Source organism: Lytechinus variegatus, chromosome 16, assembly GCF_018143015.1.
Source record: "Lytechinus variegatus isolate NC3 chromosome 16, Lvar_3.0, whole genome shotgun sequence".
NCBI lineage: Eukaryota > Metazoa > Echinodermata > Echinoidea > Temnopleuroida > Toxopneustidae > Lytechinus > Lytechinus variegatus.
In genome coordinates, this window is record NC_054755.1 from 13620172 (window position 1) to 13764350 (window position 144179).

Below are 144179 nucleotides of genomic sequence, written 5' to 3' on the forward strand. Positions count from 1 at the left end.
ACATGACCTTCACACTGCAAAAGATGGAACACTGAGGGCAGCACCATCAAAACTATAGGCTGCTAGATTTTCCCATAATACATCTCCATTTACCGTGGTGATAAGTAGAAATTATTTGTCATGAAGTTATTCATTGGATCCAGCCCTGAAATGTTTTAATGTTACTTACAAATTGGCTTTAAAATCCTTTAATCCCAGTTCTTTTAAAAAGTTAAATAAACCACCATGCTTTCTTCAGTAGATGTAGAACTAACATTTCATGACAGTGCTTTGACATGCAGGACAAGTGAATAGCTAAGACTTGAACATTTGTCTTGGTGATACAGTGAAACCCATCTGTAAAGACCACCCAGGGGAGACAGAAAAGTGGTCGTAAAATAGACTCGACAAATTAACATACCCGTTTTGATACCCTAGACGCGTCACACGCATTATCATGAAAAAAGGATTTAACGCACCTTTTTCGTTGAGCATGTGTACAACAATATATTTGACTGCCCCCCGGGAACTAGTCTACTACTAATACTAATAGGACTAGTGCTATATAGTGTACTAGTCTAGATCACAGTTTTACTATTGGATCGTTGACGAAAAGGAACTATTTCAGATGGCAACTTCCGCTTGGGATGTATAAGTACAACGGTCAACTGAGCTGGCCTCCGAAGAACCGATGTAACTGTTTTTGTTCAATCTACATGTATGGAGTTTAAAGAAAATGAGGGAAAAAACATCCTCAGTTTCAAGAGAATAAATGTATCACTGAATGTTAAGTGGTTCTTCTTAAATTACCATGAACCAATTGCATATTTGACTTTATAGTCTGAATTAAATTGTTTATGAAAGATCTGAAGTCTTTGCTTTTACTTTCATGTCATGTGTGCATTAATTACTTGACAAATAAATTGAATATTGCTGGTAAAAATAATCCTCTATGTCAGACCGGGTGTCTTCCTTTTTTTAACTTGTTTCAGTTAAAGTTTTAGTTATATTTCTCAGTCTGAGAAATCCACATCCTACTTGTGACATCATGAGTAAGACAAACACCTGAAATATAACAATGGTTAACATTGAATCTCAAATGCCTACCGTAAACATGAGCCAACTTGCATCAATTATTTATAGTAAGTAAATGACTGAATCAATTAATAAATGATGCATTTAAAATCTGCCAAAAAAAAAATCTAAACGTCTGAAAGAAGGCTAATATTTTCATTTTCCTATCTGTGCAGTTTGCACTTATAAAAACAAAACATTTCAGTGTTTGGTGCATAATTGATCCTTTTTCAGAAATAATTCTGTTTTTCCTAAATTTGGAAATCCTTTACTTTCACAAAACCTCACTTTTGGTTTAAACAATATCTGTGATTAAAAATCAACTAATTCAAAGAGTGTATTTCTCACAAATTCTAAACCTAGATATTGAGCAAGAACACACGTGTTACTTCAATATTAATATCGACTCTTGCTTTTAAACTGTAATCTCACTATTTTTACTAAGCATGGGAATTTTCTTTGTTATTCTCATGCATACACTTCATCTAACACAATGCATGAAAATGTTCATCTCATTTTCTGTTCAAAAATAAATTACTTCTTGGGCCTTCCTTATGTCTGTTTATTATTTACAGACTAGTTTAAAACAAATAAATTATCTTGCTTCTGTTTATCATTTTACATGTATCATTTCCTTTAGATTCATAAACTAAATGTGCAGATTCAGAATAGAAAGTATATCTTATAACTTTTGGACTTTCAATCTTTTAATATTTTTTTGTCTTTTGCCATTGAAAATACAAGCATTGAACCTATCCGCTTGCAATGGGCGCTTTATACATGCGTTAAAACTTTCACTTGACTCGTACACTTTCCGTCCCAAAATTTCACATTTGTACATTACATAATGGATCCTGTTTATCTCATACTTTACTCACTTTCTTGGCGAAAGGATCAACAACCCAGAAAGTCAGAAATGAAACCTCACGGTCTCATTGGCCTGAAAAACTACAGCGAAACAGCTAAAAACATGCCTTCTGCACATATACATGTAGATTACTGCCTAATCTTAACAGGCCAATTTTGCGGTCAAGTAAATTTCTATGGTATCTTCAAATTCTACATTCTGAACTAAATCAAAAGAAATACATATGAAAAAATACATGTTAAACAAAACAACTATGGTGGGGGCTGGCCACCATCTATTGAAAATATAAGAATTTTCTATAAAAAGTACAATTTTGAAATCTCCAACTTAAAAACCTAAATGTTGTCTCATCTGCATAAATATATCCCCATGATCAACCCCCGCTGTGTCATTTTCTCACAATCAAAATGGTTCCTCCTTAACTCAGAAACAAAAACCATTGGATTTGTCATTGACATAGCAAGTAAACACAAAATAAACAAATCTCATAAGTCATAGAACGCTGTGTTTTTAAAAAAAATGAACTGATATTGAATGAAGATTTTCTGAAAGTGTGTTTCCTCCATTTAACAATTATTAACAATGATAATTATATTGTTTTTTTTGCCCTACCTGTGTCAGTAGTCTACCACTCGATCGTTTGTTTAAACTTTATGTTTAATTAAGCCTGCAAAATTTTAGTGCGCATTGCGAGCAGTGAACTGCATAGAGATCTAGATATCTACTTTGCTTTCTGTACGCAAATTTAGATTTTCGAGTGAAAGTGGACTTCCAAATACAGAATGGATGCATCATACTCTCAATAGCTCTAACTGTTACTTAGTCTAACTTTAGTCGTACAATCCACTGTCTAACTGTTGTAGATCTAGATCTAATAATTGTTACTGTTAGATTTTAGATAGATCTAGGCCTATATCTAGATTCTAGGCCTAGACTGTTTAATGAAATAATAGAGCTATCAAAGTATCATGTCTATAATTTTGAAACCATATGAAAAAAAGTAAAAAAGTAAAACTAAAACTTTAAATGAAAGTAGATCTAGATGCAGATAGATCTAAGTTAGATCTAATGTTAGAAAGATACGGCCTGTAGGCAGTAGTGTAGCTGGACAAGCACTAGACCTAGGCCTGTGCTAACCCAGGGAACTCCCGCCCGCTACGCGGGCAGGAGCCCAGGACCTTACCGTGTAATTTACCATATTCAAGGGACAAGCGTGATTTATGGTCTAAATATTTCTCCAAATGAATTGTGAAAAGAGAAATTATGCACTTACCATGATTGCATGGATGAAGGTCTAACGAGTGGCAGTTTTCCTGACATCTGGGCACAGACTGGAACCTCAAAAACCAAAAGTTCTCTCCTTCTACCCCCGTCTCGATCGGCCATTTTTGTTAAGAATTGCAACAAAATGGCCAATCGAAACGTGCGTATGGCAAGCCGTATTGATATATATTGTGATTTTGTGATATCACGAATTCGAATTACTGATATCACTAATTCGAATTAATGATATCACTAATTCGATTTAGTGATATCACTAATTCCCATATGTTTTTCACACAAATCCCTTTTTTGATATCAAGAAATAGAATTTGTGATATCACTAAATCGAATTAGTGATATCACTAAATCAAATTAGTGATATCACAAATTCGAATTTGTGATATCACTAAATGAATTTGTGATATCAAAAATTCGAATTAGTGATATCACTAATTTGATTTAGTGATATCACTAATTCGAATTAGTGATATCACAAAATGACAAAAGAAATTAAGCACTCATGTTGTGAAAGATATCGCTTTGAGTTCGAGCTTTACCTCAGTGCTAGAATTCACGTGGTATTTTGAGCTTTACTTTAGTGCTAGAATTCACGTGGTATTTTGAGCTTTACTTTAGTGCTAGAATTCACGTGGTATTTTGAGCTTAACTTTAGTGCTAGAATTCACGTGGTATTTTGAGCTTTACTTTAGTGCTAGAATTCACGTGGTATTTTGAGCTTTACTTTAGTGCTAGAATTCACGTGGTATTTTGAGCTTTACTTTAGTGCTAGAATTCACGTGGTATTTTGAGCTTTACTTTAGTGCTCAAATTCAGCTCTGTTTCTATCGCTAGTTTAGCGTTTTAATTCACTTGGTATTTATTACATTGATGCAAAAAATAACCTGTGATCTAAACCTTTACATTAGTGCAATAATTCAGTTCTGATTTTTTTTTTTGCACTTTATTCGTTTAAATCGATTGGCAACATATCAAGAATGAAATTAAGGATATGTTGCCATTTTCTATGTAATCATTCAGTATTCTCTTTTGACGTATGATATTTTGGGGTTTGTTTTTTTATTACAAAAAATGAACAACTTATACTTTATTTACATTTTTATGGTTGAAATTTAGTTTTGAGTGGCACATTAGACAAAAAAAATGAACGCTAATTGTGCAAAAATTGGCAACATATCAGTAATTCATTTCGTGATATGTTGCCAATTTGTTGTTTTTAAATATTATTATTATTTTTTCGACATCGCGTCTACTACACACTCTCGCTAAACTACACTCACGTTGCCACATTCTTCATGTGCCAATCCATCATTAATTATCTCTTCATGTTTTATGGACAATTCCAAATTTGAGTAATATGGCGGCTAATGTCAATGATGATGTGGTACCAGACAGCGTACTCTCAAGAATGAGTAGAACTCTGCGAGAAGTGGAAACACTGATTTTGAACGATGAACGTATGGCAAGCCGTATTGATATATATTGTGATTTTGTGATATCACGAATTCGAATTACTGATATCACTAATTCGAATTACTGATATCACTAATTCGATTTAGTGATATCACTAATTCGATTTAGTGATATCACCAAATCGAATTAGTGATATCACTAATTCCCATATGTTTTTCACACAAATCCCTTTTTTTATATCAAGAAATAGAATTTGTGATATCACTAAATCGAATTAGTGATATCACTAATTCGAATTTGTGATATCACTAAATGAATTTGTGATATCACTAATTCGAATTAGTGATATCACTAATTCGAATTTTTGATATCACAAATTCATTTAGTGATATCACAAATTCTATTTCTTGATATCAAAAAAGGGATTTGTGTGAAAAACATATGGGAATTAGTGATATCACTAATTCGATTTGGTGATATCACTAAATCGAATTAGTGATATCACTAAATCGAATTAGTGATATCAGTAATTCGAATTAGTGATATCAGTAATTCCCATATGTTTTTCACACAAATCCTTTTTTTGATATCAAGAAATAGAATTTGTGATATCACTAAATGAATTTGTGATATCAAAAATTCGAATTAGTGATATCACTAATTCGAATTAGTGATATCACAAATTCATTTAGTGATATCACAAATTCGAATTAGTGATATCACTAATTCGATTTAGTGATATCACAAATTCTATTTCTTGATATAAAAAAAGGGATTTGTGTGAAAAACATATGGGAATTAGTGATATCACTAATTCGATTTGGTGATATCACTAAATCGAATTAGTGATATCACTAAATCGAATTAGTGATATCAGTAATTCGAATTAGTGATATCAGTAATTCGAATTCGTGATATCACAAAATCACAATATATATCAATACGGCTTGCCATACGGCCAAAAGAAAGTAAAGTAAAAAATTACCAAGTGAATTCGAGCGCTAAATTAAGGCACAATTACAAAATGAATTTGAGCACAATACTAATGCTCGGAAACAAAAGTGAAATTCTGCGTAAAATCAATGTTTAAATGTTTGTACATTTTGTGATATCACAAATTCAATTTTGTGATATCACTAATTCGAATTAGTGATATCACTAAGTCGAATTAATGATATCACAAAATCGTATTAGTGATATCACTAAATGAATTTGTGATATCAAAAATTGGAATTAGTGATATCACATATTCGATTTAGTGATATCACTAATTCGATTTAGTGATATCACTAATTCGATTTAGTGATATCACAAATTCATTTTGTGATATCACAAATTCATTTTGTGATATCACAAATTCGAATTAGTGATATCACTAATTTCTATTCATTTACTACACAAACCCCTTTTTTGATATCACGAAATAGAATTCGTGATATCACAAATTCAATTCCTGATATCACTAATTCGAATTTTTGATATCACAAATTCATTTAGTGATATCACAAATTCGAATTTGTGATATCACTAATTCGATTGAGTGATATCACTAATTCGATTTAGTGATATCACGAATTCTATTTCTTGATATCAAAAAAGGATTTGTGTGAAAAACATATGGGAATTAGTGATATCACTAATTCGATTTGGTGATATCACTAAATCGAATTAGTGATATCACTAAATCGAATTAGTGGTATCAGTAATTCGAATTAGTGATATCAGTAATTGAAATTTGTGATATCACAAAATCACAACATATATCAATACGGCTTGCCATACGTGCGTAGAAGGAGAAAACTTTTTTCGTTTTTTGAGGTTCCAGTCTGTGCCCAGATGTCACGAAAACTCGTTAGACCTTCATCCATACAATCATGGTAAGTGCATAATCTATCTTTTCACAATTCATTTGGAGAAATATTTAGACCATAAATCACGCTTGTCCCGTGAGTATGGTCAATTACACAGTAAGGTCCTGGGCTCCCGCCCGCGCAGCGTGCGGGAGCTCCCTGGGTTAGGCCTGTGCCTACCGCTGCTGCAGATCGTCCTGCCTCGACCTCGTCCTGGTCCAGTACTGGCTGCACTAGTACTAGCACCTCGTCCAGATAGGCCAAATAACTGGCGAAACTCTCGGAGACTGTTAGTACTGTTGTTAGTGTTGCTGGCAACATCGGCATGGTCGCAGACTTGACGCTGGCGTTGACCCGGGGCCGGGGGCGGCAGCCCGCGAACAGGACGATCATCTACATCTCCAGGGGCCCGTTGCAGAAAGAGTTGCAATCAATCGCAACTCTAAAAATCATGCGCAACTTGATTTTCAATCAATCAACAGCGCGCATTTGGGACTTGCGTTTGATTTTTTGACTTGCGTTTAAACGCAACTCTTTCTGCAACGGGCCCCAGGGCTGGCCTTGACGACGCAAATGATGATACAGTCCCTGACTCCGCGGCCCCACAGCTGGCAGAGGCCACGGCCGTGGACCTTGGTGTTGGTTTTGAAGTTGACGGTTGTCTCTGCCAACAGGATAGAGCTTCCGTCAGAGTTCTGACACACTTTGGCGTATTTCTTCAAGGAGATCACTATTCGGATGGGGATGCGCCATTCTGATAGCCGGCCATGTGCAGACTGCGCGCGCATATATATATCGCATGCACGACGATGTAGTCGTACGTACGTACTAAACCGCAAATTGCACCTAAACCGCAAATCCCCGCCTAAGCTTGTAGAAAAAAAGTATTTTTGAAACGAAGGACCTTGGATGAGTGGTTTCACTCCCCTGGTAACATTTAGTATTAAAGTTTGAATTTTTTTGAAAATAAGCTACTATTACTACTACTACTACCACTACTACTATTACTACTCCTACTCCTATACTACTACTACTACTACTACTACTACTACTACTACTACTACTACTACTACTACTACTCCTACTCCTACTACTACTCCTACTACTACTAAAACTACTACTACTACTACTCTTACTGCTACTACTACTACTCTTACTGCTACTACTACTTCTACTACTACTACTACTACTACTACTACTACTCCTACTCCTACTACTACTCCTACTACTACTACTACTACTACTAAAACTGCTACTACTACTACTACTACTCTTACTGCTACTACTACTTCTACTATACTGCTGCTACTACTACTACTACTACTACTACTACTACTCCTACTCCTGCTATACTACTACTAAAACTACTACTACTACTACTACTACTACTACTACTACTACTACTACTCCTACTCCTACTCCTACTACTACTACTACTTCTACTACTGCTACTCCTACTACTACTACTACTACTACTACTACTACTACTACTACTCCTACTCCTACTACTACTCCTACTACTACTACTACTACTACTACTACTACTACTCCTACTCCTACTACTACTTCTACTACTGTTACTCCTCCTCCTCCTACTACTACTACTACTACTACTCCTACTCCTACTACTACTCCTACTACTACAACTACTACTACTACTAAAACTGCTACTACTACTACTACTACTCTGACTGCTACTACTACTTCTACTATACTGCTGCTACTACTACTACTACTACTACTACTACTACTACTCCTACTACTACTCCTGCTATACTACTACTAAAACTACTACTACTACTACTACTACTACTACTACTACTACTCCTACTCCTACTACTACTCCTACTACTACTACTACTAAAATTACTACTACTACTACTACTACTACTACTACTACTCCTACTCCTACTCCTACTACTACTCCTACTACTACTACTCTTACTGCTACTACTACTACTCCTACTCCTACTTCTACTACTACTCCTACTACTACTACTAGTACTACTACTAAAACTACTACTACTACTGCTCTTACTGCTACTACTACTTCTACTACTACTACTGCTACTACTACTACTACTACTACTACTACTATTTCGTACTGATTATGACTATAATAATATGAGTACATGGCTTCATTACCCTCGTAACATTTTGTATTAAAGTTTTAAAAAGATTATAATAAATATTTAAAAATTTATTTATAGCGATTCTTTCTTTATTTGCGGTTTAGGGCCTTAACAGACGACTGTTAAGGCCCTAAACCGCAAATTGCCGCCTAAGCATGTAGAATATTAACAAGGACCGTGTGCGCGTAAGAGGCGTGAACACAGAGGGCGGCAAACATAAATCGCAGAAGGATAGAGGTTGAAGAGTGAGGAATTAGAACTAGGGCGCTGATCTCATTTTTACGAGAAATGTTGTTGTTGATCCCTTTGTTGATACACGTATTTATTTATTTGTTTATTTATTTAAATATTTTACCAGGGTGCTCATTCAACATAAAGTTGGTCTCCCATGGGGCCCTAAAAGGCTATCATTATTGTTTTTCTTGTTTGTTGGTTTTGAACTCTTGGTTATGGTGGGAGTTGGGCAACTTGGGCTGTACATAGTGCCGTTTTTTGGTGTTTTTTTTGGTGTTTTTTTTTGTGTATCCCTAATTCTCCCCTAGTATAATCTAACGCCTGTAGGTTTAAGCAAAGGAAAAGGAAAAGGGAAGAAATGAAAGGCGGAAAATAAAGAAAGAATCGCTATAAATAATTTTTTAAATATTTATTATAATCTTTTTAAAACTTTAATACAAAATGTTACGAGGGTAATGAAGCCATGTACTCATATTATTATAGTCATAATCAGTACGAAATAGTAGTAGTAGTAGTAGTAGTAGTAGTAGGAGTAGCAGTAGTAGAAGTAGTAGTAGCAGTAAGAGTAGTAGTAGTTTTAGTAGTAGTAGTAGTAGTAGTAGTAGTAGGAGTAGTAGTAGGAGCAGGAGTAGTAGTAGTAGTAGTAGGAGTAGCAGTAGTAGAAGTAGTAGTAGCAGTAAGAGTAGTAGTAGTTGTAGTAGTTTTAGTAGTAGTAGTAGTAGTAGGAGTAGTAGTAGGAGTAGGAGTAGGAGTAGTAGTAGTGGTAGTAGTAGTTTTAGTAGTAGTATTAGTAGTAGGAGTAGTAGTAGGAGTAGGAGTAGGAGTAGTAGTAGTAGTAGTAGTAGTAGTAGTAGTAGTAGGAGTAGCAGTATAGTAGAAATAGTAGTAGCAGTAGTAGTAGTAGTAGTAGTAGTTTTAGTAGTAGTAGTAGTAGTAGCAGTAAGAGTAGTAGTAGTTTTAGTAGTAGTAGTAGTAGTAGGAGTAGTAGTAGGAGTAGGAGTGGTAGTAGTAGTAGTAGTAGTAGTAGTAGCAGTAGTAGAAGTAGTAGTAGCAGTAAGAGTAGTAGTAGTAGTAGGTTTAGTAGTAGTAGTAGTAGTAGTAGGAGTAGTAGTAGTAGGAGTATAGTAGTAGTAGTAGTAGTAGGAGTAGCAGTAGTAGAAGTAGCAGTAGCAGTAAGAGTAGTAGTAGTAGCAGTAAGAGTAGTAGTAGTAGTAGTAGTAGTAGTAGTAGTAGTAGGAGTAGGAGTAGTAGTAGTAGTAGTAGTAGTATGAGCAGTAGTAGTAGTAGTAGTGGTAGTAGTAGTAGTAATAGTAGCTTATTTTCAAAAAATTTCAAACTTTAATACTAAATGTTACCAGGGGAGTGAGTGAAACCACTCATCCAAGGTCCTTCGTTTCAAAAATACTTTTTTTCTACAAGCTTAGGCGGCGATTTGCGGTTTAGGTGCAATTTGCGGTTTAGGGCCTTAACATACGTACGTAGGTACATGCGCGCCATATCGAATGAATTTTGGTGGAAGGTTTTTTTTTGTGGAATGAAATTTTGTCGAATATATTTTTGGCATCGCTTATATGGTACGCCAAATGTTTAGGTCAAATGAAATTGTGTAGAATGATTTCTTTTGTCAAATGAAATTGTGTGAATTAAAATTGTGTCGAATATAATTTTTGTCAAATATTTTTTTGTTAATTTTTTTTAATCAAATATAATTTTGTCATATGTATATTTTGTCGAGTATATGTTTTGTTGAATATATTTTTGTGAAATATATTTTTTTTCGAAAATATTTTTTGTCAAATATATTTATTGCTGAATATATTTTGTGTCAAATATATTTTTGTCAAATATATTTTTTTATCAAATATATTTTTTTTAAATATATGTTTTGTCGAATGTATGTTTTTTGTTGAATATATTTCTTTTTTCAAATATATTTTTGTCAAATATATTTTTGTCAAATATATTTTTTGTCAAACATATTTTTTGTCAAATATATTTTGTGTCAAATATATTTTTGTCGAATATATTTTTGTCAAAAATATTTTTTATCGAATATATTTTTTTAGAATAAATTTTTTGTCAAATATATTGTGTGTCAAATAAAATTTTGCTGTGTCAAATAGTTTTTTAGTTGGTGTCGAATATAAATATTTAATTCCCTTCTGGCGTGCCATAGTTATGGCAAGTTACGACTCGGAGTCCTCGTATAGGACACAGTAGAAGTCTAGTCTGCTATGCAGACTCTGAATGGCTCGTGAGGTGAGATCTGCTACTGGTTTGCGAAGCAAACCATCCTGGAAGGGCGAGCGTAGCGAGCCATTTCACTTCTGCAGCCTTAGTAGACCTAGTCTGCTATGCAGACTCGTTGAATCAGCTAAGGTACACACACTGCAGATGTGGGTCTACATTTGTAGACTAGTAGAAGTCTGGATCTATTCTCAGTTAGTTGAGCCACATGGCTAATTTGCTTGTTTGTTATGTTAAAACAGTAGTCGAGTACATTTTCTTTAAGGCACTTACTTAAAACGAAACTTGCATTTCAATTTCATTTCATTTTTCCAGGGTGTTTGTCCCATTGAAGACACCTTTAGAAAAAGAATCGCAAAAAGAAGAAGAAGCATCGAAATAAAAAAAATCGCCCAAAATCCAAAGCCTAGTGATTTCTAACGCGACCCGAGTGTTTATAATAAGCCTGATAACTTGCAGTAAGCCATGAAGACGCTACATATTTTAACAATAATTCGAGCGCGAAGCGCGAGCTGAAATTTTTGACATTTCTACCAAAGAATGTAAATTCTAAGCACTTTTTTTAAAACTTAAACAGGATAGCTATATAATTATTTGATAATAATAATTATAATAATCCGCTTTTATATAGCGCTTAATACATAGGAACGACGTGTCTAAGCGCTTCACAGATATATTATTACCCCGGTCATCGGATTCAATCAGTCATTCCCGCACACAATGTGTGCCATCCTCCACTCCCTGGGGAGTATTCCAGTCAGTCGCCGGTGAGGCGCACACAGTACTGGACAAGCTACAATGACTTTCACATCCTACCGGGTACCCATTTAGCACCTGGGTCGAGAGTGGCAAAGTGTGGATTAACGCCTTGCCAAAGGACGCCAGACCGCGGTGGGATTCTAAGACACGACCCTCTGTTTACAAGGCGAGAGTCAGAACCACTACACCACGGCTTCTCCACACGATTGATTTAAACGATTGATGGAAAATTTCGAGATTTAGACCTAAAAACGAGACACTCTATTCATGTTTTGTAATTCATGAAAAGCATGGGCCGAAATCTGTCCCGAAAGGTAGGGGGGGGGGGGACCACAGGGGCGGGTCCAGCCTTCGCCAATAGGGGAGGGGGCGATTTTTTCAGCCATATGTTTCGGCCGCTCGAGGATGATTTTTGTTTGTTTCATGAAGGGGTAATCCTAATGGTCTTTTAATTCAACATAAATATATACTATCATAATCCTTATTTATATAATGCGAGCGCGAAGCGCGGGTAATTTTTTTGGGGGGAGTTTTATGTATTTTCCCTAAAATTTGAACATTCTGGTTAATGTTTGTTATCCTGAAAAAGATGTGTATGCAATTAAATAATTACTACGAACGCGAAGTGCGAGCAGAAATGAATTGATGGAAAACGTACCTGATAAAGACTGCTTGCAGTTAGCCATGAAGACATTACATATTTCAATAATCAAATATGCGAGCGCGAAGCGCGAGCTGAAATTTTTACCGAAATAATGGAAATTCTAAGCACTTTATGTAACATTTACCTAATAGGTATATAACTAAACAATTGATGCGGAGCGTGAGCGGAAACTTTGAGATTTAGACCTAAGAACGAGACACTCTGTTCATGTCCTGTAAATCATGAAAAAGATGAGTAATTAGGGGATCTTCCTTGCATTAATAATGCGAGTGCAAAGTGCAGCCAGAAAATGTTTATGTACGTTTAATTTGAATTGATCGAAAAGGTACAACTTAAGCAGGGGCGGATCCAGCCTTTGCCAATAGGGGGCGGGGGTTCAGCCATATTTTCCCCGATCTGGCGTCATTTATAGGCCTCATTTATGCTGGCGTCATTTATAGGCCTCCGAAAAGCAATCAATTTATTGAGAAGATGTCAAATATTCTCGATACATTAAAGAAAGGTGATGAAATTATACTTTTAGGCGATATGAATGTTTGTCTATTTCAGAAATCTCCGCTGGCAAAAAAATATACTGACTTATTGAGTCTTCATGGATTTAGCCAACTCATCAAAGATGCAACCCGTGTCACACACACATGTTCTTCTTTATTGGACCATGTGATTTGTAATAACGAACAAAAAATAAGTCAAAGTGGTGTTATTGATCTTGGTATAAGTGACCATTCTTTTACTTTCTGTACACGAAAGAAAATTAGGCTGGCTATAGGTGTTCACAGAACCACTGATATTAGATCGTTGAAAAAATATAGCAAAGAATCTTTCAATCTTAAATTGTCTGCCGTTGATTGGTCAGATTTAACCCAACGCACTGACGTAAATAAGGCTTGGTCAATTTTTCAAAATACTTTTATTTCAACGTTGAATATGATAGCGCCTCAAAAACGGATTAGAATTAAACGGAGATCAGAAAACTGGATGACTAAAGATATTATTTCTCTTATTCGAGAAAGAAATGTGGCGTATAGAAAAATGAAGAAATTTCTAAGCGATCAGGATTATGACACGCTTTCCAAAATATATAAGAAATTAAGAAATATGGTTCAAAGAGAGGTGAAAAAGGCCAAATTAGAATACCTACAAAATAAAATAGAAGAAAATAAAAATGATTCTAAAAGACTTTGGCAGAATCTAAAAAGTTTGGGATTAAAAAAGAAAAATGGAAAGGACCAAGAATTAGTCGTTTCAATTGACGGAGAATTATGTCATGATAAGATAACTATTTCCAATGAATTCAATTCCTATTTTACAAATGTCGCAGCTACGTTGGTAGATAAACTTCCATCTTGCAAAGACATTTTCAGTGCAGACAGTGAAAAGATTCGTGAATTTTATGAAAAAAAAGTATAAGCCAAGATAAATTTGAATTATTACCTGTTAGTGATCAATTCATTTTTAATGAGTTGCGTAAATTAAATGTATCAAAAAACACTGGTTTAGATTTGATACCTGCTAAATTTCTAAAAGAAGGAGCAAAGAGTTTGTACAAACCATTAAATTTCTTGATAAATCTATATATCTTTACTAGCACTTTCCCAGAGGATATGAAAATTGCAAAAGTAACTCCTATTCATAAGAAGAAAGATTAAACTGCTGTTGAAAACTATAGACCTATCAGTGTTTTAAGCATAGTATCCAAAATTCTTGAAAAGGCGGTATGTGTTCAGATCGAAAAATATTTTAAAGAAACTGACATGATTTACGAATATCAGTCAGGTATTCGACACGACTATTCGACTGAGACATGCCTTATTCACTTGACTGATTATCTGAAAACAAATATTTCTAAGGGACAATTCGTTGGGATGGTACTTCTAGATCTTCAAAAAGCATTTGATACAGTTAATCACGGCATCTTATTGAAAAAATTACAAATAATGGGTTTTAACCAGGCTACTGTAGCATGGTTCAAATCCTACTTGTCGAATCGACATCAAGTAGTGACTATTCGCGATATTCGTTCCAAAATTATGCCTATAACGTGTGGAGTTCCACAGGGAAGTATTTTAGACCCAATCCTATTTTCAACTTATATCAATGCATGTCTATTTGTATAAAAGCTGGCTGTAAATTATTATTGTATGCAGATGATAGTGTACTACTTTGTTCAAATTCCAACCCAAAATTTGTTGAGGAAAAACTTAGCGAACAGCTGTCTACATGTGTCGATTGGATGACTGATAATAGATTATCGTTACACTTAGGCAAAAGCGAAAGCATTCTGTTTTGTTCTAAAAGTAATCATAAAACTTCATTTGAATTTGAAGTATCATACAATAATAAAATAATTCAGAGGAAAGAATTTGTAAAGTATTTAGGCATTAAGTTGACTAGCTCCCTTTCATTTTCATCTTTAGCAGAATCAATCGTAAAAAAGGCGAATGCCCGTTTGAAATTTTTGTACAGGTATCAAAGTTGTATGGATCAAAAAGCAAGGCGTATTCTCTGTTTTGCACTGATTCAGAGTTTATTTGACTATGCTAACCCTGCTTGGTTTAGTGGCATAAGCGAACTCGATAAAAAGAAGTTGAAAATTATACAGAATAAAATGGTTAGATTCATGAACTGTTCTGGTCCCAGAACCCATGTTGGCTATACCGAACTCTCTGGAGCAGGTTTTCTTGAAGCCAAAAAAAGATCAAAGCAGCTTATTTTGCACCACGTGCATAAAATCTATCACAATAGATCGAATCATTACATTGGATCAAACTTTAATCTCGTTACCGAAATACATTACTATAATACAAGAAACACTCATTTCAACTTTTGCTTACCAGAAAGGATAGGGAGTATTGGTAACTCCTTTTATTACAATGCTATAAAACATTGGAATTCCCTTCCCAATTATATAAAGGAAATAGGAAACTTTTTGCATTTTAAGAGGAAATTGAAAGAATATCTTTCACTTGAGAGTCAAAAAGAAGATGCAAATGATATGTTATACTGTTGATTTAGCCTGAATACTGACCTAGGTCTTTTCTCTTCTCTACCAGGTATTATTATGTACATAGTGTGGTTGAAGCTTCGATATGTCCTTTCTTCTATTCTTTCTATTTCTGTATCTCTTCCTATTCTCCTCTTCGTGTTGTTATTGTCGTCACCGTTTTTGCTGTTGTTCTTCTCCTTATTTATTTTCCTCCGTTATCAGTTTCTTCCGTCTCTTTCTACTCCTCGTCCCCACTATTCTTCTGTTGCTCCTCTTCCTTCTCCTCCTTCTTTTCTTCTTCGTTATATTCTTGTATATATCTTATTTATTGTCTATATATCTTATTTATTGGTAATACTAAATTCTGATTTTTTTTCTTCATTTTTAATATGTAAATAGTATAATTGTACCATTTTATTATATTAATTCAGGACCCCACTGGAAATAAGCTTTCGAGCTTTCGTGGGTCATCCTGTGCAAGCCTGTTGTTTAAATGCTACTGTATAATATGTTATGGTGACTTGCCAAATAAAATCAATCAATCAATCAATCGATCGGCCGCTCGAAGATGATTTTGGGTTTCTTTGAAGGGGTAGTCCTAATAGTCACTTCTTAGCTTTATTCTTATGAATAAACATAAATATATAATGTCATTATCTTTATTTATATAATGAGAGCGCGAAGCGCGAGCTAATTTTTTTTAAAAAATTGTATTTTCCCAAAGATTTTTAACATTCTGGGCATGTTTGCTATCCTGAAAAAGATGTATATATGTAAATCCATAATTGCTACAAACTTGAAGAGCGAGCAGAAATGATGGAAAATGTACCTGTTCAAGACTGCTTGCAGTTAGTTATGAAGACGTTACATATTTTAAAAATCAAATGATGCGAGCGGAAAGCGCTAGCTGATTTTTTTTTGACATTTTTACTTAAGGAATGAAAAGTCTAAGCACTTTTTGTAATTTAAACATATAGGTATATAACTAAACAATTGATGCGAGCGCGAAGCGCGAGCGGAAAAAAATCGAGATTTAGACCTAAAGACGGGACACTCTATTCATGTTTTGTAAATCATGAAAAGAATGAGTATACAGGATTTTCCTACATTAATAATGCGAACACAAAGCGCGAGCAGAACATCTTTGATATTGTGATCTGAGACTGGATAATGATTTAAATAAAGAACGAGCTGCGAATCTGAATAAACATGCGTGCGCGTGTTTCATATTTAGACTTAGAATCTAGGCATTCTAAATATATCTTTTATCATGAAAATCAAAACGAGCGCGAAGAGAGAGCTTAAAATATTTGATATTCCGTTTTGAAAAAAGAGTCAAGTACAGCTCTATACTTTAAGCACTTTGTAGGAAAATTGTGGGGTGGATATGGATCGCACCTAATATAGAGCTGATATTTTTCATTATTATTGCTTTGAGTTTTAACATAGGACCGGGACATCGTTAGGACATGCGCATGAAAATGATGATCTTTGTTCTCCTCTTGCTAAGCGCGAGATGAAACAAAAGGGACAATTTAATTATTAAATTATTATCTTATCCATGAATTCCTATAATGAGGGGGCGAAATCTGATGATATTATGGTTTAAAAACTGTACATTTCAAGCATTATGAATAGGATACATCAGTTAAATATATCTTAACAATTTTATTAATGCGAGCGCAAATCGCGAGCCAAATTTTTTGATAAACTGTCATTAAAAGTGGATTTTAAGTCCTTTATTGTATAATCAATATTGAATAGTAGATAACTCATAAATCAAAATGCGAGCCGGCAGCGCTAGCTGATACGTTTTGACAAGCAGACCTGAAAAGGGTATTTTGGAAACTTTATGGAATACACAAAAATGATAGGTACCTGATAATCAAAATTTGCGAGCGTGCAGCGCGAGCAGAAATGTTAATATTCAGACCACAAAGCTGTCATTTTAACAGAGCACTTTTTAAAATCAGTTTGTAAATCACGCAAAATAATGAAAATTCGATTTCCGAGGTGAAATATGTAATGTGTATTGACTAACAGGCAATGCGAGTGCGAAGCGCGACCGAAAATTTATATAGTGGCATGAAAGATTCTTTTGGTCTTCGCCTCATCTTATTTTATTCACTCTGGAGAATTTGACAAGCAAAAAAAAAGGTTTTCACCCAAAATGTAAGGTCATTTAGTCCAAAATACATGTATTATTTCGAATGTGAATGATGCATTTTTCCATCATAAAAGACCCAAAATAGTAGGGGGGGACATTTGATATTGTGTCCCCCCTACTATTTTTGGTAGGGGGGGACACGTCCCCCCTGGGATTTCCGCCCATGATGAAAAGGAGTAATTGGGGATCTTTCTTACTATAATAATGGAGCGTTGTGGCCCAGTGGATAAGTCTTCTGACTTTGAAACAGAGGGTCGTGGGTTCGAATCCCAGCCATGGCGTAATTTCCTTCAGCAAGAAATTTATCCACGTTGTGCTGCACTCGACCCAGGTGAGGTGAATGGGTACCCGGCAGGATTAATTCCTTGAATGCATGAGCGCTGAGAGGCAGCTCGAGCTAAAGCCGGGGTAATAATGATAATAATGCGCCTCGGAATAGAATATTTCTAGATAGATGGCGCTATATAAATGCCCATTATTATTATTAATGCGAGCACAAAGCATGAGCAGATTTTTTTTTGATATTGTGATCTGAAACTTGATAATGATATAAATAGAGAACAAGTTGCGTATCTGAATAAACATACGCTTACGTGTTTCAGATTTAGACCTAGGATCTATACATTCTAAATACATCTTTTATCATGAAGATTAATAAAGCGAGTGAGAAGCGCGAGCTTAAAATATACACAACAAAAAAAGTAACTTCTCCCTAAATCAAATTGCTGTAACTTTTGAACCGAAATATTTTGAGATATGATATTTCGCAGGTGGTCTTCTACACTCATTAAGCAACTCCTGGTGACAAATGAGATTGATCGGTTCAGTCATGCATGAGTAATTAAAGATTGAATTAAAAATGACAATTTTTGAAAGTCACAAGAGTCGATTTTCAGATTGTACTGAAACAAAGTTGTGCAAAAGTTGTTTTTAGGTGAATTTTATGCTGTTATGCTGTTTTACTATCCATCATTTAGCCACTCCACACACAATTTTGATATTGTATGTTCATGGTTGAGTGAACACAATTTATTGCAGGGGCCGCGGAAGCGGGGGGGGGGGGGCGGGGGGCTTAGCCCCCACCCCCACTTTTTTCCTAAAGCATGTACAAAAATGTAAAAAATTACCACACGATTGTGAATTTTAGCATGATCAGCCCCCCCCTTTGTAAAGGCCTTGAACTTTCTTCTCATTTGCATAATTTTTTAATGTTGTGTGCTCACTGATGCATTAAACATCGGAATTTTCATAAAAAATCAAATCAAATGAACTATGCAAGGAGGTTGGTGACAGATATCCATATTTACAAATTGCATTTTTTCCAATAACGTAAAAAAGAGCTAATCACATCCCACATGTTCATTCAAGCGTGAATGTTTAATTAAACGCCTCTGAATCATTGAAGCATGTTAATTGGTCATGAACATAACGAAAAAGTTGAGAAAAGATCATTTTCAGTTACCAAAATGAAACAATACATGCCTATGATATTTGAAAATTGTATTTTTGGTTTTCAATAAATGTTCAGTGAACCGTGAAACGATGAATATTGTGGAAGATACTCTTCCCCAAAATAACTGTCATCAATATTCTATTATTTTAATTGATAGAAATGTGTAAAAAATCCAGTTATAGCAAATTTGGACTTGCGTTTATTCAACCGTGAAATTTAGCAAAAAAGTTGTTCGTCTTTTAGAAAGCACCCTTTACAAACCTATTTTCCATGATGAGAATGTGGAATTCGTTCCAATAAAATGGAATCAAAGTAATGATATTTGGCTTGTGATTTTGAAAAGTGACATTTTTGCCTTTTGACGGTGCTCACTATTAGCATGACGTAAAATACGTCCATGACATTTACTCAGAGGATAGCTTATAATTACCAGAGGTAATTACCTACACGCTCATGTAAAAATGTATTAAAAACTCGCATTGGTTCGGAAATTATTGATGTTTGTTTAAGGGGGGACTTACTTTTTTTGTGTGTATATTTGCTTTTCCGATATGAAAAGGGGTATTTATTGATCGCTCTTAACAAAGAGCTGGGGACCGTTTCATAACGAGTTACAACTGTGTAACTTTGCCATTATGTCAACTACCATGACAACATGGCTCAGCAACCGATCACAATCAATGGTATCATGGTAGTTGCCATAATGGCGAAGTTACAACAGTTGTAACTCTTTCTGAAATGGGCCCCTGATATTTTTAATCATTATTACTTTGAGTTTTGACATATAGGACCGGGAAATTTTAATGACCTTTTGTCATCAAATTGAAATGATGACTATCTTCCTATTCCTCTTTCCAAGCGCGAGATGAAACTTTTCGGTATTCCTTTCTGAAAAAGGGGACAATTTAATTATTAAATCAATATGATATTTATTAATCTAATAAGCATTATGAGAACGCGAAATCTGTTAATATTATGGCCTGAAAACTGGACATCGAGATAATTATACTCACCAATCAAAATGCAAGCGGTGCAGCACTAGCTGATACTGTTTGACAACAAGACCTGAATGTGGATATTTTGAGAACTTTATGTAATACACGAAAATGATGGGTACCTGACAATCAAACAGCGCGAGCAAAAATGTTAATATGACATTTTTACAGAGCACTTAAAAAATCAATTTGTAAATTAAACAAAATAATCAAAGTTTGTTTTCCGAGCTGAAATATCTTTTGTATAATGACTTCAAAACTTGATATTTTAAGCTGCATATTGCACAAGATATGGAAATCACCAAACACGATAATTTTATAAAGTGACATGAATTTTTTTTCCCCAAGTCTTCTCCTCATCTTATTTTTTCACTCGTCTTTCTCATCTTATTTTCCTTTTCTTTTTTCTCTTCTCTTTTCTTTTCTTTTTTATTCTTTCCCTCTTTTTCTTCTTTTTTTGCTCCGCCATTATGCACTTGACTGACAGTGCAAGCACGGCGCGCGAGCGACATTTTAATTTTTAAATAATGACCTAAAAATGTTCTACTTGCAATTATTCCCCTCTTCTTCTTATTTCATTTACGTTTCTTCCTCCTCTTATCCTTTTTCTTTCTTTGTCCGGTACATGTACGGGGGGGGGGGGTAGATGTCCAGGGGGTAAATGTCCGGGGGTAGATGTCTGGGGGAAGATATCCGTGGGGTAGATGTCTGGGGGTAGATGTCCTGGGGTAAATGTCCGGGGATAGATGTCCGGGGGGAAGATGTCCAGGGGAAAGATGTCTGGGGGTAGATGTCCGGGGGTAGAGGTCCAGGGGGTAGATGTCCGGGGGGTAGATGTCCTATGGGGGGTACTTATCTCTGCTACCATACATGCATCATTGGCATGGAGCTACTCCAAGCATGTAATATTAACAAGAAGAACCGCAGATTGAATGTTTGCGTTGTCGAGGCGAATGGTGACGATTAGACGGAAAGTTCATTGGGTTATTTCTTATCATCGTACATGTTTGCTAGATATCAAAGAAATCTAGCAGAATCTTAAACTATACAATGTCTTTATTTACCCGACAAATAAATTACTGTTTTTAATATTTGGATTCACTTAGGGCCTATTCACACGTATCTTGAATCATTATTGTAATGGTGAATGCTTTTGTAATCGTGACTGTGATTAGCATTCGTGATTCTAATCATGTTCTAGTTTGGTTTCACACGTGCTAATTATTCGTCATTAAACCTGATTTTTTTCACCGGAATTCAAATTACGATTTGTTTACCATGTGAAAGGGCGGTATGACGATGGGGATTAAAAATTCCGTGTGAAAAGGCCCCAATAGATATCTAATGGGTTAGCAGTGAATATATTTGCATAGATTGGGGTAATACATAATTGCCTTGGACTCTGTAGTAGAATTATAAGCAAATAACCCATTACCGATTATTCTCATGGGGTATTGTTGAACAGTTTAAGTGTTCTCAGATAATATCGAGGGTGTAAATTAACGGGAAGGATTTTGACATATTTGTAAAATTTGCTATTCTTAAAGAAAGGAAACGCTCTATTTCACTTGGAAGGACGATGGAAGACAAGTTGAAAGACAACGATTATAATGATGAAAGTGAGGATAAGACTAACGGCAAGCCTGCTGTGGGACAGGTGCGTGTTTTTTACGTTGACATTTCGAAATATATTTGTTGATTCTCAAGCAGATTTACCAGATCAAGACATATTTATCTAATCATTATCTTATCATAAATGTACAATTTCAGAACAATGAAATAAAAAAGAAAGGATCTGTTAACATGTCTCAAACAGTGACCAATACGTTTTTGTCATTATTTTTATTCTAATTTATTCGTTGCTTCTTTCGAAGGTTTTGCCTTAAAAATGCAGATGGAAATCTGGTAATTTGTGCTTAAAACAGCTTTAATAATGGACAATATGCTCTAAATATTTCCATTTCCATATATATCACATGTGACCTGCCACCCCAAAACCAACAATAAGTCGACCAAAATGAATATTGACATTTTCATTGAGCTGGAAAATTATCTTCTTTAGCCTTAAAATGATATATGATATGTTAAAATTGACCAACAAGTACTTGATTGAATGCAGAGGAAATTCATCTTAAAAGATAAGGAGAAAACAAGGTTTGAAGTTGGGGTTTTCTCAAACATGGAATGTGCATACCGTGTAATCTCAGTGAACCTTCCAAGCATGGTACATTCAGATGAGCTATTTTCTTTTTTAATTTCTTGTTTTTGGAGACTAAAATTACTATTTTGGCTATTTCTAGAGAACCTTACCTGGCGACTTATTGGTGGTTTTGGGGTGGTAGATGGAATATGAACATAACAGAAAACTCCTTTTTAGTTTTCTGATCTAATTTCATATGAAATACATATCGAAGTGAATCGACATTTCCTGCCAAATATGAATTAATTTCCGTGATGAAAATTCAGTTTTTTAAAATATTGTTTATTTTTCCAATTTAACATACTTTAAATTTATTCTCTAGACTTGTATAGCGTAGTATAATATTTCTTTTCCGTATAAAGCAACATAAATACAAAACGGTTAGATGGCTCATATTCAGTTTTGCCAACATAACAATACTGTTCTGCCACGGGATCCAACTTTTCAAATTATTATCATTCTTACCATCAATTGTACACGTTCTTATTATTAACACCTTCCATCTTTTATTAACCTTGCCAATGACATTTGGTCTGACCGATTGGTGCAACATTTTTTTAAAGGGGTTGGATCTCTTTTACTTTGTTTGCAAAAGGGGCTAGATCCACAAAGGTAATTTTTGAAAAAAATATCCCTCCACCCCAAAAAGGGAAGACAGGAAATTCAATATTCACATGGTAGGGTATCATGACAATTGAGATTCGCCTAAGAATAAGTTGCAATATTGGAGGATAAAAAAAAACCAAGTAGATCGCCAGTGACAGTCTTCTCTTGCTTTACGTGATTCGACATAGCAGCAGTGCTGCCTTTGATGGAATAATTATCAATAATATAATAACATAATACTAAGTTCATTGATCCTAAATGACGTTTGACCTCAAGTCATCAGGTGACCTAAAACTTGCGCAAGATGAGCAATGATACCTGATTACCCATATGTTCACAGTTCATTAACAATATCTATAATCTATAAACTTTCAAAGTTATCATGGCAATTCAACAATTACCCCCAACATGGCCAAAGTTTATTGACCTTTGATATTGCTCATGTGACCTGGAATCTGGCACGGGATCAGTGAGACTTGATTACTCTGATATCCAAGTTTTATGAACTAGCTCTATAAGTTAATCAACAACATGGCCAAAGTTCATTGACTCTAAATGACCTTGGTCATGTGACTTAAAACTCGTACAGGATGCTCAGTGATACTTGATTACTCTAGTATCTACGTTTTATGAATTAGCTCTATATAAACTTCCAAAGTTACGATGGAGATTCGACAAATACCCCTAACCTAGCCAAAGTTCATTGACTCTAAATGACATTTGACAATGGCCATGTGACCTGAAACTCGTATACGATCACCACCTCTATGCCCAAGTTTCATGAAGTAGGACTATACACATTTTAAGTTATTTATGATAAGATTTCCGAAACTTAATCTTAGGTTAAGATTTGATGTTGATTCCCCAACATGGTCTTAGTTCATTGACCCTAAATGACCTTGGCATTGATCATGTGACCTCAAACTCAGGTAAGATATGTAGTAATACTTGATTATTCTTATTTTCATCTTTCATGTACATGGTTCATATACTTTTTAAGTAATGATGTCATTTCTAAAACTTAAGCTTAGGTTAAAAAATTCATTGTTGATACCGCCGCCATCGGAGCGGCGCTTAATGTTTCGCTCTTCTATGCAGGCGAGACAAAAAAATATTTTCTTGGAATGGCTCAAACTTGATCTAACCCCTTTTGAGAACAAACTCTCCATTTGCAAAAGGGGTTAGATCAATTTTCCATTAATCAATGTTTTATTAAAATTTCATTGTATGGATTTCTAGTCGCTCTTATGATTCTAAAATAATAGTTGAAATTACCAGTAAAATGTGGATAAAAATGGCCAAAAAATCACGTTTTAATTTAAAACGGGTTGGATCGATCTCAGTATGTTTGAAAACGGGGATGGATTCAAAATGGCATTAAAAAAATATTAAAAAATCAAAACATACGAAGACAAGTAGATTTCTTTTATACCAAATTTTATGTTCACATGGTAGGGTAGTATATCATGACAATATAGATTCGATAACTCTCGAGGTTCTGGTGAGGAAACTCTCTCCGGGCAAGCTCAACTTCGTTGCCTTCAACATCAGGAGCGGCGGTGACCAACGATTGGAATGCACGATCTGTCAGCTCTGCTGGTCAGTCTTCCAGAGACCAACAACAGTCTTCCAGAGACCAACAAAGAGATTCCCGCCTTGGTGACAATAGTCTTTCTCGGCAATTATCGGACCCCGATTCATCCGACTTTGCTCTTCTACAGATCATCTGCGAGCAAAGAGACACTGCTCTGAAAAATACCGATAAGCATGATCGACTTATGACAACTATTATTATTATTATTATTTATTTGACCAAATCTTTATACAAGTATATACATGGTAAAAACAAACAATTCAGAATGGAGCAGTGCTACATGCTGGTTAGGGGTGATAAAAGCATAATTAATAGCTGTTGCTCGGAAGCATATCACCCCACATGTATACTCCATGTATTCTCTGAATCTCTGAATTATAACTCAGCAAACCCTACTCTGTTCAATTGTGTTGTGTTTCTTTCTCCTGTATATGATCCACCGGTTTCTATCAAAGACTTCTTGCTCCTTAAGGGCCTTTTTATCTATAAACTTCAAATGAGTCGATTTAAATTTATTGATACATGCTCAGAACCTGCATATAGCCACGATTAAACTACATGAACCTTGTCTTTACAATGATAATCTACTTGTCCTGTCTTAACCCTGGATGATTATTAACATTGAATGCTATTGCCTTCATAGGGCTGATCTCGGAAAGCAGTGGGAGAAATCAGGAAGAAAAAGGAGATTTGGGACTTCTGTCGTACTTTTTCTACAATCAGCTGATCGGAGTTTTCATCCTTAAGCTCCGTGATTCCATGGAAACGCAAGCAGTTTCTGCGACTGTGTTGTTTTTGTTGATGATCAACATTTCTCTGAAGTTTGTTGATGGTTTCCTTTAGTGCAATAATCTTATGCTTCTGTTGGTGAAGATCAAGTTCAATAGCCTTGTAGACATTCTGTGTCACTTGCTCTCTAATTTCTGCCTAGGCCCACTACTCTTTAACCTCTTTATTAACGACATTTCCTCTCAACTCTCTTCTTCCTGTGTTCGTTTCGCAGATGATAACCTCCTATATCGTACAATCTCTTCTTCCGAAGATGAAAACATTTTTCAGAATGACTTGAATTTGTTACATGTTTGGTCCCTCCTCAACTCAATGTCTTTCAATTCGTCAAAATGCAAAATCATGCATGTGACTAGAAGTAGGAAAACTCAATTCCCTTTATACACTTTGAATAACTCCTGTTTGACAACTGTATCCTCGTTTAAGTACCTTGGCATCACAATAAGCAATAATGTTGATAATGTTGTTAGCAGGGCAAATCGCCTTCTCGGCTTCATTAGACTAATTGCAGGCAAGTCTTCTACTGCTTCAATTTTCTCACTTTATAAGTCTCTTATCCTCCCTATATCGGAATATGCCTACCCAGCGTGGCATCCTAACACCATTCAACAGCGTTGTGGAGCGTTGTGGCCAAGTGGATAAGTCTTCTGACTTTGAAACAGAAGGTTGTGGGTTCGAATCCCAGCCATTGCGTAATTTCCTTCAACAAGAAATGTATCCACATTGTGCTGCACTCTACCCAGGTGAGGTAAATGGGTACCCGGCAGGATTAATTCCTGCTGAGAGGCAGCTCGAGCTAAAGCCGGGGTGATAATAATAATAACAACGCGCCTCGGAACAGAATATTTCTAGATAGATGGCGCTATATAAATGCCTATTATTATTATTAATATTAACAGGAAAAGCAACTGGAAAGAGTGCAGCGAACAGCTACACGTCTGGCCCTCAAGCAGCGGAAGGGAGACATGAAGATAGACTCTCGCGCCTCAATTGGTCTAGTCTTGCCTCAAGAAGGGATTATTTGCTCTGTTCCTTTGTTTTCAAATGTCTACATGGTCACATCCAATGTGAATCTCTCTCACGAAATGTCCTCATCAATTCCCGTCATCAAGAGCTCCTTACATTTTGTCATCTGTCTTCTCGAACCCAAGCTCTCTTTCTCTCACCCTCTCGCCGTTTCCCAAGAATTTGGAATGCTCTCTCCACTGAAGTAAGGGATGCTGCTGTTCTCAATTCATTACCTTCCTTTCTCCTTTCCATAAAACAATCCCTCTTTGCCACACGATAAGAAATAAGACTAATCTTAACTTAATTTTTGTTTGGGTTTCTTAAATTATGAATTATCATACTCTTAATTGTATTCCTTTCTATTAGATATGCTTATATTAATTTACTGTGTTTATCTGAACATTGCCAGATTAGATCAGAATAGTGATACAATACCAGTCGACTTATTAATAACCAGTAGACTACTTTCTGATTATTACTTTCAATTATTCTCTAGTTGTAAACATCGATCAGCTTCTCCATTTCATTAATATTTTATAGAAATTTCGCCAAACATTGAGCTATATTATATTTTGTGCAATTTGTTTTCTAAGTTGATATTTGTACGCAGTGCACGGAGATAAACTCAAAGTGAATTGAATTGGAATGGGGACATGTGGCAAAAAAGGTGTTCTACTGTTTCGTCTACACTATGACAGTGCTGGCAAGTTGAGTCAGCGGTCTAATCTTTGCAATCTTGTTAAGTCTAGTTTAAAGAAGGTAGGTGGAAGGAAGAAGATGTGCTCTCACTGTCAACGCCTTTCTCATCAAGGAGGATGGAGGGTTTTTAGGGTAAAGTTTCTTGACATCCATGGCTAAATTATCTACCCAGACTGAAAGACTGGATTTCAAGAGACGGTTTGCTCTTGATCCTTATTGACATTTCTCCTCACTGCTATGTTGACGATGCGCTTGCACTTGTATTGTGGTGGATCTGTAATTAGATCTACAAGTGGCGGGAGATGATATTTGGACAGAGTATCAGCAAACATCTGGATGGTTGGAGTTAATTTCTCTAAGGCATAAAAGAAGATTCTAAACTAAAACCGACATCGATCAATTGAAAGAACTAACCCAAGGAGGAGTCTGTCCAGTTTTTATTATTATTTATCATTATTTATTATTCGGCATAACGAAACATATTAACAACATATACAAACTATAGGATAAGGAGATTCACATGGATGCCGGGAAAGGAAAAAGATATTCGATATTTCAATAGACCTTATTGGCTGAGAAGCCAACATTGCAGTTTTAAGCTGTACATTACCCCCCGCAATATATGACAAAAAGCAAGTATTATAAATCCATTGATGTACACTGTGAACAGACATTATCAGTAAGTTAGGAACTTGTAGTTGTTAATTTACCAAAAAGAAAACCTTTAAGCCTCATGTACACTGTACAGCAGAGCTTACATAAATCTGGAAAGAGAAGCTGCCAGAGCCTAAAATCCAATTAACTGAAAAATAGCAACCCCATAATTACAATTATGAGTTTACAATTAACCAATTGATAGTACCTGTTGCATTAATTTATTGGGCCAGGTCTGAAAGGACAGAAGTACAATATCAACCTTAAAAGTAGAAGGTAGCGAATCCCACACAGGAGGAAATGTGCGAATTGCAGAACCGTGCAACTTGGTTGCGATCTTTCAGATGCTTGAACTGAAGCAATTCTGAATATCTGGGATTAACATGTATTATTTTGAACAGCTCCACATTTTGCAAGGCGAAAGAGCACTTTGAGAATAAAACTAATCAAGAGATAAATTCGTCTAGAGTCGAGGGTGTATCAATTCAAACTTTGGAGACACAAGGGATACTCCATTTACTGTTTCTCTGCTTGAGAACAATACGCGTTGCTCGCCTTTGTATTTTTTGTTAATTTTATCAATGTGTCCCTTGCTATGTATAAACAAGGTTGGTTGCCCATATTCAATGAGTGGTAGAAGAAGACTTTTATAAACACATCAAAGTGTTACTGGAAAGATGTTTTCATAATCAACATGATGTGACCAATTCATTCTGTTGTTTAAAACAAGACCAAGGTATTTGAACTCTGAGGCAACTTCGAGAGCCATGTTGCTGATATGGGTAATGAAGCAGGCCTAGTGGGTGTTTCATAAAGCTGTTCTTAAGTTAAGAGCGACTTTAAGAACGACTGGTAATCCTTTCTTACGCGTAAACCATCGCCAATGAACATTTTGGTTGTATGTCATTTACCACAAGAAAGCATCACCAGTCGTTCTTAAAGTCGCTCTTAACTTACGAACAGCTTTATGAAACACCCACCAGGATTCCTACCTTGGGTTATTCGCATAACCTTGTACTTGGAAATGTTAAGTTTCATATCATTTTCCTTTCACCAAATATTTATTGCCATCAGATCAGACTGCAAGATATTTTCGTTCTGTTGGGCACGGATAGCACGAAAAACCAGTGAGTCGACAGCAAATAACATCTTACCAGTGCCAGACATGACCCTAGAAAAAATATTAATAAGTAGATAAAACAGGAGCGGGCCGATTACACTGCCCTATGGTATTCCAGAAGTAACCGAATACCAACTTGAGTATTATATATATTATATATATATATATATAAATTTATATATTAGATTGGTTTTTTGAAAGTATTTCTCCACTTGAGCATGAACAGATTTTTCCAAGATTTTCGACACTACACTTAATACACTTATAGGCCTACAATTATTAACGTCAGTTTTATCTTTCTTTTTATGTAGCGGGGTAACTTTTGCAAATTTCATATCATCAGGAAAGGTAGAAGACATAAGAGATAAATTAATTACATAATTTAAAGGTTTGTACAAATTTCTTGCCCCATCTTTTAGAAATCTTGCAGGTATCATATCTAGACCAGTGCTTTTTGATATTTTCAACCCATTTAGTTCGTCTGAAACAAATTTTTCTGTAACAGGGGAAAAATGAAAACTATTTTTTGAAATACCCTTTTCCTCATTAAACTTTTGAAATTGGTCTTTTTCTGCATGAAACTTGATAAGATTTAAAATTTGCCCAAGCCATATTTACATCGTTACATTCAGTTACCTTGGACCAGTCTGATCGGGATAAATTTAAGTTGAAATCGTCTACATTATAACCTTTAAATCTCCTGATGGATACAGTTCTGTGGTGCCCAAATACGGGCCTAACAATCTTTCTTGAACAATAAATTAATAAATGATCGCTTATACCTAGGTCAATAACACCACTTTGACTAATATGCTCTACTTTACTACATAATATGTGATCTATCATGGAGGATAATGTCCGAGTTGTACGTGTGGGCAGCTTTACAAGTTGGCTTAAACCACTTATTAAGTATATTCTCATATTTCTGGGATAAAGGAGACTTATCTATAGTGTCAGAGAGTGATTCAATGAAATTATTATCTTTAGGGGGTCTGTAAAGAGCACCCAGTGTAATGGGCTTTGTCCGAGGCAATAGGATATTGATCCACAATGATTCAATATTTCTGGAAGTCAAGTCTTCTCTTATATATAAAATGCAATGTCGTTTCTTATGTACAGACAAACACCACCACCTAGCCCACATTCACGATCTTGGGGTGCAAAAATAAGGAATCACAAAAAGGCGGTAAGGAGCATGTTAAACAAGTCCAACATTCACTAGGGTTGTAATATAATCTTGTGTATTCCTGGTCACTTATGCCTTCACATTTGGAATGGTGCCAGTTATTACAAGTAGAACACAGGAGGCCAGTTTGGCTTTTCTTCACAGGCTTTTGACATTTTCTACATGGAAATTTATAATTTGGCCCAGGATTTGTTTCCACATCCCCAGATAATAACAAGAGATAACGAAAATGGTTACTAGGTTGACATTATTAGGCTTGAAAGGTTGCTACATAGTTATGATAGTTATGTACAAAATAGGCGAACGGAAATATTTCAAACGCTTTATCGCTGGAAGACTAACATACTGAGAAATTGTGTTGACGTTATGAGAACATATAAAAGTAATTAAAAAATAAAGTACCAATACATTTATCTCAGTGTAGTCCCACACCAACAGTATTTAGCAAAAGAAACAAAATACAAAGACAAACGTGGATAAAAGAAACTTGATTAAAAATGTAAACTTAACTACGATGCTACAAACTACAATACTGCATAAAAGTCTATTCTCAGTCATGGAGTCCCTCTACTTCAGCCTCGATCTCTAGTAGGTCCATGGGCACCCCTGGCAGCCAGACCTCCCCCTCCAGCTTTCATCGATCGTTCCGTCTGTCCTGCTCCTCCTAGATACTCCTCCACGCGACTGGAAACGGATCAGCTCCATGATGACGAAGAGACAGCAGTAGATATGCAGAAAATATTGGCCGATGATATATGAAAATCGTATTTTTTGTTTTAATCAAATGTTCATTGAACAGTGAAATGATAAATATTGTTGAAGATGCTCTTCCCCAAAATAATGGTTATCACATTCGATTAATTTTGTTGAAAGAGATGTACAACTCAATTATAACAATTCTTGACTTCTGTTTCTTCACCTGTGAAATTGAGTAAAATCGTTGTATCATCTTTTAGAAGGTACCTTTTACAAGCCTTCTGAAGATTTTTCATGATGAAAATGTGGAATTCGTTCCAATAAAATGGAATCAAAGTCATATTAATGGCTTGAGAGTTTTAAAAAGTGACAATTTTATCTTCTGGCAGTGCTGAATGAAGCATGACATAAAATACGTCCGTAACATTCACTCAGAGGGTAGCTCATAAAATTACCAACTTGGTCATGTCAAAATATATCAGAAACTCCCAGTGGTTCGGAAATTATGGGTGTTTGTTTAAGGAGACCTACTTTTTTGTTTCGTGTGTATAATATCTATTATGCAAGTATCATAAAAACTGCATAGAGAGTCATGAACAAGTGTCCTAGAAAGAGACTCATGTTTATAGAATCATCACGTACTCATTAGGCCTTATCTTCAGTCTATAGATGTAAGTGGGCGTATCCTAAAAAAACAGGGGGCCATTAGAGGTCGGTCACCTTTTCTATAGGTAAGTCTGATGTGTTTACTGTAAAGGTGTAGGGTTGAAAAACAGATGGAATATGGAATAAGATGTGTCCAAAATGTTATTGATTGACTAGTAGCATTATTTCTTCATAGAAAGAAGTTTTAGAAATTTTTTTTTAAATCAACCCAAATACTACTAATAATAATTATACTTGCTTATATACCGCCTAACACTTACTTTGTCAGAAGTCTCTAAGCGCTCTACAGTATATGCAGCATAATTACCCTGGCTTTAGCAGTGCGGCTGTTACGCGCGCTGCGTTTCAAGGAATAAATTCTTGCCAGGGAACCCATTTACCTCACCTGTGTTGAGTGCAGCACATTGTGGATCAATTTCTTGCTGAAGGAAATTACGCCATGGTTGGGATTCGAACCCACGACCCTCTGTATTTAGAGTCCGGAGACTAATACACTGGGCCACAACGCTCCACTAATTGCTAAGTTCCATTGGTCATTTCAAAAGCACTCATTAAATCGGATGATGGTGATGATAGTAATGAGTACGGCGGTGATAGATATCAGATTAATGATGCTGTCGTTATCGTCATCATACTCGCCGTCAAAGCCATTCCCATAACAATACAGAACTTCCTTCAGACTATATTATGAAATGATAATCGGTTCTGGACTTTGTAGGTCTACGTAATTGACTTGATTATTCCAGAAAAAAAAACAAGGTGAAGAGGCAATGATCCGATGTCTTATATTCCAAAGTTCTTGTTCGAATAACTTGAAACGTGTAATTACGAAAGAAAAAAAAATTGGTAATCTGTATGTAATAAGGTAAATAATAGGTAAAGTATTAGTTGCAAAGCATATAATAGGTAAAGCGATATATGAATTAAATTTAATTGAATCAATTACTAAACATCATTCACTTGACATGAATATTTCGTTTTACAATAGTAACAGAAAGAACCCTACTAACTATTATAGCAGTATATCGTATGTATTGATTCAGTAACAAAATGTGTCATATGTGTAAAGTAAGAGGCCAAGATCCATTCCATGTAACTGGAAACCTTAGGCTTCAACCAATCAATAGGAATGTTTATTTTGGCTAGGTACATGTCCAAAAGATGCAGATCTGATTTTATTTCACTCCATGTCACCTACAAATACACCTACTCAATAATAATAATAATAATACTTAATATTTATAACGCGCTTTTCCCAGATGGCCCAAAGCGCTCACAATTTCAATTAACATATAAAAGATACAAAGAAAAATCAGAATGACATATTAAATAAAAGCAATTGCCTTGAACAAGAGAGTTTTGAGTGACTTCTTAAAAGACTTGATTGTTGGGGATTGTCTTATTGCGAGAGGGAGCTTGTTCCATTCCATTGAGGACGTAACAGTGAATGTTCTATTTCCAGTCTGTTTTCTTTTTGTTGGATCTGTTAATTCAAGCGGGTCTTCAGAGGATCTAGTTCTTCTACCTGGGATATAAATTTCTAAACAATCAGACAAGTATTTTGGGGCTTGGTTATAGAGTGATTTGTATACAAGAAGTAGCAACTTAAAAATAATACGTTGTCTAATCGGGAGCCAGTGTAAATTATATAACAGGGGTTCAGGAGGTGTGTCACAGCGGACTTCGAAAATAATACGGGCAGCCCAATTCTGGAGGTGCTGCATGGAGACGATTAATGTGAGACAATGGTATTGAAGACTGAGTTACACGATCCTAAAGAGATATCAAATTTGCATTAAAATGTATGTCTGTGTGGGGAACTAGTTTGTACATTATTCAAGTTTATTGCAGTTTTGTTCATTTCAGTTTTGGTTACAAGTTCATTATTTTTAAGCCAGAGTCCAAGGTTCTTTAACCCCTCTCTCATTTACAGGACATTACTCTACTCTAAAATAACCCAAATTTACTTTTCCTTTTTCTTCACTCTCCATCAGCCTTTTTGACTTTTATCCTCATTTATCTTTGTTATCCCCATCTCCTTTGTTATCCTCATCCATCCTTTATTCCTTGCACCCCACACTTGACCATTCTTTTTGTTATCAAATTCCTTTATCTCTTGGTCCTCTCAGCTATGTTAATTACTCCCCTCCCCTCTCGGTTGAATCATGAATATTTATGTTGTAAGATGTGTGGTTGGTTCTTATTCATGATGATGCGTTACTTCTGTTATTGTCATCTTCCAAGTTAATTTGAATATGTATTGAAATCTAGTACCTTGTGCGAAGAAAGCCTAGAGAAGAAATGAAGAACAAATTATGCCCTGCCAAGCTGGGGCAGTTAAGCACACACCTTCAAACCAGCAACATCTACCTTATTGGGTTTTCATAATTTTGTATAACAAATCACATACAATTAATACAAGTGATTTAAAATATAACAGAATAAATAAATAAGAAAAAAAGCAGCATACACACTAGATTACATTAGAAGTACAGCTTATCAACAGATAATAATTGATAAATATGTAGTGAAAGCAGTCACTTTGTCTCTTTTAAGTATTCCTCATCCCCTATAGTATAGTAAAGGTAAGAATGTAATAACAGAGGGATTTAAAATCAGGTGATTAGCTACCCCTCGACTATTTGAAGTGTGATTACAAAACCTTTTCTCCCCATTGTTGTTTCCAAAAAAATTCCTCAGATTTAGAGGAATGGGTTTCTTGAAGAAAAATGACATCACATTCAATAGATCTTAAATTATGAAATACTTTGCGTCTTTTCACGTAATCAGTTAAACGAAACTAATTTAATATTCATATCTCAAAAATATGGACTAATATTCTATTATTAACGCTGAACTTCCTGAAGAGTGTTCTTAAATAGTGATCACATGCATGTAACAAAGATACATGAGACAAAGTGACTGCCAACAAGTTGCACTGGTAAGTTTCAATAAAGGTTAACATAATAATCAAAGGCTGCGTAAAAATGGTAGCTGCAATCAGGGTAAAAAAGATTAGAATGATTGAAAGTATGTAAAACAATTATAAAACAAGTAAAAAAGAGCGGAAAATACTGAATTTACCGAGAATACTGAAAATACGGAATTTACTGAGAATACTGAAAAAACTGACTTTACTCAGATGAGTGAGGATACTGAAATAAAGTACTGAAATTACTGAGATTCCCAAATACTGAAATTAGGGAGATACTATATACTGGAATGACTGAGATAATGGAGATGTTGAAATCCATGAGATATAATCTAACTTACTGAGAAGGAGCAAAGAGTCAGAAGTGAAAAAGGCGGACTTTACACCAACTGGTTGTATATTGCAGCCGAAACGAACCAGCTCGTCAGGAGAGAAAGTCGGTTCGGCTACAGTATTTTGGCAAAACTTAAAGCTGTGATGCCAAGCATATGGGCTACATGCATTAACAAATTTTGCCGTTCAAAGTTTTGCCGTAGAAAATCGCTATGGCCGGTCTACTATAAATATGCAAGTTATCACATGAGTGAAAAGCGAGGATTTGATTTTAAAGCATACCGTATGATTAAGCCCCAAAGGGTATGCATCAATTGATAAAATAAATGAATAAAATAATATATAATTAGAATACAAAGTATGATATTTACTGTACATCACCTTACTTGGCGTTAAAGTTACGTTTGTATCATGTTAACATACAGTTAAATATTCATCCAAGAATGACTAATCGATTTTTCTAAACAATTTTTACGTTTAACCATTTATACAGGGTCGCCTTACTTTCATGTTAGTGCTTTGTACTGCTACTATTAGCATTGGATCATCGGGGGAGTTCGGCTACAACCAAGGAGTGATTACAGCTCCTTCAGTGGTGAGTTACAAGATTCTAGAACATCTATCCCATTGACATCTTCCCCGCGGATATCCATCTTCCAGAACAAGTACCCCGGGCATCTACCCCCGGACAAACATGTATAGCTTTTAGGACATGCACACCCAGCAATCAAGACCTCCTTACCCTCTAGGACATCCACTCTTCAGGACAATACCTCAAGGAAAATCACTCTCTGGGACATCTACCCCCCCGGACACGAAATTATTTTTCCCATTGCAGTTGTGGAAGCCAATATGAACAATCATGACTTGCGTCTTCGGAATAAGAGTACGCATGCGCGTGGACTAAGTAAATCTTTACAAAATTAATTGTCAGTGGTAGTCGTTAACGTTAATTTACGTTGCCAAAAATGAATCAGCACCCTCAAATTACCAGTACCCTTTCTTTCTTGTTTTCACTGCGCCTTGGGCACTCCGCCGAGTGGATTTGGCGCATTACAGATCCTATATAATTATATATATTATTATTATATAGGCCTAGATCTATATCCCTTTGGGTACGGGCCCGCGAATCCGGATAGTTCTCCCTGCAGTGGAGCCGTTTTTGCTACATTGCTGGTATTTGGATCGACAATGTATGGCGGTGTTTTCCGAATCAATTGCTAATTGCGCTAAACTGATGTGTTTTCAGGAGTTTTAGTAAATGTAAAGATGGAAGATCAAATATTTTTCTTTCTAGAAATTAAAGGTTTCGCTTCTCAAATCAACAGAATAGTTAAGAAATTTACGAGGAAAAAGTCGTGTTATTTTTTTTTCAAATCTTTGCTTTCCCCCAAGTCAATAGGTACTGTGTACAAAAATGCAGAAGGGCAATCGGCACACGCAGATAGGTCGGGTTCGATCGATACTGCTTTGTTGTCTGCTCTAGTGCTTTTTTCATTGCCTATTATCACGCTACTCATGAATGTCGTCTTAACCTTCTTGTATAGAGATCAATTGCAGTGTATAAGTGTATAATTACGACGATTATCCGTTTTGGGTGAAATCAGGGCATACCAAATACTTTCAGGGGCGGATCCAGCTTTCGCCAATGGGGGGACTGAAGACTTTAGCTACTGAAGCTTTAAGTATATGTTAGTTTTTATTGCTACAAACAATATTAGGTATCTCATGTGGTCGTAATATATAATGCGAGCGCGAAGCGCGAGCTAAAAATCTTTGATATTTTATGTCCTTAGAACTGAAGATTCAGAGCAGTCTTTATAATCATGAACAAAGACCAACTAAACAATGCGAGCGCGAAGCGCGAGCCGAAATTTTATCATAGAGTAACGTGAAAAGTGACTCAATTGGGACTGTTTTTAGTGATTATTGAAGAGGATACAAGTATCACCAAATAAATAATGAGAGTGCGAAGCGTGAGCTCAAAATTTCTGATATTCCGACCTGAAAAACATGAACAGTCTAAGCGCGTTTTTATTTAAATTAACAAGTTGTGCGTCTCAAACAATCAAATGCGAGCGCGAAGCATGAGCTTAGTTTTTTGATATACTGACATGATAAAGGAGCATTTTGACAAATTTTGGTAAGAACTTCCAAAGAGCATAGGTATCTCACAAATTAAACAATGCGAGCGCGCAGCGCGAGCCGAACATTTTGATACACAATAACAATTTGTGCAAATCAAACAATATAATAAATGCTTTATGTGCTAGAGAATTGTGTGCAAATTGATATCAGAACTGGATATATTGTATATATACTGGTTATATATTAGTGTCCTTTAACCCTCTTGAATGGGATTCATTACACAGGCAATGCGAGCGCGAAGCGCGAGCGAAAAATTTTATATAAAGTCTATTTTCCAATTCTTCCCCTCACTTTTTTTTTGTTTCCTTTCGGGGTCGGGCCGGTCGTTACGAGGCTGTAAATTACACATCATGGGTAAAATACCTCTTTCTTACTTTTCTTTCTGTTTTTCGTAGTTTCTATCAAGGTAAAGAGTAAACTTTTTTTCTGCAGGTTGTCAAAAAACAGGGGGGACGGGGCCGGCTCGGCCCCCTCCTGGATCCGCGCCTGACTTTCATTTTTCAGAATGAATAAGAAAGGGTGAATATTTCCTGGCAAGTACGAAACTATTTTGTGATTTTTGGCTTCTGGGCTTCAAGACGGTGGACTCAATGTTTCACTAAAAAAAAATCGTCTTTCGTATCTTCTTTTCATAAATTATAGTTTTCCTTATAGTCTATTTTTCCACGCAGCGCTGTTGTAATAAAAAAATAATTTTGATCCTGAAGATTGCATACCAGTGTTCGATTTGTTTTCTTGTTGCAATTTCAAAGAGTGAAGCGGGTAAATGTGACTCGAATAGTCGATATGAAATCATACCTCCCAACGCTCTCCTCGTCTCGTTCTACGTTTCATTTTTCTATCTCCCGTTTCCCTCCAAAATAACCATGATACCGATTACTAGTCGTCAAAATGAGAGAAAGTAAATTATTTTTTCGAATGAAACTGTAGCATCCGCAATCAAAAGTATTTTATTGTGTTCTTTCGTTTTTGTCTCGCCTGCGTAGCGGAGCGAGACATAGGTATCACTATTTCCGGTGTCGGCGGCGTCGACGGCGTCGTCAACAATTGTATTGTACAACCAATAACTTTCTACAGCTTCGAGGTGGGATCACCAAATTCATACCAGAGGTCCATCTCCTGAAAGCACAGGTCAAGTTCGAATATGAGTCGAATTTGAATAAGGTCAAAGGTCAATGAACTTTCCATGACTGGCACTGTGCTATGTTGTACACCCAATAACTTGCTACAGCTTCGAGGTGGGATCACCAAATTCATACCAGAGGTCCATCTCCTGAAGGCACAGGTCAAGTTCGAATATGAGTCGAATTTGAATAAGGTCAAAGGTCAAAAGTCAATGAACTTTCCATGACTGGCACTGTGCTGTGCTGTACATCCAATAACTTTCTACAACTTCGAGGTGGGATCACCAAATTCATACCAGAGGTCCATCTCCTGAAGGCACCGGTCAAGTTTGAATATGAGTCGAATTTTAATAAGGTCAAAGATCAATGAACTTTTCATGACTGGCACTGTGCTGTGTTGTACACCCAATAAATTTCTATAGCTTCGAGGTGGGATCACCAAATTCATACCAGAGGTCCATCTCCTGAAAGCACAGGTCAAGTTCGAATATGAGTCGAATTTGAATAAGGTCAAAGGTCAATGAACTTTCCATGACTGGCACTGTGCTGTGTTGTACACCCAGTAACTTTCTACAGCTTCGAGGTAGGATTGCCAAATTCATACAAGAGGTCCATCTTTTGAAGGTGCAGGTCAAGTTCGAATGTGAGTTGAATTTGATTAAGGTCAAAGGTCAATGAACTTTCCATGACAATAAGTTTGCCATAACACCTTGATAATTAATTCAATTTTACTATTTCACTCACATTATTATGAATTACATTCTTTTTCACTAACATTCATTTCCTTACTTCCATGGAAATCACTATAGCTTCATAGTATTAACAGCATTCTTAGTGTTATCTCATTTCCTAGGGATAAAGTAGGCCTATATCATTATTGCATATGTAAACTGTCAGAACCACAATTCACCCCCTAAACTGCTGACAGCCTCGGAAGTCATATAGCATAGTTTTGACATACATTCTCTTCATGACTGCAATATGCAGGCGAGACAACCCTTGGCGTTTGCCGTGTATTCATTTTTTAACCGTTCTAGGTTTTTTTCACAACCGAAAACAAAAGTAATAAATAAATCATGAACAATTTGTATCCCTGATTGTCTCTATCTTTTTAATCGTTCAATCAAACAGTACAGAGGCATTAGAGTTAGTAGGAGGTGTCAGTCCACCCCACCCTATTCAGCAAACGTATACAAAAACGCGAAGTCCATAAATTTGTGATTTTTTTGGCCGGATCACTCCCTCCCACATTCAGCTCAACCCCTCCATTGTCAAAATCGCTCAGCGGCCCCGTTATTTATACATATTTTTCAAAAATTTTGGTTTTGATGCCAACCAGGGTAATCGCCCCAAAAGCATGTTTGCCGTAAAGAAAAATATAAGGTCAAACTGTCTTTCTTTTCTTTATATGGGTCCTTTTCTACTACGCTATTCGCCAGAAAAACAAAGGAAAAAAAATGAGAAAGAAATTGTCGAAAAAGTAAGAAAATTAATAATATCATTTTTAGGGGGAGGGGTAGGTCACACATGAATAAACGAATCAAGGTCTGTAGGATTATAATGGGTTTGTCGGGACACGCCAAACGTGTTTTTTTTAGGTGGATGACTCAACGTAAATTCTCATTCTATTTCCTCAATTTCCGGCGAGGAAACCTTTCGTTCATTTATTAATTTTATCATTTGAACTGCTTATGCTTTTTTCAAATTTTCAGTGCAAACAAAATTCACATGGGAGAGAAAAAGAGAATGAAATGAAGAGCTTCTAAAACCTAACATGGCAAATTCATTCTATAAAATGACGTGAATTATAAATAGAGGTGGGGGCTAATAATCTATAATTCTTTATAAGTAAATATTCATGCAATAGCAAAAGCGCACATTATGGTTTACCAATATAGCTTTTTGGTCTATTTCCTCTTTTTTTCTCTCTCATTCTCCTTTACATATATCTCGATTTGCATCTTCTATTCTTTCTCTGATTCTCACTTGCATCTTCGTCCATCCCATGTGTATCATCACCCAGGGGAAACTGTGTATTTTTTATGAAGAAAGCACTGTCATGCTCAAGAGGAAAATATTCTTGCCATTTCATAAGCGTCTGCATGTTTTGTCAATAAAAAAAAGCAAAGGATAAACGGTTTTCTAAATTGCCTTATTTTCTGTTTACTTCCTTTGAAAGATAAGACCAAAATGACAGCAATTAGATGAGAGAACGAGAGAAAGCGGGGGGGGGGGGGGGTTCAAACGTGCACCAGGGGCCCGTTTCACATAAAACTTGTTTATAATAACAAATTTTCAATAACACTTAAAACACTATGTGACTGGCGGATGGTAAATTTGTTTGAATTATTGCGCATTTGTTACTAGAAAATGTACATGTATTTATAAAACCGTACCAAGGGACTTCCTCGTTTTCCCTTACTCTGGGTTGTAACCAGTAACTGAATGTATCATCTACCACTTTCACCCCCTTTCTTATATATCATATATATATATGTATTGTAAGGAAATGGATGAAGAGAACAATGGTAGGCGTAGCTTAAATCAAGGTTCCCCAGAGCTATCTACCCTTTGGAAAAATTGGTGATGCCGAAAAAATGTCTCTGCCGGGAATCGAACCCGGGCCCCCAGCTTTGAACGCCGGTGCCTTAACCACTAGACCACAGAGACGGTTAGTAGTTAGGGCGAGCCCGATCCGATTGACCGTCAAATAGACAGATTTTCGACACTATACCAATTATATATTCCTTTGTCGGGTGAAGGTGAGTTTTGAACAATGACAAGCCGCCATGCCTCAGCTGGATCAAAGCTATTGCTTCGATACAGTACACATATGGGAGAATAAATAAAAATGTGTAAAGTTATACATGTACAACAGCTTTTGGCAACTCTTTTGGCAACTCTGGGGGCCCGGGTTCGATTCCCGCCAGAGACATTTTTTCGGCATCACCAATTTTTCCAAAGGGTAGATAGCTCTGGGGAACCTTGATTTAAGCTACGCCTACCATTGTTCTCTTCATCCATTTCCTTCATATATATATGTATATATATATATATATAGCAAAATACAATGTTAAAAAACAACCGTAGATAGAAAAGTTTATCAAAACTTATATATATGTATATATATATATGTATATCATATATACAGTGCGTATCAAAAAAAAGTTTACACTTTGAAAAAGCCCTGGGAATTTAAAAATATACAACATGTGGGTAATTTTTGCACATATAATCTTGGGTTTGGGTCTCATCTATCCACTTGAGTGAGCACTGTCCATTTCTGTAAAGCTCGCAGAAATCTGTTTGCGCAGAAATGCTCGTTTTCATGCTGTGTCAAGGGGAAAGAGCAAAATCAAACTTACCTTACGAAATATTTATCATACATTTCCCTTGCACTTTTAGTCAATTGAAATAAAACGGATACATTCCAGCGTTTTGTAACAATTTTTTCACCCATAGTGAAATTTCAACTCTTATTAAGCACAACCTTTACCCTAATTGTGCCAGCTGGATCTGAGGACATAACTGAATCTGAAGAAAAGTTTATATCAGACATCTCCAGCAATTTTTTATCATTGAAAGTGTGTTTACATTTCATTTCTCATTTAATACTTGTTTCTCCAGACTTTTCTCAAGTTTAGCAATGATAAACATAATGAAAATCAAGTTTAAGCCATTCCATGTAAATCACACTTCAGTGTAAAGCAAATATCGTCACGAAGGGCTCGGTGTGTGGGGGAGTGGGGTGGGGCGAAATGCACTCTTCGAAGTGTTTTGGGCAAGGAAACAAGTCTAACAAACAAGAAGATATCTTCACATCAATTTTTCTAGCTAAATTCCATGCGTTCTTCATGATTACGGTCTACTTTTATTCGCAAAACTATTTCAATGTTCTGTGCAAATCATTTTTCACTAACTTTTCAAAAGTAAGTGGTGCTCACTCAAGAGGAAATATTTTTTGACAGTTATATCGTTATTTGCTTAAGTGGACCTGTACCAATGTTAAAATGTGGAAAAATCTTCAGGATATTACAAATGCATAATTTTACAGGATTTTTTCAAAGTGTAAACCTTTTTTTGATACGCACTGTATATATATATATATATATATATTTATATATATATATGTATATCATATATATATATATATATATATATCGTCTTTCTATACCCCCTCCCTTTTACACTTTTTTCTCTGAGTTCTACTATATTTAAATTATATCTGTATCGTCCGCATACATTCGTAATTCCGAAGCTTCGTAATTCCGAAGGTTCGTATTTCCGAAGGTTCGTCAATCCAAAAACGAAATAAGGTTCGTAATTCCGAAGGTTCGTTAATCCGAAAACAAAATGAGGTTCGTAATTCCGAAGGTTCGTCAATCCGAAAACGAAATAAGGTTCGTTAATCTGAAAACGAAATAAGGTTCGTTAATCCGAAAACGAAATAAGTTTCATTAATCCGAAAACGACATAAGGTTCGTAATTCCGAAGGTTCGTTAATCCAAAAACGAAATAAGGTTCGTAATTCTGAAGGTTCGTCAATCCGAAAACGAAATAAGGTTCGTTAATCCGAAAACGACATAAGGTTCGTAATTCCGAAGGTTCGTTAATCCGAAAACGAAATGAGGTTCGTAATTCTGAAGGTCCGTCAATCCGAAAACGAAATAAGGTTCGTTAATCCGAAAATTAAATAAGGTTCGTATTTCCAAAAATGAAAATTATTCATTTTGGTAACAAAAAACGGTGTTGTCATTACAAGATAACACTATATTATGCAATGATAGTAATAACGATCGATGATACATGCGTGTGTTGTGGCCAAAAGCATGTATTTCATTAAGAATAGGCGCCCTGATCAAGCATAGGCTAATTTCAATTTTATCTGAGCAATCGCTGCCTAAGCAAATGGTTTAAAGATGCAGGGGATCAAGTGTGTTGGTCGCGTGCGAGTATAACCTCTAGATAATAGGATTTGTATTGGAGGGGATGTCATTTTTAATAACAGCTTCTACTGGTAATAAAAATAAAAATAATACTAATAATGATCCTTGTGAGATATTGAAAGCGCGAATCGCAAGCTCAAACTAGTAGACATTTCATGTAACAAGACGTGAACTTAAATATTCTGAGCATTTTTTGTAATCGTTAGAAAGATGTGTATCTTTCTAAAGAATTAACTCGAGGGAGAGCTGTAATTTGTTTATATACTGATCTGGGGCCCGTTGCATAAAAATTTTTACCTGAGAAAACTCAGGTTGTTTTTACCGGAGTTTTTGCCCTGTGCTAAAGTCAGTGGCGGGAATCAGACTAACCTTAGTTTTCAGTTTTTACCAGAGTATCTCAGGTAAAAAGTTTTATGCAACAGGCTTCTAGGTAATATCATAAGGACTGCATTTAGTGACTCATGAATAGATTATATATCTCACGAACTAAATAATGAGAGCGCGAACCGCAAGCTTAAAATTTGTAATATTCCACATGAAAACTGGACATTTTATACTTTTTTGTAACCAGGAATAGAATGAGTTCCTCAATAAACAATACTTGATGCGAGCGAGAAACGTGAGCTAAAATCTTTCGATTTTCCAACCTGAAAACTTGACATTCTTGTAAAAAAATATCTGTATCATTATTATCATTCTAGGCCTACATGAAATTTTCAAAAGTTTGAGTACGTGATTCGCTCGCAACATCTCACAAGGATGCCCTTTTAACAGTAATTGACCAAAAAGGCGAATTTTACATCTTCAGATTTGATTTCTTTCCCCCAAAACTGCTTGCTCGCTACGCTCGCAGAAATGAAACGTATATATAATTTATCCATCAGTGATCACTTAAAAATTTTGCTCAATTCAATTACTACAAAACACACAACCTCTTCACACAGATGATAATCTCATGGTGAAAATATATGTTTGCACCAAATTGCCCCTATTGGCCCCTTTTTTGGCTTTGCCCCCCCCCCCAGGAAAATAAGTTCCACCGCCACTAGTTGAAACACGCATCGTCTTCATGGCTAACTGCACAGAGTTATAAAAATGTCCCCTTTAGATCAGGTCAGAGCTTATATATTTAAAATGTCTGTTTGTGCTTCTTGCTCGCAGTTATTATCTAAATTTATTTACATAGGCATCTCGTTTTGAAGATCACAAACATATTGCCCATCATATTAAAAATATATATAGATCGCGCTCGTATTATTTAAAAAGAGTTTATCATGTTATTACATATTTACTTTGTTTTATAAGTATAAAGCTAATTATGGACTGTTACGACTACCCTTTCAAAGAAACAAACAAAAATCAACTTTAAGCTGCCGATCGAGGAAAATATGGCTAGAAAAAAGAAATTGCCCCCCCCCCCTATTTGACGAAAGTTGGATCCGCCGGGAGGGAGGCAGGGTGCACCTGCACCCCAAAAATGAAATAAAAAACAGGGAAATTAAAATTTTCCAAAATGGGAAAGTTCCTTTTTCAAAAATAGATATGCCGTTTTTCGTGTTTTTTCGAAATAAAATACTCTTTTTAAAGTATACAAGTTAAAATAAGTTTTCATGAAGGCTGGAATATTGCAAATTTTCAGCTTGCGCTTCGCACTCTCATTCGATTGGTGAAATATGCATCCTAAAGAGGTCACTAAGTGCTTTCTTTAACAAGTTCCTTTACTGGTCAGTATGTTTAAGCTCGCGTTTTGCGCTCGTGTTATTTTTTTTAGTTAGATGCACATCTTTTTAATGACAGCAGAAATCTGCTCGGAATCTTAAAAAATTATTTTTCATTTTTTATTGAAATACCCTAAAGTTTTAGCTTGTCATTCACACTCGCAACACCTCGCAATAATGCCATTGACCCCAAAAACGTTTTACAACTTCACCTTTAAATTTGTTTTACCAAGCCGCTCGCTCATTATACTCTCTCCCGAAAAAAAGTCTAAATATACGTTTTGCCATAATAAGAAATCACTTCAAAAAAGGTTTTTCTCTACTTAATCACTATCAAACACACAATGACTTCAAGCAGATGATAATGTTGAGGTGAAAATATCACCAAAGTGTCCATTTTGACGTACCAGTTTCATTTTTTGGCTTTACCCCCCAAACGAAAATTTGTTCGGCCGCCCTTGCCTTCCCATCCTCATAACAATTGAACGGCAACAGTGTCCCCGCCTCCTCCCCCTTGACTCTGCCTCTGCCTTCCCGGTTTTCATTTTTCGGATGAACGAAAACCTTTTTGTTTTCGGATTAACGAACCTTATTTCGTTTTCGGATTAACGAACCTTCGGAAAAACGAACCTTATTTCGTTTTCGGATTAACGAACCTTCGGAACAACGAACCTTATTTCGTTTTCGGATTAACGAACCTTCGGAACAACGAACCTTATTTCGTTTTCGGAGTAACGAACCTTATTTCGTTTTCGGATTAACGAACCTTCGGAACAAGGAACCTTATTTCGTTTTCGGATTATCGAACCTTCGGAACAACGAACCTCATTTCGTTTTCGGATTATCGAACCTTGGGAACAACGAACTTTATTTCGTTTTCGGATTAACGAACCTTGGGAACAACGAACCTTATTTCGTTTTCAGATTAACGAACCTTCGGAACAAGGAACCCAAGGGCGCCGGAAGCGGGGGGGGGGGGGGCAGGGGGGGCACTTGCCCCCCCAAATAAAATGTTGGGGGGGGGGGCAAAACGAGATTTTGCCCCCCCCAATGTGCCCCCCTGAAAGTAGAAAAATGATAAATTATATAAGGACAAAAGTAAACGAAGGCACTTTTCTGCCTGAAAATTGTCATTTCCATTGTCAAAAATGAAATTTTTTTGCCCCTGACGGGGCAAATACGTTATCATAGTAAGCCTCGCGTCTTTCGACGAACAGTTCCTCTGTGAAACATACCTTTGATAAGCCCCTTTTCCATCTTATTGCAGTGTGATAACGTTTAACCTTTTAATGAATACATTTCAGACTAAAAGAAAATGGCAAATTGATAGTGGTCCACCAATGATTAGGTTTATAACTCTATATGATGCTGGCTGTGTCGTCTAACAAACGCGCGGTCGCCCAGAAACGCTCAGACCGGACCCGATATCACTATCGCGCGTGAACAGTTACTCGAGCAACATAAGGAATCTATGTCATAGCTGTCAAGCCCAGAAACCATAACATCTCGAGAAACTTGTTTCAATTATTTCATTTTCAACTAAATATAAATTGAGTTAATACAGTGCTAACAAGTCAGTGCCCTAAAGAAAATACCAAGGTCATTTCAACTCAATATAGACATGTTATCAGAAAATTACACGCAGAATAATCATGTGTAGAGGAATATAATTTATAATTTGTGAAAATGGTGAATCCCACTCGAAAGCAACTTGAGATAGTGTTTAGACATGAAAAAAAAAAATCATCTGTAAAAGTGTCTTCTTGACCGGACTCATATTATCCGAGATATGAATAAAAATGTAATAAAGAATATAAAAGAAAAAAATAAGCGTTGCAGTACTGCTCTACTATAAAAAAATCTTAAGATATTTTCACAGCCCCGTATTTTCCTCTATTCCTTTTCATTGGCATGATTGGAAGGCGTTTTGTCTGATACTATTTCAGCTCATATATAGCACTTATGTATTTTAGATTCCAAAACTTCTTCCCATTACCTGTTACTAATCAGATCGAGATGGCAGCTATGTTCTCTGGTTCATCCCAGCTTTTGTTATTCATGGACGTTTGCAAAAATAAAAAAAAACAATCCGGGAGTGGGTGGGGCTGCAAGACCTAAATTTTCGAAGAAACTTAAGAGCGACTCGAGGGGGTTTGTGATGGGGAGCTTAAAAATTTTCTAGAATAAAATTGAAGGATTTCGTGCACACTTTTGGTGATTTTTTTTTATTTTGTCCTCTCGATCGGCGGCCCCCGGCTGCGTACGGTCATGTTTGTCATCTTAAAGTCTTTAAAAGGCCTCTATTTCATTGGTTTGAAACAATTTCATTTGCAATAAGGCTCGTAATTTGTTGGAACTGCAACCCTGATCATGAAGAAACACCAGTCTGGGTCAGAAGGGAGGAAACAGAAGGAGCAAAAAGAACTCCAAGACTGTTTAATTCTCAAGAAATTTATTTTTGAATGCTCTTAGAAACGCAACTTTTATACTCCATTTTTACACAAAGTCCTTATACCGTGGGGGGGGGGGGGTCCCACAGCCTCTCCCGCTCGATCGCTTCGGTATCTCACACTGTCAAAAATATTGTGCCCCCTTCGGGATTTTGCCCCCCCAAAACTGAAAGTGTTCCGGCGCGCCTGAAGGAACCTTATTTCGTTTTCGGATTATCGAACCTTCGGAATAACGAACCGTCGGAATAATGCCACAAATGTTCGGATTAACGAATCCTTTTTCGTTTTCGGATTAACGAACATCGCGGTATAGGCAATTTACGTGTTTCGGAATTACGAACCTTCGGATTAAAGAACCTTCGGAATTACGAAGTGTAACCGTATCGTCTTCCTTCTCCCCGATTTGGAATACGAGGTACACCCCCTCCCCTCCATCCCGCCTCTATCTTTTCTCTCTGATTTTCTCTTCTAAGTACCTGACATTTTACATTACATTTAACGCCCCCCCTCACCTCTCTGTCTCGTCATCTGAAAACAGTTATGAGGGGATGCCTCGATTTTGCCAACTTGTATTGATCGGAGATGGTTGCATTTGTGGGTCTATTGTATCGTCCTATTGCATCGTGGCCATCATGTCGAAAATTTAGTTTTTTTTTCAGTTTCTCAAATAATACCCCGAAAAACCTATTAAAACTGCCATTGTAGCTGTTATTTCACATTAAATTCTATATCATCTTCCATTTTCTATATTGATAACGTGGGTAGATTTAGATATCTTTCGCAAAAGACAGTATGATGATGATCATCATATAAAAAAACACAACTAAAGTCCGAAACTATTTTTTGTGAACTTGGAGCTTAGGGGTATGGCAAGACAGAGGCCTCTACTTTTACTTAAAGTCATATTTTTATTTTTCCCCATAAATTATATGTCTCCTTTAATTCGATTTTCCACGCTGCTATTATAAAAATAAAATCATTTTTTCCTTGAAGTTTGCGCACAGTATACGATTTGTAACATCCTGAAATAATTTCAAAGAGTTAAACGAGTAAAAGTGACACAAATGGTTAAGTCTAAAATCATACCTCCCAACTCTCTCCTTGTCACTTTCTACGTTTCTTTCTTTATCTTACTTTTCCCCTCAAAAGAGCCATGCTAGCAATTACTGAAAGGAAAATAAAATATTTTTTCTAAAATAAATTATAGCATCCTCAATCAAAAGTGATTTTTATATTTGTTCTTTCGTTTTGTTCTATTTTCAATTTGTCTCAATGATTTCGCAACCGAAAACAAATAGACGGGTTTTTTCAACTGTTTCTGGCAGTATTTGACCTCAGGAATAACATACTAAAAATATTCCAAAATCAGCATCTAGGAAAGCAGTTATTTTCAAGATGGCGTCTAAGATGTAAACGAATTTATTGATACAAGTTAAAGTGAATATAAGCACTCCAGGGTACAAGGAAAATCAAAGATGTCGCCCAAATGGCTGCCGTAGGTTAAAAATCCAGAATTCATCTATTATTTACTTCAGTGGCTTTAATTTGGTTTCTATTTAATGGTTTTAACGGTGAAGTAGTACAGCGGGACAAGTTACAAGGATAGTTAATGGTCTGGGTGATCCAATACAAAGGACTCTGGTGGAGACTTTGGTATGAACTTATATACAGGTTTATTATACAGGCAAGGGCGCCGGAAGCGGGGGGGGGGGGCAGGGGGGGCACTTGCCCCCCAAATAAAATGTTGGGGGGGCAAAACGAGATTTTGCCCCCCCCCCCCAATGTGCCCCCCTGAAAGTAGAAAAATGATAAATTATATAAGGACAAAAGTAAACGAAGGCACTTTTCTGCCTGAAAATTGTCATTTCCATTGTCAAAAATGAAAATTTTTTGCCCCTGACGGGGCAAATACGTTATCATAGTAAGCCTCGCGTCTTTCGACGAACAGTTCCTCTGTGAAACATACCTTTGATAAGCCCCTTTTCCATCTTATTGCAGTGTGATAACGTTTAACCTTTTAATGAATACATTTCAGACTAAAAGAAAATGGCAAATTGATAGTGGTCCACCAATGATTAGGTTTATAACTCTATATGATGCTGGCTGTGTCGTCTAACAAACGCGCGGTCGCCCAGAAACGCTCAGACCGGACCCGATATCACTATCGCGCGTGAACAGTTACTCGAGCAACATAAGGAATCTATGTCATAGCTGTCAAGCCCAGAAACCATAACATCTCGAGAAACTTGTTTCAATTATTTCATTTTCAACTAAATATAAATTGAGTTAATACAGTGCTAACAAGTCAGTGCCCTAAAGAAAATACCAAGGTCATTTCAACTCAATATAGACATGTTATCAGAAAATTACACGCAGAATAATCATGTGTAGAGGAATATAATTTATAATTTGTGAAAATGGTGAATCCCACTCGAAAGCAACTTGAGATAGTGTTTAGACATGAAAAAAAAAATCATCTGTAAAAGTGTCTTCTTGACCGGACTCATATTATCCGAGATATGAATAAAAATGTAATAAAGAATATAAAAGAAAAAAATAAGCGTTGCAGTACTGCTCTACTATAAAAAAATCTTAAGATATTTTCACAGCCCCGTATTTTCCTCTATTCCTTTTCATTGGCATGATTGGAAGGCGTTTTGTCTGATACTATTTCAGCTCATATATAGCACTTATGTATTTTAGATTCCAAAACTTCTTCCCATTACCTGTTACTAATCAGATCGAGATGGCAGCTATGTTCTCTGGTTCATCCCAGCTTTTGTTATTCATGGACGTTTGCAAAAATAAAAAAAAACAATCCGGGAGTGGGTGGGGCTGCAAGACCTAAATTTTCGAAGAAACTTAAGAGCGACTCGAGGGGGTTTGTGATGGGGAGCTTAAAAATTTTCTAGAATAAAATTGAAGGATTTCGTGCACACTTTTGGTGATTTTTTTTTATTTTGTCCTCTCGATCGGCGGCCCCCGGCTGCGTACGGTCATGTTTGTCATCTTAAAGTCTTTAAAAGGCCTCTATTTCATTGGTTTGAAACAATTTCATTTGCAATAAGGCTCGTAATTTGTTGGAACTGCAACCCTGATCATGAAGAAACACCAGTCTGGGTCAGAAGGGAGGAAACAGAAGGAGCAAAAAGAACTCCAAGACTGTTTAATTCTCAAGAAATTTATTTTTGAATGCTCTTAGAAACGCAACTTTTATACTCCATTTTTACACAAAGTCCTTATACCGTGGGGGGGGGGGGTCCCACAGCCTCTCCCGCTCGATCGCTTCGGTATCTCACACTGTCAAAAATATTGTGCCCCCTTCGGGATTTTGCCCCCCCAAAACTGAAAGTGTTCCGGCGCGCCTGTATACAGGCCAGCTAGGCAGGTCAATCAACAGGCATGGTATCCATGTTGCGGGAGGTGTATGAAGTGCTTAGATATCCATACTGATATCGTAACATCCCCTTTCTTCTGATTTTGTTTTCAAACAATACTTTTGGTAGTCTGCAAATTTTGGTAATTTGGCTTAAATAGCTATGATTTATCAGATAATAATATAGAAATTGTTTGGTTTGTGAGAATAATATCAATTTGTGATAAACTGTATGCATCTTCAATTTTACATAACTTCAATCTTGTGCAAAAATGAAAATAATTTGGATAACCGGATTGATCCTGAAATCAATATTTCCAAACAATAAGTTTTGGTTATAGTGTCTTTTTGATAATTTCGTAAACACTATCTTGACATACCAAAAATAATGTACAATGTCTTTACATGCATATAATAAACTTAAAACTACACTAATGTCTTCAGTGTTCTTCTTTCTTCTTTTTCTCTTCTTTGTTTGAGAGTTTAGAGTGTTCATAATGTTCAATCTTCAAACATGGATCTCTGTGGTTTGTGAATAGTGCGTCCAGACCTCGTGGTTTGTGAGTATGTCTGTTGAGATTGATTAGCGTTAGAGTTGGACATTGGTGTTCGTTGGATGTTGTCTTCCTCTGGTTGAGTATCTGTGGAGTGGTCTTCGTCGAACCTCACACGCTTTGGAGTTGGGTTGGTGGATGGAATTTCCCTCAAGTGAGATCTATTTCTCCTCAAGATTCCTCCGTTCGGCGTTGAAACTTCATAGGATCGAGGTTCTTCACAGACTTTGGATACTTTGGCTGGTATCCAAGTGTTTTCTCTTGGATGCAGAACTCTCACTGGCTGTCCTACATGCAGTGGTGGCAGATCAGAACTTGCATGTCGATCATGCACTTCCTTCATTTTGTCTTGCCTATTCAAGAGAAACTCGGTGGCAGTAGAATCTCTCGAAAGATAGTGACTTGGCAATGTGGTTCGGATGGGTCTTCCAAACAACATCTCTGCTGGTGATCTCAAGTTATTGTCAACTGGTGTTGCTCTCGGGTGCATCATGGCTAGTTGACTGTCTTGGCTAGTCTGAGAACACTTCGTCAACAGATTCTTGATTGTACGAACCATTCTCTCAGCTAATCCGTTGGATCTTGGATAGTGCGGTGAAGAGGTGATGTGCTTGATATTCCACTTCTTGCATATGTCTTGGAATGGTTTCCCGACAAATTGTGGACCGTTGTCGGACACAATCTGTGGACCGAACAGACTGAAGATTCCCGTCATCTCTCTTGCTATAGCTGCACTGGATGTATCGGTTAGCTTAGCAATGATCGGATACTTGGAATAGTAATCAGTAACGAGTAGATACTCTTGTCTATTGAGCATGAACAAGTCAGTTCCAAGTCTGGTCCATGGTGCTGGTGGTACATCATGAGGATGCAGTGGCTCTTTCTGCTGTCTTGCTTGGTGTTTCTGGCATGTTTTACACTGCTTTATCAACTGATCAATGTCCTTGTTGATGTTTGGCCAGAACACTGTCTCACGAGTAAGTCGCCTCGTGCTTTCGATGTTTGGCCAGAACACTGTCTCACGAGTAAGTCGCCTCGTGCTTTCGATGAAGCTGTCTAAGAATGTCATTCCTTAGTGTCTTCGGTATGATGACTTGACTTCCCTTGAAGAGTACTCCGTGTGATACTCCGATTTCATCTCTGTAAGACCAAAATTGACGAAGGGATGTCGGCAATTCTTGGATGGTCTCAGGCCATCCCTGAGTGACTATTTGCCATAGTGATCTGAGAACAGGATCATTAGCCGTTTCTCTCTGAAGCTCTGTTCTCTTGTGTTGTCCGAAGTATATCAAATCAATCTGGTGCGAATCTTCAGCTTCAGAGATGGATTCCACTCTGACATCTAGCGGAACATCGCGTGCTTCCTTGGGATTAGGAAGTCGGCTCAAGGTATTGGAAAGAATCATGTCTTTTCCTGGTCGATACTTGACTTGACATCGGTATCCTTGGACTTTGATAAGCAATCTCTGTAGACGTGGTGGTGCACTTCTAAGAGGTTTCTTCCATATCATTTCCAATGGTCTGTGATCTGTTATGACGGGAATTCCTTCCCGAACAGATATGTATGGAAGCGGTTGATACCAAACACTAGGGCTAAGGTTTCCCTCTCTATGTTGGAATAGTTGGACTGTGCAGTGGAAAGACTTTTGGATGCAAATGCAACTGGTTTGCTTTGCTGGAGCAGGCATGCTCCTAGCCCTCTCATCGATGCATCTACCTCAAGAGTTGTCTCTTTCTTTGGGTCATAGAATTGTAGACATGCACCTGATGATACTGCACTTTTCAAGCTGTTCAAGGAATGTTCATGATCATCGTCCCAGATGAATGGTACTTCCTTGTGTAGAAGTTCTCGAAGTGGTGCTGACTTCTCTTGGGTGATGGCATTGATGTGATAGCTTCTACCTTGCTCGGAGCTGGGTAGATACCTGATCTAGTGTACTTGGAACCGAATAAGATGATGGCTTCCTTCTTGATAGTACATTTGGAGCTGTTGAACACTTAGCCTTCTTGCTTTGCTGTCTCCATGAGTAAGTAGAGATTCCTATCGTGTTCCTCCTCCGTTCTTCCTATGATCGCTATGTCATCTGCGATGCATATGCAGCCTGGCACATTTTGGACTATCATTTCCATATGCTGCTGGAAGATATCCTGACTAGTACATAACCCAAATGGTAGTCTTTGGAAGCAGTACCTTCCAAATGGTGTACGGAATGTGGTGAGATCCTGGCACTCTTCTGATAGGTGAACCGACCAGTAACCAGCCTTCGCGTCTAACTTAGAGAAGTACTGAGCTCCTGCGAAAACAGGTTGGACCTCTTCCAAGGTTGGTACCTTGTGCGGGCATCTCTTCAAGGCATCATTTAACCTCCTGGGATCAAGACAAATCCTGATGGATCCATCTTTCTTCACAACAGTGGTCACGGAGCTACACCAATCGGTGTGGTACTCAATTTTTCTGATGACTCCTTGCTGCTCCATATTGTCCAGTTCCGCCTTTATTTTGTCTTTCAAGTGTACGCTGCACTTGCGGGGTGCGTCTATGGTAGGTTTAGCATCATCCTTGACATGAAGCATTGCCTTTTCTCGGAAACTACCATATGCTTGTTTGAGATCCCTTACACTTGTGATAGGTGTTTGCTTAGGTTTGCTTAGGTTTAGGATTGGTTGTAGGTGTTTTGTTGTGCATTGAGTGAATTGTGATAATTCCAAGGTCAGTGCAACCTAACAACCCTAGGATCGCTGGACCCTTGACATCTGCTACATAGAATGTATGCGTTGACCATTTTGTACTCTTGTATCTACACTTTATGTCTAGTGTACCTTAAATGGAATTTGTGTCTCTCCGTAAGCTATAAGTTTTATCGTTTTTTGTTTCACTACTGATTCCCACTTTGGACCGTAAATTGCTTTGGCGGTACGTACTGTGATAGTGTTAGCACTTGCCCCCGAGTCCACTTTTAGGTAAAGCTTATGTTGACCTACTCTCTGTGGGCATATTATGTCAATGTTAGCAAATGCTACAGTACCTTCTGGATTTACAACTGTGTGTGGTCCATTAGTGTGCATGGTGTCGAATTGTGCTACGTTGAATGGACTATCTGTAGATTGATAATGATCATGATCTGTGGTAGTATCATGTGTTATGTCCATTTCGCTTATTGGTTTACTCTTTCGACTTTTCGACTTTGATCGTGATTTGTTTTGTTTTGGTTTACGATCATCAGATACCGTGTCGGATCTTTGGTCATCTGATCTACGATTCTGTTTACGACTACGATCATTTTTAGATTTACGACAGAATTTGGCCCTATGGCCCTTGGTGCCACAGGCACGGCACTCATCGTCATACGCAGGGCATTGACGAGGTTTGTGGAAACGTCCGCAGTTACCACATGCTTTTCGTCCCTGGTTACGCTTGAACGAATCGATATTCTGTTTAGGGTCTAGTGTCTCAAGACATTGTCGGCTCGCAGCAACTGCCTCATATTTACGACTTTCTACCAAAATTTGTTCGACCTTGTAACCTTTCGGTTGATCTAGCAATGACTTTTGGAATTCGAGACTTGGAGTTGACGCAATCACTAGCTCCATGATTCGCTCATTTAACTCAGCTTCCTCGAAATCGCAACTTTTGGCTTTGTCCCTACACCTGGCAACGAATTCATCGATCGTTTCATCTGGTTTCTGCCTGTATCGCATTAGCTCTAAGCGGTGTATGCGAAAATTGATATTGACCTTTAACTGTGCCTCTAATAGTCTCCGTAGCTCTTGCGGTTTTTCTTTATCGGTCTCTGATAGCCCCGATGCATTGATTTGACGCAAGCCTTCATTGCCTACAGCAATCTTGATTTTTATAGCCACTTTACTATGATCAGTTATGTCTTGGTCTGCTAGAATCAGCTCCATTCTTTGTCTGAAAAGCTGGAACTCTTCGGGTAGGTCTGTTGCCTCCCAGTTCATTTCTGGATATTTTCCACTACTCATTGTGTATGTTCGCTGTATGTAATAGGTATTTAAACGAATGAGTGTAGATATTAATGTCTGATTATATCCACGTGTGAACGCTCCTTACAGTCACAGGTCGACTGGTGATGATACCTGTAACGCACTCACAGCCCTGTGTGAATGTCATTAGGTGTTTCATGCAGTGAAAATGTTGGTCACTGCACTCCCACTCACTTCTCACACTCCAGATTTACAATTAATATTAGGAAAATATTAATTCACTGTTCACACTCAAGTCCAGAAAATTAAGTAATTTAGGTTTTATCAACTTTTAGTGTATGTTGATCTTATGATGCAGACCTCTGTGCAAGTGATTGAACACAGTTATAACTTATTCAGGCTATATTTGATTGTTTACAGTTACCGTTAGCATCTCGCTCCTCACAACACTGTGATTTGCTGTGACAGTGTATTGGGTATGCACAGTACGGTACAGTACAGTAGCGATGCGATAGCCGGGGCGAGCGGGCACCCGCTGGGTTAGTAGGTTATGAAGCATGCGAATTTCGGTAAAAAGACATGCAGTTTACTTCCCAACAGTAGCTGGTTACTTGATCCTTGTCATTTCACAGACGATCTCTGGTTTCAGCTGCCACCATGATCCAATACAAAGGACTCTGGTGGAGACTTTGGTATGAGCTTATATACAGGTTTATTATACAGGCCAGCTAGGCAGGTCAATCAACAGGCATGGTATCCATGTTGCGGGAGATGTATGAAGTGCTTAGATATCCATACTGATATCGTAACACTGGGATGTCCAAAAATCCAAGATGGCTTCCAAAAATTGAGTTTGAAATAGCTTTTAATAATTTAAATGGACATAGCTAATATCATATCTACCCGGGAGATATGATTTTGGTGCCTAGAACATGGTGTCATTGGTCAAATGATACAATGGGACAACAGTCAGTGATCCGGTATGTTCAAAAATCCAAGATTACTTCCAAAATGGAGTAAAAAAGTGTTGTTGCTATTAAAAAAACCCAACATAGTTTGTTCAATATCCGGAAATATGATTTTTGTGCCTATACCATGGTTAAATGGGTCAAACAATACTTTGGGATAAATTAAAAGGACGATGGGTGGACAATTATGTCCTAAAGTCCACGGTGACTTAAAAAATAGTATAAATCAGTCGCTGGTATTTACAAATGGACATATGTCATGTAAAATCCATCAGGGGTATATGATTTTAATGTCTTTACCATGGTTTTAAAAGTCAGGAAATCAGGTACAAGTACAACCATTATGTCGTAAATCCGAGATGGCTTCCAAAAATCGGAGTCTAAAATGACTGCCGTTGCTTTAAAAATTGACATATTTCATCTAAAATCCACCGAGCAGATATGATTTCGGTGTCTACACTAACGTTTCATGGTTAAAAAAATACGTTTGGACTGGTTACATTGATATGCAGTTGTCCAGTATGCCTAAATATCCAAGAGGGTTTTTTTTAAAAAAGGCATCTAAAACGACTCGTATCACTCAATAATCGTTAGAGGTTTACATAATCTATCTATAAGAAATGATATTGGTGTCTAAATTGTGGTATAGAGGGTCAAATAATACATTCGGACAGTAACAATGATGGTAAGTATTCCATTTTTCCCCAAAATCCATGGTGGATTCAAAAATTTCATCAAAATGGGTGCTGTTACCAACTTAAGAAACAATATAACTTATCCCCATGCATTTAAGTGTAGGCACCAAGATTATTTCTCACAGGTTGATATCGATCCACCTTTAAGTAACAGTTGTCACTTTAGAACCCATTTTTGAAGCCAACTTGGATTTTAACAGGTGTTAAGGCAAAATGGATAACTGCATTTCATGTTAAGCAGTCCCAAAGTATTTTTTACCCTTGAAACCCTAGTGTAAACACCAAAATGATATTCCCAAGGTGTATTTGTAATAATGTTCTGTATCAACTTTTAAGTAACAATAGTCCTTTAATACCCCAATTTTAAAAGCCATCTTCGATTTTTGGACATACCTGACACCTGACTATCCTTTCAACAGGGGGGGGGGTCAAAACCGTCCGCCCCAAAAAATGAAAAAAAGGTCTTCAAGCTCGTCAGGGTGGGCAATAAAGGTCATCAAGCTGGTCAGGGGGGCAAAAAAGGTCTTTCAAGCTCGTCAGGGGGGGGGGGCAGACTGCACCCTGCACCCCCCGTAGGTACGCTAGTGAATTGACCATTTAAACTCTGGTGTAGACAGCAAAATGATACCTCCAAGGTGTATTTTAATAAACTATGTATACTTTTAAGTAAAAACAGTCAATTACACCCCATTTTTTAAAAAGTCATCTTGGATTTCTCAACATACAGACAATTGACTGATCTTGTAACTTACCCTAATGTATCACTTGACCCTTTAAACCATGGTTTAGACACCAAACTCATATTCCCCAGAAAGATATTGAACAAAGTACGTCCTTTCAACATCAGACATTTTTACTCCATTTTTGGAAGCCATCTTGGAATTTTGGACATACTGGACCACTGACTGCTATTGTAACTTGTCCTAATATATAATTTGACCTTTGAAACCATAGTTTAGACACCGAATTCATATATCACAGGTAGATATAAAACGAGCTATGTCACTTTTAAGTATCAGTAGCCATTTTCGTGTCAAATTTTGCAAGCCATATTGGATTTTTTGTCATACCAGACAACTGACTGTTCTTAAAACTTGTCCTAATGCATTTTTTTGAACCTTGAAACCAGTATTTTAGACACCAATATCGCATCTCCCAGGCCGATATGAAATAAGCTATGTCCGCTTTAAGTAACAGCAGTCAATCTAGAATCAATTTTTGGAAGCCAACTTGGATTTTTTGACAAACCAGGTCTCTGAATGTCTTTGTAACTTGCCCTAATGTATTAGTTGACCATTGAAACCAGTGGTTTACACATCAAAATCACACCTCCCAGGCCAAAATGAAATGAGCCATGTCCGCTTTAAGTATTAGTAGCCATTTATGAATCAATTTATGGAATCCATCGTGGATTTGTACACATACCAGACCACTGAGTTTCCTTGTATCTTATCCCAATGTATTATTTGACCAATTTAACCATGGTATAGACACAGAAAAAATCACATTTCTGGATATTGAGCAAACTCTGTCGTTTTTTAGAAGTAACAACAGCCATTTTTAGACTCCATTTTGCAAGCCATCTTGGATTTTCGAACATACTGGACCACTGACTGTCCTTGTAACTTGTTCCAATGACTTATTTGACCTTGAAAACATGGTCTAGACACCAAAATCATTATGTACCAACCGCGTAGCCAGGATTTCATTTTGGAGGGGGCGGTAAATGCACTTGAAGCGTGCCAACACTTACAGAGCGCGCTCCCTAGGGGGTGGGTGCAGGGAGGGGGAGTTTGCCCCTCCCGCGCGAAGCGCGAAGATTTTAGTGTTTCATAAATTAAAATGAAAAGGAGCCGTTTCTCTTGTCTCTAGTACCTCCAATTCGGTTGACTATATTGCGATTTTGAACCTTGTTTTCAAATGATTGTGAATGCACAAGAGGTATACAATGGAGTAAATTAAAATGGTAATAACTCCGCGCGAAGCGCGGAAGCTAAAGCGTTTTATCAATTTCTCTTGCCGTAAAAAGGGTCCCAAGAAAAGGGTTTTCTCAAAGATATATTGAATACTTTCTTTGGAAAGATCAGATTTGATTACAAACAATTAAGCAACAGTGCATATTTTTAACTCGCAAAACAGAGGAGAAGATTGGTAGAGGAAGATATTCTTCGCAGAGCAATGAAACTCTGAAATTTCAAAGGGCGGACGTTTCATCAAATGTAGATGAATACCCAATCGGCTCTAATTCAATTGATTTTCTAAGATTATTGAACTTCATTACAAGGAAAATAGTGCGCAAAAAGTTGAAACTTCTGCCATTTATTGAAACTATCTATCTATATATAAAAAAGGAAGCCTAATTTTTTGACTTATCCTGAAGCGCTTCATTTTGAATATAAAGAAACTTAAGTGTCAGTCAAAATTTCAAACTGAGGGCGCAAAACAGGACAGGAGATGAATGTATACAGGGAAATGCATGAAATTTAATACAATTTGATAAAAAAAATATTGTACTTTTTTATTTAATACGACACGAATTTCATACCTTCCTCTTTTTAAATTAGGAACCTATTTGCCCCAAAATTATGGTTGTTTAGTAACGAGCTGAAAAGCGGGAGAAGTTGACTTTATGGAGGTGACGGCAGAAACTGATCAGTTTCTGCAGATTTTACCCGCCTTGAGCCGACCAGACCCAGAAGTTGCGCGATCAATTGAAAAAAAAGATAACTTCATATATTTACTTCGGCCTAACCTTACTCAAATTCACGCCCTAATGTATACAATTTTAACTTTAACTGGCAAGAAGCACATAGCTGAGGTGGAAAAACAGGGTTAGAGAAAAGGTGGGGGAAACAATGGAGAACTTCAATATTGTCATCTCACCGCGCGCAGCGCGGGAGCAAAATGCATATATAAATTTAGAGCAAGAAGAGTGAAGGAGTTTCTCTTTTGAGAAAAAAATAAAGAATAAAAAGAAAAAAACACAAAGCTACCTTCCTTTCTTCCCTTTCCTCCTTCCCTTTTCCTTTTCTCCTCTCTTTTTTTCCTTTTTTTTTTCTTTTTGGGGACGTTTTTTTTTTTTTTTTTTTTTTTTTTTTTGGGGGGGGGGCGACCGCCCCCACCGCCCCCCCTGGCTACGCGCCTGTTATGGATATGAAAGAACTATGTCCAATTTAACAATCAACGGCCATTTTAAACTCCATTTTGTGAAGCCATCTTGGATTTTTGGATACCATCTTGGATTTTTGGACACACCAGACCCTGTAAATTGTTCCAACGTACTACTTCATCCTTAAACCATTGAATAAAACACAAATCAAAGAAAATAAGATGAATTGTGAATTTTCAGCCTACGGCAGCCATTTTGGGCGCCATCTTGGATTTGTCAGGTACATTGGAGGAACTATAATTCATTCTAGCCTGTATCAACAATTTTTTTCACCCCCTAGACCATGGAATTCGAACCAAATAGGATTCTGAACAAAATTGGATAATGAGTGAGTTATATCGATTTTCAGTGAATAGCAGCCATCTTGATGCCATCTTGAAAATAACTATTTTCCTTTATGCGGATTTTGGTAGATTTTTAGTATGTTATTTCTGAGGTCAAAAAGTACAAAAAGCCGTTGAAAAAACATTTGTTGCAATTTTTACCGGCTAAGGGTATTTTTGGTCGTATATTGACCCGTCTAAAAGTGATTAATAAATCATAAAAACATTCATAATAGTTTGAATTCATTTTTGTCTCTATCGGTTCTATCGTTCAATCGAATAGTTGGTAGGAAGTTTCAGTCCTCACCCCCTTCAGCAAACATGTACAAAAAAGTAAAGTCCATATAAATTTGTTATTTATTTATTTTTTTGCCGGTCCACTCCCTCCCATATCCAGCTCAACCCCTCCATTATCAAAACGCCAAGGGGCCCCTGTTATTCATTTAAAAAAAAATCAGATATTTTGGTTTTGATGCTAACAAGGGTAAGCGCCCCTAATGTTCCTTTGCAGTAAAGGAAAAAATGGATGGGCTGTCCTTTTTTTATATATGGATTGTTTTCTACCACGCTATTCGCCGGTAAAAAAAAATAAGCAATTGGCAAAAAAGTAGGAAAATCAATAAAATTTGAGTCGGTATCAACATTTCTTCTTCTTTTTTTTGGTGGGGGGAGGGAGTAGATCTAAGCCTAAGTTCAATACGGTATAAGTGTATCGGCAATTTGAAGGTGCTGATCATGACAACGCGAACGACCACAATTTTGTAAAGTCCATGAGTCCATAAGTCGTACTCTTATTCCAAAGACGCAATTCATGAATATTCATATTGGCTTCCACAACTGCGGTGGGAAAAATAATTTCACCCCCTCCCCCAGACATAATGTACGCCCGGACAGTCACCCTCTAGAACATCCACCTTCCAGGACAATTACCCCGAGGAAAATCACTCTCGAGGACATCTACCTCATGGACATCTACCCAATGAATCTTTTCCCGGAAAATCACCCTCCATGACATCCACCTTCCAGGACAATCATCCCAAGGAATATCGCTCTCGAGGACATGTACCCCGGACATCTACTCCCTCAATCATCCTCTGGGAGACAATGACCCCTAGGATAATTACTCTCAACGGCATTTACCCCCGGACATCTATCCCCTGTAAAAATGAATGTTCGAGTCCCGGTGCGTTCACAAACTCCGCGCGCACGCAGAAAACTCAATGTTTGTATTGCGGCCGATGGTTGCACTTTGGCCATTACTAACCACTTTTGCTGAGCAAGAATCATACAAAGAAAAATACTTTTCATCTTGGTTTAAGATACTCATACAACTAAGTTGAACAAGGAGATTCACTGTGCATGTCGAAGCAGCATGTATTTATCTTACTGACTCCATTATGTCCCGCCAGAGGAAGTTACCAAGAACCCTTACATTCCTAATGCTTTTCATTAACTATGCATAATTTGTTTTCCTTCGCAGCCAATCACAGCGAGTCCACGGCATTGACCTCTATATGTTTGTCTGTTTTTTGTTGTTTCATTTTTATTTTTTTCGTTCTAGCGTTCTGTTTATTCATGCGAATTTACTCCGAAGTACCAAACACATATTCACGCTTATCGAGACTTATTATTTACAGTTAAATCCTTGCCAATCCTTGCCACCTCTACGTTTTGATTTTAGAAAGGATGAAATAGTAATTGGGAATTGACCTTTTTTCTTTTAAAATATCAGTTCATCCAAGATTTCATCAATAAAACCTACTATGAACGTTCAGGTGGCAGGCAGCTAAGTGATGACGCCCTCACGTGGCTTTGGGCAACCACGGTGTCGATCTACTGCATAGGGGGAGCTCTGGGAGCCCTTTCCGGTGGATACTGGGCGGACTATTTTGGCAGGTAAATAAGTTAGCTGTTTCATAAATTCGGCATAACTTTAGCTCAACGCCAGCTCAATCCTAGCTGGACAATAATGTTGTATAATCAGACTACGTTTTCAACATACAAATTCCAGGGGTTTGCAAATTGTCCAACCTGCGGTGAGCAGAAGTTATGGCGCTTTCATGAAACGAGCAAGAAATAAGAATATGCTCATTAATACCATCACTGTTTTTATATTCATATGAAGACGCCCGATGTTGTGTATGCTAATAGATCTGATTCAGCTCACTTCAAAAAGGGGTTAAGTCCATTTTTCATCAAATTTGCTTTTTATTGTCTCTGTCACATGGATATACTCAAATAAAACTCACATCAAACTTGTGCCATTCAGTATGATATTATCTACAATTTATTTCAGTTAATTTTGTTGATTTCCAATTAGAAAAAAAAAATTGTTTCTCACTGATAAAATTCAGGACCCCCCCAAAAAAATACAATGTAATTTTCTAAAAAAAAAAGATATCACTTCTTTCCACTTCAAATTTACCTTGTCTCAAGACACCCAAAACTGATAAAAATCTCTACTAATGAATATACCTTTGATCGACCTGTTTCAAAGTTTCATTTGTCTATCTTCAACCTTCAAAATAATTGTCTTGTTTTTCAATATCACCACTCACTCTAACTATGAAGGATCCTGTACTGATCCACTCATAATAACCTGAATCACGTTCAAATATAATATAACCAATATAATACTTAACTCAAACTTCTCGACCTTTGTTCTAATCACATATCAATATCAAACATTTCATCTTTAAACAACACTGCGAACTCCATGCAGTTTACCATTTCGCTAAGAACATCATAAATTCAAATATAATCATCTTCGCTGTTATCATCGGAGTTTTTTTCTAAAACTGTCGCATTTTCCTCTTAAACATCGTTTGCCTCATCTCAACTATAACATCAACTGTGAGGATCCTGTATTGATCCATCCACGAACACAAGTATTTACATTCAACATCAGTCAAGGACTGAGATAAAAATAAAAAGCAACATATATCGAGAGTTCTCACTATAAAATCAGGTTTCTAAATAACTGAACTATTAATGTCAATCAGATTATCATTCTCATCAGTATTCCTAGTTCTAGCAAATATTCCTGCTTCAGTTCGACAAACAATCACGTGTAAACGTCACCCAAATCAATCGTATCTCTTGTTCGGTTACTCTCGGTGGATCTCGGCGTCCTTCGCAACTTTCGGAAGTGCTCGGCTTCAATGACCAGAAGTCTCAGGGAATTACGTCCCACCATGGCACCATCGATGACTTTCAGCAAAACAGGTTCAAAAATGATTTAAATACTGCTTTCTGACCTCATGCAGGTAATAACGATTAGCAGCTCACAAACTGGAAAATAAAGCTGCTCCAAAAGAAAATAAGCCTGGAGGTATGCCTTCAGAATGGTAAGGAAAAATAGTAATTTCTCTACTGGATTCAGAACTGCACATAAGCTGTGTGCACACCCACCATTGCCCTAAACTATCCCAAGCAGCTGGTCAAAATGAATGGATCCTGCCTGGGACAAAAGGGACCTATCCAAGCACGGCATGGAAAAATGCACTGCCCTGGACAAAAGTAACTATTTCAATTAGCGATGGTCATCGATGGCAACCTAAATTAAAGAAGCTCTGGGGGGGTATTCTGAAAAGTCTCGTAAGTTTCCACTTAAATATCCTTTTAAGTTACCCATTTAATGGAGCGCTAATGTACCTCCAAATTCGTATTCTGAAAACTCTATTAGCGCTCAATTAACTCCCTTTAGGCCACTCCCCTACTGAGCCGAATTAGCCAATAAAATGCGCTCTTACAACGTAATTTTTTCTACTGGCGCGCAGTGTCTCTTCACTTTGTTGCCTTACAGCCTTTTGCTTACAGCGCAGCGCCCGGCTGCTGCAGGTGCGCTGCACCACGATCTTGATAAAAAGAATTTTTGCTGAAATGCTATAGCATTTGCATCGGAGATTAGAGGTTCGTTATGTTGTTGAAATTACCTGTTGTCTTTTCACTTTCTCTCTCATTTATTGTACCTTTGTGCTTTTCCCCCTTTTTTCGAACGCGTTCTGATTTTCACATCCCCCTATTTGAATCCATTTGTAGGTTTCTTTCTTTTTTTTTTTTTACAATATTTTATTTGCCTCCGTCTCGGGGCCATGATAGGGGGTTCTTCTTTAGCTTAATTCCTACTTATATTAAAAACTACATACTTTTCATTTATATGAGAAATCTTCTCCAACAAATGGAAATAAACATATTTTAAAAATCAAACAAGCATTATTTACAAAGAAAGCCGAAATTTTATTAAAAAACGTACAAACGTTATGACATTTATAGGTTTTTATAGGTGGGGAAAACGATGGCATCACTCGTTATTTTTTCTTTTGTATTTTATTCTATATTCGTTTAAATATTAAAGGGGTCTATGCTTATTTTTAACAAGGTTTAATTTACCCCTGCACATTGCTGCATCTACCGAGATTTGGCAATTTCATTAATGTCAAAAAAGTAAGCAAAAACACATAATAGTTTATGAAGCTAATAATAAAAGAAAATATAGCAAAATAAAAGGCATATTTTCCCTATAAGTACACAATTTCTGTCTCCTTTTTCCCCTTTTCTAATTTCTTTATTACCAAATATAGTCCCTAATCCTTATGTTACTTGTTTCTATATACCACATTTTCCCCCTTTATTCTATTCCCCTTTTAGCTCTCTCCTTTATTCTCTTCCTTCCTCCTAGTATTAAACCGATTTGATGATATTTATACGAAATGAAAGCCACATTTAGCAAGATATGATGAGACTTAATGGACCTCTTATCACCATTATCTTTCCTCACTGGAAAGTCCGCTAATTGAGCGCTAAGAGACTTTTCAGAATACCAAAAGTCTCGTAACTACTCAATTAAGTCTTCGCGCGGTCATAACGCGTACTATTGCAAGTGCGCGCAACGCAACCCTGCCAAATAAGGAAAGGGGCACTTAAGTGACTTTTCAGAATACCAAAATGCTAATTGAGCGCTAATCGACCGCTAATTGAGCTTTCAGAATACCGCCCCTGCTCATTGAAGATTAAAATCAAATTCCTGTCTCTTTGCAACCTGACTATAGTAGAAGATAAGGTTAAATAGTTTTGCAAAAAAAGGACAAATAAATAAATAAAATGAAATTTATTTTCAATGTGACAGTCTCAATGTAAAGATTTTTAGTAGCTCTATAAGATGATATTAAAGAAAAGCTGAAATTCCTATTAAAAGGTGAACTAATTGGCAAAGAAAAATCACCTTTTTTACAAAAGGGGTTTAGGTCCACGCATAATTTTTTTGGAAAAGTATATTTTAGAAATATGAAGACAGGTAGATTTCTTTTATGCCCAATTTTATGTTCTCATAAAAATCATGAAAATTTAGTTTCGCATAAGAATATTGCAATATAAGGTACAATATTCTCTTTTCCTAATAAACAGACTAATCTATCACAAATTGCAAGTAATGAGTACATTTGTGCTCATTAACTACTCCTTTGTAACATAAATATGGTGGATTAGTGGTGGACCCCTGCCTCATGAACAGATGGACGAGGATGCAATCCCTGAACATTTGGACCTTCTGCCTCCTTGTCAGGCACTCAAACTAAGAAAATGGAGAAAGGGAAAAATTCAACATTGTGCTATGGCTCGCTCGAAAATTAGCTTATATGTTAAGAGCCTTCCTGGTGGAAAGGATATCGGAATAAAAAAAAGAAAACGGAATAAAAAAAAGTTAACGTCCATGAAAGATTATTCCACTAGTATACATAGAAACATACATATAGATAACAAACAGTCCTTGAAATATTTCTTTTTCAAACGCAAATCTCTAGCTGCGGGTTTGCATTTTCTATGTTACACTTTATTAAATTCTAACAAACAATTCTCAAATAATTTTTTTTTCTGATTTAATTTCTTAAGCTTTTCCACCATGCACTGATTTAATAAGAGACATAGAAATCCTCCTATAAAATGTCAATGCGATACGTGTAATTTATTTGAATTCCTACAAATAGTCCTTAACATTTCCCTTTTTCAAGTAAGTATATAAAATAATTCAGCTCACCCCACATGCTTGCATTGATTGCTTAAATGGATGGTCTGGACTTTACGTATTTATAGCTTCATAAATAGAGTAGAATTCACTGAGAAAATGCCGAAAATTCCATCAAAATCGGATAACGAATAACAACGTTATAGGCCCGAATTCACAAAGGTGGTTTTGAAAACCCACGGTTGAGTCCATGGTCTATGCATATTTCCTGTATAAATTACGCTTATTTAACCACGTATATTACAAAGAATGTCCAATGCTGATGCGTGCTTTTTTCAGAGTGCGCCAAATTGACGCCTGTTGCCCTCGTTATACACGGTATTTTATTCATGAGTTTTCATGTTTTGAATAATGAGTCCACTCTTCAGAGGACTCATAAATAAAATTGCGATTCTAACCATGCTAACAGGCCACAATTTGGCGCACTTTGAAAAAAGCGTGCATCACCATTGGACATTTTTATACAAGCGCCTAATACGCGCTAAATTACGCGTAATTTATACAGGAAATCTACATAAACCATGGACTCAACCGTGGGTTTTTAAAACCACCTTTGTGAATTCGGGCCATAATTTTTTTTAGGTTTAGTAATATTTTGTGTATACAGTCATCATGAATATTCATTAGGTGGGCTGATGATGTCACATCCCCACTTGTTATTTTGTTTTGTTTTATTATATGAAATTAGGTTTATTGAATTTTTTTTCCTCCAAGAACTAGAAAAATTGGATTGACATCTGATTTAGTGCATTATATATTTATTGCTGCAACTTATTTCATTATACGGGAGACATATTATTCACACAAGTATGAAATAATGAAAAAATACTATGATTTTATGTACTAACATAATCAAACGGAAAGTGGGGATGTGACATCAGCCCACCTTATGAATATTCATTTTTACTGTTTCCACAAAACATTGCTAAATTCTAACCTCAATAACTTCATTATTTGTTATCTGATTTTGATGAAAACATATTGGATTCATCACACCATTGAAGGGACACTTACACATTTGACTAAACTTGGAAAAACTGACCAAGTTACCGGTTTTAAGTCTTTTACACTAAAAACCTTCTTGCTGGCTAAACAGAGGAAATTTTCAGTGTAATGCTTGTTGAATTTTTCCCTTTTTATTCAAATCAAGTTTTTGTTGGGGTGGACTTGTCCTTTAAGAAAGTTGAATTTAAAATTGCTAATGATGACAACTGTGATAAAAGTAACAACACTAATAAAGTAGGTGGCACTATCAGTAGACTTGCTACTTCTGCTGCGGCTGCTGTTAACTGGTATTAATATGGCAATATCGACCCTTGTTGTCATTCAACAGTTAAAATATTGAAGCGTAGTTCATAAAATAACTTTCGAAAGTACAAAAAAAACCTTAAAAAAAATCTTTAAGGCCAATGCTTTGAACAAGTAGACTTTAAGGCGCCTTCAGGTCAAGGTCGAGCATCGACACGCTACAACACCGATATCGGGTAGTGAAAAGGGTCAACGAAATATTATTTTCTATATGCAATGGTTTTTATTGTACTTTCAGTATATTAACAAAAAATCACGAAGCTTTCGAAAATTGAAATTTATGGATTTTATATTACAAAACATTCGGGGCAACTGCTCGTATCGTATACTTAAAAAAAAAAAAATCAACTTTCTTAATTTTTGATGAATTCTCCTTAAAGGACAAGTCCACCCTAACAAAAACTTGATTTGAATAAAAAGGGAAAAATTCAAGAAGCATAACACTGAAAATTTCATCAAAATCGGATGTAGATTAAAAAAGTTATGGCATTTAAACTTTCGCTTCATTTCACAAAACAGTTATATGCACATCCTGGTGGGTATGCAAATGAGGAGACCGATGACGCTATCCACTCACTATGTATATATATATATATATATATATACATATTATATGATATATTAAATATTCTAATTTTCTCCTCATTGTCAAGTTACTCCCTCCCTGAACACGTGAAATTCCATTATTTTAACATTTTGTGCTTCAGACAAGGAGGTCCTAATCTTCAAATTCGTAAAAATTGAAATATTGTATAATTCAAACAATAACAAACAAAAGAAATAATGAGTGATTGACATCATCGACTCTCTCATTTGGATGTAACTGGCTCGTTCATATAACTATTTGTTAGAAATAAGCGAAAATTCGAAATGTCACAACTTTCTTATTTCACATCCGATTTTGATGAAATTTTAAGCATTGTACTTGTCTGATTTTTCTTTATTGATTTAAATCAACATTCTCCTGATTTGGACTTGACCTTTAAACCGTCACAAATTTTTTTTTTTAATTTTTTTTTTACAAGTAACATTTCTCCAAGGTTAACTTCATTTTTAACATGTATTTTAGGCATTTTTTTCTTTAATGCCACAACCATGATAACACTGTATTTTTTTTTTATAGAAATCGAGGGCTGTTATACAACAATATAATATCGATAATTGGATCGTTATTAATGGGTTGCTGTCAGATAGCAGGTTCTCCTGAAATGATCATCATTGGTCGTTTCGTCATAGGATTCAGCGTAGGTAAGGTCACTCAAAGTCCATCCAACTTTGATTGTATTAATAATAATATCGCCATCTATATGTATATGTATATGTATATAAATATCTATATATAAATGATCTATTCTGAGAATTCATCCAAATGGTTCGAAATTGAAGAGCGCCATCTTCTTCTGCTACTACTACTCGTGAGTATTAGCATTTACCTCACCTGTGTTAATGAAGGTAAATTTCTTGGTGAGCAAATCATGCAATGTGTGGGATTTGAACCTATGACCCTCAGATCGAAAGACATTTAGTAATTTTGCAAAACGAAGTAATTTCTTTCAATCAGCAGGGTCAATTCATATGTTGGATGGGGTGAAGGGGCAAAAGAGATTTTTTTCCAAATTTCGGGCGCACTCTGCGCGCCAAATTATAATACAGAATTTTGCACTAAAAGCGGGTCGAAAAATGTATTTTAATAGTATTTATATACAATGTAAATTCCTAGGATACCTGTGAATTGAAAATAATAATCCCGACTCAGTATTCGGTCCTAGGGGTTTTCCTCCTTAAGATAGCTGCCTCACTTCCATAAACAGAGTTTTCGTATCCATACATGTATTTTATTGGTTCATTATTTTCCAACATCTTTTCAAAGCAGCTTTAAACCTGTGTACACTTGGAGCTATAAAAACTTAAAGGTCAAGTCCACCCGAGTAAAATGTTGACTTGAATAAACAGAAAAAATATAACTAGCATAACACTGAAAGTTTCACCAAAATCGGATGTAAAATAAGAAAGTTATGGTATTTTAAATTTTCGCTATTTTTCACAAAACAGTGATATGCACAACTCAGCGATATGCGAATGACAGAGTCGACGTACATCACTCACTATTTCTTTTGTTTTTTTTTTTGGTTGAATTATAAAATATTTTTATTTTTTTTACAGATTTGACAATGAGGACAAACTTGACTGAACCATATACTATTAAACAATGATAATTCCACATGTTCAGGGAGAAGGTAATCATTGTTTCACTTGACAATGAGGAGAAAATTAGAATGTTTCATATCTAATTTGATAAAATACAAAAGACATAGTGAGTGAATGGCGTCATCAGTCTCCTCATTTGCATACCCTCCAGGATGTGCATATAACTGTTTTGTGAAATCAAGCGAAAAGTTTAAAATGTCATAACTTTCTTAATTTACATCCGATTCTGATGAAATTTTCAGTGCTATGCTTGTTCGATTTTTCTCCTTTTAGTCAAACATTTTTTTGTTGAGGTGAACTTGTCCTTTAAGAGTTAGACTTTGGTGGTAGGCGCATCTTCTGTCAGATATTTTGTTTGAGTTTTCCCTTTTTTGTGGTCGGCTAAGTATTTGTTGTAACAGACGGACCCACACTATATGTGGTCTTCCATTATAGACAAGTTAAACCCATCAATATTTCAGCATAAGCGAAAAGTAAGGTACAAGTTCACTTTTTGCTGGAAATGATAGTGGAGGGAATACAAATCCGGGAGTTCTTCAACATTTCCGTCCGAAAAGTTTTCAGATCCGACAGCCTTGCTTGATACTGTTTGGCTGAGAAGCACTGTTACTATGGTTACTGTCTGACAAAATGAGACTTGTCGCATAAAACGTTTGGCAGGCCTTTTCATGAAATGCTCCCCCGAAATCAGGGTGATGCCACTCTGACACCCATGAGCATCTTTTTTAATCAACGCTGTTAAGCCACACCAACTTTTCAAGCTAATAATTACAGAGATAAATACAATTTATGTACGTACATAATATTTAGCGACAGATCAAAACTAATTTCATGAAAAACACGAAACATGCACGATATGAAAACAAATATAGTATCCTTCACTCACATGAGGCAAAATTCAATTCCATATATGATAATCTATGATAATATTGACTAGGCCCACTAATGAATAATAACATGTCGACGCGAATTCACAAAGGTTTATGCAGATTTCCTGTATAAGTTACGCTTATTTTACCCAATACCCCGTATATTAAAACATGTCCAATGCTGATGCGTGCTTTTGCCACAGTGAGCCAAATTGACGACTGTTGCCCTGGTTATCCAAGCTATTTTATTCATGAGTCCTCTGTTTTGAATTAATGAGCCCACACTTCAAACAGTGGAATCATGAATGAAATAACCATGGTAACAGGCGTCAATTTGACGCATTGTGACAAAAGTGCGCATCAGCATTGGACATGTTTAATACACACGCCCGATACGCGCTTTGTTATACAGAAAATCTGCATAAACCAACGAACGTAGAGGGCAGCAACACACGGCAGTGTTGCTTTTAGGAAGGTCCACTCGATACGCGCATGCAATTGAAGTCCGCGCACAATTTGGTAGGCATGCCAACGAAACCATGAAACGACGCCATACATTCAAAGATTAATAGCAAAATAGAGGTAAACTAACAGATTGTGACAAGGCTAAATTCCAGTAATAGAAATACAAAAATATGTAAATGATTGACAAAAAATTTACCACATTTTAAATTAAAAAATATTACCACATTTCTTTCTTGTGTTGCTTTAATTCTTCAGTAAAACGGCCATCAAATAAACCAATCTGCTAATTTCACCCCGATTTAGTCAAGCTTATTTTGTGACCGTTATTAAGCTCCGCCCCTCACTCAGCGCACTTTTTTAGTAGATTGTAGAGTTGATTTTTTTTCATTTCCTCATTTTCAACATTTTTACTTGAAAGAATTTTACAGCAAGTATCACGCTTAAAAATATTCAAAATGTATTCCTTTATTTTTCCTAAAATATTACGTGGTGGTGAAAACAAATTTTTGACTTTCGCATATCAATATGAAAACAAATATACGTGAGGTTGAACATTCTTCATTTCAATTTTGCTGCACCACATTAATGCGCCTACACAATCCAGCGGCAGTGCCATAGCTTGAGTGTAAGCGCCATGGCTGAACGCGCCGGCGCGCCCCGGCCTGCCGGTCGGTGCGGAGGTATACTACGATTGGCTGGTAAATTTTGTGCATGCTATAAATTTTGATGAAATTATAGAATGAAAAAAGCAGCTGTGACATAAACCTCCGCCTCTTGATGGTTCACAAGTCAAGGCGCGTCAAAACATATACGGCTCGAAACTGGACCATGTTATTTTGGTCTGTTAATTTGGTCTAACTTTAGACTAGGACTAACCTGGGCTTGAGCTTGGCTGGTGTCCGTATTCGATCTTTGCCTGATGAGTTGCGAAAAAGTTTGGTCGGATTTGTGGATATCATATAATTATTTTATATTTTCATGCTCCAATCCACACTGTAAGGGAAAATTAGGATTCTAACCTTGAACATCTATCGTTGCAACTGGCAGTTAATGCCACATCAATGACAGATCAAGTCCATATCTTTCAGGTCCTTGTCTAGACCAAAAGCTTCAGTCTCTGTATTTTGGTTGTTCCGCTGAACTGCGTTGGCTCACTCACCAATACATAGACTGAAAAGCTTGGAGGCCCGTACGTACAGACAACGTATTTTAGCAGTAACGTTAGATCAAACAGCGGAAACCCGATTTTCCGATCGTTTTTTTGTACATAAAATGTCATATTATGAAAAAGAAATCACATCCATATTTACGAAAAAATGTTTAAAATTCAGAAATATCGTACCTTAGACCTCAGTTACCGCTAATTCTTTTGAAATGATGATCGAAACATCGTCATCTTCGATCCTTTCGTTGGTCAAGGTAAGTTGCCATCTTGGATGACGTCATCATCATTACAGACGTATTTACCAGTCGCTACCTATCGCGATTTGTGCCGCTGCTTTGCGCTGCGCTTGGACATATTGATGTGCGTGCGTTCGGAACTTGTCGCTCGCATTGATTGGCCAAGATATCGAAAATTTAATCGGAAAGCCTTGATAAAAGCACAACTCGTTGACGGCTGCCACATTTTCCTCTCCGGCAGAAAGTAAAAAAATAAGGAATAACCCGGGGAATAACTCATCGGTAACGTATATTTTCAAAATATTATAAAATGTATATGATATCAATAGAAAGATTAGAGTCTAACAAAAATAGTGGACCTTCGTCCAAGATAATATAATGTCATTTAGAATCTAAAAGAAGTAACAAATCTGGACAAAACCCGTCCGCCGAATTGTCGGACCAGATTACACATGAAGGCTCGTACTGACACATTGCCGTCGGTAAATGGGGATTGTAGTAAAATGTCAGAAATTGTTGAATAAATCCCCAGAAACGACGGTTATTCCTGTCTAGTCCTTGTCTGGCTAAGTCGAGTAGCGTCGAGATATCCTGCCAGTCCTGCTAGTGCAGCCAGCACTGCTTTCGCGCAGTACGCGCACCGATGTGTCCCGGGAAGTTTCGGCGCGGCCATGCCAGAAGATCAAGGTATTGGCTCTGGCGTAGCTTGGTAGGGGCAGCGAAATTAAGCAGAAAAGGGGTTATACAAGTTCATCGTACTATGTATTTCTATTAACGTGCAAACTAAAAGAACTTTGATTACGTTTTGTCTTACGTTTTTCAAAAAATAAATGATTACATATAAAATAATATTAAGCATTATTTCGTGGAGTTTTCAGTATCATTAAAAAATAATGAAATCGAACAAACGAAAAAAATCAATTCTACAATCTACAAAAAAAGTGCGCTGAGTGAGGGGCGGGGCTTAAGTGGTCACAAAATCTGAGCGGAGTGGACCTTCCTAAAAGCAACACTGCCGTGTGTTGCTGCCCTCTACGTTCGTTGGCATAAACCATGAACTCAAATGTGGGTTTTCAAAACCACCTTTGTGAATTCGGGGGACCGTTTCATCACCATTTTTGTCTGACAAGTTGTCAGATCTGACATCTTTCCTTGATTTTGATTGGCTGAGAGGCACTGTTACTATAGTAAGTGTCGGGTAAAATGGGACTTGTCGGATAAAGCGTCCGACAAGTCCTATCATGAAACGCTCCCCCGGCCGTCATGTTTGGTATTAAACAAAATCAGGAATCACTATGTGAAAAAAAAACACCTGAAAATTTTCCCACCAGAAATTTGAATTTGCCAGCGCCATTATAAGGATTCAAGGACAGCTCCCTAGAGCCCCTTTTACACCTTCACGAATGCAACACGGATCATCACGGATCTCAGTCCGTGATGATCCGGGGTGCCAAATTTGTATTTTCCTAGCATTCCCGGAGTACGGAGTTAACTGGTTATTAATACCGATATGTACGGAAAAGTACGGAGTCTACAAGGATAGGCAAGGTAGCAATAGGGATCCTGTTTGATATGCTCCCGGAGCCAACACGGGATACCCGGATGATCACGGATGTTACTGGGTCTTTACACGGACCTTACCACTTCTTGTCGCCGGCATCTTGCTAGAATGAAGTTTCGTCCCTTATTGCAGCATCTGGAGCATGCTCGTGCTTGGTTATGAATACGGACTATTGTTCATGTACGCAAACAATATAAACATTTGACCACGGATAAAGCCGGTATCAACAAGGATCACCCGGTTCTTACAAGGAGCCTCCCGGATGAATTCGGTAGCTACACGGATGTACAAGGATGAACACGGATGATTATCAGTCCGTGTACTCCGGGATGAAAAATTGAACATGTTCAATTTTTCTCCCGGACATGCCGGTACATCAAGGATGGCGTCGGATGAGTAGCCGGAGTGTACACGGTAGTCCCGGGGTGGTATTCTGAGATCCATTTTATCTCAGATAAAATAAAATATTTCATCTCCGTTAAAATCAGTGAGATAAAAATAATACCCTTAAAATCTCTCCGAATTGGTATTCTGAGAACCATTTTATCTCTGTAAGACACACCTATTTTTTAATCAACATCCAATTAGAAACGCGCTTTTATACCTCTCTCATATCACTCAACCAATTAAAATCCATTCCGCCAGGAGGTGTGGCAAAGGGGCCAGATTGCGTCAATTTATTGACTTCAAATACGCTTGCACTATACGCTTGCGCGTCTTTACGGAGATTTCTTTTTAACAAAAAGGACAATACTCTCCTCTTTTTTCGAAGTCTATATCGCATCTTTTCAAACATCATTTCAAAGACAATATTAGTAAAGAAAAGTCTTATGAAATACTCTCTGATTGTACAGGAACAACGTTAAGGTGTTATTCTCAATAACTATATAATTTTTCTTCATTTTCATGTCACCATTTGGGGTTAATTTACCTAGAAATACTGGTGAAATCAACGTCGCAGAGATAAAATAGCCTCTACCCTCTTTTAAGTTTATTTTATTTTTTCTTCAAAGTAACATGGGCGCAAGCACATCATCTGCGTTGCAATGGCCAGATACGCGATGGGTATGTGTACGCAGGCATCGTTCTGTTGGGTATCATCTGCAGATACGCAAGATAAAATTTATACGCAAGATAAAATCTAAAATTTTATCTGAGAGATAAAATCTCATCTCAGAATACCAATTTAATTTTAAGAGATAGAATAAAATATTTTAAAGATAAAATGACCTCAGAATACCACCCCCGGACTGTACACGGATGACCCCGGATTGACAATCCGGGATGATCCGTGTTGCTTCCGTGAAGGTGTAAAAGGGGCTTAGGAAAGGATATTGTTCGATTTTCGTGCGGGATTGAACTGAATCCAGTGATCGGGGTAATGATATGTTGTAAGCGCTTTGAGCCGTTATGGGAAAAGCTCTTAATGAAAACTAGGTATTTATTATTATTATTATAATCATCATTATTTGCAGTTGATATTAAGTTTTATTTTTGCATCAATTTACTACTTAAACCTTAGAGCCATTTAATAGTAACCGAATTCCAAACACTTAAATGATAGATGGATTATGGATTTTAGACGGCGGCAGGCATTTTGGACGACATCTTGGATAACCTTGCAATACCGTGTATCATTTTTACCCCCTAAACCATGTAATAATGATAATAATAATAACAACAATGCGCCTCGGAATATATTGTTTCTGGCACTGTATAAATGCATATTATTAATACGCAGAAAACTAGGATGTGTAGAGAGGATAATGGGTGAGTTGTGTCTATTTTCAGTGAATGGACGCTATTTTGAAAATAACCACTTTGTAGGATGCGGATTTTGGTAAATTGTAGTACATATATGCGATTACACAGGTCAAGTAGTACCAAAAACCGTTGAAAAAAAAATTGTTGGCTTTTGTTGCTTTTTTGTAGCATTTTCTATGTTATGAAAAACGTGGGCATGGCTTAAAGCGTTAATTAAACAAGACATGCTCTAGGGTTCCAAAGTTGCATTAATCTGATTTTGAATGAATATCCTCTCAACCACATACATTCGTAATTCCGAAGGTTCGTTAATCCGAAAACGAAATAAGGTTCGTAATTCCGAAGGTTCTTTAATCCGAAAACGAAATAAGGTTCGTAATTCCGAAGGTTCGTTAATCCAAAAACGAAATCAGGTTCGTAATTCCGAAGGTTCGTTAATCCGAAAACGAAATAAAGGTTCGTAATTCCAAAGGTTCGTTAGTCCGAGAACAAAATGAGGTTCGTTAGTCCGAATACGAAATGAGGTTCGTAATTCCGAAGGTTCGTTAGTCCGAAAACGAAATGAGGTTCGTAATTCCGAAGGTTCGTATGTCCGAAAACGAAATAAGGCTCGTTGTTCCGAAGGTTCGTTAATCCGAAAACGAAATAGGGTTCGTTGTTCCGAGGGTTCGTTAATCCGAAAATGAAATAGGGTTCGTTATTCCGAAGGTTCGTTAATCCGAAAACGAAATGGGGTTCGTTAATCCGAAGGTTCGTTATTCCGAAAACGAAATAAGGTTCGTTAATCCGAAAATTAAATAAGGTTCGTATTTCCGAAAATGAAAAATATTCATTTTTGTAATAAGAACGGTGCTGTTCTTGCAAGATAACAGGATATTATGCAATGATAAACTAACGAACGATGATAAAATTTATACGCAAGATAAAATCTAAAATTTTATCTGAGAGATAAAATCTCATCTCAGAATACCAATTTAATTTTAAGAGATAGAATAAAATATTTTAAAGATAAAATGACCTCAGAATACCACCCCCGGACTGTACACGGATGACCCCGGATTGACAATCCGGGATGATCCGTGTTGCTTCCGTGAAGGTGTAAAAGGGGCTTAGGAAAGGATATTGTTCGATTTTCGTGCGGGATTGAACTGAATCCAGTGATCGGGGTAATGATATGTTGTAAGCGCTTTGAGCCGTTATGGGAAAAGCTCTTAATGAAAACTAGGTATTTATTATTATTATTATAATCATCATTATTTGCAGTTGATATTAAGTTTTATTTTTGCATCAATTTACTACTTAAACCTTAGAGCCATTTAATAGTAACCGAATTCCAAACACTTAAATGATAGATGGATTATGGATTTTAGACGGCGGCAGGCATTTTGGACGACATCTTGGATAACCTTGCAATACCGTGTATCATTTTTACCCCCTAAACCATGTAATAATGATAATAATAATAACAACAATGCGCCTCGGAATATATTGTTTCTGGCACTGTATAAATGCATATTATTAATACGCAGAAAACTAGGATGTGTAGAGAGGATAATGGGTGAGTTGTGTCTATTTTCAGTGAATGGACGCTATTTTGAAAATAACCACTTTGTAGGATGCGGATTTTGGTAAATTGTAGTACATATATGCGATTACACAGGTCAAGTAGTACCAAAAACCGTTGAAAAAAAAATTGTTGGCTTTTGTTGCTTTTTTGTAGCATTTTCTATGTTATGAAAAACGTGGGCATGGCTTAAAGCGTTAATTAAACAAGACATGCTCTAGGGTTCCAAAGTTGCATTAATCTGATTTTGAATGAATATCCTCTCAACCACATACATTCGTAATTCCGAAGGTTCGTTAATCCGAAAACGAAATAAGGTTCGTAATTCCGAAGGTTCTTTAATCCGAAAACGAAATAAGGTTCGTAATTCCGAAGGTTCGTTAATCCAAAAACGAAATCAGGTTCGTAATTCCGAAGGTTCGTTAATCCGAAAACGAAATAAAGGTTCGTAATTCCAAAGGTTCGTTAGTCCGAGAACAAAATGAGGTTCGTTAGTCCGAATACGAAATGAGGTTCGTAATTCCGAAGGTTCGTTAGTCCGAAAACGAAATGAGGTTCGTAATTCCGAAGGTTCGTATGTCCGAAAACGAAATAAGGCTCGTTGTTCCGAAGGTTCGTTAATCCGAAAACGAAATAGGGTTCGTTGTTCCGAAGGTTCGTTAATCTGAAAATGAAATAGGGTTCGTTATTCCGAAGGTTCGTTAATCCGAAAACGAAATGGGGTTCGTTAATCCGAAGGTTCGTTATTCCGAAAACGAAATAAGGTTCGTTAATCCGAAAATTAAATAAGGTTCGTATTTCCGAAAATGAAAAATATTCATTTTTGTAATAAGAACGGTGCTGTTCTTGCAAGATAACAGGATATTATGCAATGATAAACTAACGAACGATGATAAAATTTATACGCAAGATAAAATCTAAAATTTTATCTGAGAGATAAAATCTCATCTCAGAATACCAATTTAATTTTAAGAGATAGAATAAAATATTTTAAAGATAAAATGACCTCAGAATACCACCCCCGGACTGTACACGGATGACCCCGGATTGACAATCCGGGATGATCCGTGTTGCTTCCGTGAAGGTGTAAAAGGGGCTTAGGAAAGGATATTGTTCGATTTTCGTGCGGGATTGAACTGAATCCAGTGATCGGGGTAATGATATGTTGTAAGCGCTTTGAGCCGTTATGGGAAAAGCTCTTAATGAAAACTAGGTATTTATTATTATTATTATAATCATCATTATTTGCAGTTGATATTAAGTTTTATTTTTGCATCAATTTACTACTTAAACCTTAGAGCCATTTAATAGTAACCGAATTCCAAACACTTAAATGATAGATGGATTATGGATTTTAGACGGCGGCAGGCATTTTGGACGACATCTTGGATAACCTTGCAATACCGTGTATCATTTTTACCCCCTAAACCATGTAATAATGATAATAATAATAACAACAATGCGCCTCGGAATATATTGTTTCTGGCACTGTATAAATGCATATTATTAATACGCAGAAAACTAGGATGTGTAGAGAGGATAATGGGTGAGTTGTGTCTATTTTCAGTGAATGGACGCTATTTTGAAAATAACCACTTTGTAGGATGCGGATTTTGGTAAATTGTAGTACATATATGCGATTACACAGGTCAAGTAGTACCAAAAACCGTTGAAAAAAAAATTGTTGGCTTTTGTTGCTTTTTTGTAGCATTTTCTATGTTATGAAAAACGTGGGCATGGCTTAAAGCGTTAATTAAACAAGACATGCTCTAGGGTTCCAAAGTTGCATTAATCTGATTTTGAATGAATATCCTCTCAACCACATACATTCGTAATTCCGAAGGTTCGTTAATCCGAAAACGAAATAAGGTTCGTAATTCCGAAGGTTCTTTAATCCGAAAACGAAATAAGGTTCGTAATTCCGAAGGTTCGTTAATCCAAAAACGAAATCAGGTTCGTAATTCCGAAGGTTCGTTAATCCGAAAACGAAATAAAGGTTCGTAATTCCAAAGGTTCGTTAGTCCGAGAACAAAATGAGGTTCGTTAGTCCGAATACGAAATGAGGTTCGTAATTCCGAAGGTTCGTTAGTCCGAAAACGAAATGAGGTTCGTAATTCCGAAGGTTCGTATGTCCGAAAACGAAATAAGGCTCGTTGTTCCGAAGGTTCGTTAATCCGAAAACGAAATAGGGTTCGTTGTTCCGAAGGTTCGTTAATCTGAAAATGAAATAGGGTTCGTTATTCCGAAGGTTCGTTAATCCGAAAACGAAATGGGGTTCGTTAATCCGAAGGTTCGTTATTCCGAAAACGAAATAAGGTTCGTTAATCCGAAAATTAAATAAGGTTCGTATTTCCGAAAATGAAAAATATTCATTTTTGTAATAAGAACGGTGCTGTTCTTGCAAGATAACAGGATATTATGCAATGATAAACTAACGAACGATGATATACGTGTGTGTTGTGGCCAAAGCATGTATTGATTTAAGAATAGGCGCCCGGATCAAACTACGCTTAATTTCGATTTTTCTGAGCAAATGCTGCCCAAGCAAATGGTTTAAAGATGCAGCTAGGGGATTAAGTGTGTTGGTCGTTTGCGAGTAACCTGCAGATAATAGGATTTGTATTGGAGGGGATGTCATTTTCAATGAGAGCTTCTTAAATCAATACATGCTTTGGCCACAACACACACGTATATCATCGTTCGTTAGTTTATCATTGCATAATATCCTGTTATCTTGCAAGAACAGCACCGTTCTTGTTACCAAAATGAATTAATTTCATTTTCGGAAATACGAACCTTATCTAATTTTCGGATTAACGAACCTTATTTCGAAAATAGCGGGATCGCCTCGAAAATTTTTAGAAAACTTTTCTAATATACAAATATTAAGTGGACGAAATTCCAAATTGATACCATTTTTAGTCACAAACTTATAATGTCTCAAACTTGAAAATTCAATTTTCAGAAATTTTGCTTTTTACTGCATATCGGAGACTTGGATGTACTAATTGTATATTGTCAAATTTTTAACCCAGAAAATGGAAGTAGGCCTTAATCAGATGCGAAATTATCTATTATTTTGTTAGTAGAATTTACTACAAACCCTTTATTCTTTGATTTAAAGTCGGTTGATATAGTGTTTGAAAGAATTAAGACTTTTTGCCAAAATTTGTATGTTTTTGGTAAAAAAAAATTGCACATGCACTGTTATTGATCAGATTTATTACGAATACCAGTAATAAACACACAATCTCAACATTCGATATGAAAGAGGATGTATCAACGAAAATATTGGCAGGCTTCATGCCACCATAAGTATCTTCATTTGCTTCAGATAGAAGGAAAATATGCTGAATATATAAAGAAATTTTGCGCTAAAATGAGGCCAAAAAGCAACCTCAGTGTGGCAGTCACACCCATAAAAACGATTGCAAAGTGATGAATGGTATGTCATTCAAATAATACAATAGCTTGGATCAGCCTCTCGCATCGATTGTGTTGGTATGACTAACACACGGTAATGTACAGTATGTAATGTGCATGGTAATAGAAATGTATCTGATTTAGATGGATGTAAAGGCAAAAAAGGTGTTTCTGTTGCATCATTAAGAAATTTATCTAATGGAGTCTCTTGGAAACAGTTATAGGATACACTAGCACTGCAGGTAATAGAGATGAAGTTCTGACACCTTAATACACAACTGAAAGGAACATGTCAAAGCTACCCCAACCTTATTTGTATTTTGAATCTATGGCCTGTATTCCAAAATCAGGTTTATTTTCCAACACGTTCTAACTCTTTTCTAAATTTATGAAGAGCCAAAATTTGAAAATTCTGTTTATTGTATATCTCTTATGTTTACAACTCTGTTCCTTTTGCTTTCATAATGAAGGAAAAAAAAACCCTCAATGATCATTCTCAGACAACTATGAATTATTTGGGGGTCAATATCAATTGAATCGTCTCTCCAAAGTGAAAGTCATTTTGGGTAATTCTGTCGTCAATCCCAATATGATCATAGTCGAAAACCATAACATAGTTCAGGTGACCGAAGATCTGACAAAACAAAAGAAATCACGTTTAAAATCAAAACTTAAGGTTGAAAGAACTAACCAATCAGCGAAATGGACACAGCACATGATACTATCACAGATCATGATCATTATCAGTCAAAAGGCAGTCTATCCAACTTTACATAATTTGACACAATACACACCAATGGGCCACACACAGTTGTAAATTCAGAAGGTACACTGTCCACATAATTGGTCAACTTAAGCTCTACCTAAGAGTTGACTCAAGTGCAAGTACTAACACAATCATAGTGCGTACGCCAAGGAAATATAAAGTTCAAAGTGGGAATCATTAGTGAAACATACACCTGTAAAACTTGAAGCTTATGGTGAGATTCCAGTTAAATGTTAAGGTACACTTGACATAAAATGTTACAGTCCAAAATGGTCAACACAGACGTTCTATGTACCAGATGTCAAGGTTTCAGCTATCCTTGGGTTGTTAGGTTGCAATGACCTTGGAATTATCACAATTCACTCAATGTACAATTATGACACACCTACACCTAACCCTAAACAAACACCTATCAAAAGTGAGAAGGATCTCGAACAAGCATTTGCAGAGCACTTCGATGCTATAGGTAGTTTCAAAGGAAAAGCGATGCTACGTGTCAAGGACATCCGATCGCTAAACATATCATAGACGCACCACGCAAGTGCAGCACACTAATTGAAGGACAAGATCAAGATCAACGTGGAGGGACACGACAAGAATCTGTACTTGTTCATGGAGACAGCAAAGCAAGAAGGCTTAGTGTTCAACAGCTCCATGTGCACAATCAAGAAAGAAGCTATCAACTTATTTGGCTCACAGTGCACTAAATGAGATATCTACCCAGACCCTCGCAGGGTAGAAGCCAACATATTACCCAAGGACAAAGAGAAGGTAACCTGCTGCGTTTGCATCCAAAGTCTTTTCACTGCAAGACCCAGCTACTCAAACACAGAGGGAAATCTTAGTCCTAATGTTTGGTATCAAACGCTTTTATAATACCTGTTCGGGAAGGAATTCACAGTCATAATCAATCACAGACCACTTGAAATTATATGGGGAAAAAACTATTACAAGTGCACCGCCACATCTACAGGGATCGCTTATCAAAGTCCAAGGAAACAGGTGTCAAGTCAATTACCGACCTGGAAACTACATGTTTCTTTCCGATACGTTGAGTCGACTTCCTAATCCCAAGGAAGCATGCGATGTACCGTTAGGTGTCAGAGTTAAATCCATCTGCTAAAAAAAGAAAGATTCGCATATGCGATCGACTTTTTACTCTTCGGACAACTCAAGAGGACAGAACTTCAGAGAGAAACGGCTAATGATCCAATTCCCAGATCATTATGGCAGATAGTTTCTCAGATTTGGCCTGAAACAATCCAAGAGTTATCGAAATCCCTTAGGCAGTATTGGTCGTAAAGAGATAACATCGGATTATCACATGGAGTACTCTTCACGGGAAGTCAAGTCATTGTACTGAAGTCACTGAGGAATGATATCCTTGGACAGCTTCACCTAGGACACATGGGAATCGAAAGTACCAGATGAATTGCTCGTGAGACAGTGTTCTTGTCAAACATCAACAAGGACATTGACTTGTTGATAAAGCAGTGTGAAACATGCCAGAAACATCAAGCAAGGCAGCAGAAGAAAAGAAGTGGAATATCAAGCACATTACTTCTTCTCCACACTATCCAAGATCAAACGGATTAGCTCTCAGGATGGCTCGTACAGTCAAGAATCTGTTGACAAAATGTTCTCAGACTGGCCAAGACAGTCAACTAGCAATGATGAACCTGGGAGCAACACCATGCAGTCGAAAGTAACTTGAGATCACCAGCAGAAATGTTCTTTGGTAGACCCATCAGAAGTCAGTATTTCTTGAGAGATTCTACTACCACTGATTTTCTCATGAATACTCAAGGCAAGTGAAGGAAGTCCTCTGCATGTAGGACGGCCAGTGAGAGTTATACATCCAAGGTAACACACTAAGATAATAGCTAAAGCATCCAAGGTCTGTGAGGAACCCAGGTCTTACAAAGTATCAAAGCCAAAACGGAGAAATCTTGCGATGGAACAGATCACACGTGAGAGAAATTCCGCCCACCATCCCTACTCCAAAGCAGGGCCCGAATTAGCGGTTGCCCGGGTGACGTTGGCAACCAAAACTGCCGTCATGGTTGCCCGGATGGCAACCAAGAATATCCTGTGTTTCTTTTTCTCAAAGAGAATAAAATACTCCAGAATTTTGCAGCAAGCAAAATTGCTTTTCCAGTCCAAAGTTTACAACTTCTGGATCAGGAATATATCTTTCAAGATCACATTGGCACAAAGTTTTAGCTCAAAACGATCGCCCAAATCTAGCACATGAGCCTGCCAGTGACTTCTAAGATTGGCTGCATGTCTGTCAAAGTTTGACTAAGTCCTCCCTTAGAACCATTAAGCTTACATTTTGACATGATATAAGTTAATTGTTGCAAATTGTAGAATGCAATTTACAGGAGGCCTTTTCCGTGGTACTGATTCGTCACCACATTTTCTACTATTAAAAATATTAAACAGATTAATAACACAGCCATACACATCTCAATATACCAAAAGGACCCTCCCCTTCTTTACATTGGTCAAAAAGAAAGAGGTTTTTGTCATTTTTGGCACTTCGAATTGCTTAATCTAAATCGTAAAGAATAAAGATAACCCACTCAATCAATTTCTCATACTCAGAATACCTTCAAAAAGTTTGTAATTTTTTTTCCTATGATGTCGCATTGATGGCCGTTGAAGTGGCGGCCAAGGGACAATATTCAAGTTTTCAGAACATCAGAATAAATTCATTTAGTATACGACTCCAAGATTGACAAGGTGTAGGTTAGAAAAACTTATCAAAATGGGGAAAAAGGGTGGTAAAGATAATGACAATATAGTACATTTAAGTCTGTAAAATGCAGTAAAAAAACAACTCAATTTCTTAATAATTGTTTATGAGGAAAGTTTTCTAGAAAGTTCCAAGGCAATTCCTTTATTTTCCTTAGATATATGGTAAATCAAGTATTTTGCAAATTTTCATTTTTTGGGAAACATTTTTAAAAATGCTCTTTTCTTATTAAGATCTCAGCCGAATGACCTTTTCATCACCTATGAATAATATCAACTTGTAGAAAATTTATTCATCTTTTATATGACACTAATTTCGTGTTCGAAGATAAACCTGATTTAGGAATACAGGCCATAGATTCAAAATACAGATAAAGTGGGGGTAGCTTCGACATATTCCTTTGAGTTGTGTATTGATGTGTCAGAACTTCATCTCTATTACCTGCAGTGCTAGTGTATCCTATAACTGTTTCCAAGAGACTTCATTAGATAAATTTCTTAATGATGCAACAGAAACGCCTTTTTTGCCTTTACATCCTTCTAAATCAGATACATTTCTATTACCATGCACATTACATAATGTACATTACTGTGTGTTAGTCATACCAACACAATCGATGCAAGAGGCTGATCCAAGCTATTGTATTATTTGAATGACATACCATTCATCACTTTGCAATCGTTTTCATGGGTGTGACTGCCACACTGAGGTTGCTTTTTGGCCTCACTTTAGCGCAAAATAGCTTAATACATTCAGCATATTTTCCTTCTATCTGAAGAGAATGAAGATACTTATGGTGGCATGAAGCCTGCCAATATCCTCGTTGATACATCCTCTTTCATATCGAATGTTGAGATTGTGTGTTTATTACTGGTATTCGTAATAAATCTGATCAATAACAGTGCATGTGCATTTTTTTTTACCCAAAACATACAAATTTGGGCAAAAAGTCTTAATTCTTTCAAAACCTATATCAACCGACTTTAAATCGAAGAATAAAAAAGATTGTACTAAATTCTACCAACAAAAATAATAAATAATTTCGCATTTTATTAAGGCCTATTTCCATTTTCTGTGTTGAAAATGTGGCAGTATACATTAGCATATCCAAGTCTCCGATATGAAGTAAAAAAACAACATTTCTGAAAATTGAATTTTCAAGTTTGAGACATTATAAGTTTGTGACTAAAAATGATATCAATTCGGAATTTCGTCCCCTAAATATTTGTATATTAGGAAAGTTTTCTAAAAATTTTCAAGGCGATTCCGCTATTTTCTTTAGATTTATGGTAAATTATGTATTTCACAAATTTTCAATTTTTTTGGAAAAAATATCAAAATTGCACTTTTCTTATTAAAATCTCAGCCAAATTACCTTTTCATCACTCATGAATGGTATCAACTTGTAGAAAATTTATCTATCTTTCATATGACACTAATTTTGTGGCAAATGGATGTTTGTGTAAGAATCTATGTACGAAAATCCAAATCCCATGAATATGGCGGCCATATTGGACGCCATCTTGAATTCGAACCCCATGGGACAATATTTCAGCCCCTCCCCCTGTTTCCGCAATACGTTGTGCTCACTCAACCATAAAAATAAGATCAAGATTGTGTGTGGAGTGGCTAAATGATGGATAGTAAAACAGCATAACACCATAAAATTCACCTAAAAATGACTTTTGCCCGACTCTGTATTACACAATCTGAAAAACGACTCTTGTGCCTTTCAAAAATGATCATTTTTAATCCATTCTTTAATTATTCGTGCATTGCTCAACCAATAAATCTCATTTTTCCCAGGAGTTGCTTAATGAGTGTAGAAAATCACCTAGGAAATATCATATCTCAAAACGATTCCGTTCAAAAGTTACAGCAATTTGACTTAGGGAGGACTTACTTTTTTGTTGTGTTTAGTTGAGTGTTTTTGCTCCTATTCGCTTGAATAAAAACATTATAATGTGTTGTATTAATTTCATTATTAAAAGATCATGCGTTGAAAACTGCTTTGTTCTCGTTTTTTTGCCAGGAATGTCGTTGACCATTGTCCCCATGTATTTAGCCGAGATATCCCCGGTTAATCTGAGAGGTGCCATTACAACTGTTCACCAGCTACTCATTACCATAGGTCTCCTACTTGCTCAGGTAAATACCCTTAATGTTATCCCCCGCCGCGATCCCAGGGACGGAGGACGTGTTTCTGGGGATTTGCCCAGCTGATTTGAATGATAATAGCATATGTAGGGCGGTTAAAGTCGTTTTCTGCCTACAACTATATAACTAGGCTAAACAGAAATGTAGTCTTAATGAATTTAAAAACAAATTAAAAACGAACGAAATACGATTAAGAGTGCACCTGTACATAATAAGCCAACCCACAACTGATATCCAGACATTTGCATGTGTTTCCTTTGCTATTTTGTAACATTTTGTATAAGTTTTGTTTTTGCCTACGTGGCAAAAGGATGAATATGATGGATATGAAATATTGAATTTATTCCGCCGACCCCCCCCTGGAGAAGGGGGGGGGGGCACATCAATTGACGTGTGGGTACCATGCGCGATCAAATGACACGTAAAAAGGATCTCTTTTTCAAGTTAGGGCACGTTACGTATGTAACGTAATAAGGGTGTCAAAATACTAAAATAATCGGCCAATAGCATTAGGCCAAAATAGGAAATTTCTGATAACAAGCTGATTTTTTTTCAGGATAGGTCCAAGTAAATGTTTAGAATAACATACTAAAAGTCCTCATAAATCCTCCGGGGTCTCCGTAATCCAAGATGGCGTAAAAAATGGCCGCCATTCACAGAAAATGGGCATAATTCACTCATTATTCAAACTAAACATCGAATTTCGGTACATATTTAATGGTTTAAAGGGGTAAAAGATCTAGTGATACATGTTAGAGTAAAAATAAGCACACCAGGGTACCTAAACATCCAAGATGGTGTCCAAAATGGCTGCCAAAGCCTAAAATTCCACTATTCATCTATTACTTACTTTAATGTCTTTACTTTTGCTTTTATTCAATGGTTTTAATGGTCAAGTAATAAATTGGGACAAGTTACAAGGACAGTCAGTGGTCAAGTGTGTCAGAAAATCCAAGATGGCTTCAAAAAATGGAGTCTAAAATGGCTGTTTTTACTTACAAATCTGGCCTCGCCTTTTGTTGATGAAAGATAAATGAAGCACTAATGAATATTCACTACGTGAAACACCATTTTTTTATTATGTCTTCTGTGATATTTTACGCAGGCTTTGGGCTTCTTTGTATTCTACAATGAGTCAACCTGGCCAATCGTTCTTGGACTAAGCGCAGTAACTGGTCTAGTCGAGTTTATAGTCCTACCGTTTTGCCCTGAGAGTCCAAGATGGTTGCTCATCAAAAAGAATCAAGAGGAAAAGGCTATCGCAGGTAAGATTTGACTCTTGTAAAGCATATCCCACATTTTCTTCACCTACAATGTAATAATGGTGTTTTGAATTAGTGTTTGACCCGAGTTTTTTACGTCTTTACTTTCTTGTTTTATTGTGATAAAACTTTTAGAATTATGTTTGACCGATTTTTTTCTTTTTATTCAAACACATGAAATGTAGTTGGAAAAAGGTATTAAAAAAATTAGCCAAGGCATCTGATGTATACAAAATATGCTTTCACTGGTGTATAAATGTAGAATATACAAATCACAAAAAAAATAATTGGCTATTCATATTCTTTGTCGCCGAGGGGGGGGGGTGACATTGAGGATGGGGAGTGGGGAGGAATCGGAGGGCCTAGAAAGAAGTGTATACAAGGTATGATGTGGCTTTATGGTTAACATCCTCGCCATCCAAATCAGAAACAGTGAATATAAAATGGAATCCCTCCAAAACTGAGTTCCTTCTATTTGGTTCAAGGGCTCAACTTAGAAAGGTCAAATTGTCATCCTTCTCTTTTTCGGGATGTATAGTAAATGTGTCCCATACGTGTCGTAACCTTGGGGTCATGTTAGATTGGAAAATCTAACATCAACATCTGTAGATCTGTAAGGTATCAGCTCAGCAATATTAGGTTCATCAGGAAATACTTGTCAAAATCTGCAACTGAAAAATTAGTTCATGCACTGATTTCTTCACGACTTGATTTCGGGAATGCTTTGCTTTACGATTTACCCAGCTATTGTGTACGCAAATCTCTCTTCCCAGTAGCCAAGGCAAAATTTTGTTTCGAACTTTGTACAGACCTCCCTCCTCCAATCCAAAAAGTTCTGCGAGGCACTGACATCTTCACTTAATAGGATTGCTCCTCATATTCACAGATTCAAAGATGGGGATTGTTCAGCGCTCAATAATCCCTATTGGCGGAGCAAAAAAAAGAAAAAAGGGGAAAAGAAAGGAAAAAAAAAAGGGAAAAGAGAGGAAAAAAGAAGGAAGGCAAGCGTAAGAGGAGAAGATGAGTGAATAGAATAAGATGAGGGGAAGACTTAGAAAATAATTTTTTTAATCTTTCATGTCGGGATATAAAATTTTAGCTCGCGCTTTGCGCTCGCATTGCGTTTTAGGTGATATCTTGCTCAATATGGACCTTAAAATATCAAATTCTGAAGTCATAATACAAAAAAAATTTCAGCTGGGAAATTGAACTTTCATTATTTTGTTTTATTTACAAATTGATTGTTTAAAAGTGTAAAAGTTTCTGTTTTATGGTCTGAATATTAACAATATCTGCTTGCGCTGCGCGCTCGCAAAATTTGATTTGTCAGGTACATATTATTTTCCTGTATTCCATGAAGTTCTCAAAATATCCCTATTTAGGTCAGATTGTCAAAACGTATCAGCCAGCGCTGCACGCTTGCATTTTGATTAGTGAGTTATGTATATCTCAATATTAATTCTAAAACAAACTACTTAAAATCACCATTTGATGAGAATTAATCATAAATTTCTGCTCCCGATTTGCGCTCGCATTGATAGATATTAAACTCATGCATCTTATGCATAATTACAAAAGTGCTTTACATGTCCAGTTTTCAGGCCATAATATTAATAGATTTCGCGCTCTCATGCTTAGGAAGAGAAATAGGAAGATAGTCATCATTTTCTTATGATGACATAATGTCCTTATAGAATATCCCGGCCCTATGTCAAAACTCAAAGTAACAAAAATGAAAAATATCAGCTCTGTTTTAACTGTGATCCTTTTTCACCTCACAATTTTTCCACAAAGTGCTTGCAATACATAGCTTAAAGTGACCCCTTTTCAGATCTGAATATCATTTTTAGCTCGCGCTTTGCGCTCGCTTTATTGATTTTCATGGTAAAATTAGGTATTTAGAATACCCAAATACCCACGTTTATTCAGATACGCAGCTTGTTCTCCATTTAAATAAGTATCCAGTTTCAGATAACAACATGAAAAATTGTCTGCTCGCATCATTAATGTATGAAAATTTCCAATAGCTTAACCTTTTCATGATTTGCAAAACATGAATAGAGCGTCCAGAATTTTTCCGCTCGCGCTTCGCGCTCGCATCAATAATGTTCAGTTTTTGTCTTATCCTTTTCACGATTACAAAAAGTGCTTAAAATTTCCATTATTCAGGTAGAAATGTCAAAAATTTTCAGCTCGCGCTTCGCGCTCGCAATATTTGAATGTTGAAATATGTAACGTCTTCATGGCTAAGTTCAAGCAGTCCATAACAGATACGTTTTAGATCAGCTCAAAACGTATATAAAAATTTCCCGCTCGCATTATTAATATAAGGAAGACCCCCACTTCCTCATCCTTTTCGTGATTTACAAAACTTGAATAGAGTGTCTTGTTCAGTAGGTCTAAATTTCGATTTTTTTTGCTCACGCTTCGCGCTCGCACCAATCGTTTAGATATATGCCTATTCTGTTAAGTTACAAAAACTGCTTAGAATTTCCATTCCTTAGGTAAAAATGTCAAAAAAATTTCAGCTCGCGCTTCGCGCTCGCATTATTTGATTTTTTAAGATATGTAACGTCTTCATGGCTAACTGCAAGCAAGTCCTTAACAGTAAATTTTCCATCAGTTCGCGCTTCACGTTTGTAATAATTATTCACTTGCATACACATCTTTTTTTCAGGATTGCCCAGAATGTTCAAAACTTTTAGAAAAAAGTACATGAGATTCCCCCCAAAATAGCTGGCGCTTCGCGCTCGCTTGAAATAAGTAAGGATTATGGTATCATATATTTATGTTTATTCATAAGAATAAAGCTAAGAAGTAATTAAAAGGACTACCCCTTTAAAGAAACCAAAAATCCAGGCAAATATCATATTCGAGTGGCCGATCGGGGAAAATATGTCTGAAAAAAAATCCAGCCCCCCCATATTGGCGAAGGCTGGATCCGCTCATGTGTCTGAAAGACGTCTTGAATATTACCTCCTCTTTCGGATTATTTCAGCTTGTGAAATTTTCAACCAGAAGAGGTAATACCTGCAACCAACGTGATTCTATCCTTGATTTAGTATTTTGCAATGATGAAGATCTTATTGCAAACATCTGCCCTGGTCCAGGCATTGGAAAGAGTGATCATGATTTAGTTCAGTTTGATATTACCCTCTGTGCCGTAAAAAAAATCACTCCCTCGCTCATTTTGGCAATTTTACAAGGCAGACAAACATGATTTTCAAAAGTCAATTCAATAGATTCCCTGGTATTTGTTTATCGATGAAAATGATATACACACAACTTGGGATAACTTTACTATGCTATTGCATGCCGCTGTCAAAGATGTTGTTCCCTCTGCCCAAGCAAATGGTCGGCGACGCAAGCCATGGATCACCGCAGATATCGTCCATCTCTCCCGAAAAAAGAAACGTGCATACCGCAAAGTCATTTTTAACAAACACAATAGCACATTGTGTGAGAAGTTTAAAAAATGAACAAGGATATTATTATTAGACTTACTAAACTATCTATACAGTGCGTCCCAGAATAAACGAAACCGAAATTTAGCGACCATTTATCATAACTTAATCATAAATAGAATAGATAAATGACCTACCAATTTAAAGCTTAGAATCTCCTCTTTCATCTGATATTACTTAGCTTATTTATTATTCACGCATGAGTGAGCAAAAACAATTCGAAGAAATGATACCAAAAACTCATTTGGCGAGGGGGTATCTGGGTTTCAAAACGAAAACCACATTTCTGAAAAGTTCAATATCTGCTCTTTAATTTGGTACCTCAATTGCAGAAAATGGTCAAGAAATAAAAAAGTTCTGGTCATTTGAAATAAGGCTTGTATTTCCATAATTTCATGAGATAAACGTGTTTTCACCGGTTCCCCACAGAAGCTTTCGCATGGTGAACAAAAGATTTAATGCATGGCTGATCGTCAACAAAACGGAGTGTTGAGTGAATTTGAAAGCCAGCCTGGAGAACCTCTTCATTTTATGAAATTATTGAAATTCAAGCCTTATTTGAAATGGCCAGAACTATGTTATTTCTTGACCATTTTCTGTAATTTAGGTATCAAATTAAAGAGGAGAACTTTTGAACTTTTCAAAAATGTGGTTTTCTTTTTGAAACCCAGATACCCCCCGCCAAATGAGTTTTTGATATCCTTTCTTCAAATTGTATTTGCTCACTCATGCGTGAATAAGAAATAATCTAAGTAATATCAGATGAAAGAGGAGATTCTAAGCTTTATTCTAAGCTTTAAATTGGTAGGTCATTTGTCTATTTCATTTATGATTAAATAATGATAAATGATCACTAAATCTCGGTTTCGTTTTTTCTGGGACGCACTGTATAATGACTATTTGCAATCTCTAGCGTTGAATTCGGCTCGTGATTCTAAAAGATTCTGGTCATTTGTAAACGCTCAAAGAAAGAAATCTAATGTGTCATGCTTCTCATACAATAATGATTCGGTTGAATCTATTTCAATAATTGCACAGGCTTTCAATAATCATTTCGGAGGAAACTTCTCCACGCCACAGTTAGAAACGTGGAATGATGATTATGATTCTTGTACGTCCCACTTTGGAATGACTCCTTTGAAAGATTTTGAAATAGACGAGTGTGACGTGTTTAAAGAAATAGTACAATTGAAAGTCAATAAGCCCCCTGGCTGTGATGGCATTTCCCCCAACTTTCTTAAAATTGGTGATACTGCTATCACTCCAATCCTTACAAAAGTTTTTAATCTAAGCCTGAAGCTTGGATGTGTACCCAGGTCATGGAAGCAAGCTTATGTGACTCCGCTCCACAAGAGTGGTGACCGTAAGAAGATCGAAAACTATCGACCAATTTCACTTTGCTCTGTTCCATGTAAGATACTTGAATGGCTTATTGTGTTCAAGCTTCTAAATCAGTCACAAACTTACAAGATTATTCCTGATTCCCAGCATGGTTTCCTCCCAAAGCGCTCATCCTCAACACAAGCTGTTACCCTCCATTGTAATTGGGCAAAGGCTTTGGACCAGTCTAAACCCCCAAGATTTGATGCAATTTTTTTGGACTGGTCCAATGCCTTCGACAAGGTTAACCATTTCAAACTAGTCCAAAAGTTGCATTACTCTGGAATTTGTGGAAAATTGCTCTGTAATACGTTCTTTCCTCTCAGATCGGCAACAGTGTGTATTGTTTGAAGGGATAAAATCTGAGTGGATAACAGTTCCCTCCGGTGTACCACAAGGCTCCGCTATAGGACCGATCCTATTTAATTACTTTACTGCTGAATTACCGAACACTGACTCCTCCCCCTCTCCCAATATGCCGATGACATGGTCTTGTATCGGGAAATCTATACCCCTGATGACTCTAAATTGTTGCAAACAGACCTGAATAAAATAATTTTATGTTGCATTAACAATGACATGGTCCTGAATTCATCCAAATGTAAAGTTATGCATATAACTAGGTCCCGTAAACCAGTGACCACTGTTTACTTCCTTGGAGAAAAGCAGTTAGACAAAGTTGAGACCTATAAATATCTTGGACTCAAACTCGCACGAGATCTGAGTTGGAAAGTCTACATTCAACATGTTGTTAACAGATGTTCCATGCTTTATGGTTTTATTCGCCCTACAGTGAAATCTAGAAATGCCACAGTTCTCACAAAACTATTCTGCTCATTATGCAGACCTGTGATTGAGTATGGTATTCCAACATGGCTCCCCTATCAGAAAAAACATATCAGACCCATTGAAGATGTGCAAAGGCGTTTCAGTGGATTTTGTTTCCCGTACGAAGTTGCCAATTCCTTATCTTACACGGAACGCTTATCCCTCCTAAACATGCCACCCTCTCTATAATAGACTCGTTTACTTGTCAATGTCTTTTGTAATAAAGTGCCTACATACAAGGCCTTGTCACGCCTTATGCACCAGCTCGAAGCCTGAGATCATCACACCAGCAACTTCTTAAAACTCCCAAGACACGTGTAGCATATGGTGCACGAGCTTTCTCAACCTCAGCACCTTCTCTCTGGAATAATTTGCCGTTAAAATTAAGAACTATACAATCACTGGAGACCTTCAAATCTAAACTCAAATCTTATTTTTTCTAACAGTATTAGTTATTGGCACTTTGACACTCATCCAAACTTTCTCATTTTTTCTTTTCTTGTGCGCCTCGGAAAAGAATATTTCTAAATAGATGGCGCTTTATAAATGCCTAATATTATTATTATTATTACATAGACATTATGACATGCCTACTTCTCTGTTACTAATCCCAAGCCATAGACAAACTCACACACTCGTCTTCAATCATCAACTTCCACGATGAAATTGTTTAAGAGTTACTTGTTTCCATGTTTCTCCCAGATTCTGGGAGCATCTATCAGAGGCAGACAGAGACTTGGGTGTAGGAACCAACGTTTTCCCCTTCCTCAATGTGTTACGAAATTTCCTTCTTGAATTACCTCCCCTCGTAGAAGCATATTAATTTGTTAGTACCCATACCCTTATAACGCTAGAACCATTTTTAATTTGTAGTCTCACGCAGTATCGAAATTGTGATCCCTTCTAAAGTCTTCCTAGCATGTCTTAGATTTTTTTTATTTTTTCTACATTCAATAAGTCACACTCTTGTTTGTACTTTGATTAACTATTTGGTTTTCTAATAATTTGCCATACATGTATTTCAATCAACTGAAATTCTATTACACCTTCATATAATTAATTCATTACCATTCCCCTTTTCGTGTAAAGCTCTCAACTTAATAGTTCATGTCACATCAGATCAATGCTTTGAATGTGTGTTTCATTTATGATTATTTGATTTTCTAATGCTTTGCCATACTTTCCCATTCTTCATATTGTTTATTTTTTTCTGTTACACATAAATTTATTTACCTTTCTGTACATGGTAGTTTAAATTCAGTTGATATCTAAGAAGTCGTTTCCTTGAATATACATGTACTTTGGGTATGAATCTTGATTGTTTTGTTTTAATCATTATTTGTTATATACTTACTTTGCTGTTTTTTTTTTAACCCGCACATAACCGTGACAAATGTCATGTACAACAATTCATTTCAGACTCTCAAAATTCAATAAATTGACCTACCATCTCTGTTTCTAATTTGATAAATGACTAATTTCTGATTTGACCCAATCTGCATTTTTTCTTAAAATATTTAATAACCTTGCTTTTGTTTCCATTCATATTACGATGAAGGTTAATTTATATAGAAGTATTATAATTACATTTTTGAATTTATTGCTATCTTGTGTATCTTCTATGTAGACACCAGCAAATGTGGAGAACCTCTCGACAGAACTTTCAATTCTTTTAGGTGATCCCCAGGCATTGGCTGGTGCTCAATTTTACATTTCTGTTGTAATGTTTCTATTGCTGTCATGTTTTCTTGCCTGGAAATGAAATAAATAAATAAATAAACAGTTGTCCAAACCCCAAAAGCTCCAAAAGCAGCAGCACGCATAGTCAACCTTTCCAAAAATCTTGTTCATATAACACCCATTCTGAAGTTACTACACTGGTTAAAGGTAAACGATCGCATCATCTTCAAAATCCTTTTCCTTGTATTCCATGCAATTAATGGTTCCGCTCTACAATACAATTACTAATTTAATTAACAAATACACTCCTGTCAGGTCCCTTCGTTCATCCAACCATGGTTTCTAAGTTGTTCCCAAATCTGCTAAGACATGGGAAGGGGGACACGGGCTTATGCCCATGCTTGCCCTGTTCAGTGGAATGACCTTCCCCTCACCCGTGACTGCACTTCCATTGACACATTTAAACGCCACCTTAAGACGCGTCTCTTCAATGCTTCCTATTCTTAATGGTTCCTTAATTTATCTTTGTATATGTACTGTTCTCTCTTTCTTTTACTTCGCCTTGGGCACTCTGCACCAGTGGCGTAACTACGGGGGGGGGGCATGTGCCCCCCAATCGGCTGACCCCCCCAAAAAAAAACGGGGAAAAGGAGAAAAAGAGGGAAAAAGGAAGAGGAACGTAGTGGGAAAGAAGAAAATAATTATTCATTATAATGGAATATTACGTTATAATCATGGTATGTTATATTACATATGAAACATTTTTATCATTGCTTTATGAAACATAATTTACTCAGGGACTATGTTGTCATTGTTCCTGGTGCTCGCGTTGTCTGTTTAGAGAGATATATAAACCTGTTGTACGAAAAACTCTACCAGCGGGCCCTGCATAACATTATATGTTATCATTACCCTTCTCCAATCTAAATGCTGAGCACCTAGCAAGAAGGCAGAAGGTCCCATTTTTATAAGTCTTTGGTATGACTCGGCCGTGGATCGAACCCATGACCTCCCGTTCATGAGGCGGATACTCTACCACTGAGCCACCATGTCCACACAGTTTGAAAACAATGAAATTGTTTTTTCTACATGGCAGAAACACTTTTTTTACTCAAAAGGGGCTCCAAAATGGCACATTTTCCCATTAAAAGGTAAAACACGTAAAAAAGGGAGGGTAACTTCGGTTGTCCCCAGAAGGGTAGGTTTTCCTGTGCCAGCAGTGAGAAGAACCTCTAATCTTTCGTCTCCATGTAGTTTTAAAACAATAAAAGTAGCTTTACTGCATAGCAGAAACGCCATTTGCCTCCGTATAGGGGCTCCAAAATGGCATACTTTTCCATGAATTAGTAAATACGAAAAAGGGTGAGTGACTTCGGCAGCACCCTGAGGGTTTAGGCTTCGCTGTGCCAGCACTTCCAGATAGAGGAAAGTCTGCTGTCTTAATACCAAATGGTTGAAAACAAAAGTGACTTGACTGCAATGCAGAAAAGTCTTTTTCCCTCAACGGGGCTCCAAAACGGCGAATTTTTCAAGAAATGGGCAAAGTCACATGCGGGCTCCAAAAGCACGATATTTTATAGTCAAGCTACTGATATGAAAAGGGTAAGGGCTCTTGCGGGTGTGAATACGACACAGATGTTGCTTTTTGGTGTGATTTTATCGCAATATCGAGTTATACATGGTATTTGTCCTTTAACTAAGCAAATTAAGACATTCGTACAGGCATGAAGCGTTTCGTAATACGGGGGGGGGGGGGGGTGTGGTGGTTGGGGGACGTTTCCTTGCGGATTGATGCCAATTGTCACATTCTAGTCATTCGGAATGTTGGGGCTTTACTTGGCAATCACATTGTGTTTCTTTTTTATCCCATTAAAGTCACGGTATATAAAACATCTAACCGAAATCAAATTTAAATTTAAGACTAAAGTTGTCCGTAAAGTTGCGAGCCGTTATGTGAAACACCCTTGTTTTTCTCAGCTCTCCGAGTTCTCCGTGGGATGGATGAAGTAGAGGACGAGGTCGAAGAAATGAAGCTAGAACATCACCACGAGGAGGAGACCGAAAAAGTTGGGGTCCTGGACCTACTGTGTCTTCGAGACAGGGCCTGGTTAATGCCACTCTTGATCTGCATTGTATTGCATGGAGGACAACAGCTATCTGGGATAAATGCGGTAAGTTCAATTTGAATCTTTAATTTTGGTACCCCCCCTCTCTGAAAAAAAATAAATTCATGTGACTTTTTAGTTTCCTCACTAGATCGTATAAACATGTGCCCCAAATGGCAGTGCATGGTGAAAAGGACATCAACTAATTCCGAAGCTTCGTTATTCCGAAGGTTCGGTTATTCCGAATTAAGGTTCGTTATGCCGAAGGTTCATATCTCCGAATGGTCGTAATTCCGAAGGTTCGTTAGTCCGAAAACGAAATGAGGTTCGTAATTCCGAAGGTTCTTTAGTCCGAAAACGAGGTGAGGTTCGTAATTCCGAAGGTTCGTTAATCCGAAAAAGAAATTAGGTTCGTAATTCCGAAGGTTCGTTAGTCCGAAAACTAAATGATTAACTAGCCTTATTTCGTTTTCGGACTGACTAAACTTCGGAACAACGAACCTTATTTTGTTTTCAGATTAACGAACCTTCGGAACAACGAACCTTATTTTGTTTTCGGATTATCGAACCTTCGGAATTAAGTTTTTGAAAAATAATTTTTGGAAAAAAATAAATAACACTATACAGTGCGTCCCACAAAAACGAAACCGAGATTTATCATAACTTAATCACAAATACAATAGACAAATGACCTACCATCGTAAAGCTTAGAATCTCTTCCTTCATCTGATGTTACTTAGATTCTTTCTCATTCAAGCATGAGTGAGCAAAAACAATTTGAAGAGGGGATACCAAAAAAGTCACTTGGCGGGCTCTATGTGGGTTTCAAAAAAAAAAACCACATTTTTAAAAAGTTCAATATCTGTTCTTTAATTTGATACCTCAATTACAGAAGATGGTCAAGAAATAACAAAGTTCTGGTTATTTAAAATAAGTCTTTTATTTCAATAATTTCATAAAATGAAGAGGTTCTGCAGGCTAGCGTTCAAACTCACGTGACACTCCGTTTGTTGACGATCAGCCATGCATTAAGTTTTTGTTAACCATGCGATAGCTTCTGTGGGAAACCGGTGAAAACACGTTTATTTAATGAAATTATGGAAAATACAAGCATTGTTTCGAGTGAACATAACTTGTTTTCTTCTTGACCATTTTTTGTGATTAAGGTTTCAAATAAAAGAGCAGATTTTGAACTTTTAGGCATTTGAGTTTCTTTTTGAAATTCAGATACCCCCCGCAAAATGAATTTTTGTATCCTTTCTTCAAATTGTTTTTGCTCACTCATGCGTGAATGAGGAATAATCTAAGTGATATCAGATGAAAGAGGAGGTTCTAGCTTTACATTGGTAGGTCATTTGTCTATTGAATTTGTGATTAAGTAATGATAAATCATCGCTTAATCTCGATTTCGTTTTTCTGTATATATACAGTGCGTATCAAAAAAAGTTTACACAAGTTTCCACATTTTAACATTGGTACAGGTCCATTTAAGCAAATGGCGATATAACTGTCGAAAAATATTTCCGCTTGAGTGAGCACCACTTACTTTTGTAAAGTTAGTGAAATGATTTGCGCAGAACTTTGAAATAGTTATGCGAATAAAAGCAAGCCTTGATCATGAAGAACACGTGGAATTTAGCTATTAAAATTGATTTGAAGATATATTTTACCTTTTTTAACTTGTTTCCTTGCCCAAAACACTTCGAATAGTGCATTGCGCGCCACCCCACTCCCCCACACACCGAGGCCATCATCGTCACGATATTTGCTTTACACTGAGCTGTAATTTACATGATATGGCTAGGGCTTGATTTTAATTTTGTTAATCATTGTCAAGCCTAGGAAAAGTGTGGAGAAACAAGTATTAAATGAAAAATGAAACGTAAACCCACTTTAAATGATAAAAACTTCGTGATAAATGCTGGAGATGTCTGATATAAACTTTTGTTCAGATTCAGTTATGTCTTCAGATCCAGCTGGCACAAAAAGGGTAAAGGTTGTGCTTACTAAGTGTTTAAATTTCAATTTGGGTGGCAAAATTGTTACAAAATGCTTGAATGTATCCGTTTTATTTCAATTGACTAAAAGTGCAAGGGAAATGTATGAGAAATGTTTCACAGGGTAAGTTTGATTTCGCCCTTTCCCCTTGACACAGCGTGAAAACGAACATTTCTGCGCAAACAGATTTCTGCGAGCTTAACAAAAATGGACAGTGCTCACTCAAGTGTAATATTCTGTCAAAACTTTTACTTTCATTGGATAGATGAGACCCAAACCCAAGATTATATGTGAAAAAATTACTCACATGTTGTATATTTCTTAATTCCCAGGACTTTTTCAAAGTGTAAACTTTTTTTAATACGCACTGTAGTTTCGCGCACGCATCGCACCCGCATTGCTTGTTCGATGAGATACATATCTTGTTCAATAAGTTGATTTTTTTGTAGTTTAAAATATCAAGTCTTGAAGTCGATATACAAAACATATTTCAGCTCGGAAATGGAGTTTTCATTACTTTGTTTGATTTACCAATTTATTTTTTAAGTGCTCTGTAAAATGTCCGTTTTATGGTGTGAATCAACGATCACAGCTTGCGCTGTGTGCTTGCATTATTTGCCAAGTAGGCCTACCTGATTTATGTATTTCATATAAGATTCTCAAAATATCCCTTTCTATAGATGTCTCGATTAAAAAAAAATGAAGGCCTATGAGCTAGCGCTGCGCGCTCGCATTTTGATTAGTGAGTTATGCATACGTAAATAATAATTCTACAACAAACTACTTAAATTCCCCCAACTCTGACAGTTTGTTAAAAATTCCGGATCGCGATTTGTTAAAAATATATCAACAAATGAATTCTGTTCATGTTTACAAAAGAACTTAAAATGTCCAGTTTTCAGGCCTCATGCACTGTCAACAAATTTCACGCACTCATCAGGCTTATTAGATCTATAAATATGATTTTTTAAAATGAATTTATAATCACTAATTTGTCCCTTTTTCGGAAAGAAATATCAACAAGTTTTATATCGCGCTTACGAAGAGGAATAGAAAGAGAGTCTTCATTTTCACATGGTGACATAATGTCCTCTATTCTAGGTCAAAGTAATAATAAAATATCAGCTCGCGCTTTGCGCTCACATCATTTATTAAGTGCTATCCACTTCACAATTTCCTTACATACATGTACACAGGGCTTTAAATAGTTCCTAAATTGACCCATTTCACATCGGAATTTCAAATTTTATTTTCTGCTCGCGCTCCGCGCCCACATTATTGATTTTCATGATGAAAAAATGAAATGTGTTCAGAATGCCCAGATTCTGTCTAACTCTAATAAACGCGTACAAATGTTTATTGAGATACGCAGCTTGATCTTATTCAAAACGTGCTAAAATTATCCTTTTCAATCAGAATATACAAAAATTCTGCTCGCGCTTTGCGCTTGCATTATTAATGTAGGAAGATAACAAATTACCCATCCTTTTTCATGATTGATAAAACATGAATAGAGTGTCCCATTTTGGAGTTTGAAATTTAATTTTTTTTAGGTTTGATTATCAAAAATTTTTAACCTGCGCTTCGCATTATTCAATCGTTGCAACATATATCGTCTTAAAGGTCAAGTCCACCTTAGAAAAATATTGATTTGAATCAATAGAGAAAAATCAGACAAGCACAATGCTGAAAATTTCATCAAAATCGGATGTAAAATAAGAAAGTTATGACATTTCAAAGTTTCGCTTATTTTCAACAAAATAGTTATATGAACGAGCCAGTTACATCCAAATGAGAGAGTCGATGATGTCACTCACTATTTCTTTTGTTTTTTTATTGTTTGAATTATACAATATTTCAATTTTTACGAATTTGACAATTAGGACCTCCTTGCCTGAAGCACAAAATGTTAAAATAATGGAATTCCTCTTGTTTAGGGAGGAATGAAACTTTATTTTACATGACAATGACGAAAAAATAAAAATATTTCATATTTCATATAATAAAAGACAAAAGAAATAGTGAGTGAGTGATGTCATCAACTCTCTCATTTGGATGTAACTGGCTCGTTCATATAACTATTTTGTTGAAAATAAGCGAAAATATAAAATGCCATAACTTTCTTATTTTACATCCGATTTTGATGAAACTTTCAGTGTTGTGCTTGTTGAATTTTTCTCTTTTTATTCAAATCAAGTTTTTGTTGGGATGGACTTGTCCTTTAATTTGCTAACTGCAAAACGTCCTTAACAGGTCCCTTTTCGACCAGGCCGGAGCACATATTAAAAATTTCTAATTATCTGGTTACATACTCATGTTGTTCAGGTTCACAAATATTGCCCAGAGTGTTCAATTTTTAGGACAAAATACATGAAATTTCAATTTCTTTTAGCTTGCATAGGGCTTATGAGATTATTACCCATTTCATTGTATATGAAAATAAAGTTACGAAAAGACTGTTATCACATGGTCGTTTTGCCCCCTCCCAAAAAAAAAAAGAGAAGAAAATAGAATAAAAAAAAATACATAGAATAGAATAAAATAAAATGAAAAATAAAAAAGTCATGACAAGAAAAAAAGGAGAAAAACAAAGGGATAAGGGTGAAATATGATATCATTTTCCTAATATTATGTCAAAATCAATCACAAACTTGGATTTTTGTAATAAGAATGTCAGCATTTTTGCCTGCTCGCTTCGCTTGCTTGCAACTTCTTATTAAATTTATGCGATACGCCATATCGAGCCCCCTCAAAATTGTTGGCTCATTACGCCACTGGGACAATCCCTTCAAAAAAACAAACAAACGAAAATCAACTTTGAGCGGCCGATAGGGGAAAATATGCGTTAAATAAAATTGCCCATCCCTATGTTGGCGGAAGCTGGATCCTCCCCTGACTTAGGCTTTCAGGATAAAATACATCAAAAAAGGAAATGAGATCGCGCTTCGCATTCCCATGATTTATTTAGGCCTTCTGAGGTACTTCAATGTGTTTTTAAGAATAAAATTTCAGATTTTCAATAACTTCTACCCCCCCATTTTTTATATATATTTTTTCTCTTGGTGCCGTCTAAAAAAGTTCAGCAAGCCCCCCTTCCCGTGCACCCCTGCTGAATAAATCAGAGCTACGCCACTGATGAGGAGATTGAGTCAATTGCTTCGAGATTGAGGAGCGTTGTGGCCCAGTGTATTAGTCTTCTGACTTTGAAACAGAGGGTCGTGGGTTCGAATCCAAGCCACGGCGCAATTTCCTTCAGCAAGAAATTTATCTTCACTGTGCTGCACTCAACCCAGGTGAGGTGAATGGGTACCCGGCAGGATTAGCTCCTTAAAAGGATTATCACTTAAAGGCAGCTCGAGCTTAAGCCGGGGTAATAATGATAATAAGAACGCGCATCGGAATTGAATATTTCTAGATAGATGGCGCTATAGATAAATTATTTTATTATCATTATTATTGCATTATTCCCAAGAGGTCATCATTGATATTATTGAAGGCTATTCTAAAACAACTAGTAAAGAAATTACAGCTCCCGTTCACAAAATATTCTAAGGGCCTACTCTGGTGAGTCATTAAACCAAATTGATACCCGAAAAATCGCTCGCGCTTCGCGCTCGCATTAATATTGCATTATATATTCATGGATTTTTGTTCAAGAACACATTAAAAAATGGTCTCCAATTGCCTTTTTTATGTGATTATGTGATAACATAATTCAAAATGTATTTGAGGCACTAACGTTTGCCTAGCCGGGAGGGAGGGGACGCCATTATTTTTTTCGATAAGTACACAATGACGCAAAAACAATAATGTCGAATATGCCCCCCCCCCTCTCACGCAATCCTGGTTCCGCGCATTGGTTCTATAACAATAACCCACGTAAGGCAGTTACCCCCTGACAACTATTTTCCCCATTATATACCCAGTGGCGTAGCTAGGATTTTTTTTCTTGAGGGGGGCACTGGGGGGGTCATTGCTTTTTAGGGGGGGGGCACCATTTTTCCGGTGTGTGTCTATGTGTCACAAGGGCGGATCCGACTTTCGCCAATAGGGGACGGGGCCCGAAATAATCTTCACCTATATTTTCTCCGACTAGTCACTTCTTAGTTTTATTCTTTAAAAAACAATATAAACATGAAATAATGTCATAAGCCTTATAGAAAGTGCGAGCGCGAAGCGCGAGCGATTTTCTTTTTTTTTATTTCATGTACACTGTATTTTGTCCTGAAAATCTAATATTCTGGGCAATGTTATGTCTGATCCTGAACAAGATTCGTATGTAACTAGATGGTTACTGTGAACGCCAAGCGCGAGCTGAAATTTTTATTAACTGTTCTAGCATTATCGAAAAGGGACCTGTTAAGGACTGCTTACAATTACCCACGAAGACAGTATATACTTCAATAATGTGAGCGCAAAGCGCGAGCAAATTTTTACGGTAGTCCGACCTGAAAATGTCATTCTAAGCACTTTTTGTATTGATAAATGGGATAGGTATGTATCTAAACAATTGATGCGAGCGCGAAGCGCGAGAAGAAGAAAATTTAGGTTTTAGACCTAAAAGCGGGGCCGCTCTATTCAAATTTTGTAAATCATAAATAGGATATAGTTAATTGGGTATCATTTATAATGCGATCGTGAAGCGTGAGCAGACAATTATTGATATTTTGATGTGAAACTGGATAATTTAAGTACACTTTAAATAAAGAGCATGCAGGCTATCGCGCATGTTTTAGATTTAGACCTAGAATTCTGAAAACATTTGTTCAATGGAATATTATGGAATACACGTAGACAATAGGAACTTGGCAAATTCAACAATGTGACCGCGCAGCTGAGCTTAAAATGCCGGTATTTAGACCATAAAACGGACATTTTATAGAACACTTACATTTGTAAATGAAAAAAAATAATGAAAGCTCGATGTTCGAGCTGAAATATGTATTGTATATTGACTTTAAAACTTGCTCCATATCAGCCAATTGAGCAAGAAATAAATCTCATCGAGTAGGCAATTCTGGCGCGAAGCGCCTACAAAAACTTTATATAGTAACATTAAAGATTTTTTTTGCAAGTCTTTCTCTCACATTATTTCATTCACTCGTCCTCCTCTTATTTTCCTTTTTTCTGTCTTTATTCTTCTTTTCCTTTTTTCTTTTGTTCTTTCTCCCTGCCAATTTTTTTCAGGGGGGGGGGCACATGCCCCCAGGCCCCCCGTAGCTTCGCCACTGCTGTTCCCCCTGAAATCGACCCTCCAGATAATTACCCCTGGTACGGAACCTTTAAAAATGCCACTGACGTGACGAATTGGCGGGATACTTCATCTTGTCATGTCCAATACAATACGGGGATAATATTTTCCTTGAAGAAGTTGTCAGGGGGCAATTGGGTTATCATTATAGAACCCCATGAACTCGTATTATTTGACTTTTTGACCTTCCGATGACATTTGAACTCACTATATCCTGATCATAATTATACACACACCGAGGACTATCGGACCCGCGGACTATCGGGCTGTACCCCTCTTATCCATGCCATTATACACTATGTAGCGGCGCATCTCAGGGCATGTCTTTTCCGGTTGAGTCCCGGGCTTCTGGGCTGAACGGTCGATGGATTGGTGGATCCGTGGGTCACAGTCACCTATCCTGCTAAACCGTTCGCTTGCGTTTATCTAAAAACAGCTTAAATCCGTCTGAAATATGTCTGGATTTGTTTTTTCTTTTCTCTTTTGCTTTGGCTCATTCTTAACAAAAAGGCAAGCCATCTCGCACACAATGTGAAGGACATAGGCCCCACTTTACTTACCTCCAAAAATTTGGGGATTGATATAAAATTACTATTACCTTTTTTTTAATTTATACCGAGATGGTGTTGATTATTAAATATAGAATATTTTTATTTTCAGAAACTGAATCCATTATAAACCATTATTTTGATGAAAATATTGTTTTAATGGGAAAATCAAGAATTTATTTTCGGGCATAGGTTCCCTGTGCAGGGGATTAGAATATAACAATCTATGTAGAGGATTAGATGTTGATTCCATGATTCAGAGGCGCTCTCAAGCAATACCATGCTCTCAAGGGTTTTGAAATATCAACCCAAATATGAGATGTCGCTGTTACCATAGTAGCAACAAGAATCTGTTGCGGTTGCTAAAAGTAGATATTTTTTATGTCACACATCTTGCGTTGCAGTACAGTTTGTTACAACGGTGCCAGAAGTATCTTCCAAAGTCAACTCGCGTCGACAGAGGTTCTCGCGAAAATTCTCTATACATACTGAGATCTACTACCGGCCTAAGCCAGATAAACATCAGTCGGTGAAGCGAGAGTGCCTCTGTAGAATCGAGAGATTTCCTTTTGTGCTGATGTCTATCACCTTTATCGGAATTTCACAATTGCACATCCAATCGTTTGCGATCATAAATAATATTGCGACCAAATGATTTTTGTGTGTTTCTGATGAGTGTTTGTGTGTTTCTGATGAGGATTGGGATTTTAAAGGTTTATTTCTTGTGTATTTTGCATATTATGTACTTTATAATTTGAATGTATTTTTATTAACAGGGCCCAATTGCAAACCAGCTTTTTATCTTTGTTAATGTTTTTTTATCGTGTATAGCTGAATTGGTTACCCTGTATGTGACATAAATAAATAAAAAATAAAAAAATCATTTGGTCGCAATATTATTTATGTTGCGCACAATCGCTACAGTTGTGAAAGGGCCTTTACGCACGTTTACCGTATTTTGCGAAACCGTATTTAAGCGAGTGGTCATCGAACACTATGGAAGATGCTTCTAAACATGCTTGCGTCGCTGTCATCCCCTTCCGTTGATGAGCGAAAAGTTGCTGAATCAATCAAGGTACGAATGTATAATTCGGTTTTCCTTTCCAATCCTCGAAAAGAAAAAAACGGAATTCAGCCTAGGGGTTCGGTTTTTGAAAACACAAAAACGAAATCACAACGAGAAAACCGTGTTGTGATTTTTTTGTAGATCAACAATGATAGAAATAAGAAAATCAGAAAAACTTTTGGAATTATTTGTAATTTCTCATTCTATTTTTCTTTAAATATTTTAAACAAAATCAGGTCACGGTTTCAAATCTGTGGTTCTGTTTGTAAAAACGCAAAAAGCAAAACGCAACATGTTTCCCACCCTGTTATTCTGTTTTCAGAAAGTCGCACGGCAAACATCGAAATTGACGTCGGCTCTCTGATTTGCTTTTCGTTCACCAATATTAAACAGTGCCTTCTACGTGAACAAAATGTTCAAAGCGCCATATTTCATTATTACCTTGCTAGAATTCATAATGACCTTGCTAGAAGTAAACCATCATTCTGTTACGATATCAGTATGGATATCTAAGCACTCCACACACCTCCCGCAACATGGATACCATGCCGTTGACTGACCTGCCTAGCCCTAGCTGGCCTGTATAATAAGCCTGTATATAAGTTCACTACCAAAGTCTCCACCAGAGTCCTTTGTATTGGATCATGGTGGCAGCGGAAACCAGTGATCGCATCGAAATGACAAGGATCAAGTATAACCAGCTACTGTAGTGTTGGGAAGTAAACTGCATGTCTTTTTACCGAAATTCGCATGCTTCATAACCTACTAACCCGACGGGTGCCCGATCGCCCCGGCTATCGCATCGCTACTGTACCGTACGCGCGTTTCCGTTTTACACCCTGGCGAAGGCATTTTCCGGAAAAGTAGCCAAAAAGCGACTAGTGAAAAGTCTACACACGTCGCTGGTTGCATGCAGCGTGCGACACAGGCGAGTCCACCACCGCATGCAATTTGCACTGTTACTGATCACAGCACAGAGTTCCTCGGCACTCCATGTACAGAGAGAGCGGCAGTCAGGAGTGAAATCCGAACAGCTTTTGCAGTCGCGTTGTTTACGATAGTTTTTTTTTCTAAAAATAAATTATTAACTAAATGAATAGAATGACAGACAAAATCAAAATAAACAGATACTTATAAAGGAAAGACAAATTTAAGTTTGATGGATTGATACACTTAGAAGCTGCCGAAAGATATAGAAGACTGAGATAGAGACAAGATAGACAGATAGATAGATAGATAGAAATAGAGAGAGAGATCGAGAGGTGGATATATAGATAGAAAGAGAGAAAGAGGGAGAGATGGATGGATAGATAGATAGATAAATAGAGAGAGAGATATATATATAGATAGAAATATGGACGGCCAAAGAGAGAGAGAGAAAAAAAGACAGACAGATGCTAGAGAAGGAGAGAGAGAAGATTATTAGATAGATACTGCAGTTACATAGATAGATAGAGATAGAATTTGACAGATAGATATATAGACAGATAGAGAGAAAGACAGACATCAGCAAAAGCAATCAGCATAAGCTCAGCTGTATTTGCAAGTACGGTATGTTCTGCGGATAACTTCGGTGCGGACTTTGGATCGCGCGCCCAGCTGAGAATGTAAACAAACGTAGACGTAGACTCTTCACTAGTCGCTTTTTGGCTACTTTTCCGGAAAATGCCTTCGCCAGGGTGTAAAACGGAAACGCGCGTACCGTACTGTGCATACCCAATGCACTGTCACAGGAAATCAAACAGTGTTGTGAGAAAGAGCGAGATGCTCACGGTAACTGTAAACAATCAAATGTAGCCTGAATAAGTTATAACTGTGTTCAATCACTGGCACATAGGTCTGCATCATAAGATTAACATACACTAAAAGTTGATAAAACCTAAATTAGGCCTACTTAATTTTCTGGACTGGAGTGTGAACAATGAATTAATATTTTCCTAATATTAATTGTAAATCTTCAGTGTGAGAAGTGAGTGGGAGTGACCAGCATTTTCACTGCATGAAACACCTAATGACATTCACACAGGGCTGTGAGTGCGTTACAGGTATCATCACCAGTCGACCTGTGACTGTAAGGAGCGTTCACACGTGGATATAATCAGACATTAATATCTACACTCATTCATTTAAATACCTGATACGTACAGCGAAAATACACAATGAGTAGTGGAAAATATCCAGAAATGAACTGGGTGGCAAAGGACCTACCAGAAGAGTTCCAGCTTTTCAGACAAAGAATGGAGCTGATTCTAGCAGGCCAAGACATAACTGATCAGAGAAAAGTGGCTATAAAAATCAAGATTGCTGTAGGCAATGAAGGCTTGCGTCAAATCAATGCGTCGGGGCTATCAGAGACCGATAAAGAAAAACCGCAAGAGCTATGGAGACTATTAGAGGCACAGTTAATGGTCAATATCAATTTTCGCATACACCGCTTAGAGCTAATGCGATACAGGCAGAAACCAGATGAAACGATCGATGAATTCGTTGCCAGGTGTAGGGACAAAGCCAAAAGTTGCGATTTCGAGGAAGCTGAGTTAAATGAGCGAATCATGGAGCTAGTGATTGCGTCAACTCCAAGTCTCGAATTCCAAAAGTCATTGCTAGATCAACCGAAAGGTTACAAGGTCGAACAAATTTTGGTAGAAGGTCGTAAATACGAGGCAGTTGCTGTGAGCCCACAATGTCTTGAGACACTAGACCCTAAACAGAATATCGATTCGTTCAAGCGTAACCAGGGACGAAAAGCATGTGGTAACTGCGGACGTTTCCACAAACCTCGTCAGTGCCCTGCGTATGACGATGAGTGCCGTGCCTGTGGCACCAAGGGCCATTGGGCCAAATTCTGTCGTAAATCGAAAAATGATCGTAGTCGTAAACAGAATCGTAGATCAGAAGACCGGAGATCCGACACGGTATCTGATGATCGTAAACCAAGACAAAACAAATCACGATCAAAGTCGAAAAGTTGAAAGAGTAAACCAATAAGCGAAATGGACATAACACATGATACTACCACAGATCATGATCATTATCAATCTACAGATAGTTCATTCAACGTAGCACAATTCGACACCATACACACTAGTGGACCACACACAGTTGTAAATCCAGAAGGTACTGTAGCATTTGCTAACATTGCCATAATATGCCCACAGAGAGTAGGTCAACATAAGCTTTACCTAAAAGTGGACTCGGGGGCAAGTGCCAACACTATCACAGTACGTACCGCCAAAGCAATTTACGGTCCAAAGTGGGAATCAGTAGTGAAACAAACAACAATACAACTTATAGCTTACGGAGAGACACAAATTCCATGTAAGGGTACACTAGACATAAAGTGTAGATACAAGAGTACAAAATGGTCAACACATACATTCTATGTAGCAGATGTCAATGGTCTAGCGATCCTAGGGTTGTTAGGTTGCACTGACCTTGGAATTATCACAATTCACTCAATGCACAACAAAACACCTACAACCAATCCTAAACCTAAGCAAACACCTATCACAAGTGTAAGGGATCTCAAACAAGCATATCCGAATCAGTTTGATGCAATTGGAAGTTTCCGAGGGAAGGCAATGCTTCATGTCAAAGATGATGCTAAACCTACCATAGATGTTCCCCGCAAGTGCAGCGTACACTTCAAAGACAAAATCAAGGCGGAACTGGACAATATGGAGTAGCAAGGAGTCATCAGAAAAATTGAGGACCACACCGATTGGTGCAGCTCCATGACCACTGTTGTGAAGAAAGATGGATCCATCAGGATTTGTCTTGATCCCAGGAGGTAAAATGATGCCTTGAAGAGATGCCCGCACAAGGAACCAACCTTGGAAGAGGTCCAACCTGTCTTCGCAGGAGCTTAGTACTTCTCTAAGTTAGACGCGAAGGCTGGTTACTGGTCGGTTCACCTAGCAGTGGAGTGCCAGGATCTCACCACATTCCGTACACCATTTGGAAGGTACTGCTTCCAAAGACTACCATTTGGGTTGTGTACTAGTCAGGATATATTCCAGCAGCATATGGATAGGATTGTCCAAAATGTGCCAGGCTGCATATGCATCGCAGATGACATAGCGATCGTAGGAAGAACGGAGGAGGAACACGATAGGAATCACTACTTACTCATGGAGACAGCAAAGCAAGAAGGCTTAGTGTTCAACAGCTCCAAATGTACTATCAAGAAGGAAGCCATCAACTTCTTCGGTTCCAAGTACACTAGATCTGGTATCTTCCCAGATCCGAGCAAGGTAGAAGCTATCACATCAATGCCATCACCCAAGGACAAAGAAGATGTTCAGAGATGCCTAGGATTATTCACATACCTAGCAGCATACATTCCTAACTTCTCAGAGAAGTCAGCGCCACTTCGAGAACTTCTACACAAGGAAGTATCATTCATCTGGGACGATGATCATGAGCATTCCTTGAACAGCCTGAAAAGTGCAGTATCATCAGGTGCATGTCTACAATTCTATGAACCAAAGAAAGAGACAACTCTTGAGGTAGATGCATCGATGAAAGGGCTAGGAGCAAGCCTGCTCCAGCAAGGCAAACCAGTTGCATTTGCATCCAAAAGTCTTTCCACTGCACAGTCAAACTATTCCAACATAGAGAGGGAAACCTTAGCTCTAGTGTTTGGTATCAACCGCTTCTATACATATCTGTTCGGGAAGGAATTCACCGTCATAACAGATCACAGATCATTGGAGATGATATGGAGGAAACCTCTTAGAAGTGCACCACAACGTCTACAGAGATTGCTTATCAAAGTCCAAGGATACCGATGTCAAGTCAAGTATCGACCAGGAAAAGACATGATTCTTTCCGATACCTTGAGCCGACTTCCTAATCCCAAGGAAGCACGCGATGTTCCGCTAGATGTCAGAGTGGAATCCATCTGCTCTGAAGCCGAAGATTCGCACCATATTGACTTGATATACTTCGGACAACACTAGAGAACAGAGCTTCAGAGAGAAACAGCTAATGATCCTGTTCTCAGATCACTATGGCAAATAGTCACTCAGGGATGGCCTGAGACCATCCAAGAATTGCCGACATCCCTTCGTCAATTTTGGTCTTACAGAGATGAAATTGGAGTATCACACGGAGTACTCTTCAAGGGAAGTCAAGTTATCATACCGAAGACACTAAGGAATGACATCCTAAGACAGCTTCATCTAGGACACATGGGAATCGGAAGCACGAGGCGAATTGCTCGTGAGACAGTGTTCTGGCCAAACATCAACAAGGACATTGATCAGTTGATAAAGCAGTGTGAAACATGCCAGAAACACCAAGCAAGACAGCAGAAAGAGCCACTGCATCCCCATGATGTACCACCAGCACCATGGACCAGACTGGGAACTGACTTGTTCATGCTCAATAGACAAGAGTATCTACTTGTTACTGATTACTATTCCAAGTATCCGATCATTGCTAAGCTAACCGATACATCCAGTGCAGCTATAGAAAGAGAGATTACGGGAATCTTCAGTCTGTTCGGTCCACCAGAAGAGATTGTGTCCGACAACGGTCCACAATTTGTCGGGAAACCATTCCAAGACATATGCAAGAAGTGGAATATCAAGCACATCACTTCTTCACCGCACTATCCAAGATCCAACGGATTGGCTGAGAGAATGGTTCGTACAATCAAGAATCTGTTGACAAAGTGTTCTCAAACTAGCCAAGACCGTCAACTAGCCATGATGCACCTGAGAGCAACACCAGTTGACAATAACTTGAGATCACCAGCAGAGATGTTGTTTGGAAGACCCATCCGAACCACATTGCCAAGTCACTATTTATTTATTTTTTATTTATTCGGCACTTCAAACATATTTAAGATTTACAAATCAATATCAAACGTTACATAAAATGACATAAAAATTATACAGGTAGGTGCAATATTTGATAGCAGTTTGTCCAGTGCATCAGTTGGTGGCCAGGGAAGAGGAGAGCAAACTTAATCACTGTGACCTAATGGTCCCTCCGCCCAACCAACCGATGCACTGGAAATACTGGTAAAATTTGCATGAAAATAATCGAATCAAAAAATGAATAGGGATTATCAAATTGAAAATGATTGCACTAAATGTAGATGTCCGATTTCAAGTTATATTCAAAGGGGTCCAAGAATAAGGTAATCAGTATATATGTAAATAAATGTAACTGAAATTTAGGAATATATCATAATAACCAAAATGAAGGTAATTATTAATGTATATACATTTGTAACATCTTTATATTGGAATGAAAGTTGATAATTAGGGCACTAAAATACTGAAAATTAAAGGATGAATATACTGTGACAATGTGATGACCATGACTCTTCAAACAGAGTATAGATGACGATGGCAAGAAAGCATAAGAAAACATAACAGTGATTAATAATATAATTATTATAGATACATGTATATGAAATCTTCCTTAATAAGTGCAAAATATAACTGAACTAAACATAGGATTGGATTTATTGATTTGAAAAATGTCTTCATCAGATTTACATGCAATACTAACTAAAAGGGGCGTGAGAAGAGATGTGAGATTTAAGACTGTTTTTCCAATTGTCATAGCTTACCAGTATAACGTCATTACGTATTCCAACAGGCAATCCGTCCCAAAGAATAGGAAATAAAAATAAGGCCGAATTAGCGAGTCGCTTTGTGCGAGCTCTAAGGTGCCGAAAACGGAGGTCATCCAGACGCCTTGCAACCACATGGATGTTATCTCGAACATCGTCACAAGAAGTGAGACGGAGAAGGGACTTTACAACAAAGGTTATGATGATGTAGGCACGACGAGACTTAAGACTTTGCCAGTTAAGCAATTGAAGTCGATTTTGGTAAGACATTTGTTGCCTTTGTTGCTTCAGAATGAGACGGGTTGCACGGCGTTGGATGCTTTCTAACCTATCTGACAAACAGTTATTGTAAGGATTCCAGGCAGGTAAACCATACTCGAGTATCGGGAGGACCAATGATTTGTACAGGGCAAAAATGGCAGAGGGTGACAGACCAGACGAGAGAGAGGTAAGTAAACCCAGTACCCTGTTTGCACGGGAGATGACATAAGTTACATGACTATCCCAGGAAAGTTTGTGATTCAGTACTATCCCGAGATACTTCATTTCACTCACTACCTCGATTGGGTCTACATTCACAAGGTAAGAAGGAACACCAACATCTTTCCTCATTAATCCTACTATTCGCATTACTTTAGTTTTCTTAGCATTAAGTTCCATTCTGTTTTCTAAACACCATTTCGATATTCTGTTCAAGTCACATTGAAGAGCATGGCAGTCATCAGTACTTCTTATTGGACGATATATTAATGTGTCATCTGCAAATAGAGCACAATTGGATGACACATAGTCCGGGATGTCATTGATGAAGAGATTGAAAAACAGGGGGCCCACTATGCTTCCCTGGGGCACCCCTGAAGGCACACTGCCCCATTGAGAGAAGGTACCTCTAAAGATGACACGCTGTTGACGACCACACAAAAACGATTTGATCCAGTGCCACAGAGTACCACATATGTTGTACTGCAGAGATAATTTGTTGAGAAGGATATCATGTGGTATTTTATCGAAAGCTCGTGAAAAATCAAGGGAGATCACATCTACCGGACAAGAAGAAGGACCTTCTAGACAATGCATCCATTCATTAGTAAGATGCAGAACTTGAGTTACACATGACTTTCCTCCCTGAAAACCATGTTGCACACTGGTGATTGGACAAGAACTATTACAGTGACTCTGAATGGCTGTTGCAACAAGAGATTCCATGATCTTGCTGGCTAATGATGTCAATGCAACCGGGCGGTAATTTGATGGACAGCTTTTATCTCCGGATTTGAAGACAGGAGTGATATTACCAGATTTCCAAGAGGTTGGAACTTTACCCAAGGCCAGTGATGTACTGAATATACGTTGCAGGATGTGGCATGACACAATGGCAGTTTCCTTCAGGAGCACAGCTGATAAGCCATCAGGACCAGGAGCTTTATTTGTCTGGAGAGAAACTAATTTCGGGTAAATATCGGTAACAGAGATGTATAAAGATTGCAGTGACGTGATGGGGAAGTCACACTTTGGAGGTTCATGAGGAACTATGCTCGGCTCTGTGAATGACTTCTGGAAGCAACAAAGAAATTGACTCGCAATATCAGCAGGATTGCTAACAACGTGATTTTCGACGACGATGACAGGAGGGGTAAACTTCTCTTACGTTCTCTCACGAAGGCAAAGAATCGCTTACGGTTGTCAGGAAGCAGGAATAGATTATTAACATATTGCCAGTAAGCTGCCTTGATTTCATATTTCACAAGGTTTCGCGCTTCTTTGAAGAGGCACCAGTCAGCAAGTAAGTTGGACCGTTGAGCTCTAACAAACAGTTTACGTTTCTTGCAGATCATATGCTTTATTTCCTTAGAGATCCATGGCTTATATTTCCTGGTTTTCATTCGAGATCTGGGAATAGCATCTTTAGACGCAGCTTCAAAGATGTCTAAAAATCCCTCCCACGAGGCATTTACATCTTCGGGATCGATGAAGAGGTTCCATGGTACAAGCTGCAACAGTCGATTCATATGCTCAAAGTCAGCTTTCGGAATGTTGAGAAACTCACGAAGCACCGACTTAGGAGCGAACGATTTATGGGAAATAATCTTAAATACAATTCCATGGTGATCACTAGGAACTGGGTTGGGACAGACAGATGCCTCCACGAAGAGGTCAGAACGATTGGTGAACACATGATCGATCAGGGTACCAGATGAAGGGTCGTCCTTTGAAGGACGGGTAATAGCACTGACAAGCTGACACAGTTCCATGGTGTTGCATATGGAGAGAAGCTGTGATGAATCGTTGGAGGAATTATCAAACAGGTCAACATTGAGATCTCCTGTGAGGATAATACCATCGTAATTGATTGAGATCCTCTGGATGTTGTCAATGTGGTTTTGAAGTACCTCCCAGTATTGGGCGTTAGAGTTTGGAGGACGGTATAAAGATAACAGTAGCCACTTTTTATGCCGGAGAAGAAATTCAATGCTTAACAACTCCAGGTCAGGGTGTTCCAGGTTTTCTAATCTCCTAGGATAAAGGCTGGCATCGATGGCAGTCAGTACCCCTCCACCAGTCTTGTTCAATCTATCCTTACGAAAAAAAACATAATTAGATGGAAACCCAAGTTCAACATCCTCGCAAGCAGGATTCAGCCAGCTTTCAACAATGCATATTATTTCTGAATGGTCAGTAGCCAAGTGCGCTAATAAATTTGGCATTTTATGTCGAAGGGAACGTGCATTAAACACAAGTCCAGTCACGTGACCATTTGGATGATCATGAGAATTTTCGACATGATTAGCAGTAGAGTTTTGACGAGTAGATGGACCAGGATTTGTAGCTATATCTCCAGACTGAAGAAGCAGTCGGAAAGTTGCAGTGGAGTTGGCATAATAATTAACTGGTAAACCACTATGCTTGTTTCTGGTAGGAATATACCTCACTGAAGAAGATAATTCATAGCATGAAGGTAATATCGGGTAGAATTCCTGATGAACCAGAATAGTAAGGATTAGGGTTATTAAGCCACAGAACTCCATTGTTGTCCAGAGAAGACACACTGCCTACTAATCCAGATACACAAAAGAGGGTCCAAGAGCTTAATTCCTCAGGTGAGTGAACTTAAACATGTTAACAGATTGAAGAAGCTCACATGGAATTGAATAATGGGACCACAGTCTACACAATCCAAAATGACTCGGTGATTGCTTCCCTTTAGTTTAAGCTACAATCAGCCATCTATCTTTCTACTTACAGACAAAAATGTCACTTCAACGATCACCACTTGATCTTGAATACTTGAATATTCAATAACATTGAAGAAGGATTCAGATGTCTCTTGAAGAGGACGTTGGCTTTCCAGTTACTTTCCAGATCACATTAGCATCTATCTTCGAGAGATTCTGCTGCTACCGAGTTTCTCTTGAATAGGCAAGACAAAATGAAGGAAGTGCATGATCGACATGCAAGTTCTGATTTGCCACCACTGCATGTAGGACAGCCAGTGAGAGTTCTGCATCCAAGAGACAACACTTGGATACTAGCCAAAGTATCCAAAGTCTGTGAAGAACCTCGATCCTATGAAGTTTCAACGCCGAACGGAGGAATCTTGAGGAGAAATAGATCTCACTTGAGGGAAGTTCCATCCACCAATCCAACTCCGAAGCGTGTGAGGTTCGACGACAACCACTCCACAGAAACTCAACCAGAGGAAGACAATGTACAACGAACACCAATGTCCAACTCTAACACTAATCAATCTCAACAGACATACTCACAAACTACGAGATCTGGACGCACTATTCGCAAACCAGAGAGATTCATGTTTGAAGATTGAACATTATGAACACTCTAAACTCACAAACAAAGAAGAGAAAGAGAAGAAAGAAGAACACTGAAGACATTAGTGTAGTTTTAAGTTTTAATATATGCATGTATAATCATTGTACATTATTTTTGGTATGTCAAGACAGTGTTTACGAAATTATCAAAAAGACACTATAACCAAAACTTATTGTTTGGAAATATTGATTTCAGGATCAATCCGGTTATCCAAATTATTTTCAGTTTTGCACAAGATTGAAGTTATGTAAAATTGAAGATGCATACAGTTTATCACAAATTGATATTATTCTCACAAACCAAACAATTTCTATATGAGTAGCTGATAAATCATAACTAAGCCAAATTACCAAAATTTGCAGACTACCAAAAGTATTGTTTGAAAACAATATCATTGAAATTTAAAATTCTCAATCTTATCAAAAGAAGGGGGATGTTACGATATCAGTATGGATATCTAAGCACTCCACACACCTCCCGCAACATGGAAACCATGCCTGTTGATTGACCTGCCTAGCCCTAGCTGGCCTGTATAATAAACCTGTATATAAGTTCACTACCAAAGATTTGTAATCATAATTGGGTCCGTTTTGTTCTCTTGTGAGGGATTTCTACTTTTTTTTTAGTTTTCTTTCGTTCATTTATTTATTTTTTTGTTTGGGCAGAGATCAGTAGCGTAGTGAGTCCAAAGTTTTCGGGGCAAGGAAGGCTATTTTGACTCGGTCACTTTCCTCGCTCACAGTATTTGAAATTGATTTAGCCCTTTAGTTTGTGTTTTGCCCCTAAAAAATTAGACTCATTACGCCACTGAAATACACCCAAACTGAAAACATTAAAAAAACTAATAAACAATAATCTCTATCAAGAGAACATTAAGCGGCCCCCAACCATAAATACCGGTGTCGACCCATGGCTTGCCAGTGTAAAATCCTACAACGGTGGCTTATTTTGAATTCTATCAAGGTAATTATGAAATATGGCCCTTACAACATTTTGATGAAGTAGATGACGCTCTTTGATATTGATGAACGAAAATTTGCGGTGGGATTGTCGGAAAACAGAATCACAGAGCGGAAAGCGTGTGGCGATTTGCTTTTAGGCGTTTTTAGAAACAGAACCACATGTTCTGATTTTGTTTTTTATACATAAGAAACAAAAACTTAGAATGAGAAACCAGAAATAGGTCCAAAAGTATTTCTCATTTTAATAATGTTTTTGATCTACAAACACGAAATCACAGCACGGTTTTCCCGTTATTATTTCGTTTTTATGTTTTCAGAAACCGAACCACGGGGCTGAATTTCGTTTTTGCTTTTCGATGATTGGAACGGAAATTAAAATGAATTATCCATTCGAACCTTGATTTGAATCCTCCCATGCCGTGGACATGGTGAAAGTGTTGAACTCTAATTGCTCTGTCTGAATAGCGTCGGTCCTGCTTTGATACCTAAGCATGTAATCGGCCAACGAAATGTCAGCGCACTTTTAATGCAAGTTGCCATCATTCGAAAACTCAAAAACTTAAAAGATTAAACATGACTTACATGTGCCGCGGCACGTGTATGGAAATTTGGAGTTTTAGCATTCTCAATCACGACAACATTAGATCTGCGGTTCATTCAAGCCATTTCACATCCAGTGTGAAGGACATATGCCCCGTGGATATTATGTTTCCCCCCCCCCTTGAAATGGGGGATTAGATTTTAAATGATTTTTACATTGTAAGGAAACTACATCGAGGTGGTGTTTATTATCAGATTATATTTATTTTCAAAATCCAAATCCATTATAGACTTTTATTTTGATGAAAGCTTTGTTTTATTGGAAGTCGAAACGCTTCTATTTCTTTTGTGATGTTATGTACACGCATGCGTTTCAGGACACACATCTAAGAAACTGCCAATTGGCTAGGTTCGTTTACGGTCGTAGTTGACCGATTCTCCTAACTCGCTCCCTTCATTCTTTGAGAAAGCATCCTAATGATTTCAATGACCATGGTATGAATTAATCGAAATCGGAATGATTAGTAATTAAATTTAGAAATATACTATTGTTTAAGACCTGATTATCAGGCTTAATTTCATCAAAGAAGAGGTGACTGGTCTATAATATCTTCAGGATTTGGGGATAAAAAGAATCTGATAATCAGGTTTTAAACTTTTTTTGAACATCAGTTCCTCGCAGTACGAGACTCATAAAAACTCGCTTGTTGTTATTTTCTTGTGCTGTATACCTTTTTGTATTGTGTTATATGCCTATGTATATCATTATCATTATTACTATGTATAATTCGTTCTTGTTCTAGATCATATTTTACTCGACGGAACTCTATAAATCTGCAGGAATGACAGAAGACCAAATAGCCTACGCAACTGTAGGATTTGGCGCCCTCAACGTCACAATTACTATCATTTCGGTTAGTGCCATATGACATATATTAGCGTTATATTTTTTTCCATTATATCACGGGCGTTAATTCACGACATCAAGCTATTCAGATAGGAAGATGACACAATAGTTCATCCCGTCTTAATAGTAATAGATCTACTGCTTGCATTCACGCCAGGGTAGTAAATAAATAAGCATATACATTTAGACTCGGGGAGGGGGGGGGGGGCTTTCATGAAAGGACTTGTAGGACATTTTATCCTTCGGTTACTATACGAACAGTGCCTTTCAGCCAATCAAAATTGGGGAAAGATGTCAGATCTGACAACTTGTCGGATAATAATGTGAATGAAACGGTCCCCTGGAGTTCACTTGTTTTTTTTCAAAATCGTAAATGTGTCTGAAAGCATTTACATAACCTGGTTTTACGTGAAAGAGAGAGAGACAGAAGAAATGATGGTTAAAGTGGTACTTGAACAGAATTTAAAAAATCAGACAAACAATCTTCTGAATGTTTTTCAAAATTGGACAAGGAATAAAAATTCATGACAAACGATTTGCATTAAATAGTCATTTTCATGTCTTAATGAATATGCGATGAGCAAACTGATGATGTAATATCCCCATCTGTTGTATTTGTGTTTCGTTACATTAAATTATTGTTATTCAAATTGTGTCCTCCAAAAGATTGAAATATTGTACTACAACTGTTTTATTGCATTAGATATTAGACATGGCGTACACAAATGTACGAAAATATGGAATATTTATGATTTCATGTTATCACATAAGAAATTTCTTTCTTATGGTGGGAGTGTGTCATCATCAATCCGCTCATTGAATATTCATGCAATCGGCATATAATTGTTTTCTCCAATTATAGTTTCTTTATTTGTTATCATACTTTTATGATTTTTTCAGCATTTTCGCATTGAATGTTTTTTTTATTTTGCTTACTTTTTTTTAAGCGTGGAGTACCCTTGATATAGAATGTTTGATAAAAAAAATAATGAGAGGGGAGAAAAAGGATGGCCAGACATATTGATAACGAGAGGGAGATATAAAGAACTAAAGAAAAGAAAATGGGTGTCGTGGAGATGTGGGAATATAATATTTGTATATAGGTGTATATGTGTGTGTGTATATATATTAACCCCTCAACAATTTCTGCAACTCAAGTTTGAGTGGTAATAAATTTCTTAGTGTGCCATCATCATATGTAAAAGTAATATTTTTAGAAAACATGATTATTCTTCTTTACAATCATGTGTCATTTGTAATGCTAGTGTTATCATGAAATACACAGACAAGATAATACGCAGCAATTTTAGAAATGAAATGTTGCAAAATGCGTCGTTTCCAATAGCGAATTTCCAATTGTTTCGAGGATGGACCGAGTGCATTCACTTCACCTGTATGGTGGAAATTCTATAGAAATGGAGACTCTTGTTAGAAATCAATGCATTTTACAACATTTTACTTCTCACTTTTCTCAATGTTCAGGGTGACTGCATATTCCATGATTACATAATCACAGCAAATGGCATGTCATTGTAAAGAGGAATAATTCAGCTGTCCAATGATACCAGTTTCATCTTTTATACTTTATTAGCCAAAAGAATATCATCCCCAAAACTGAGTTGCAAAACTTTTTTAAGGGTTTATATATATATATATATATATATATACATATATATATACATATATATATATTATATATATATATATATATATATATATATATATATATATATATATATATATATATATATATATATATATATATCTTTAAATATATATATATATATATATATATACTCTTCATCCATTTCTTTACAATATTTAAATAAAAAAGAGTTGCCAAAAGCTGTTGTACATGTAAAGCTTTACACACACACACACACACATATATATATATATATATTAGATAGCCAAGCGCGATTGGTCAATTGTGCGTCACGTGATATGATCAAAATCAATATATCTTCACAGCCGGTCCACCTTTGATGAATATATTGACCAACCGGTCCATGACTATATATTTCTACGTGTATGGCGCCCTCTTGTGGATTAAATATTACCAACTACAAGGAAATAAAATATGTGGGACTAAAGTAGCGATCATTTGTAATCGATCAACACTCGATGTGAATTGGTATCAATCAACTTTTCGAACCGGACCGCGAAATCTAAGTGAGTCCGACGACAACTAGAGCCTACTAGTACGAGTTAGGTTTAACGTTAAGAATTCTGTACTCACGAAAATGGAGCCCAATTTTTTAGTGTAACGTTAAACAGGAATAACCGTCATTTCTGAAATTCTGGGGATTTATTTAACGATTTCTGGATAGATCTTTGTACCGGTATTGGTAAGTGGAGCGAAAGGCAAAGTTTTTTTAGCAGTTTTAAACTTATACTAGTTTTGGAGTTGGCGTAACGATAGGATTTAACTCTAACGTCAGAGATTTGTGGTGATGTCTGATGAGGAATAAGGTCAGTTTTTGGACGATAAAATTGGGTATTTAGATCTAGATTGAGGACTAGCTCTAGGTCTATCGTTAGATCTATTCTAGAGACGAGAGTCTAACGTTAGATCTAAAGTTAGACCCTATGTAAGTTAACATTAGGCCCTAGATCTAGCGTTTTAACATGTTATGCCTAACGTTACATCTAACGTTTATAGGCTAGAGTCTAAAAGTTAGAGAAATCTAACGTTATATTTTGCTAACGACAACGTGAGTTAGATCTAACGTTAGATCTATCATCTAGTGCTAACGAGACATTAGTTAGATTTGGTCATCTACATCTAGGCCTACAACCGCAACCTAAGTAATTAACGTAAGAACTCTAGTCTAACGTAAGATCTAGAAATAGATCTAACGTTAGGTCTAGACTTCTAGACCTAACTGTTAAATCATGTTTTATCTCATCCCCAATTAGGCTTAGATCGAAATCTGCACCTGATCATGGACTAATGGGCATTCTCAGTCTGCCTTGCCCTAGGGTCGTGGATCTGGACTGGACTCTAACTTAGATCTAGGTCTAGGCCTAAACAAACTTGATTAGAAAAGGATCATTCACTGCGTTAGAGAATCACTAGTAGACTAACGTTACTTAGATTTAGTTCTATACCAGTTCCATCAATCACTGTGACTAACAGGCTGCACGCATCGTTAGGCCTAACTTTTCATCATTAAAGGCTATCTAACATAACAGATATTGACTGATGGGATGTGTAAAAATAAAACATTCTTTTGACCGCCTAAAGGATTAATATTTTCCCTCGTTATCATATTTTCCCTCAGCACTGCGCACTTCGGGAAAAATATAACCCTCGGGAAAATATAAATAAATCAGGCAGTCCAAAGAATGTTTATATTACACACCCCATCAGTCAATATCTGTAATATATATATATATATATATATATATATATATATATATATATATATATATATATATATACATGTATATATATTAGATAGCCAAGACAGATAGCCAAGAGCGATTGGTCAATTTCGCGTCACGTGATATGATCGAAATCAGTGTATATTCACCAACTGGTCCATAAATATATTTTTCTACGTGTATGGCGCCCTCTTGCGGATTAGATATTACCAACTACACGGAAATAAAATATGTGGGACTGAAGTAGCGATCGTTTGTAATCGATCAACACTCGATATCAATTGGTATCAATCATTTTTTCGAACCTGACCGCGACTTTAAAATGAATCCGACGATGACAACTAACTTAGGTTTAAGAGGCTACTACGAGTTAGGTTTACCGTTAGGCCTTCTTCAGTTACTAAAATGGAGCCGAACTATATTGTGTAACATTAAACAGGAATAACCATCATTTCTGAAATTCTGTGGATTTATTTAACATTTTCTGGATTATCTTTGTACCGGTATTGGTGAGTGGAGCCAACGTTTCTTTAGCAGAAAACTTTTGATTTTGGATGTGGTGATGTCTGATGAGGAGGAAGATCAGCTTTTCGACGATAAAATTGGGTACTAAGATCTAGATTAGGGCCTAGATCTAGTCTAACGTAGATCTAGGTCCAACGTTTAGATCTAGAGACGAGAGTCTAGATCTAACGTTAACTAGATAACGACTACAGTAGGGCCTAATTTTCTAACGAGTAACGTTAGGTCTAATTTTTTAACGTGTTAGGCCTAACCCCTGACGTTAGATCTAACGTTTATAGGCTAGAGTCTAAAAGTTAGAGAAATATAACGTTAAGTCTTGCTAACAACAACGTGAGTTAGATGATAGATCTAGTGCTAACAAGTCATTTAAATAGATTTGGTCCTGGACAACCAACAATCAACATCTAACATTAGGCCTACAGCCGCAACCTCAGTCCTAACTCATGATTGTGAGTTAGTCTGACTTAACGTTAGAACTCTAGTCTAGATCTAGATATAGATCTAACGTTAGGTCTAGACTTCTAGACACAACAGATCATATTTTATCTCATCCCCAGTTAGGCCATGGGGCAGGAATAAATCGAAATCTGCACCTGATCATGGACTAAGTAACATGCATTCTCGGTCTGCCTCGGGTCGTGGACCTGGACTGGACTCTAACTTAGATCTAACAGTTAGGGCTTGGCCTAAACAAAGTTGATTTGATTAGAAAAGGGTCATTCACTGCGTTAGAGTCTACTATACCAGTTCCATCAATCACTGTGACTATAATAAACAACAGGCTGAACGCATCGTTAGGCCTAACTTTATCTTCATCATAATTTAGGCTATCTAATATAACAGATATTGACTGATGGGATGTGTAAAAAAAACATTCTTTGGACTGCCTAAAGGATTAATATTTTCCCTCGTGATCATATTTTCCCTCAGCGCTGCGCGCTTCGGGAAAATATAACCACTCGGAAAAATATAAATCCGGCGGTCCAAAGAAGGCTTATATTACACAACCCATTAGTCAATATCTGTATAATAAATACATGTTTATATTATACAGATATTGACTAATGGGGTGTGTAATATAAACATTCTTTGGACCGCCGGATTTATATTTTCCCAAGGGGTTATATTTTCCCGAAGCGCGCAGCGCTGAGGGAAAATATGATCACGAGGGAAAATAGTAATCCTTTAGGTGGTCCAAAGAATTTTTTTTTACACATCCCATCAGTCAATATCTGTTATATTAGATAGCCTCTAATGATGAAGATAAAGTTAGGCCTAACGATGCGTGCAGCATGTTTATGATATACACAGTGATTGATTGAACTGGTATAGATCTAACGTTAGATCTTGATCTTTAGATATCTAAGTAACATTAGTCTAACACAGTGAACGACCCTTTTCTGTTCAAATCAACTTTGTTTAGGCCTAGCCCTATAGCCTATATCTGAATCTAAGTTAGAGCCCAGTCCAGGTCAAGGACCCAAGACAGGCCGATAATGCATGGTAACATCTAATCCATAAGTTGGCGCCATACACGTAGAGAAATATATTCATGGACCGGTTGGTCAATATATTCATCGAAGGTGGACCGGCTGGGAAAATACATTGATTTCAATCATAGCACGTGACGCGCTATGGACCAATCGCGCTTGGCTATCTGTCTTGGCTATCTAATATATATATATATATATATATATATATATATACACATGCGCTGCGAACCTCTGTGAACTTTTCATCAGACGAGGCTACCCACCTCGACTTGCCCACCATGCCCTTACCCAGGTTAGAAACAAAATCAAGAGAGGATCTCCTATCTGCAGAACCAAAACAAGGGAATAATGAAAGGATCCCTTTTGTCACTACGTACCATCCCCAGGCCAAAAATGTTTGCCAATACCACAAAGAGGGAATGGTCTGCCAATATCAACCTTGACCCTAAACTCTCAACAGCTATGGGCAATCCTCCCCTTCACTCGCAACACCAGCCCCCAAACATTAGAAAGCTAGTAGTAAGCAGCGAACTGCCCAAGCCTTCGCCCCCAAAAGGCAACAAAAGATGTGGCAAGCCACGATGCCAAGTGTGCACTCACTTAACTACCGACGGCACAGTAAAAATTTCTCAGTCCCTTACTGTCCACCCCTCCTAACCACACATGTGACGCACAGAATGTCTTATGTTGCATAATATGTACCAAATGCCCGGGGGTCTCTTACATTGGTGAAACTAGCACCAAATTTCGCACCAGATTCAATAACCACAAAAGCTCCATCACCAAAAGCAAAAAGGACTTTCCTGTGGCCGACCACTTCAACCTTCCTTATCACTCTGTCAAAGATATCAAAGTCTGCATCTTCGGCGGAGGATACAGATCGGCAGAGGAACGGAAATGGGCTGAGCTGAGACATATCGTCAAAAGCTGCACGTTTGAAAGCGGCCTCAACAAAGATCTGTCTTGGCTCAACCCATTCACATTCTACGGATAACCATTATCTTTCTCTTCTTTGCCTTAATTTCCTTAATTCAGTTTTCATGTTTATTATGATCTCTCTATGCGATGTGCAGCGTTCGCGTTCTCGGCTAGACACTCTTATCATTACGAAATCTTTTCATTGTTACAAAACTTAAATCATATTCTTTTATTATTACGTAACTTACGTCATAAATTATATTTTACCCAAAAGCGCGCAATGTACATTAATAACAGCATTTTGCGCACCTAGCCGCAGTTACCCTAGTCCCGCTGAGATCGCGCACGCTTTGATAAAAACAACTGTCATTCAAACTTGTCACAATTCACGAATCTTCCCTGAAGAAGGTAGAGGTCTACCGAAAATTTGGAGAGTGAACAAGAGAACTTAATTGTTGGCATAGCAAAAAACTGCATTACTCGTGAATTTTTTTCGCATTCCTGATGTCTTAATATTGCCAATACGTGGAAAACCGAGATGCTTGTGTAAATATATATATATATATATATATATATATATATATATATATAAGATGGGTGGTATGAGAGAAGGCTTCTGATTGGTCATTTGCAATTACGTAATCCGGTATATGGCCACGATCGTGGCATATACATGTAATTTCTGCACGGTAGCTTGTGTGCAAAACCTCATAAGGTGATAAATCGATCGATACCTTGAGGAAAACGAAGAACACCAAGGATGTCATTTCGTCTTCTCTAAGAATTCAGATGAGTTAATGCAGAGAGAAAAACATCGAATTCGGGTCTCTCGACAGTTACTTACTCTGGAGCGGAGCTCTGCACTGCAGTTTTCTACGAACATTAATTGTATGCAGAGGTGCGACAGACTAACGGCGACAAGTACGCCCCGCAATCGCTAATACTCTCCGATACGGGCTTCACAGGCATTTTCCGAAGGTACGTTCTATCGACATTAACAATAACACTAACGTTATTTTTAACGTTAAAGCTGCAAATGATGTATTCAGAGGAATGCTTCACAAGCTCAAGGAAGTTGGGAAGGGTGCTGTGCAGCACAAGGAGCCAATTACACCGGATGATACGAGAAAATAAGGAATTCAACTGCGATTGACACAATTTGTTCCCATATCTCATATAACGCATAGTGCATGCTTATTATCGTTCAATATACAATATCATTCATACCCATAAAATTTCAAATAACTCTTGTGTGTTTATATTTCAACTCGGCCTACGGCCTCGTTGAAATACAAACCCACGCGAGAAATTTGAAATCTATGGACACTCACATTATGGTATATTGAACTCAACTGCATGCGCTATATGTATAATATATAATGAGAGGGGCGTGGATATATGTACCAATTATTGTTTATCTTATATGTGTGAAGAGTAGAGTAGAATCAAGGAAGAAGCAAAGTATACACTATGTTGTAAAGCTTTCGGCCCTGGCCTTCTTCAGTTTTTATTTGCTAAATAAAACAAATAAAGCAAATTATAGAATAAGCAACAGAACAAACATAATGTAAATAATAGCAAATTGAATCAAAACCAAAACAAAAGAATGAGAGAAATCATATGCTAATAACAAAGGATCTTACTCAACAGAAATAAAAAGTAAAGTGAATAGTACCTGACACGGGTCATACCAAATTCTCCTGAATTAGGGTGGTGTTGTGTACCGTGCGTGTGTTATTTACAAAGTAAAACGTATTAAAGGCGAAGAGGGCGTACTCAGAAAAATGTGTGACCCGGGGGGGCCACTTACGTTGACGAGTGGATACCATGCGCGACCCAAAAAACACGTAAAAAGGATGTCTTTTTCACGATAGGGCACGTTACGTACGTAACGTGATAAGGGTGTCAAAAACACAAAAATAATGAAAAAAGGGTATCTATTTCACTAGGAAAATTACGTGTTTAGGGTCGAAATTGCGGGGATGATAAAACAAAATTAAAATGTTTTATAAAGGATGTCCTTTTTGCCCCAACACTTCGTGTTTAGAGTTCGATTTGCGCGAGGTGTAGAAGGTGGGGTCGTACTAAACCAAATAAGGTAAAGCCGACGACCGAAGGACCGGTATAACAATAAAACATTCCTGTACTTGTTTAGGGGTTCATTTCAGGGAATATTTTTGGAAGCCATCTTGGATATCTGGGTCCTTGTAACTTTTCCGATATACTTCTTCACCCTTAAACATCTTTGAATAGAAACCAAATTAAGGTCACTTAAGTAACAAAAAAAAAATAATCCAGGATTTGTTTTTATTTTTAGCCTAAGGCAGCCAATTTGCCGCCGCCCCGGGGGGGGGGGGGTAGAATCAAAACAAATTAGATGCCCATACTATGAATCGGCATTGGAAATAATTGCTCTTGAAATGTGTCAGCCTTCAAATTTATTGATAAAATTACAGTGCCTAGAATTTAATTTTTTTAGGGAAGTGCTTATCATTAGTTATCCTGAAATGGGGATGATTTTTACATCAATTTACCAAAAATAATGATAGATGCAGGCTATGTTACAATGGAAAACACTCCGTCCCTCGGATAGGACGTTAAATGGAGGCCCCGTGTAGAGGAGAGTCACCACCTTTGCACGTTAAGAACCCACTGCACTATTCGTATAAGAGTAGGGGGAAACCCCGGTGTAGTGGTCCACCTGCATTTCCCCCAATCAGTTATATCGGGCGGAGAGACCTGCGGGTCATAGTGATTCAGTTCGCTCTTCGCCTCCCAGGCACAGGTGACGCCAAACAAATAATAATAATAATAATATACATTACATGTGATATATTCCTCTGTTGTTGGATTGTATAACAAGATATATTCATTTCATTTTGTAATCCTTTTGTCCTAATTTTAGTGCCAAAAAAGGGAAAAATAAATTTTTTGGGGGCAATATTTGACAATTTTGGGGCATTCTTCGTAAAGTCCGCCCCCATATGGTAAAAATAAAAAAAAACATTAACATCACACCATCATCAAATATTTATTCTCATACACCTCAGACAACTTGAAAATATAATTGGCGAAGAAAAGTGAGAAATAAGGTTGAAAACAATGGATTGTCCTATTGGGCTTTGTACAGGCCAATATGGCGCCAAAAACGACCCCCCACAAAATGAAGGAGGGTCTGAAAATTTGAACCTCATCGTTTTTGGTCTAAGGTCTATTGAAGCCAAAACAACCAAAAAATCAATTTTGGCACGCTAGTCCTACGGGAGCTGTGTCAGTGACATACCGTACCACACTAATGCCTCTGTCTCAGCTTCGTGCAGAGACTCTTGGGTCGTAGCGCGAGGTTCAGACATTGGCTTCCCCAAACACGCGGTGAATCACGCTCAAGGAATCTCAGAAACAGTAACAAATTCACCGAAGTGCAATGTAAAACTGTTAGGTATAGAAATAGTCCTTTGCCATATATAATCCAACTATTGAATGCTCACTGTAATTAATATATTTTCAACCAAATGTGAATCAGCTTGCAGTGCATGCGTCTTTCTAATTCTCTCATCATTTTTACGTTCGCATTTCTTTAGTCTTTTCTTTCTTTTTTTATCCATTTTATATGTTTCCATCTTCTCTCTTATTTCGGTCTACATTTCTGTCCTTCGTTTTTTTTTCTTTCTTTCTTTTGGTTTCCTATTTCATTCTTTTCCTTCCCTCTCTTTTTCAATTTTTTTTTCTTTTTCATTTTTCATTTCTACTCTCTGTTTTTTTGTTAGTTTCTCTCTCTCCTCCATTTACTCATCTCTCTCTTTCTTTCCTTTTTTCTTTCTTTATATCTTTCTTTCATTCTTTCATTCATAACCTCCCTTTCTTTCTTTTTTTTTTTTCTTTCTTTCTTTCTTTCTTTCTTTCCCTTCTCTCTCTTCCTAGCTCCATTTCTTTCTTTACCCTTCTCTTCCATTTTAGCCCTTCTACTTAGCCTTTTATCTATTTATCTCTACTTTCTATGCCTCTTTTTAACTTTTCTATATGACGCATTGCTAAGAATTCATATGTTAAGACTGTTTTACATGCTTTTGTCTTGCCCTTGGTTACAGGATCCATTTCACAGGCATCTGTAGCTGTACATTAGGTTCACTTACATGACTGGAGTTACGCTGTTTTGTAGATTGTCAAATTTTATATAGGAAGTGCAATCAATTAATAACGTATCCAGCTGTTGTACACTCGCAACCTCTCTTTATGACAACTGTCTTTTTTGTTACTATCTCAATTCACCTAATTGCTTTTATCCTTTCTCTCTCCCTCTTTCCCTTGATTTCTCTCTCTTTGATTTTCGCTCAATTTCCCTCTCTTTCTAATTCATCTTGTAATTCTCTCTGTCCTTTGCTTTGAGTAAACAACTTAAGATGATGAACCCATATTATTTCATTATAACATTTGTAATCAGGTTAATACGGGAAAGAAAAAAACGAGTCTTGTTATTCTGTTAGAATTTTCTCCTTTTTTTTCTCTTTTTTAAAAAACATTTTACAACAAATGCATGTACTGTCAGTATCAATTCATTATTTAATTTATATCGAGATATAAGTGAATTTATGATGTAGAATTTGTGTAAATTGAGTTGTTCCTTGTTTGATATTGATTGTATTTTTTATGTTAATGATTGTAACGGGTAATGCATAGCGGCTTTTCAGCCGCTATAGACACCCTTGTTGAATTAAACCGTTTTAAATAAATAAATAAAATAAATAAATGTCTTTTCTTCTGCTGGTGTTGAATTTTTTTATATCGGATTTCGTGTTGCTCATTCTTGTGTATAGGGTGGTTGTGGTTTTTCCCACATATTGCATCTTGCATTTCTTGTAGGGTAATGGGAAACCTTTGGCCCGTGACTGTGCTGGTAAAATGAGTAGTTTCTTCGATGAATGGGTAGATGCAACATTTGCGTGCACTGCATTTAGTTGAACCTATCTGTTGGGGATTTTCAGGGGTCGATATGTCTAAGTTGGGGATCTTTGATGATACCAAAAGGTCTTTGAGAGATTTACATCTGCGAAAAGCGATCATTGCCCGCCACGGACGACTAGAGTCACATACAGTGGACCGCCAAGGACGACTCAAGTCACAGTTCACACAGAGTGCATTAAATTAAGTCTATTGTCCATGTGCACTCATGCACAATAGTGGTAGGCCTATGTGCATCGCATTGTACAGTGTACACACAAAGCTTTTCTTTACAATAAACCAATCAAAAGATATTGGGAGCTTAATTAGCATAAGTCCATGCAAAACCCCTCTTTGGGTTGCACCTTAAAATTAATGTGGCAGAGGAGATATTAGGTCCTTGGCGAGCAAAGAGTTGCCTTGTCTTGGTGGAGGACTGGGAGATGTTTGTGGATAATTTCAGATAACTGCTTCATCTTTGGGTGGTAGGTTAGGACAATGGTGTTCGTGTTGTTTGATTTTTCTTGGTATAGGTTAGTAGTTCTGAACGTGGTATGAGTTCGCCTTTGTTGATGCCCTTTTCAATTAATGTAGATGAATGAAGATCGGAAGAGGTTTCTTTTCCTTTCCTTTTCTACCCTCCGTTCTTTTTCTACCCTCCTCCTTTCTTTCTTTCTATCTTTAATTCTCAATAAATAATAATAGTACATTTCTTAAATACGCATAACACCTACAGGTCTCTATGCGCGAGTGACTAAATCAAGCATTCTGAAAGAGGTGGGTTTTTAATTGAACTTTGAATTTCTCAAGCTGGGTAATATTTCTTAATGTCGAGAGAAGATTTTGTGAGCCAGAACGGAGATTACGCTTAGGTTTATGAATCTAGACAAGTTCTTGAAGATAAGCAGGGGCAAATCCATGAATACATTTGAATGTTAATATGAGAAGTTTATATTTGATCCTTGATCGAATGGGTAGCCAATGAAGGTCAGATAAGATAGGGGAGATGTGTTCAAATTTTCCTTTTCGAGTTCTTTCTTTCCTTCTTTTTACCATTCTATCTTTCTTTCTTTCGATCTTCCTATAATTGTTTCTTTTGTTCATTCTTACTTCTTCTTCTTCTCCTTCTTTTCCCACTTCCTCTTGCTCTTCATCTTCTTCCGATGTCTGTCTTTCATTCATCTGGTCGGAACCTTAATTGTATTTTTTCAATTTTTGTATACTTGGATATAGTATATACATTTTATTTTTTGCCGTCCATGTAGTTCATACATGCATTTCTACGCCATTTTGTAAATATATCGAAATATAAATTGAGAGTAATATATTTTTTTACCTTATATCCTATATGACCCACGGAAAGTCACTCCTTTCCAACTTGTATTGTTCATTAGTTCTGCTCAAATACACACATTTTTCTGAGTACGCCCTCTTCGCCTTTAATACGTTTTACTTTGTAAATAACACACGCACGGTACACAACACCACCCTAATTCAGGAGAATTTGCTATGACCCATGTCAGGTACTATTCACTTCACTTTTTATTTCTGTTGAGTATGATCCTTTGTTATTCCGTGTATTACCATATGATTTCTCTTATTCTGTTGTTTTGGATATTGATTCAATTTGCTATTATTTACATTATGTTTGTTCTGTTGCTTATTCTATGATTTGCTTTACATGTATTTGTTTTGTTTAGCAAATAAAAACTGGAGAAGGCCAGGGCGAAAGCTTTACAACATAGTTTATACTTTGCTTCATCCTTGATTCTACTCTAATCTTCACACACACACACACACACACACACACATATATATATATACATATATCTTAAAGTTTCCCGTATATGTATATATATGTATATATATATATACATACATATATGTATATATATATATATATATATATATATATATATATATATACAGTGCCGGCCGCGGGAAACGTCACAGTGCCCCCTAGGGCGGACGCGGTAGCCCGTAGCGGGCATTTGAGGGGAGCGGACGCGGGAAGACGCCCGCGTCCGCTCCATTAGAAAATGAGTGCCCTAGGGAACCGCCCGCGTCTATCCCCGGGGCACTGTGACGTTTCCCGAGGCCGGCACTGTAACACTAAAACTCTTCGAAAACTATCTTTCAAATCGGAAGCAAAAGGTAATAAGAGGCTGATAAAAGAAATAGAAAACTGGGGGCCCTGACTGAGAGAAGGGGAAAGGGGAGAAAGAGAATAGATGGGGGGGGGGGGGGTGAAGAAGAGAAAGAGGGAAAAGGTAAAATGGAGAAGGGATAAGGAAGGGGGGAATTAAAACAAGAAGAAGAACCTAGAGAGAAAGAAAACAGAGGTGATGAAAAAAGCGAAGGTGAGATAGAAAGAAAAGAGGGAAGGTGGAAGGCAAATAAAAGAAAGAAGGATAAAGAGAAGGAATAAGGGGTGAGAAATTAAAAGGAAGGGAAAATTGAGAAAGATGAAATAGCGGGGATAAAAGTTACTGAAGGCGAGAAAGAGAGAGGGAAAGGGACTAACAAAAGAAACAAGGAAAAGGAAAGAAAAGGATACGACTATTCTTATCAAAATACTGGAACCCCTCTCTAATTTTCATCATTTTTTATCCCCTTCCTGATTTACCTTTATCTATCTCAACCACTAGCTCTCATCTTTTCCCGATGTTTATGTGTGGACATCATTTTCATATGCACCTCTCATCAAATTTATTTTCATTTATCGTTTAGTTCTTTCTCAATCCCTCTCTAAAACTACTCTTTCTCTCTTCCCAACATATAATGTTAAATTAAGCTACTTATACATTTCTATAGAATACAAGAAACTGTTGTTTCGCAATATAACGGAGGGGGTATTACAAAAGAAGGGGAAGGGAAAGCAATAGAAAATAAAGGGGAGAAACAAATCAAGGAGTGAAAGGGGGCACAGAAAAGGTAGGGGGGAAAAGGGAACGGAAGGGATAAAGGAAAGGGAAAAAAGAAGGAAAGGGAAAAAAATATATAGAGGGACAGCAGAAGGAGGGAAAAAGAGAAAAATATGAAGGGGAGCAAGAAGGAAAAGAGTGAATAAATGGGGGGGGGGGGGGGGGGGGGGGGGGGTAAAAAGGAGGGGAAAGGGAGAGAAAGAGAAAATATAGCGGGGGATATCGAGCGTGATGATTAAAGGGATTTTCGACTATATTGTAGAGGTGAACCCGGACGGGCTTTTATTCTTCAACTTGGCTCGACTAACTCCTTTGTTCCCCGAAAAGAAGTTAGGTTTGATAGTTAGCACCCGCTAAAATTCTTAATAAAAGAAAAGAAGGGTTTGTATAGCTCCATTCTTGCTTTGTTGGCAAGTGATAATTAACTCGTTAAGTACCCATTCCATACAACACGTCATAGTAGCTTTCAAAAACATACTTTTGCTTGGGTTTAAGCATTTAAGCTAAATGCGTTAGGAAAGTTTTTAATAGTTACATATATGCAAATAGTTTTGTTGTTCTGCTCTGGAGCACATTGAGCATCTAATCAAGATGGAAAGTGCGATTTACAAATCTCATGTATTATTATTTTTATCTTCCATATAACACTGAATTATGTATTGTACCAAGCTGTGGTTTGGTTTTTATGATTTCGTTTTATCATTTCCAATTCATATAACAAAATATATTCGAAGGAAAATATTGTTTTACTGAAATGAAATAATTGAAACAATGTCTAGACCCTAAATGATATCCAACTAATCTATCAATATAAAACTGCAGTTCGTAAAAATGATAGGTTAATCTTTACTTCGACGATCATCATATAAGTGTATCAAGGATATTAATATTCGTTTTAAACCCATCTATAACTTTTTATAAAATTGCGCGTAACAAATGCGTTGGACAAGTAATCTTTACTTTGATTATGTTAATTATTATCTTCCCAATCCGAATATCTACCGATGTAACTAACACCGCAATCGAGAGCAGATAATGTAATTAGATGTTTTAGCAAAAAGACAAACTTGTTAAATCTGGAACATTGGGTAAATTTATACCTTTTACAGGGTGGGGGTTTTAAAGACCCGATTTGAACCGAATTGAAAAGAATCCTTATTCATTGTTGTTGACGCATCAGATAATTAATACCCCCCCCCATTTCTAAGAACATCCTGTCATAAATTGGGAAGCGGATGTGATCAAAGGAGAGGGGTCGGCGTGGACGGGGAGCAAGACTCTCCCAGACTGCACAATAACAAAAGAACCAAATAAAAAAAATCGATGAGCACAACCAGTTTTGCTGGGGTTCGCTTTTTGCGCGTCTACTTTTTATGATGTGAGAAAGAACAATTTTCCCCGATATGAGAGGGTTTTTTTTGCTCCCCCCCGGCCCCCTATATACCCCGCTTATTATGATAAAGGTTTATAAAATATCAATACCGAAATGAGATAAAATGACAATAAGTGGGGCTCTTGCCTTCCGTGCATGATGTGATGTCGAAAGAACACACCAACGTCGGATCGTAATCGACAACCCCCTTTAAAGAAATCAAAGAAAGATCGTGGCACAAAAAGGAGGCGGTGAAATATCATGAGTCGACCTCGCGCGTGACCGATGTCATAAACACGTCGTAACGTTGTATCGTAATCAACGATCATTGTGACTATTCCAGCGAAAGGAAATGATAAATGAGCACTGAAAAAATTTCAAGATTCGGGGAAGGCCTTCGTCCGAGAGTATATGCATGTATCTATATGTCGAAAAGTTTAGATTCATTGCGATAATAGCTTCGACGTTCCAGCCGGGGTGACCAGATTTCACAAAATTAAATACGGGACAATCGGCAAAGCACTACATAGGATCGACCGAGCCAGGCCAAAAAAATCAACAAAAAAAAAGGCCACACAATGTTAGACTTGTTAACAAAATATATAAAGAAAGGGAAGGGAGGGCTAGTGGAAGAAAGAAGGAAGCAAGAAATGAATTGAGAGGAAAGAAAGAAAAAAATAAGGAAAATTCAAAGGAAAAAGTATGATTAAAACGTTGAAAGAAAGAATAAAGGACAGATAACGGTTTCTGTCATTACTTGAAATGAATAAAGAAAGAAATAATTAAAATAAAGGAAGGGAAGATGAATGCATGTGTGAAAGAAAAAATATATTGAGAGAAAAGAGAAAAGTAAGAAAAAAGAGAAAGAAAGAAGGGAAGAACGAAAGAAAAATAATTCCTTCATTATTTGAAAGAAACAAAGACAGAAGAAAAACGGAAAGGAAACAGGGAAGGAAAGAAGGGAAAGAAATAATAAGGGAAAAGAATTAAAAGGGAAACAGAAATTAAAGAATAAAAGAAAAGAAAACAAATAACATCTTAAATCAAAAATTCAACCTACAATAGATCCCGATCACGCTGGTTTAAAAACATAATGGTCTATCACAAGATAATCGAAGTACATGTACATGTAAACATAGTGCAATGTACCTATCCTAGGATTTCCCGCATACATTCGTAATTCCGAAGCTTCGTAATTCCGAAGGTTCGGTTATTCCGAAGGTTCGTATTTCCGAAGTTTCGTAATTCCGAAGGTTCGTCAATCCGAAAACGAAATAAGGTTCGTAATTCCGAAGGTTCGTCAATCCGAAAACGAAATAAGGTTCGTAATTCCGAAGGTTCGTTAATCCGAAAACAAAATAAGGTTCGTAATTCCGAAGGTTCGTTAATCCGAAAACGAAATAAGGTTCGTAATTCCGAAGGTTCGTTAATCCGAAAACGAAATAAGGTTCGTTAATCCGAAAATTAAATAAGGTTCGTATTTCCGAAAATTATTCAGTTTGGTAACCAAAACGGTGTTGTCATTACAAGATTACACGATATTCTGCAATGATAGTAATAACGATCGATGATACATGCGTGTGTTGTGGCCAAAAGCATGTATTTCATTAAGAATAGGCGCCCTGATCAAGCATAGGCTAATTTCGATTTTATCTGAGCAATTGCTGCCTAAGCAAATGGTTTAAAGATGCAGGGATCAAGTGTGTTGGTCGCGTGCGAGTAACCATAGAAATAGAATTTGTATTAGAGGGGATGTCATTTTTGATAACAGCTTCTGCTGGTAATAAAAATAAAAATAATACTAATAATGATCCTTGTGAGATGTTGAAAGCGCGAATCGCAAGCTCAAACTAGTAGACATTTCATGTAACAAGACGTGAACTTAAACATTCTGAGCATTTTTTGTAATCGTGAGAAAAATGTGTATCTTTCTAAAAAAATAAATCGAGGGCGAGCTGTAATTTGTTTATATACTGACCTGGGACCCTTTGCATAAAACTTTTTACCCCCTTGAATACCCTCGGTTAGACGCGAAAGCCCCCTAGGCTGTTTGCGTGCTCGGACGTGACGTTTCCCGCGGCCGGCACTGTATATATATATTATAACATAAAGAATGAAGAATAATTATGTTCATTCAGAGGTGAAGTCAACCCCAGCAAGAGTTGATTTGAATAGAGAAAATCAAACAAGCATAACACTAAAAATTTCAGCAAAATCGGATGTAAAATAAAAAAGTTATGGCATTTAAAAATTTCGTTTATTTTTCATTAAACAGTGATATGCACAACTCAATGACATGCAAATGAGTCAGTCGATGATCGCATACATTCGTAATTCCGAAGCTTCGTAATTCCGAAGATTCGTATTTCCGAAGGTTCGTAATTCCGAACGTTCGTTAATCCGAAAACGAAATAAGGTTCGCAATTCCGAAGGTTCATTAATCCGAAAACAAAATGGGGTTCGTAATTCCGAAGGTTCGTCAATCCGAAAACGAAATAAGGTTCGTTAATCCGAAAACGAAATAAGTTTCGTAATTCCGAAGGTTCGTTAATCCGAAAGCGAAATAAGGTTCGTTAATCCGAAAATTAAATAAGGTTCGTATTTCCGAAAATGAAAAATTATTCATTTTTGTAACAAAAAAGGTGTTGTCATTACAAGATTACACGATATTATGCAATGACGATCGATGATACATGCATGTGTTGTGGCCAAAAGCATGTATTCCATTAAGAATAGGCGCCCTGATCAAGCATAGGCTAATTTCGATTTTATCTGAGCGATTGCTGCCTAAGCAAATGGTTTAAAGATGCAGGGGATCAAGGGTGTTGGTCGCGTGCGAGTAACCTCTAGATAATAGGATTTGTATTGGAGGGGATGTCATTTTTAATAACAGCTTCTGCTGGTAATAAAAAAATAATACTATAATAATGATCCTTGTGAGATGTTGAAAGCGCGAATCGCAAGCTCAAACTAGTAGACATTTCATGTAACAAGACGTGAACTTAAACATTCTGAGCAGTTTTTTCGTGAGAAAGATGTGTATCTTTCTAAAGAATTAACTCGAGGGCGAGCTGTAATTTGTTTATATACTGACCTGGGGCCCGTTGCATAAAAATTTTTACCTGAGAAAACTCAGGTTGTTTTTACCGGAGTTTTTGCCCTGTGCTAAAGTCAATGACGGAAATCAGACTAACCTTAGTTTTCAGTTTTTTCTCAGGTAAAAAGTTTTATGCAACAGGCTTCTAAGTAATCTTTTAAGGACTGCATTTAGTGACTCATGAATAGAATATATATCTCACGAACTAAAAATTGAGAGCGCGAACCGCAAGCTTAAAATTTGTGATATTCCACCTGAAAACTGGACATTTTATATTGTTTTGTAACCAGGAATAGAATGAGTTCCTCAATAAACAATACTTGATGCGAGCGAGAAACGTGAGCCAAAATTTTCAGATTTCCAACCTGAAAACTGGACATTCTAAGCATTCTTGTAAAAAAAACAATAGCTGGGAGAACAGTTTTCAGAACTGAAGTAGCTTCCCTGGGTAAATAATATCTATATCATTATTATCATTCTAGGCCTACATGAAATTTCCAAAAGTTTGAGCACGTGATTCGCTCGCAACATCTCACAAGGATGCCATTTTAACAGTAATTGACCAAAAAGGCGAATTTTACATCTTCAGATTTGATTTCTTTCCCCCCAAACCGCTTGCTCGCTACGTTCGCAGAAATGAAACGTAAATATATAATTTATCAATCAGTGATCACTTAAATTTTTTTGCTCAGTTCAATTACTACAAAACACACAACCTCTTTACACAGATGATAATCTCATGGTGAAAATATACGTTTGCGCCAAATTGCCCCTATTGGCCCCTTTTTTGGCTTTGCCCCCCCAAGGAAAATATATTCCGCCGCCACTGGTTGAAACACGCATCGTCTTCATGGCTAACTGTAAAAAGTTCTTTAAATGTCCCCTTTATAGATCAGGTCAGAGCTTATATATTAAAAATTTCTGTTTGCGATCTTGCTCGCAGTTATTATCTAAAGTTAGTTACATAGGCATTTCGTTTTGAAGATCACAAACATATTGCCCATCATATTAAAAAAAATATATAGCTCGCGCTCGCATTATTTAAAAAGGGTTTATCATGTTATTACATATTTACTTTATTTTATAAGTATAAAGCTAATTATTGACTGTTAGGACTACCCTTTCAAAGAAACAAACAAAAATCAACTTTAAGCTGCCGATCGAGGAAAATGTGGCTGAAAAAATATTGCCCCCCCCCTATTTGACGAAAGTTGGATCCACCGGGAGGGAGGCAGGGGGCACTTGCACCCCCAAAATGAAATAAAAAACAGGGAAATTAATATTTTCCAAAATGGGAAAGTTCCTTTTTCAAAAATAAATATGCCGTTTTTCGTGTTTTTTCGAAATAAAGTACTCTTTTTAAAGTATACAAGTTAAGTTTTCAGGCTGGAATATTGCAAATTTTCAGCTTGCGCTTCGCACTCTCATTCGGTTGGTGAAATATGCATCATAAAGAGGTCACTAAATGCTTTCTTTAACAGGTTCCTTTTCTGGTCAGTATGTTTAAGCTGCGTTTTGCGCTCGTGTTAATTTTTTAGTTAGATGCACATCTTTTTAATGACAGCAGGAATCTGCTCGGATTTTTAAAAACTTATTTTCATTTTTTATTGAAATACCCTAAAGTTTTAGCTTGTGATTCACGCTCGCAATTATGCCATTTTAAGAATAATTAACCCCCCAAAACGTTTTACAACTTCACCTTTGAATTTGTTTCACCAAGCCGCTCGCTCATTACACTCTCTCCCGAAAAATAAAGCCTAAATATACGTTTTGCAATAATAAGAAATCACTTCAAAAAGGTTTTTCTCTACTTAATCACTATCAAACACACAATGACTTCAAGCAGATGATAATCTTAAGGGGAAAATAGCACCAAAGTGTCCATTTTGACGTATGAGTTTCATTTTTTGGCTTTACCCCCCAAACGAAAATTCGTTCGGCTGCCCTTGCCTTCCCATCCTCATAACAATTGAACGGCAACAGCGTCCCCCGCCCCCTCCCCCTTGCCTCTGCTTTCCCGGTTTTCATTTTTCGGATTAACGAACCTTATTTTGTTTTCGGATTAACGAACCTTATTTCGTTTTCGGATTAACGAACCTTATTTCGTTTTCGGATTAACGAACCTTATTTCGTTTTCGGATTAACGAACCTTCGGAAAAACGAACCTTATTTCGTTTTCGGATTAACGAACCTTCGGAACAACGAACCTTATTTCGTTTTCGGATTAACGAACCTTCGGAACAACGAACCTTATTTCGTTTGCGGATTAACGAACCTTCGGAACAACGAACCTTATTTCGTTTTCGGATTATCAAACCTTCGGAACAACGAACCTTATTTCGTTTTCGGATTATCGAACCTTCGGAATAACGAACCGTCGGAATAACGCCACAAATGTTCGGATTAACGAACCCTTTTTCGTTTCCGGATTAACGAACATCGAGGTATAAGCAATTTACGTGTTTCGGAATTACGAACCTTCGGAATAAAGAACCTTCGGAATTACGAAGTGTAACCGTCGATGATGTCCATCACACACTATTTTTTTCGTTTTTTATTGTTTGAATTAAACGATATTTTATTTTTTACAGATTTGACCATAGTGACCGACTTGACTGAATCATATAGTATTATAATAATAATACATGTACAACTTGGTCTACTCATCAGTTCGTCCAACTTCACTTCGTCCACCTTCACATTCTAACTTCGTCTAATGAGCAAATGGGCTAAACCCATATAGTCTAATTTCTCGTTGGTCTAACACCACTTGGTCTAATTTCAACTTGGGCTATTTCCACTTGATCTAAAATGCAAATAGTCTCCTGACCAGTTGGGCTAATCGGCAACTGGTCTAATTTTCATTTCGTCTAATTATCATATGGTCTAATGATCGTTTGGTCTAATTCACACTTGGTCTAACATCCATTTATTATAATAAATTCAATCATAAATCATTCATTATGATTTATTTGATATCAAATTAACAAATATGGTTATGGATAATTAAATACACCATGCATTAGTTCATACAGATCCGGAGGGGTAGAGCCGTTATAAAGCCATTAGATCGTGTAATTGTGTTTTGAACGTTTTATTAGTAGTCATTCATCTGGTCTTTGATGTCGTATGTTTGTTTTAACCCTATTCTATATTTTCGTTTCTCTTCCCCTCTATTTTTCCGTTTTACTTCTCTTACCCTTTTCCTTTGCTTATTTCCCCCTTCCCTTTCTTTCCCTCTCCTTTCCTTTCGTCTCCCCTCTCTCTTTAGTTTTCTCTTTCATTTTCGCTCCCTTCTCTTTTTTTGTTCTTTCCTTCTTTTTTCTCTTTCCCCTCTCCCTCTTTCTCCTCCTTCCTTTTCTTTACACTCTCGTTTTTTCTCCTTCCTGTCGTGTCTCCTCTCTATTTCGTTTTCTCTATCACTTACCCCCCTCTTTACCCTTGTCAATCTTCGTTACGGAAGTTGAAATCAAGTTACAAATTGCAATACTTATTATGTTAGCTTAGGAAAATCCATAGCTAGGTATTCGTATAACATTTTTAATTCATTAAAGATGAATGTGGAACGCATTCCTTAATTTTGTCACCCCCCCAAAAAAAAGGTTAAAAACAGAACAGGAACCGGGCAACTGTAATTTTAGTTGTCGTTCTTGTTCATAGTTGGAATTAGAAAACAGAATAATCGGGCAGTTTAGTTCATTCTAGTTCGAATTTAGAATTTAGAATTGTAGTTCATTCTCTGGGTAACGAGGAATCCCACCGCTTGCCAATATCCAAAAAGATAGAGAGAAAAACCCCCCAAAAGAACATGGGGAAATGAATAATAAAAAGGAAGGTGAATGAAACAAGACGGTAGAAATTAACGTTTGTAATGGAATCCATTTGATCTAATCGCGACTTTGTTTTCATAATTTTATTTTATCGAGATACTCAATTACGCATCCTGTTCGTGATAAAAATGAATGATGAAAAGATGAATTGTTTCTCCTTCTTCCCTTTCTATCCACCGTTTCTGCCTACTTTAGCATTAGACAAAGCCATGACACATGTTCTGGAACTAGAATCGTACTATCAATCTCAGCAAAGTACAGCAGAGAAGTTTATTAACCTCTGTAACAATTACTGAAAGAACGTATACAGCAAAGGAAATAAGAAATTTGAAGTTCTACAGAAAATGCCAATATTCAAAATTTGTGGTGTGAATTATTACAAATTCCCAAAGCATTAATTATCGTATATAATTCTCGGGAAATTATTTTCGTTGGCAATTTTCCCTTTTCAAAGTGATAGTGAAAAAAAGTTGTATAATAATAATGAAGAGCTATAATTTTTATGGGTTCCTAGGTGGAGGTGTCAAAGGAAAAATGACAAAGGCCAGCAAGAAATTATTTCTCTTCTCGAAAAGAGCGTTTATTTTTTTTCTCTTCGTGTTCATGGCCTGTGCAAAGGCTCCAAATGTAAAAAAAATAAACAAAAGAACATCGGCAAACATAAAACACCCACATGTAAATTCTCAAGTTTTCATATGACAGAGGGTACCTCATGTGATTTATATCTGTATGATCCGGAGTGATTCAGTAAAGCACAAATTTGTAGCATATTTAAGACAAAATGGTACGGAAGTAAATGTCTTTACGCTTCATGGGCCAACGTGGTCCTCATTTAGCAGCTCTACCTTTGAAAACTGTATTTATTATGAAAGGTGTCTCTTATCCTATATAATACTGCATCCTTAACAGAACTGTCAAAGTGCATATTTTCTTAAGGTGTGTTACGGATGGTTAAGCTGTTTAGTCATACATGTATATTTAATTTTTTTAAGAATAGTCCTCCATTTCCGTGTAATACAGAAAACACATGTGATAATTCGCTCTCGATTATTTATCAATGAATATCAGTCTACTTGCAGACAAATTATCATATAATATCAGTCAGTTTAAAAGGGAGAAAAAAACTTGTCGCCGTATTCGTTACGGAGGTTAAAATGAATTTGGGACATAGTTAAAGTGAAAAATAAATAATTGAAGGGTTGTGAAGCTAGCGGCAATAAGATAGTCGAGACACGTTTTTTTGTGAATTGTAACATTTTTTTAATGACCCTTCTTCTTTTTCTTCTGCTCCTTCTTCTTCATTATCATCAACTTTGTTTTTAATGTAGGACTTCTTCATTCAACCTTTATCATTCTCATTTCCTCTTAATTCATTTTTTTATTCCTACCCCATCCCCTCTCATTTCTCATTTACATTAAAGGAAATGGATAGGCCCAATATAAGGCCTAGAGCGGACAACATGCAATGCCATATCAAATTTCTACACTGTTTAGGTTAAAACATGAAAAAGAAAAACACAAATAACATGAATAAACTGTATGTATAATGGCCTAATGGGAAGAGCCCAACAAATCATTAATGGAAATTTTGGAAAGTGGCATGTAGACGAAATGAATATTAGACTATCTGGAAATTCGGCCTCTCGAATTTGATTTGTGTCTATTTCTTTGAAGGGGTGGATCTAATTGTCACTTAATACCTTTTTTCTTATTAATTCATAATTTAATTCTCAGTTATTCATAAATGTATAATAATTTCAAAAATGTTATTTATACACTGCACCCAGAAAAGAACCAAAACCGAGATTCAGCGATGATTTATCATAACCTAATCACAAATACAATAGACAAATGACCTACCAATGTAAAGCTTAGAATCTCCTCTTTCACCTAATATTCCTCATTTACGCATGAGTGAGGAGAAACAATTTGAAAAAAGGATACCAAAAACTCATTTGGCGGGGGTATCTGAATTTCAAGAAGAAAATCGCATGCCTAAAAAGTTCAATAGCTGCTCTTTTATTTGATACCTTAATCACAAAAAATATCGGTTTCGTTTTTTGTGGGATGCACTGTATAGTTTATATATATATATTTATATATTTGATTCTGGGCATTTCAAACACATTTTTTAACGATGAAAATAATTAAAGCTAGCGCGAAGCGAGAGCTTAAGGTATGTAATATTCCGATCTGAAAAGGGACAATTAAAGTAGGAGTGGGCTATAAATGGGTGATTTTTGGTTTTACTGTGGGAACATTTTTTTTGTGTTCCTTTTACCTTATCTCAACATGAAATGACAATATTTTTTTGTCTCGGGTCCGAGAAAAAAGTGTGCCGGGCCAACATCCAAAATGGCCGCCAAATCCCCCCCAAAATCACAGTTTTGGTCACAACTTCTTTATTTGGTGGTCTTTTTCTCTGGTTTTGGTGTCTAATCATAACTTTTTTGGGGGCAGGCAATTTGTTTTTCCTATAATTAGTGCTTATAAACCATTATTTGTAGAGTTAAAAGGTAATTATACCAAGATTTTCCAATTTTTATTGCCTTTTTTCAACCAAAAAGCAGGTTTTATCGTCCTGGGGTTCTTGGATATTAGATGGTACGAGGTCCACACTAGGAAGTAGCTTCATAGAGCTATATCGCTTTCATTCCTCTGCTATGAGTTTTACAGATATTTGTGAAATATATCTTATTAAATAAAAAAATGTTAATTATCCATAGGGGCTATACAGTATACAATGTACTGTACACACGACACTGCATAAATGCATTGGCCACCATGGCAAGGCCTGTATTAACTATAGCGTTATACATGTACATTTGTAGAAATGAGCTCTTAGATTTAGAATTAGATGCCTCAGAAATTGAAGATAGGTTTTGTCTCAGAAACTGAGGACATGTTTCGTCAAATATTCTAATTCAGGGAGCGGAGAAAGGTAATTAACCCCACATCATGGCATTTACACTGTAGCTATTCTGGGCTCCGTTGCATAAAAAATGTTAACTTAATGGTAA

At 37.0% G+C, this 144179-nt stretch overlaps 1 protein-coding gene across 1 annotated transcript; it reads left to right on the plus strand.

Moving 5' to 3' along the window:
- The first annotated feature begins 21566 nt into the window (after positions 1-21566).
- LOC121429717 (solute carrier family 2, facilitated glucose transporter member 5-like) lies at positions 21567-118786 on the plus strand. Its single transcript, XM_041626907.1, has 8 exons — positions 21567-21759; positions 35079-35180; positions 61734-61897; positions 68455-68579; positions 86143-86258; positions 87373-87532; positions 96859-97052; positions 118572-118786. The coding sequence occupies exons 1-8, from the start codon at positions 21682-21684 to the stop codon at positions 118695-118697; spliced, it is 1065 nt and encodes a 354-aa protein (XP_041482841.1). The 5' UTR covers positions 21567-21681; the 3' UTR covers positions 118698-118786.
- The last annotated feature ends 25393 nt before the right edge of the window (positions 118787-144179 follow it).

Bases quoted from the DNA above. Each gene is read 5' to 3' on its own strand.
- LOC121429717 (XM_041626907.1), top strand. From the start codon at position 21,682: ATGGAAGACAAGTTGAAAGACAACGATTATAATGATGAAAGTGAGGAT. The intron at 61,898-68,454 runs GTAAATAAGTTA...TTTTTTTTATAG, and splicing joins TGGGCGGACTATTTTGGCAG to AAATCGAGGGCTGTTATACA. The intron at 97,053-118,571 runs GTAAGTTCAATT...TTCTTGTTCTAG, and splicing joins AGCTATCTGGGATAAATGCG to ATCATATTTTACTCGACGGA.